This window comes from Jaculus jaculus, chromosome 11 (assembly GCF_020740685.1).
Source record: "Jaculus jaculus isolate mJacJac1 chromosome 11, mJacJac1.mat.Y.cur, whole genome shotgun sequence".
NCBI lineage: Eukaryota > Metazoa > Chordata > Mammalia > Rodentia > Dipodidae > Jaculus > Jaculus jaculus.
This window is the reverse complement of record NC_059112.1, coordinates 16,568,776-16,712,386: the sequence shown is the minus strand read 5'-3', so window position 1 is coordinate 16,712,386 and position 143,611 is coordinate 16,568,776. Positions and strand designations below refer to the sequence as shown.

Sequence of the window (143,611 nt, the reverse complement as noted above, 5' to 3'; positions counted from 1 at the left end):
CCATTTGGGTCTGTAAGCCAAAATAAATGCTTTCTTTCTACAAGCTGCTTTTGTGCATCTGGCTTACATGGGTCCTGGGGAATTGAACTTGGGTCTTTTGGCTTTGTAGACAAGTGCCTTAACCGCTAAGCCATCTCTCCAGCCCTGTAAGCTGCTTTTGGTTGGGTGCTTTGTGCCAGCAACAAGAAGGTAACTTCAACAACAGGGCTGGAGGGATGGTTCAGTGGTTAAGTGTGCTTTCTGCGTAAGCATCAAGACCTGAGTGGACCTGACACTCTCGGAGTTCAAATCCCCAGATGCCATGTACACAGCCGGACATGGGCCTGTAACCTCATTTCTACAGTGACCAGAGAACTGGGGCTCGATGGAGTCTCACAGGCTCCAGAATCGGTAAAGGGACTCTGGCTCAAAAAACAAGACCAGACAAAAAAATCAATGGAGCTAGACAGGCAACCTTCCACCCAAACCACTGTAGGTGAGCACCCCACACTGCAGGTGAGCATGTGAGGTACCACACACACACACGTTGGACACCCAACGTTCCACCCAAGCCACTATAGGTGAGCACCCCACACCACAGGCAAGTGTGTAAGGTTCCACACCTCCACCATGCCACAAAATTAGCAGCCCTGAAAGTTGGAATCACCTCATTTCCCAGGGTGCCTGTTCAACACTTACCAGCACTCCATGGCCATTATAACTTACACATCCATAGAATGGGAAAGGGGACAGTACCTGCCCCATATGGCTGTTGTGAGTGTTACAGGAGACTATGTGCATTATCTGAGAAGCACCCAGCTTAGAGTGTTCCATATTGGTACTGTATTGCCCATGTCTGTACTGCTCAGGATGTCTGTCTGGCCCACATTCCTATGATGAAAATTAATTGCAAATGTGACATAATTAATAGGTGGGGCAAAGGGGAGGTGGTTGGGTCACAGTTGTCTTCTCATGAGTGGCATCCATGCCCTCCAGTCATGTGAGGTCACACAGAAGGTGGCTTATCCACAAAGCAGAGATCCACCAAACACAGCATCTGTCAGAATCTTGATCCCAGACTGTCTAGCCTCCAGAATGGTGAGCGATGCCTTTTATTGTTTCTACATCACCCCGCCTGAGACAGTTTGTTATAATACCCCAAAGAGACCCAAGACAATTCCTCTGCTATTCTTGCTCAAACTCATAACTCGCTCACTCAGGAAATGCAAGTGGCCCTAGCCGTGCCCTAGGTAAACCTTACATCTGGTTTCCCATGCCTTCTTACCGCCTATGAGGATTTTCCCAGTTCTATCTCTGCCGCAGGCCTGTTTGGTATCCTGGGTTTTATGAAGGAGGCAAGGAAGGAGAAGCATCATGCATGACAGGAAGGGAAACATCAAGTCATCGAGTCCACAGGAAGCTTCTGCGCCATTGCGCGAGACTGCATTTCACTCCTGACCTCTTCCACCAGTTAATCCTTCGCTATCCTGCGGATGTGATGTTTTCTACCCAGCTCTCTCCACCGGCAAAACATGGGCAGCTGGACCTGTGGCACATCTTCCCCACTCCCACTGGCTGTCGTAGGATCTGGAGACTGAACCTTGAAGCCCAGGGCCACACCTAGAAAGTATTGTGCCTGCCTTGGTTCTTGTAGACAATCACAAGCTCTGTGTGCCTTTCTGCTTCCTGTTTGGTTTTCAGCTTCCTTCCTTCCTTTCTCTTCCTTCCTTCCTTCCTTCCTTCCTTCCTTCCTTCCTTCCTTCCTTCCTTCCTTTCTTTCTTTCTTTCTTTCTTTCTTTCTTTTTCTTCCTTCCTTCCTACTTTCCTTCCTTCTTTCTTTCTCCATTTATTCATTTATATTAATGGTTACTATTTATTTATTTATTTGCGAGAGAGAAAGAGACAGAAGATGAGAAAGAGAATGAGCACACTAGGGCCTTCGTCCTCTGCAAATGAACACCAGACGCATGCATCGCCTTGCACTTCTGCCTTACGTGGGTCCTAGAGAATCAAACCTGGGTCCTTTGGCATTGTAGGCAAGTGCCTTAACCACTAAGCCACACCTCCAGCCCTATATTATTCATTGCTTTTATTTCGGTGCCGTGGTTGAATCCGGGGCCTTAAGCCTGCTAGTTAAGCCTCTGTTACTGAACTCCCCCAGTCTGATTTCAGTCTGCCACCACTTCCATCTCTCCCTGGAAGAAGGGAGCTGGTCGCACTGAGGCCGTGTCCTTGATGGTTGAGCTGAATGCGCATAAATGTTAACTCTCCACTGAATTAAGCAGCTATTTTATTGGCTTGCTGGCTTCAGAGAATTTGCTTTGCCATTTGGCACCAGCTCCAACAGAGTGGTGGGAGGAAAGGATTAACTGTCCTTACTTTTAAAAGTTTACAAGGTTAATTATTTATTTCCAGGCTTGTGTGTGCCCTTGAGAAGGGGGCAGGGAGAGGGCTTTTCTTCCAATCACTGCCCCATTCCTTCCATCTGCCCACATCTTGGCCATAACTTTGCTTCTTCCTGGGCTTTCTAGCTGGGCCAGTTCTCTACTGACTTTCCTTCCTGCCTCCCTCCTTGCCCTGAACACCTGGTCTGGGATTTTGCTTCCCTTAACCAATTTATTAGAATAGATAAACCTGTCCCCTTGGCCCAGTGCAGCAGGGTTGGGAACTTTTCAGAAGAGCTTAATTAAAAACCAAGAAGGAGGCATAAAAATACTTCCTGCAAAAGTGTGACAATCAGAGCCTGGATTCCCCAGAACCCACATAAAAGCCGCGTGCAGTGGTGTGAGTGTCTGTAATCCTAGCAAACCAACAGTGAGATGTGGGTGCGGGGGTTGTGGTTAGAGATGGGAAAATTCCCACAAGCGTCTGGGCCAGCTAACCCCATAGGCAATGAGCCCGGCGTACACAGTGGCAAACAATAGAAGACTGTCTCAAACAAGGTGGAGGGTTAGGACCAACACCTGAGATTGTCCTCTGACCACAGATATGCCATTCCACTGAGTAGCATCTTGTCTTCAAAATAGGTGAATGTCGGGGCTGAAGAGATGGCTTAGCAGTTAAGTGCTTGCCTGTGAAGCCTAAGGACCTAGGTTCAAGGCTCCATTCCCAGAACCCACTTAAGCCAGATGCAGAAGGGGGCACGTGCATCTGGAGTTCATTTTCAGTGGCTGGAGCCCCTGGTACACCCATTCTCTTTGTTTCTATCTACCTCTTTCTCTCTCTGTTTGCCTGTCACTCCCAAATAAATAAATAACATTAAAACAAAAGAAAAAGAAAAAAATAGTTTAGTATCGGCGCTAGGGAGATGGCTCGGCATTTAAAGGCTTTGCTTGCAAAGCCTGATGTCCCAGACTCAATTCCCCAGGGCCCACATAAAGCTAGATGCAGAAAGTGGCTCATGTGTCTGGAGTTCATATGCAGCATACCCATTCTCTCTCCATCTCAAATAAAAATAAATGGGAGGCGTGGTATACACCTTTAATCCCAGTACTCGGGAGGCAGAGGTAAGAAGGTTGCTGTGACTTCAAGGCCAGCCTGGGACTTCAGAATGAGTTCCAGTTCAGACTGGGCTACAGTGAGACCCTACCTCAAAATAAGAGAAATAAATAATTATTTAAAATACTTGAGTGTGGGCTGGAGAAATGTCTTAATGGTTAAGGTGCTTATCTGTGAAGCCTAAGGACCCAAGTTTAGTTCCTCAGCACCTGTATAAACCAGATGCACAAGATTACGCATGCATCTGGATTTTGTTTGCTTTGGCTGGAGGCCCTGGCATGCCTATTCTCTATTTGTCTCTTTCTCTCTATATATAGAAGAAAGGAAGGAAGGAAGGAAGGAAGGAAGGAAGGAAGGAAGGAAGGAAGGAAGGAAGGAAGGAAATATTTTTTTCAAATAGTTGAGTGTCATCGGTCCATAAAATCACATGTTCCACTGCTCAGTCAGATTCCCCTCTTAGAGGGCAGGATGGGCCAGGCCCAGCATGCTGCCCTTCCTGGGAGACATGCTCAGGTTTCTTCCATAGAGCTGCTCCAATCAAGTGACCTCCTTCCTGTTCAAGGCTGGGCTGTTTCACTCCGTCTCTGCTGCAAGCCTAGCTCATGGGCACAAAGCCCTTTGACCCAAAGGTCACAAAGGCACCGAGGTCGTGGATGACTGTGATGAAGGTTTTGTCAACCTGCAGAGATGTGAGTTATATGAAAATCACACTCATGGAGGGCTTTTTTGTTGTTGTTGTTGTTGTTTAAAAAAAAAGAGGAGAGTGAGGTCTTTATATATTTTATTTGTTTTTAGTTGTGATAAAACATATATGACCTAAAATGTCCCATTTTAACCATTTTCAGTGCTCAGTGGTGTGTGTGTGTCTGTATGTATGACATATATGCCTGTTCATGGATGTGAGCGTGTGTGCACATATGCCATGGGCAGAGGACACCTTTGGATGTGGGTTCTCACCCGGCTGGCCTTGAATGCACAGCATTAATCCTACCTCTGCTTCCCAAGTGCTGGGATTAAAGGCATGTGCCACCATACCCAGCTTCTTAAATGTTTCTCTTTTTTTTTGTTTTGTTTTGTTTTTTGAAGTAGGGTGTCACTCCAACCCTAGCTGACCTGGAATTCACTATGGAGTTTCAGGGTGGCCTTGAACTCACGGCAAACCTTCTACCTCTGCCTCCCGAGTGCTGGGATTAAAGGCGTGCGCCACCAAGCCGGCTTTCCATTTTGTTTTGAGCAGGGTCTTTCATTGTGCATTTGTCAGACTAGCTGTCCCCACAAGCTTCCTGGAAAAATCTACCGTCTCTGCCTCCCTTCTCACCTTAGGTGCCCTGGGATTATAGACGCTGAGCCCAGTGTCCCGCTGGGTCCCAGGAGTCTGAACTCAGGGTCTCCAGCTTGCGCTGCAAGCACCATATCCGCAGAGTCGTCTCCCTGGGTCCTACTCTACATTGTGAGGTATTTATTTTTTTCTTACTTATTTGTGTGTGTACAATTCATGTGTAAGTGTGGGCCCATGTTAACACTGTCATGTTAGTCCTTCAAATTAAAAAATAGTCAGGTCATGACTTCATATGTGAAACGGACTGAGCAAGAAAGGGTACTAGGTAGGCTAGCACCTGCATGGGATCAAAAAAATGCTAGAGGTGGGGGGTGTTCTGGTTAGGTTCGCATTGCTGGCAGAAATCACCCAACCAAAAGCAGCTTGTGGGAAAAAAGGTTTATTTTGGTTTATAGGCTCGAGGGGAAGCTCCACGATGGCAGGGTAAAACGATGGCATGAGCAGAGGGTGGACATCACCCCCTGGCCAACATAAGGTGGGCAATAGCAACAGGAGAGTGTGTCAAACACTGGCATGGGGACATTGGCTCTAACACCCATAAGCCCACCCCCAACAATAGACCACCTCCAGGAGGCTTTAATTTCCAATTGCCATCAGCTGGGGAACCTAACATCCAGAATGCCTAAGTTTATGGGGGACACCTGAATCAAAAAGAGAAATGAGGCTGGGTGTGATGGTGCACGCCTTTAATCCCAACACTCGGGAGACAGAGGTAGGAGGATTGCCATGAGTCAAGCCCACCCTGAGACTACAGAGTTAATTCCAGGTCAGCCTGGAACAGAGTGAGACCCTACCTTGAAAAACCAAAAAACATAAAAACAAAAAAAAACAACAACAAAAAAAACAAGAAAGAAAGAAATGTATTGATTCTGTCATAGGTATAAAAATATCCGAATAATAAAAAAAGACTGCCTGGTTCAAAGCCAATTCTACCAGTTCTGATCTAGGGTTGTGCGTACCACACTTCCAGTGAGGCCACGAGTCTAGATTAGATATAAAACAAACAGAACGATCTGTCGAAATGAACTCACCCTACATTTTTCTTTAGCTTTTTCTCCCCTGCTTAAATAACTTATAGACAACCCCATTCTTGGAGCTGCACTACATACATAACTAAGTTGGTAGAGTGCTTGCCTAGCCCAGAGAAAGTCCTCTGGGTTCAATCCCCACTACCATATAAAACTGGGTATGAGGCTGGAGAGATGGCTTAGCGATTAAGGCACTTGCCTGCAAAGTCAAAGGACCTCTGTTCGATTCCCCAAAACTCATGTAAGCCAGATGCACAAGGTGGCACATGCATCTGGAGTTCATTTGCAGTGGCTGGAGACCCTGGCACACCCATTTTCTCTCTCTCTCTCAAATAAATTTAAGTAAATAAATAAAAATAAAACTGGGTATGACTGTGCATGCCTGTAATGCCAGCATTCAGGAGGTAGAGGAAGGAGGATTAGAAGTTCAAGGTCATTCCTGGTTCCGTAGCAAGTCTAAGGGTGGCCTGAACTACATAAAACCTTGCTTCAGGGGGGAAAAAAAAAACCTTGCATTCCTCATGAGTAAACAACTATGCTGGCATTTGTTCTAAGTCACAGGAACTAAGGGGAAAGTATGGAAAACAGGAGCATCTTGCAAAGCCACTTTCTACATAGTAAACAGTTAAAAAAAAAGAAAAGAACTGGAGAGATGGCTTAGCGGTTAAGGCACTTACGTATAAAGCCAAAGGATCCAGGTTCAATTCCCCAGGACCCACATAAGCCAGGTACACAAGGTGGCGCATGCATCCGGAGTTTGTGTGCAATGGCTGGAGGCTGTAGGGTGTCCATTCTCTCTGTCACTTTCTTTGCTCCTCTCTCTCAAATAAATAGATAAAAATAAAATATTAAAAATAAATAAATAAATAAATAAAACCCAAATCTAATGCCACTGCTCCACTTTCCAAGGTTTCAGATATTATTTCAGACCCTGTCCTATTATGGGCCCAATTCCATTCATGCTTTTGTAACCTGTTGACAATTTTTAGCACCAGAAAAAAAGAGAGAGAGAGAGAGAGATGATTGATTACGTGTAGCAGAATTTACAAGTGCCACTCAGAATATCCAACTCAGGTAAGGTAAAATTAATCAGATGAAGTCTTACATGAGTGGCTATTCTTTTTTTTTTTCACTAATAAAAAAATGTGGGGAGATGAATTGATGCGTTTCTGTAAACATTGTTATCTTGAAGGCTCTAAGTGAATCTTAATGATTTTTGGAACACATTCTTTTGAATGATTCCCTGGGCAGTCAAACACCATGCATTGAGAAGAGATATGATTTCTGAAAATAACTAAGAGCAACTTGGAGCCCCATCTGGCGCAGATGATAGGAATCACGCAGGGAAATGCCAGTTTCATCAAAAGCCAAGATACGTCTACAAAATAATACAAGTGATGTGTAAACTTTTCTGAATGCAATTCCAAAAGAAGTGTTCTGAACAATATTCTGAGTAAGGGAAGCTTTATCTGGAAAAGCTTTCCGGTTTCACAACTTGGCTACGCTAAAGGAAACTCTGCAAATTTAAATTCTGCTGTGAATATTTGGAGGGAATAAAAAAAAAAAACCCACAAATGTATTGCTTTCCAAGGATACCTCATAATAATTCTCTTGGAACCAAGCACAAGCTGTAAACCCACAAGCCATATCTGGCCCATACTTTGCTTTTCCTAAGTTTATAAAGTGTTTTTGGTTTTTTTTAGATTTTGAGATTTTTTTATTTTTATTTTTTGAGGTAGGGTCCTGACTTTGGCCCAGGTTGACCTAGAATTCACTATGTAGTCTCAGGGTGGCCTCGAACTCACTGTGATCTTCCTACCTCTGCCTCCTGAGTACTGGGATCTAAAGGTGTGCGCCACCACACCCGGCTGGAAGAGTTTAAGAAAAAAGCTCTTTATTTCTTTTTTTAAAATTTTTTTTGTTCATTTTTATTTATTGAGAGTGACGGGGGGGGGGGGTAGATAGGTAGAGAGAGAGAGAATGGGCGCGCCAGGGCTTCTAGCCACTGCAAACGAACTCCAGATGTGTGCGCCCCCTTGTGCATCTGGCTAACGTGGGACCTGGGGAATCGAGCCTCTAACCGGGGTCCTTAGGCTTCACAGGCAAGCGCTTAACCACTAAGCCATCTCTCCAGCCCAAGTTCTTTATTTCTGAGTAAGCTCAACTACTGAGCAGACATGTGCTATGATTACCCAGCATGCTCCTGTGCTAGACTTCCTGAGTCTGAGTCCCAGCGCTGTTACTTTCTATTTGGGGGGCCAGACTCAAGTTACTTAGGCTGTTGGAGCCTAAGGACTAAAAATGGGACCTCCCCCGTGGGAGTACTGTGACCTGAAAATGACATCATCCATTGGCCTAACACATGAACCACTGCGGCAACTTCAACTTTCCTATCTGCCAGAATGGGACAGTGACTGCCTTGCTTACATGCGGCCCCGCCCGGGCACACGTAGACATCTCTTATGCCCTCCACTTCGTCCAGGTGTATTATCTGCCTGGCTCCAGAGGGTATTTGGGGTTTGCAAGTTTGCAAGTCTTGCCTTAAAGGCCTCTGAGACCTAGACAGCCACAGGCAAAGGGAAGGCAAGACTAACCTCATCAAGGCCCTCTCCTCACTTTTAAAGTTTGCATGAGTATTATTCATGGGAGGGTTGTGCATACTCTCTTGCAAAGGTTCCTCAAGGTAAGCAAGTGGGCACATGCACCACATGGCACCCAAGGAGGCCGCCAGTGGGCAGCCTGAGCTCACAGTCAGGGCCAGTTTTATAGATGGAGGCACTGGACCACGGGAACTGTATGAGCCTGCTCTTTGCACCTGAGGAGAGCTAGGCTCCAGACAGACGGACTGACGGAGCCACAGACGTGACAATCAAGCTTCCATTGATGGAAGAGCAAGCCCAGAGGCATAGAAATCAGGGTGGCCTACAAGCATGGGTGGAGAGCCCAGACAAGTTCAGGCTTCGACCAAAGCCAAGTTCTTTTGGAAAAATCCAAGAAAGGTGTACAGATTCAAGAGAGCAAATGAAGTGGCGGGTGAGCGTTGCTAACTGGGGATCTGATCAGGCCCCAAGCTCTTCCCCAGCTCTTTTAGGAAATCTATTAACAGGTGTGTCACTCTTTCATGCTCCCCTATTAAAATTTTGTGGATTCTGGGCCCGGTGTGGTGGTGCACGCCTTTAATCCCAGCACTCGGGAGGCAGAGGTAGGAGGATCGCTGTGAGTTCAAGGCCACCCTGAGACTCCATAGTGAATTCTGGGTCAGCCTGGGCCAGAGTGAGACCCTGCCTTGAAAAACAAAACAAAACAAAACAATTGTGGAAAAGTTTGAAGTAACAAGAAAGCTAGACTATGAGTCTGGGGTAGTAAACAGTCTTCTAATGTTCTAGAACGTGGGAATGTTCCCCCAGCCCAAACCCAACAGCAACAACCACAAACATGCAGATAAAAAGGAGATGAAATTTTCCTTCAGCTATTTATTTATTTTGAAATTGACCAGTCTGGGACTTCGTTCTCATCACAAATAAGTGTCCTTTCTGGCACAACGGTTGAAAAGTGCTGTTTCTATTTGATTCATCTGGAACCAAAATTCGTTCAATCCATAAACGTTCACTGAGTGCCCACTGGATGTCAGGCACAGTCTCGGGCCTGTAGTCACCTCAACGTAAGGTTTCTGCCTTTATTGGAAAGACAGGCACAACTTCATAAGTTTTTTTTTTTTTTTTTGGTTTTTCGAGGTAGGGTCTCACTCTAGCCCAGGCTAACCTGGAATTTACTATGGAGTCTCAGGGTGGCCTCGAACTCACGGCGATCCTCTTACCTCCAGAGTGCTGGGATTAAGGGTGTGCGCCACCACGCCTGGCCACAACTTCATAAGTTTTGAGTGGGCGTGCTTTACCATACGAGGTAGGGTGGATGGCCTGTGTGCACAGGGGGGATCTGAGTTGAGATCTTCATTGCAGTAAGAAAAGCCACAGGGCTGGAGAGATGGCTTAGCGGTTAAAGCACTTATGTACAAAGCCTCAGGACCCGGGTTTGATTCCCCAGTACTCATGTAAGCCAGATGCACAAGGTGACACATGCATCTGGAGTCTGTGTTCAGTGACGCCAGGCCCTGGTGCACCCATTCTATCTCTGTGCTCCTCTCTCTCTCAAATAAGATAAACAAATAAAAACTATCTTTTTAAAATTTTTTATTTACTTATTTGAGAGCGACAGACACAGGGAGAAAGACAGATAGAGGGAGAGAGAGAGAATGGGCGTGCCAGGGCTTCCAGCCCCTGCAAATGAACTCCAGACGCGTGCGCCCCCTTGTGCATCTGGCTAACGTGGGACCTGGGGAACCGAGCCTCGAACCGGGGTCCTTAGGCTTCACAGGCAAGCGCTTAACCGCTAAGCCATCTCTCCAGCCCTAAGAACTACTTTTTAAAGCCATAGTAGGAACTACATATGACATGTTTCATGAAGCAATGAACTAAAAAGCCTTGGATTGGCACCAACTGTGGCGCACCTGAAGCAGAGAGAGGCCATTGTGGTGGAAGTGGTAAGGCAAGGAGAAAGGCAGGTGATGAGGTGGGCAGGACATTCAGAACAGGGGACTGTGGGCCAAAGAAGGAGCTGGGCTGGAAGGTTTTCCACGAGGCAGGGATGTCTCCTGGCTAGCCAGTGGGACTGTGCTTGTCCCTGCTGTTTGAATGGAGAATAAGAAAAAAAAACAATTTGTGCCTTCACCTCTGGGTCAAGATTCACAATTTTCTTAAAGCAAATATTTCATTTGGGGGCTTTAATGCTAATCTTATTCATATACAAATAAGCACACATGTTCATCTCGTCCATCATGTTGAATGCTGTCCACACGCTGTGGCTTATGATATTCCATTCTCACGGGAAGACGTTCCTCCACACGCTGCCATCTGTGGATTTAAATCCTCCTGAGCGGCTGGGTCTCCACAAGTACATGTCAATGGAATTTTGTTCATGAATCTGCAAAGAAAATGATTTTTGCTTTACTGACCCATGTAGGGCTGCAGCCCATTTAATTTTGCGTGCAGTTTCACTGCTTGCTGCTTTTGCTTAGATATGTGGTCTAAACAATACATTGGCGTTTCTTCTGCATAAATCCATAAATTACATTAGGAACTCTAGCATGCGTCCTTCCCATCTCCTTGGCCTCTTGTTTCTGCTCCCTCTACTTCACCCTTTCCTTCCCTAACCTGGAACTGATCTCTCCAGACAGCTCGTGTCTAGACTTTCGTTGAGTTGCTCTCATTAATCTATTCAAAGGTGAGACTGTCTTGGTCCAGCCTCCCTCACACCCGGCCTCATCCCGGGGCTTGGCACAGCATTGCGCACAACGGAAGTGCGTGGTTGAGTCGAATGGCAAACATAAGAGCCTTTCTTTTGTCTTTTTTTGGGGGGTGGCGGGTTTCGAGGTAGGGTCTCACTCTAGCCCCAGGCTGACCTGGAATTCACTATGGAGTCTCAGGGTGGGCTCGAACTCATGGCGCTCTTCCTACCTCTGCCGCCCGAGTGCTGGGATTAAAGGCATGCGCCACCACGCCCGGCATAAGAGTTTTTCTATATGTATGCTGCCCACAATTTAGCAAGCTGGGGAGGGGCTTATGGGATTCTAGGCTTTTGCCAGGTTTGCTTCAAACTCGATATGTAGCCAAGGGTGACCTTGAACTTCTGATTCTCCTGCCTCTACCCCCCAAGTGCTGGGATTACAGGAGTGTACCACCACTGCAAGTTTTTTTTTTTTAATGAGAGAGAGAGAGAGAGAATTGTCACAGTAGGGCCTCCAGCCACCGCAATTGAGCTCCATATGTGTGTGTGGGGGGTGCCACCTTGTACACATGTGCAACCTTGCACGCTTGTATCACCTCTGTGCGTCTGGCTTATGTAGGACCTGGAGAGTGGAACACAGATCCTTAGTCTTTGCAGGCAAGCATCTTAGCCACTAAGCCATCTCTCCAGCCCACTCCCAGTTTTATGGCGTGTTGAGGATCCAACTCAGGACTTGGCACATGCCAGGCAAGCACTCTACCCGCAGAGCTACATCCCCAGCCAGTTGGTATGGTTTGAAGCGTGCCACAGAGCTAACACATGAAAGCAATGCCTTCCAGCCCGCTGAGTCAGCTGGTGCCTTCTGAAACTATGAAGCCTGTGTGGTGTTCAGCATATGCTGTGAGATGGGGAGGTGAACTTTCTAGATTGGAAGGCTCTGAGGGAAGCTCTCCCTTTGGAAACCCATGCAAGCTTTACCTAATCCACTCTCCTTAAAAGCAACGCAACGTGTTGTTTCTGGGCAAGGGACCCTTGATGTAAATATTTTGTTTGGTCACGTTTTGGTTCTACCTTGAAAGCTACTGGGAGGAGTGAATGTTCTGGAGTTTCTCCCTCTTGATCTGAATGTGAGTGAATTTCCACTGGTACGCTGTTGCTCAGACTGACAGAGGCGTCAGGGTGACATGGACGTGCCGCATGCCTCATGCAGACTGTACCAAACAGCTCGTAATTTCTTTGCTGCAGCGAGGGAGCCCAGCAATAATTTGATTTCCTCTGCTCTTGCTGGATTGCAGTCTGTCTACACATTTCATGGTTTTTTTTTTTTTTAAGTTTATTTGAATATTAAAACAGGGTTGCCAGATAAAATACAGGTCAACTAGCTGAATCTGAATTTCAGATAAGCAACAGATAAGATAATAGTATAAGTAGATACAAAGTATTGCATGGGATATATGTAACTATTAGGAAGTGTTTGTTGCTTATCTGAAATGGGACCTTCACTGTAGTTTTTACTTGCTGCATCTGGCAGCCCTGGTGAGAATCATTGCTTCAGCCAACACTTCTGGCTGGGCCTCTCCCTCAGAAAATGGGAGGGATTGATGGAGAGAATTTTTCTTAACTTTGCCCGATCTTTCCCTGAAAGGGGAATGGGGCTTGCAGGCAGCTGGGGTGTCACATCTTGTCCCAGCAACAGGAAGGCGGCAGCATGAATGACACTGCTCTGAATGCCCAGTGGGCTGGACTACAGAATCCCAGGTCCACTTCCAGGGACATCCCACGTCCAGCAAGACTCCATCTCCCCGAGGCTCCAGCGGTTTGGGACGAAGTGTGAGGCTTGCTCACAAACACTTGAGGCTGTGGGGGCTGCTTCTGCGCTCAAACCACCACGAGAAACAACTTCACAGTGAACGCACAGCGGCTGCTAAAAGAGGAGGCTGGTAGCTGGCAGTCATTTTGCGGTTCCTCGCATGTAGCTGAGGAGGTCCCCTGCCTCCTGGTAGAGGATGTGCCCAGTTAAACCAGAGGGAAAGACATGCAGTGAAGCAGGAGAGAGTGAGCTTCAGGGCTCCCCCAGATCTTGAGAGAGTGATGGGGAAAGGAGGAGAAGATGGAAGGAAGCCCTGACACTTGAAGCTGGCTCTGCAGGCAGGGTCATCTCAGATGATAGGAGCTTGCCGTTTGGGGCTGAAGCTGAAAATGCCAGGGTCAATCCACCTGCAAGACGCAGCCCGCTCAGACAGCGGGAGGGACCAGTTAGGATGCCTCAGTCCTACCTGTCACCAAAGGGCTTCTCTACCAAAGCATACAGCCAGCTGGAAGGGAAATAGCAGGAGTGGTGTCTATAAGAATAGAGACTAGGCTCGCTAATCACAAGCATCCCAAGGGAATTCTGGTTTCTTTTGTAAAAAAAAAACAAATATTTTTACACATGTATTTATTGAGAGAGTGAACAAGAGAAAGAGACAGATTATACGTACGGTGAGAGAGACAGAGAGAGAGAGAGAGCGAGAGAGAGAGAGAGAGAATGTGTGTGCCAGGGACCTCTAGCCATTGCAAACGAACTCCAGATGCATGTGCCGTTTTGTGCATTTGGTATACTGGGTACTAGGGAATAGAACCTGGGTCCTTTGGCTTTGCAGGCAAGTGTCCGAACCACTAAGCCATCTCTCCATCTCGAATTCTGCTTGTATAGTTTTGTCTGTGTTCAGGTGTGAGGTCTGCATGTGTGCCTACATGTTAACATGTGTGCAGACGCTTCAGATGTGTGCCTATGTACAGAGGCCAAGGAAGGTTGACGTCTGGCATTTTCCTCAGTTGCCCTCTACTTTATCCATGGAGGCAAGGGCTCTCCCTCGTACCCAGTGGTCCCACATTAGGCTAGTCTAACTAGCCAGCTACACCTGGGGACTCCTTATCTCTCTGCCTCCTAAGCAGGCGCACCCTGCCACACCCATGCAGAGCTGGCTATCGGTGCTGGGGAGGCACACTTGAGTCCTCACTTGCACAGCAGCCATCTTCCCAGCATTCCTCTCTCCCTCCCCCTTCCAGGGAATTTTAGGTGGCAACATGCCCTAGCTGGGTGACTTGGAGAAAAATCTACTGTGTCCCCATCTCCTTGTCTCCAGAGCAGATTGGCAGTGATGGTGTGGTCTTCTTGCTCAACCGGAAGCTTCTCCAACCTAAATAATTCCTCCTTGGTGTCAGTACAGTTACGTCTATTAGCTATAACAAAGAACAGTATGTCAAGTTGGAAAACAGGGTCAGAAGGAAGAATTTATTCCCAGCATAATTCTCACATTTCCCCCCCATCTTCCAGCATCAGAATTTCCTTTCTTAATTGCTGAGAGGTGTGTGTGGTGTGGATAGCATTCATGAGAGGAGACAAGCATTATTTTTTTAATTTAATTTAAAAAAAATTTTTTTTTGTTCATTTTTTATTTATTTATTTGAGAGCAACAGACACAGAGAGAAAGACAGACAGAGGGAGAGAGAGAGAATGGGTGCGCCAGGGCTTCCAGCCTCTGCAAACGAACTCCAGAAGCGTGCGCTCCCCTGTGCATCTGGCTAATGTGGGACCTGGGGAACCGAGCCTCGAACCGGGGTCCTTAGGCTTCACAGGCAAGTGCTTAACCGCTATGCCATCTCTCCAGCCCTTTTTATTTAATTTTTATTAACATTTTCCATGATTATAAAAAAAAATCCCATGGTAATACCCCCCCACACATACCCCTTTGAAATTCCGTTCTCCATCATATTACCTCCCCATCTCAATCATTGTACTTACATATATACAATACCAACCTATTAAGTACCTTCCTCCCTTCCTTTCTCTTCCCTTTATGAGACAAGCATTATTGAACTGATGCTAGGGGAATTACAACAACAAGGCATCCAGAAATCTGGGAATACAGATAGCATTGTCCCACATGGAAAATATTTGTGACAACATTCTATGTGCTCATCTAGGATTTTGGATTTTCTATTTATTTCTTTGGGCTTCTTTATAATAGATTTGGGTGCATATTAGTGTGGGCATATGTGTGCTACAGTGTGTATGTGGGGGTCAGAAGACAACTTTTGTTTAGTTATTTATTTATTTAATGGAGATAGAAGTAGAAGCAGACACAGAGAGAACGGGTGCACCAGGGCCTCTGGCCAGTGCAAATGAACCCCAGACACATATACTACCTCGTGCATCTGGCTTTATGTGGGTCCCGGGGGATTGAACCTGGGTCCTTTGGCTTTGCATGCAAGCGCCTTAACTGCTAAGCCATCTCTCCAGCCTCAGGGGACAACCTTGCAGGCAGTCTTGCCTGCCCACCTCACTTGAGGCAGAGATCCTTGCTCCGCTGCTCTTTGCTGCACTAGCCACAAGTGCAGGAAATCCTCCTGTCTCGGCCTCCCACCTCCCAGTCAGCGCCAGAATACAGGGATCACAGCAGCCCACCACAGCTGTCAAATTGTCATGTGCGTTTAAGAGGTTGAACTCAGGTACTCCAGCTTGCACAGCCAGCATTGTATCAATGGAGCCATCACCCCCAGCCCACTTATTGGCTTAAAAAAAAGAAAATACAAGAGCCATGCTATGTAGCTCTGGTTCTACTCAAACCCAAAGCGATGCTTCCGTTCCAGCCTCCTGAGGGCTGGAATTAGAACTGTGAGGGGCAACTACCCGCAAACTTGTGGCAATCACTCCCCCTCAACCTCTGGAATTCTGGGATTAGAAGTGTGAGCTGATCGTCACAAGGATGTTAGCTCAGACACAGGTGGGAAAAACCATGGCTAGTAAGGGGCCAAAAGTAGCCCAGGAAAATTTTGGCTCTGATCCTGCAATGTTCCATCTCTCTGTGGTCACACAGGAGTCCTGTCAGCCCACCCAGCCTTTTCTAGAACTTTATTTCACAGGGATCTGGCCTGTTCTTGATAAGGCCTCAAGGCATCTTTTCTGTTTTGTCAGTGCTATGTGTATGTCTTTTTTTTTTTTTCACTTTTCAATGATTTTGCTTATTTTTCTTTGTTTTGAGTCAGGTCTTGCTGTGTAGCCCAGGCTGACCTTGAACTCACTAGGTAGCCCAAGTTGGCCCCATACTTACGGTGACTCATCTGCCTCCATAGCAATGGCTTCTTTTTAATGTGATTATTAATCTCTTTAGCCAGCACACTGTTCACAAATTTCAACTCACTCCTTTTCTGGCCAGCTTACCCACTCTTTCAAATATTTTAACTCTGCCACATGCCTTTAATTATCACTGTGTACCTGGCTGAAAGTAGCCAGCAATGACTATATACCACATCTTGAATGTTACATTGTCTTAAAATTTCTTCCATCAAAACACTCTATAACCTTTAATTTTTTATTTATTTATTTGAGAGCAACAGACAGAGAGAGAAAGAGGGAGAGAGAGAGAGAGAATGGACGTGCCAGGGCCTCCAGCCACTGCAAAGGAACTCCAGATGCACGTGCCCCCTTGTGCATCTGGCTAATGTGGGTCCTGGGCAATCGAGCCTCGAACCGGGGTCCTTAGGCTTCCAGGCCAATTTACCCTGTCTCTTTGGCAAACCATTGGCATGAAAAGAGATGATAATGGGCTGAGGAGGAATCTAGATTTTGAAAGTTCTATGATATATTATTGCTCAGAATTTTCTATGTACCTTCCCTTTCTCTCCCTCCCTTGTTACATCCCTCCATCCAGGTCGTGACAGCTGTTTGCTCCGCAGGCAGATGTGACGGGCACCCAACGAGCTCAGCTCTGTCCTTCCTATGTCTCCTTCTCCTGCCTCCTCCTCTGCCACTGCTCTGGCTTGCTCCTTCTTAAACTATAACCACTGTCCCCAATGCCCCCCCCCCATTTCTCCAATGATCACGCCTCTTCCTCAGGCTATAAAATGAATGGGATAATTTGCTCAGAATCAAGAACTTCCATCACACCTGAGCAGAAGCACTATCCCCCCCCCCCATGCCCTACCCGCCCCCCTGTGTAGGAGATCCGCATAGCCACGTGCTTGGAACATCTTGGAGCTGCCACCAAAGGAAGCTCACAGGTAATAATGACAAGACAAGTGGCAAAGTCAATGGTAAGGAAGGTGAAGAAGATTACACAGTGCAAAGGATGGGGAGTCTTTTTAATGAAGATGTGGCACATTTATACAATGGAGTTCTACTCAGCGGTAAAGAAAAATGAGGTTATGAAATTTGCAGAAAAGTGGATGGACCTGGAAAGGATTATACTAAGTGAGGTAACCCAGGCCCAGAAAGCCAAGCGCCACATGTTCTCCCTCATATGTGGATCCTAGCTACAGATGATTGGGCTTCTGCGTGAGAAGGAAAATACTTAGTAGCAGAGGCCAGTAAGGTAAAAAGGAGACATAAAGAGAAGAGAAAGGAAGGGAGGAGGGTACTTAATAGGTTGATATTGTATATATGTAAGTACAATGATTGTGATGGGGAGGTAATATGATGGAGAATGGAATTTCAAAGGGGAAAGGGTGGGGGGGGGAGGGAGGGAATTACCATGGGATATTTTTTTATAATCATGGAAAATGCTAATAAAAACTAAAAAAAAAAAAAAAAAAATACAAAAAAGAAATTCCTGAAAAAAAAAAAAAAAAAAGAAGAAAAACAAGAAAGTTAGAGAGATGGCTTAGCAGTTAAGGTGCTTGTCTGAAAAGCCTCAGGACCAGAGTGTGATTCCCCAAGACCCATGGAAGCCAGATATATAAGGCGACACATGCCCTTGCAGCTTGTTTACAGTGGCTGGAGGCCTTGTCCCCCCCATTCTTTCAAAATAAAATAATTTTATTTTAAATATTTTATTTCTTTGTGTGTGTGTGTGAGAGAGAGAGAGAAAGAGAGAATGTGGTCACCAGGGCCTCCAGCCACTGCAAACACACTCCTGATGCATGTGCCCCCTTGTACATCTGGCTTACATGGGTCCTGGGGAATTGAACTGGGGTCCTTAGGCTTCACAGGCCTTAACCACTAAGCCATTTCCCCAGCCCAATAAAATAAATTTTTAAAAATTATTTAAAAAAACAAGAAATGAACAAATTTAATTCTCTTTAGGAAAGGAGTATGTTTTATTCAAAAGGAATTGGGAGGCAAACTCTCTCACATCTAAATGTACATTTATTAAACTGGGCACTCTGTAAATGATGTCTTTGTGGAAAAGAGAATGTGCTTCAACTAATTGCATAATTGTGAAATAGCAAATGAGTGGTGACCTCATGTGTGACAAGTCTCACTGAAAACTCTTTTTGGCTTGTTTTCCAGCCATGTATTGGAACCCTATCAGAACTCTTGCTAATAAATTGTTTTATAATAGAAGCCTCTATTTGGTCTTATGAAATGTAAACTTTTTGTTGTCTGTATGTCATTAACTGAGACACAGATTTTAACAAAGTTTCAAAAGTCACAGAGGGTAGCTAGGGGAAAGGATGGTGTGGTGATTTGAATGGGTGTCCCCCAACTGACTCAGGACTTTTTTTTTTTTTTAATTTAATAGCGACAGAGAAAGAGACAGAGAATGGGCACACCAGGGCCTCCAGCCACAGCAAATGAACTCCAGATGCGTGCACCCCCTTGTGCATCTGGCTAACATGGGTCCTGGGGAATCGAGCCTCAAATCAGGGTCCTTGGGCTTCACAGGCGAGCACTTAACCACTAAGCCATCTCTCCAGCCCTGACTCAGGACTTTCTTAAAAGCTTGTAATTTGGATCTCCAGCCACCTGGCAGGAGGTGTTCACTGTGGGTGGGCCCTAGGGTCCAGTCCTAAGGTGTGGTGGATTTGGAATTCTAGCCTAACGATATGCAAAGTTATGCCTGGTTTGGAAGTTCATCCCAGTGACGTGTGGCTATCTACTACAGACAGTAATAAATTCTAAGTGGTCCCAGCCTTAAGTACTCTTCCAGGAAGTTAGTTCTGTTTTCTCTTTTCCCTCTGGAAAGCAGTTTCAGCTCTGCCAGGATTGTAGGAAGTGTATTCTGATTTCTGGTGTTTGTAACAGGGCTTTTTCACAATTGTCAAACCTAAAAACAACAGGAAGCATGGTTTATATTTCAACCCCAGAGAATCTAAACAGAGACGTCCCCACAGTAACCAGTAATGGGTGTTTTTTTTTCTCAGTGTGGCGTCTCTATGGTTCTAATTCCTGTTTCCCTGGTGGTGAGCAGTTCTCACACATTCCTTGGCCCTTTCAGATCTCTTATTTGGAGAATGTTTCTTCAGAGTCTTTGCCCGTTTTCAATTGAGGTTTTTGTTCCTCTTTATGGAGCCAAATTCCTTTTATGTTTTCTGGGTAGTAGCCTGTTACCAGCATAGTTTTGAAAGCATTTTCCTCTCAATATTTTACAGTCTCTTCTCAATCTGTCAGTCAGTTGACTCTCTTTCTGTGTGGGAAGTTTCGTGTACTTCAAATTTGCCTTCTTTTGTTTTTGTTTCCTGGGCTTTTGGGGTCCTGTCTAAGAAATTAGTACTCACTGCTCTCATGGATCTTTCTCCTCGTGGCTTCAGAAGATTCGGGACTTAGGCTGGAGTCTGTCAGTCATTTTGAGTTGAGTCTTACATATGAGAGAGCAGTTCAGTTTCATTCTTATGCATGTGGGTATCTAATTTTCCCAAACTTATTTATTGAAGATTCCTTAAAGTAAGAGATCTGGAATGGGGACTACATTAAAAAAGATATTTTATTTTTAAGCCGGGCATGGTGGTGCACGCCTTTAATCCCAGCACTTGGGAGGCAGAGGTAGGAGGATCGCTGTGAGTTGGAGGCCACCCTGAGACTACATTGTGAATTCCAGGTCAGCCTGAACTAGAGGGAGACCCTACCTCGAAAAACCAAAAAAAAAAAAAAAAGTACTTATTAATTATAGACAGAGAGAGAGGGAGAAAGAGAGAGAGAGAATGGGCATGCCAGGGCCTCTAGCCACTGGAGATGTACTCCAGACTCATGCCCCACTGAAGGGACCAAACTGACGCCATGACAGGCTTCAGTAAGGTGCTGCCCTAACTAGGCCTGTTTCAGTTTCCTGGAGAGGTAGGCAGGACTTCTGGGAAAAACCATAAAGAAAGGGTGGGCTGTTAATCAACAGAGACCCTGACATGTGGGGGGGGAAGACAGCCACCATTTTGTGCTCTGGGGGCTGAGTCAGCTCCTGGAGACCTGTTCAAACATGTCCCTTTTGCAAGTTTTTGCTCCAGCCAATCAGAGACGTACAACCGCTGCTTGCCTAGCCAATCATGTCAGAAGATGACCTAACCTGCCTGGAATTCCCTTAGTTGTGCTTAAAAGGAGCGTGCTGCTCCTCTTGGGGTCGCCACTTTGTGTGAATGGTTGACCCCCGCATGCTGGCTGATTCTGCAGACTAAATGCTCACTATTTTTACATACTAGTTGAGTCTGGGGTCTTTCTTCAGCGATTCTCGGACCCTACCATCACCATATGCATCTGGATTTTGTGGGATCTGGAGAATTGAATATGGGTCCTTAGGCTTTGCAGGCAAAAATGTCTTAACTGCTAAGCCATCTCTCCAGCCTTTAAAAAAAAAATGTATATGTATATGTATATGTATATGTATATGTGTGTGTGTGTGTGTGTGTGTGTGTGTGTGTGTGTGTGTGTGTAATTTATTTATTTATTTTTGGGCTGGATCTTGAAATAGAAGAAGGAATAGAGGTGGAAGGAACACTTCAGCAGGTACAACGCTTATCATCAAAGTTCTGAAAATTGCTTTGAGCCATGGGCGGGGCTGCTGGGCTAGTTCAGTGTGTTTGCAGCAGAGGCAGCAAGGTGGTGGCCTTAACCACTGAGCCATTTCTCCAGCTCTGGACTAATTTTTTTTTGTTGTTGTTGTTGTTTTTTGAGGTAGGATCTCACTTTAGCCCAGGCTGACCTGGAATTCAGTATGGAATCTCAGGGTGGCCTCGAACTCATGGCAATCCTCCTACCTCTGCCTCCCAAGTGCTGGGATTAAAGGCATGCGCCACCACACCTGGCTAAGGGACTACAGATTTTACTAAGCATATACCATAAAGCAAATATAAACGTAAACTGAGTCAACATTAATGTGAACCCATGTTTGTAAAGGAGATCTCTTCCAGCTGCAGCCTGCCAGCAATTATCTCAGGTAACGCTCAAGCCACGCAACCTAGTACGGCTCCTCATGCTAGATTTCAATAGTGAGGCACAGTGTCTTTGTATTATTTACTCCTCCTGTTGCCACAGCAAAATACTTGAAACAACCTAGAAAAGAAGAGGGCTTTATTTTGGCTTATGATTTCAGAGTTCCCATCTGTCGTGGTAGGAAGGAGTTGAGTATAACATCCAGGAAAGAGAAGAAGGGAATAGATCAAGACATAGGCCCCAAGGACATGACCATAGAGACCTGCTTCCTCCCACCAGACTCCACCTTCCACCTTTCACTTTGTTTTATTTTTTTTAATGTTTTTCAAGGTAGAGTCTCACTCTAGCTCAGGCTGACCTGGAATTCACTATGTAGTCTCAGGGTGGCCTTGAACTCACAGCGAGCCTCCTACCTCTGCCTCCTGGGATTAAAGGCGTTCACCACCAGATCCGGCCACTTAATAATGACTTAATAATGTCATCATGTTTTCATCCATCCAGGGCCTGATTGGGGCTGGGGAGATAGCTCAGATGGTGAAGTACTTGCCGTGCAGGTATAAGGACCTGAGTTTAGATCCTCAGCACCCATGTAAACACTGAGTGGGTGTGACTTTCTGCCTCTAATACCAGCTCTCATGGGACAGAGACAATGATCCCTAGATAAGCAGGCTACTTAGAGTAGCTGAATCTGCAGGCTCTGGGTTTAAGAGAGAGACCCTGACTAAATCAGATGGTGAGAGATGGAAGAAGACTTACCTCTGATGTCAACATCTGGTCTCTACACACACACACACACACACACACACACACACACTTACCTTGTCAGCAGTCTCCTCAACTTGACCTGCTCCTTGGCTATTAGTGTGTAATATAGAGAGTCTTTTCAGTAATGCAAATTTCATACCCATAGCAGAAAGCCCTAAGCTTTAGCCTTCACTAAAGAAAGCAGATTCGGGCTGGAGAGATGGCTTAGCGGTTAAACGCTTGCCTGTGAAGCCTAAAGACCCCGGTTCGAGGCTCAACTACCCAGGACCCACGTTAGCCAGATGCACAAGGGGGCGCAACGCATCTGGAGTTTGTTTACAGTGGCTGGAGGCTCTGGCGCGCCCATTCTCTCTCTCTGTCTGTTTGCCTCTTTCTCTCTCTGTCTGTTGCTCTCAAATAAATAAATAAACAATAAAAAAAATTAAAAAAAAAAAAGAAAGCAGATTCCCTTGGAGAAAACCTGATTTCCATTCTGGGGCAATATTCTAGACTGTCTTGGAACATTGATTGTCAAAAAGCAATGATGCTAGGCTGGAGAGATGGCTTAGTGGTTAAGGTGTTCACCTGCGAAGCCTAAGGATCCAGGTTCGATTCTCCAGGTCCCACGTAAGCCAGATGCACAAGGTGGTGCATGCATCTTCAGTTTGTTTGCAGTGGCTACTTTCTCTCTCACTCACTCTCTCTGTCTTTAATAAATAAATAATAATAAAAATAATTTTTTTAAAAAAAGCAATGCTGCTTTAGAAGTTCTGGAGAAAAACACAGAAAGTGGCTTTGCAGGAGGATTTAACCAAATGCAGTCCATCTGTGATTATTTGGGCATCTAAAAATAGAAATTGGGCTGGAGAGATGCCTTAGAGGTTAAGGCGCTTGCCTGTGAAGCCTAAGGACTCGTGTTTGACTGTCTTGGTCCCATGAAAGCCAGACACACAGTGATGCAAACTCGCAAGGTCTCACATAAGCCAGACGCACAGTGATGCACGCTCGCAAGGTCTCACATGTGCACAAAAGGGATGCACACGTTTGGAATTAGATTGCAGTGGCTGGATGCCCTGGTGCACCAAGTCTCTCTCTCTCTCTCTCTCTCTTACTCTCACTCTCTCACATTAAAAAAAGGCCAGTCTATTGGGCTTGCTTCAAAAAAAAAATTAAAGTGAACTAAAATTATGTTGAGTTGTGAAAAGCTAGAGTCAATAATGATTTCCAAAGAAAAATAATGAGAATTTTCTTCTCAAATAATGCCTTTTATATGTGGGTCATATTTATTCAAATGAGGAAGGATGTGATTCATGTTCAATCCTGTGATTAGCTTCAGGATTATACACACAAACACACACACACACCAAAGACTGAAAAGGGTTCATGCTCAAGCTTCGTATGTATTTAAAATGCCAATTATGGTCACTGAGGAACATTAATCCCTTTTGAAACTATTGACAGTTTGCAATACTTTAAAATCCAGTAACCCCAGGGGCTGGGTGGATGGCTAGTAGACAGTGTTTTCTATGCAAGTGTGACAAGTTCTGATCCCCACTACCCATGTGTTGTAGTCAGCTCCTCGTGACTGGGACAAATGCCCAACCAGAAGCAGCTTATAGGACAAAAAGGTTTATTTTAGGTGAACAAATTCCAGGGGAACACCATCAATGGTGGAAGAAGATGGCTTACTTCCACAGATTCAAACAGAGAGACACCACTAACAGTGAGCACCAGAAAACCAGCAGAGCCGGGCGTGGTGGCGCACGCCTTTAGTCCCAGCACTTGGGAGGCAGAGGTGGGAGGATCGCCATGAGTTCGAGGCCACCCTGAGACTACATAGTGAATTCCAGGTCAGCCTGGGCCAGAATGAAATCCTACCTCACAAAAACAAAAAGAAAACAAACAAAAAAAAAACTGGCAGAGCTCAAACTGCTCTCCACACACCTTAGGGCTGGACTCCAAGGTCTGCTTCCAGTGTGACACGCCCTCCTGTAGCAGAGACCTGCCTGCTAGGGGCTCAAGTTGCAAGCTCAGTTTTAATAAAACACCTGAGTCTATCAAGCTGCCACATTTAAACAACCACACCATGTAAATGTTTGCTGGATGGAGCAGCTTACCTATAATCTCAGACCTTGGGAGGCAGAGACACAAAATTCCTGGGGCAAACTGGTTAGCTAGCTGAATGTAGCTGGATTCATGAGCTCCAAGTTTACCAAGAGGCCCTGCCTCAGTAAATCAATCAGAAAGCAATTGAGGAAGATACTCAGACTCAACCTCTGGCATCCACATGTACACAAACACACATACTTACATGGTTGTATACACACACACGCGTGTGCCGATATGCACACTAACATGCATAAACAAACACAAATACACACGCAAATTTTTCTTTTTCCGTACCTCTTCCCTTGCCCATATCTCCTGGAATTTTCAGCTAAAAGTAAAACATTAAGGTGGGAGTTTGGGGGGAAAAATAAAGCTGGATAAGGTTTGTGCAGAACTAGATCCAGATAGCCAGAGGTCTTTTCCCAAAGCTAGCAAGAGTATGAAGTTTTCAGAAAACAGCATGTGGGGGGGTGGGCCCCTCTCCACTTACAAACAAGCAGATGGGCTCACAAGATCTCCTGTAAGTTTATGCTTGCTGCTCTTGTCTATGTGATGACACATTAATCTAGAGTGAGAACTAATGACCTTCACCAAAACTTTTTATTCGTAGTGTATCAGAACTTCCCCGCCCTCTTCTTTTTCTTTATGTCTGAGAGTAGTTCGTGGAAAACCTGAAGCCTGGGAAGGAGAGGATTTCCATGCTGGCCAGCTCGAGTTTATTGCTGCTGTGAGAAGCAGCGGTGGCTCAGGGTCACCCTGGGTTACTCCTCTGATCTTCTCCTGGTCCTGCGTGGTCACTCAAAAGAACTGGCTATGAAGAGCCCAAACCAAAGTTACACCATGACAGACTTTAAAGATAGTAATAGGCCTAAGTTTCTGTTTCCCTGCAGGGCCCAAATTACAGACACAGCACTTTGCACTTACTGGGAAAAACAACCACAAACGGCTCAGTACCCAAAATAATCCCTGTAATGGACCAATCAAAAAGGACCAAGTAGCCGGGCGTGGTGGTGCACGCCTTTAATCCCAGCACTCGGGAGGCAGAGGTAGGAGGAGCGCCGAGAGTTCAAGGCCACCCTGAGACTACATAGTGAATTCCAGGTCAGCCTGAGCCAGAGTGAGACTCTACCTGGAAAAAACAAAACAAAAAAACAAACAAACAAAAAAAAAAAAAAAAGGACCAAGTAGATGTTATACATTCCTGTGGCTCTTGTGTCTATAGATAAGTTTTCTTAATGGTCCTCAGCTACTATGTAACCAATCAGCTTGCAACATGTATACTCTTGCTAAATGTCAACCAATCATGTAACTGCTACGTTGGAAATTCCCCTTTTCTTTGTTTGAACCTAATAAAAGCTCTTCCCAGATGCCATTCGGGGCTCTTGGACAGACCCACTGTGTTGGTAAGGTCTGGAGCCTGAGCTTAAGCCCGAAATAAAGCTCTTTGCTGTTGCATCCGTGTCCAACTCTCTTGATGGTCTTAGGGGACTCTCTGATTTTGGTATGACAGCCATAATATCCCCAACAAGAGATGGATACCCAACCTTAGACCTGACACCGTTCTCGGTGACTAGGAGGAAAATTTTACTAATCTGATCCCCACATGACTTCACAGAACCCGAAGCATTCCTAGGATGCAGCTGAGTGGCAACTCGTTCACAATGAACTCATGAAAAAAAATATTCATTATTATTTGCAAGCAGGTAGGAAGAGAGAATGAATGTGGGTGTGCCAGTGCCTCTGGCCACTGCAAATGAACTCCAGATGCATGAGCCATTGCATGTATCTAGCTTTACATGGATACTGGGGATTTGAACCTGGGCCATCAGGCTTGCAAACAAGTGCCGTAACTGCTAATCCATCTCTCCAGCCCCCAGACCCTTTTCCTGAAGACTGACAGACAAGCAAATGAGTAAGTAGTAGTCAAGGCTGTATGCACGGTAATTTTTTCCTCTCACTGATAAATTTCATACTGAAACTGAATCCTATTTGACACTGGGAGGTTGTCTAATAGAAGGGTCTAGTAGGTGCCAGTCAAGCCATGCGAAGCCTTGTTGCTTCCACCGTGCACAAATGGTGCAGCGGAGGCCCCCAAGGAGGAAGGAAGTGATTAAAACTTACCTGGTGGAATGAGGAGAGAAGGCTTTCAGAGGAGGTACGCCTCAAAGGGGTCTTGAATGAAGAGTGGATATTGGCCAGGACTGGGAAATACAAGACAAGTCACCCAGAGAGCAGTTTTCAGTACAGTCAAGGCCTAGTGAGCAACAGGCTGGTGTTTGTAACCAGTGGCTTTGAATGGCTGGTTTGGACGTGGGATGTCAGAACTGGGCAGGGTACTGTGACATGAAATTAAGCCGGATCATGGACGTAATTGTCTTCAATTCAAGAGTTTGCCCTTTCTCTTATTCAGTCAGTGCACATATTGAGAACCCACTAAATACCATCTCTCAGGGGTACAGATACTGTTATTACCTGAAAAAAAAAAAAGCAACTGAAAAGGGTTAAGTAGGCTTGCTTGCAAAAGCCTGACAGCCCCAGTTCGATTCCCCAGTTCCCACGTAAAGCCAGATGTGCAAAATGGCATGTATGTGGAGTTTAGTGTAGCATATTCATACTTCTCTCTCTCCCCTCTTGACAATAAATAAATAAATAAATATATTTAGTATATATTTAGTTTTATTTATTTGAGAGAGAGAGAGGAAGGTAGATAGAGAGGGAGAATGGGTGCTCCAGCTACCGCAAGTGAATTCCAGACACATGTGCCACCTTGTGCATCTGGCTTTACATGGGTCCTGGGGACTTAAACCTGGGTCCTTTAGCTTTGTAGGCAAGTGTCTTAACCTCTAAGCCTTCTCTCCAGCCCAATAAATTTTTTTTAAATATTTTTTGTTCATTTTTTATTTATTTATTTGAGAGCGACAGACACAGGGAGAAAGACAGATAGAGGGAGAGAGAGAGAATGGGTGCACCAGGGCCTCCAGCCTCTGCAAACGAACTCCAGACGCATGTGCCCCCTTGTGCATCTGGCTAACGTGGGACCTGGGGAACCGAGCCTTGAACTGGGGTCCTTAGGCTTCACAGGCAAGCGCTTAACCGCTAAGCCATCTCTTCAGCCCCCAATAAATATATTTTTTAAAGGCAACCTAAGGAGAGAAGTTTACCTCAGCTTTCAGGGATGCAGTCCAGCGTGGTGGGGAAGAGCGGGCAGCAGGCGCAGGAGGCGGCTGCTCACAGTGCATCTGCAGAGCCAGGAGGCAGAGAGAGGAATGCTGGTGGTCAGCGCACCCTCTCCTTTCGATTCAGTCTGGTCCCAGCCCAGTGGTGTTAGCCGCGTATGTGATGTAGGCAAATGCCTTGAGCTCTACAGAAACAGACAGGCCTGTGGCCCAGGACGGACCAAACCGGAAACAACATGATCATTTTTGTAGCTTAGCAACCATCCTATATGTTGTGTGAGGGATGCTGGTAAATTTTATTTTTCAATGGGGCAAAAGAATGTCCAGATAGTTGGGTGTATCCCAGGGGGCTCTCTGGAAGAGATCAGTATTTGATTAAGTAGGCCTAGTAAAGAGTGTCACCCTCATCAATGTGGGCAGCAGCAGCATCCAGTCCACTGAGGGTCTGACCAGTTTCCTGAAGAGTCAACAAAGTTCTCTGATTCTGTGATCATTGTGTTGAGCAGCCTATGCAACTGTGAGAGAGAGAAAGGGAGGGAGAGAGAGATTTTTTTTTAAATTTTCACAATTTTTATTAACATTTTCCATAATTATAAAAAATCTCCTATGGTAATACCTCCCCCCAACACACTTTCCCCTTTGGAGAGAGAGATTTTAAGAGAGCTGCATGGTGGTGTTCACTTTTATTTTAATGTCAGAAAGTAGCCCCTCCCCCCCATACACTGGTGGTACACGCGCTTTTTTTTCTTTTGGAGTTTTTCAAGGTAGGGTCTTGCTCTAGGCCAGGCTGACCTGGAATTCACTCTGTAGTCTCAGGGTGGCCTTGAACTCACAGTGATCCTCCTACCTCTGCCTCCTGAGTGCTGAGATTAAAGGCGTGTGCCACCACTCCTGACTAAGTGCATGCTTTTTTTGTTTGTTTGTTTGTTTGTTTGTTTTTGTTTTTTGAGGTAGGGTCTCACTCTAGTCTAGGCTAACCTGGAATTCACTCTGTATTCTCAGGGTGGCCTTGAACCCACAGCGATCCTCCTACCTCTGCCTCCAGAGTGCTGGGATTAAAGGCATGTGTCACCACGTCCGGCTCCATAAATGCATGCTTTTAATCCCAGCACTCAAGAGGCAGAGGTAGAAGGATCATTGTGAGTTCAAGGCCAGACTGGGACTACAGAGTGAGTGTGAGATCAGCGTGGACTAGAAATGAGACCCTACCTCAAACAAACAAAAAAACAGCCTTGAGTGTGCTTCCAGGCTATGGAAGGATCCATTAGATAGGAGAGTTTAAAAGTGCAATAGGGGAAATATGACCAAATGAGTCAGTGCCCAGGACTGTAGGAAGAGCAGACTGGAGGGACTATCTGTAGCCAAAAAAACCCTGATTTGTCCTGAAATTTGAGGCAAAGAATGAGGGTAGCTATGGATATAAACATGTTTATAGCTATGAAAGAGGACATTGAGGGAATTCCCGATAGCCTCAAATTTCTTAGCAAAAATTTGAGGGCAGGAGTTTAAAATACCAGTTGTCAATAGCGGAGAATAGTGTGCTCAGTAAACGCTTCAGGAATTTGCTGAAATAAGTAAGCAATCAGTGTAAATGATATAAACCAGAATAAAATGTACAGTCACGTGGTAAGCTCATGAGATGGAATTGGAAAGGAAGGATTATGGAATTTGGGTTGAGTATTATGGAACTGTTTTTATGTAGACAATAGGAGCCATCAAAGGCTTTGAGCAGTGTAGTGATATATTCCATATGTCTGTTTGGGAGTAAGTGGGGCAAGGAACAAGCATTAGAGATAATAAGGACAATAATATAAGTGAAAGACCAGGTGCTTACGTTATGACTCAGAGTAGATTTAACAGTCAGGAGTTGTTGAGGACCTAGATCGCCCAGGACTGGAAATCATGCTATGAGGGGCACTGGAAGACACTTAGGGTCCTCCCTGTAAATTCCATTTCCTCCCATCTTCCATGCAAACACTGAGCTAACGCAGACGGTCTAGCTGGCGCCCAGACTTCCCTGTCCGTCTCACCCAGACATTCGGGAGCTTTCGCTGCACTCACTGTTATTAAGAGGCTGCTCGGATGTAGTAAGGAAATCAAAGAGTCAGGACTGTCAGGAGTTGTAACCCAGCTTCCCCGGGTGGGTGTCCTGATTCTGTTGACAAAGAAAGGGAACTTGAAAGATCACGTCTTTCAAGAAAAATGATAGCTTCTAGGTACCAGGTGGACTTGGGCAACTGGGTTGCAGGTGGGAGTCTGACTTTGAGAAGGAGATTGGGCATTGCCATGTGGATCTGACACCTTCTGTCTCCAGCTGGTCATCGGAGCAGTGAGGCTCACATGGGCCAGAATGTCCCATCACTCCCCTGGGAAAACCTGTCTGACTTCTACTCGAGTTTCCAGGGCTGGGAAAGGGATCAAAGTCAGAAAGAGTGGGGGAAAACTCTTAAGCAATGCTGTATTTAGGAGGGCAAGTACCGGGATAGTCTGAAAAGAAAGTGAGCAAACGTTTCACGGGAGAGGAAAGGATGGAGAGAGGAGCAGCTGGAGGAGGCGCTCGAGGGACTATGGTAGACAGTCTTTGACAGAAAACAGCACTCCTCTTGAAAATGGACTTTTCATTTACATTTTGTTCTAGAAAGTGATTATCTCTTCTCTTTCTTCGAAACCCAATTTATTAAAAAATACTTAGAATTATTCTGAAACCTTCTGAATGTGTAGTTAATGTAGGTCTGTTGCAGTCAGGTTCACATTGCTGGTAGAAATCTTCCAACCAAGAGCAGCTTGTGGGGGGAAAAAGGTTTATTTTGGCTTACAGACTTGAGGGGAAGTTGCACGATGCTGGGGAAAACAACGATATGAGTAGAGGGTGGACATCAGCCCCTGGCCCTAAGGTGGACAATAGCAACAGGAGAGTGTGCCAAACACTGGCAAGGGGACACTGGCTATAACACCCATAAGCCTGCCCCCAACAATACACTCCCCCCAGGAGGCATTAATTCCCAAATCTCCATCATCTGGGAACCTAGCATTCAGAACACCTAAGTTTATGGGGGACCCCTGACTCAAACCGCCACAATGACCAACTTCAAATAGGTCCAGTCTCTGTGCAGAATCCATTAAAGTCTCTTCAGTGCTTTCACATAGCTGCTTCAATGTGTCCTTAAAATGTCACCCAACTTCCTTTTGACTCTCAGGGTGAATGTCCTTGTCTTCCTCACATAGAGGCCAACACCCCTCAGATGGACAGATCGCTCTGGGTATGCACTGGAGCATAAATGTTAGAATTCTCTCTCTTTACACACACACACACACACACACACACACACACACACACACACACACTGCAACAGATTCCCCATGAACGTTTACTTTGGTCTCCATCACTGAAAGGCTCTATGTTCTTAATGAACTGGGTTTATCTGGGCGCTCTAGGCACAATAGTACTTGGTTCTTAAGCCCAACATCAAAATATTACCCTCCTTCCTTTTCACATGAAGGAGCGGGTTCATCACCACACAATTTTAATTTTATCTAATTTATTTACAACATGTGTGCATGTGGGCACACCAGTGCCAGATGCATGTACCACTTTCTGTGCATCCAGCTTTCCATGGGTGGCTGGAGAAACAACTTAGGCTGGCAGACTTAGTTGGCAAAGTGCCTTCCTTTAATGGCCTGAGCCATCTCTCTAGCTCCGCCTTAGGAGTCTAACAATTGAGCTTGGTTATGATGGTCCTGAAGCCAGCCTTGTAGTGGGTGTGCAGGCCCCTCGTTGATACCTGGTTGGAATCAACATGCCCCCCTTGAAAATCTTGTAAGAGTCTCTGGTGATTCCCTCTTCTGAGGCTGACAGGTATATCCTGAGCTGTCTATTCCCTGAATGAAAGGTTCGTATTTACAAATGTCTGTACATCCTTCATGGCAGATGCCACGGGATCTAAGCATCTGAGGTAGAATAGGGTGGTGATGGTGGAGGAATATCCACATTGAAAAACTGTAGGTGCCGGGGTGAACAATGCCAGTCCACTTCCTGGGACTGGGGCGCCACGTCATAATCACGTATGAACGTGCCTGGGGTCTCGTGACATGAAGGTCTCCGTGTCTGGTCCAGCGATCTGGACCAGGTTAATGAATCCTCAGGCCCACTGGTGTTAGCAGCACTTTCTAGGCGAGTCTCATACAGACCAGAGTCGGCACCGGGAAGGAAAGGGTTTCCAGAAGCCTCTTCGTGGGTGTTGTATTCCTCCAGAGTCCTTTGGAAGGGAAAGCTGTCCTCAAGACTTCCTACTGATGTCACACTGTCCTTGTGTTCCCCTGAATTCCCAGCTGGCAGGGACTGACTGGCACCACCATTGCCCCTGCCAGGGGCCTGTTCTTCTGTCACCCTCGCCGAGTCCGTGGAACCCTCTGAGCTAAGGGTAAACAGAGACCCCTCCTCAGAATCAGACTCGTAGTTGGTCTCCATATCGTCATAATGAGGGTCAAGAGGACACTCTTTCTCCACTGGCTTCTCAGGAGCACGGGTGGCGCTGGGGTCCCACCATGGCAGAAGGGCCAGTGGGTCTACCTGTCTTGTGCCATCGTATGTGACCTCACTATAAATGGCTGAGTCATCTGTACTGACCTCCTGGGGCCTTGGCTGATGTGTGCCCAGCACGCTGACACAATTTCTCACCTGCATTTCCTTACAAGATTCCATCTGTGAGCCCATAGTTTCCAAAGGTGACCGTTCAGGGCACCCCGTTTCCTGACTCTCTCCGGTCCCGTGTGTGCTTCTGTGAATTCTGGGGAGGGATGCTGCAAATTCTCTCGTGTGGGACAGATCTGATTCATTCCACCCACTGCGGGTGGAGCCGGAGACAGTCTGTCCTGTGCTAGTGATGGAGCCGGAGCGGGGAGAATGTTCCTGGGCCACAGTATCATAATCGAGAGTAGCATTATCATAGATGTGGTCCTGCGCTGATGCAATCGGTTCGTGGTTGTCAGCACTTCCGTATCTCTGGAGAGTAGAATGTGGTGTCCAGCCATTTGGAAGCGTGTCGTCCTCTCGACTTCTTACCCCAGTGCTGTCCAGTTTTGCTGGACTCTGCTGACGGCCGGACTCCTTTCCCGGAGTCCGGCAAGGACTGGCCATGGCAGGGCTCTGGTTCTCATTGCGGTGTGGATGGTGGGAAGCTTGGTGCGGATCGCTCTGTTGGGGTCGCACACCCCTGGCAGCGACGATGTCATCAGAGAAGCCCTCATTTGAAAAGACATTCTCTGAAGCGGGGCTCTTGTTCAGGCACCTCTGTTGCCGGAGCCTGTCAATGTAAGGCCTTGCAAAAGCCCCCAAGCAGAAAGCAACCACGAATGTGATCAGCACTGACAGGCAGATGGCCAGGGCGGGGTCTGGGGGATCGTCCTCCTTTCGGCTATCAGCTTCTCCATCTCGGGGGGTTCTGACCCCTGGGGGCTGCTGGGCCTGTATCTTCCCAAGAGCAGAGCCAGCCACTGCCTCCTTCCTCGGGGTGGGAACAAGCACCCTCGTTCCTTCCTGGGGTCTCGCTGCTTCACTTGGGATGAGGCTTTCCACAGGATTCCAAGGAGAAGGAGGAAGGTGGGTCTCCCTGGAAGTTCTGATCTGGGGGGTCTCCAAATATGCCCCCTTGTTTCCTGAAAGTGGAAGAACACATGATGAGTGGAAGTTTAGACGAAGTTGAAAGCATCCCAAAGTGTCCGTGGGTCCTTTCTCACTTAAGCTATATTTTCAAGTACACCTTGCATGGTGACAAATGACTCACTCACTCATTCATTCATTCATTGGGTCAGTCAGTCATTAGTCTATTGCCCACGGCCTGGATGTGGCTTCGTGCACACTCACACAGAGCTTCCGGGCACGGGGCTATTGCGCATGGGCCCCCGAGGCTGGTTCTTGGGCTTCCTGACTGACTGCTGCCCCCAGGAGAAAGAACACAGACTGGAAAGGCAGCCGCATCGCTTCTCCATCTCCCACACCCTCAACAACTCCACATTTGCTAGACTATTCCATCGACCTCCCACCAAAACCTGCTTCTGTCCCAACCCAACTCTGCAGTATCATTTTTTTTTCCACTCATCCCCCATTCTAGAAAACAGGAAGCATTCACTTGTGGTTTTTTTTTAAAGTATTTATTCGAGAGCAACAGACACAGAGAGAGAGAGAGAGAGAAAGAGAGAGAGAGAGAGAGAGAGAGAGGGGATGGGTGCGCCAGGGCCTCCAGTCACTGCAAACGAACTCCAGATGCGTGCGCCCCCTTGTGCATCTGGCTAACGTGGGTCCTGGGGAATAGAGCCTTGAACCGGGGTCCTTAGGCTTCACAGGCGAGCGCTTAACCGCTAAGCCATCTCTCCAGCCCTCACTTGTGTTTTTTTAATGTTTTATTTATTTATTTGAGAGACAGAATGGGTATACCGGGGCCTCTAGCCACTGCAAATGAACTACAGATGCATGTACTACCTTGTATAAAAATGCACAAGGGTACTGTGCATCTTATGTGGGTACTGGGGAATTGAACATAAGCCCTTAGACTTCACAGGCAACACCTTAACAGCTAAGCTATCTTTCCAGGCCCCCCCTTTTACTTATTGTACCCATTTTATTTTTTTGCACGTGTGTGTGTGTGTGTGTGTGTGTGTGTGTGTATGGGTGGGTGAATGTGGGTGTGCCAAGGTCTCTTGCTGTTAACAAACAAATGGCAGATGCATGCACTGCTTTTAGCATCTGACTTTTCATTGGTGCTGGGGAATTGAACTTGGGCCAGCAGGCTTCATAAGCAAGTGCCTTTAATTGCTGAGCCATCTTTGCAGGCCCCACACCTTTACTTTTCTCTTTGGTCTTATATACTCAGAATGCCACATATGGCCAACAACTCCAGACCTTCCTCTATTCTTCACAAATATCTTCTTAACCCAATTAGCATGGCCATGTCTTCCCATCAGTGCCGGATCTGGAGTTCAGGACTCATGTTTTCCCCCTAAACCTTTCTTTTCAAGATATTAGAGGGGGGCTGGAGAAATGGCTTAACTGTTAAGGTGCTTGCCTGTGAAGCCTAAGGACCCAGGTTCAATTCTCCAATACCTACATAAGCCAGATGGATGCACAAGGTGACACATGTATCTGGAGTTCATTTGCAGTGGTTAGAGGCCCTGATGTGCCTATTCTCTCTCTCTCTGCCCCTCTGTCTCTCAAATAAATAAATAAATAATATAAAGTTTTTTTAAAAATATGTATTAGAGGGAAACAGTTTCCCCCAATTGTTTGACCCCAGTAGTGTAGCCTGGCTCTTTGGAGAGGGAGAAGTGATAAATCAAAAGGAAAGACATTTCTGAAATGTGTGTGTGCTTATTCTGTGTATGTGGAGAATTGCACTTTCAGAGGGGTCACACGCATTTAAAAGAATGTTTCTATCTAAAAGTCCTTGCTTTAATCAGTGGCTAGTGATTGGACTGAAAATTTGACAGGGCAAAATCCTCTTCTAGGAAAGCATCTGTTTTAGACTAAATCCAACTGACTTGCAGCAATCTCTGAGTTGGGGTTCTTAGACCACAGGGCGAGGACAGGATGACCATTCATGACCAGCGGGAGGCAGCAAAGTGCCAGTGATTACCCTGGGAGACAGCCTGCGGCTGACCGCCACCAGGACCAGCCCCGCTACTGGCATCTCCAGTGACACTCCACCTTATATGATCTTCCTGTTCAAAGGGAACTGACCGACCCTTGCAGAGGAAAGGGGCACTGCCAACCTACCTGTAGACTTGTTACAAATCTCATTCCAGCTGTGCTGCCACGATTCAGGAATGAAATTTTGGAAGTCCACAGTGCCATCCCCACACTGCCACTGGTTACCAGCCAGGTCTACTTCCAGATGGGGAAATTCTAGAGCGATGGTCAGCAATGGTAGCATAGTGGTGAGAGCATTGTTGCTGAGGTCTACGACCTACTTGAGAAATTACAAAATTAGGATAGTCTGTAAAGAAGGCATTAAGGGGAAAAAATAAATAAGTGACAACAAGATCATTTATATCCCTATGGAAGCAATACAAATTAAGGACTGGTTTGAAAGTCAGAGGATCCCAAGGATAAACCTCTGCTTGGCCCCCGATGTGTCTGAGTCTTGGCGCGTGTTTACCTTCTGTAAGCCTGAGGCTGCCTCCCCACGTGGCTGATCAAATGCATGTGGCAGCTTCAAGTCTAAGTTATATAAGTCTACATTCTTTCCCACCCTTCTTTCCTACAAGTTGTAATTTGCACTACTAAATAAAACCTGGACTCTCATACTACTAAAGTTGAGCATTGGATCCGGGTCTAGAATTTCTAGAGACACAGTGATCGTGAGAGTCGCAGAGGATGGTGAAGGATGAGGACAGAGAACACGGGAGAGTGTTGCTTGACCAGAAACAGAAGAGAGACATGTCTTTGCAGCCATGGCTGTCCAGACCCGCAGGAAGACCAGTCTCTAGTGCGATCCAAAACGCAGGGAGAAACCAGAGAGCAAAACTGACTCAGTGGCTCTGGTGACAAAGCCAGGATGTACCGAGACTGGGCACAGCACTGAGAGGACATGAGGTATGGCTGCAGCTCTTTGCAGAGCAGGGCTATGCAACAGTGATGCTTTGGGATTTTGTTTTTCCAATTCTCCCAACAACTTTCACCCTCTCCCTCTTTTTACAGAGACAGTAGCTGCTTAAAGCCACACAGAGCATCCCACAGAAACCTCTGTACAAGGGCCTGGAGCAGGGCAGGTGTTCAGCAAGAACAGGAATGAATGAAGGATGGAGAAGCAGAGCTGCAGTATGGTCTGGCTTCCTAGCTCAGTGTCTTAACTATGGAACACTCCCTCCCTTTAAGCCACCACACTAGAGAGGAGGAGGCACTTGGGCATGGTCAGGTGGTTATAAGAGAAGAGAAAAAAAATCAGAAAGCAGAAAATGACAAACTTGCTTTAACAAAAAAGGCCCATCGATAAAAACCAGAAAAGCTGAGTGTCACCAAAAACATTTTTTTCTTTTCCTTTCATGTGTGTGTGTGCACATGCATGCGTGTGTGTGTGTGTGTGTGTGTGTGTGTGTGTGCATGCATAGTGTACTTGTGTGGGGCCACGTGTGGTGTATGCCCATGTACTTGCAGATAGGTTTGCACCATGCATATCTGCTCTTATCCTTCGCCTGCATATTGTTTTTCCTTGAGACTGGCTCTGTCCTTCAACCCAGACCCAGCGAGGCCCGGTGACTCTGTGGTCTTCGACCCTGCAGACTGGGGTTACAGATGAGTATGGCCATGCCCAGCTTTTTACATGGCCTTTGGGAATCAAACTAGGCAGTGTCCAGCCCCCAGGGGACCTCATGCTTAAGCAGAAAATGTTCTTAAGCATTGGGACATCTCCCCCAACCTTCTTTCTTTATTCTTAGTAAAGGTCTTATGCTGTGGTACAGGCTGACCTTAAACTTGTGGCAATTCCTCTCGCCTCAGCTTCCTAACCAAGGCCAGATTTTATTTTTAGATTTTATTTTTATTTATTTACTTATTAGAGACAGAGAAGGAAGGAGAGAGAGAGTGAGAATAGGCATGCCAGGGCCTCTAGCCACTGCAAACAAACTCCAGATGCATGCACCCCCTTGTGCATCTGGCTAAACGTGAGACCTGGAGAATCGAACTGGGGTCCTTAGGCTTTGCAGGCATGCGCCTTAACTGCTAAGCCATCTCTTCAGCCCCAAAGGCCAGATTTTTAATAAACAGAAAAAACAATCACTATTTATACCAGATTTCATAAATTCCTAAGAAGAGTTGACTGAAAGAATCAAATCTTATCACAAACAACCTATTGTGGAGTAGAATCGAGAAGGACGGTCAAATGTTTTGTGAGTTTAGATAGCAAGACTAATTTTTCCTGTCAGGTCACTGTGCAGTCTTGAGTCTCAAAGGAAACTTCCCAGAAATAGGCAGTAGGAGGCTGGGGCTGGGCGGGAAGAACGTTTTGGCTTGATCAGCCTTGTCTGAGATCAGCAGCTTTCCTATGAAGGAACCTTTCCTCAGCCACAGACTGAAGCCTTCTGATGTTTTTCAGGTAGTAATTTTCTTTTCAGTGTACTTTTATATCTTAGCATCTTATTATCTCACAAGTTGTGGAACTGAAAACAGTATTGGAGGAAAGAAAATTAATACAATGATGCAAGAATTTCTGAGAAAAGATGAAAATAGAATCTTCCAATTTGGATACAGAACTACCCAGTCTCCAGCATGTGAAAAGAGGGGAGGCGTGTCTCATACTGCTTCCCAAATCAACACATCAAAGGAGGAGACAAGATGAAGAAAAGAGAGGCTCATTTGATAGCTGGCCATGGTGGCATTTGCCTTTAATCCCAGCACTCCCGGAGCTGGGTGTGTGGTACACGCCTTTAATGCCAGCACTCAGGAGGCAGAGGTAGGAGGATTGCTGTGAGTTCGAAGCCACCCTGAGACTCCATAGTGGATTCCAGGTCAGCCTGGGCTAGAGTGAGACCCTACCTCGAAAAACCAAAAAAAAAAAAAAAAAAAGGTCATGCTAATGGCATTCATGTGTGTGGTTCTTGCCACGTGCCACAATGGCATTCATGTGTGTGGTTCTTGCCACGTGCCACATGCAGGTTTAAATATCACCAATGTTCATTGAGAGCTGCGCAGCCTGCAGATACTCTAAGTCCTGATGGCGAAGCCGAGGAACCCTGTGTCCCGGCTCCAGCCCTTCCCCTCTAAGGACCTCCCTCCTTGACTCCCCGCACCCATGAAGGCAGTGTGCATCGCCCTCCCGCAGCCCCTCGCACACTGCACAGGCCTGGGGTCACACTTCCCACTCCCTCGTAACCAGAATGGCTCTCTGAGGCCTCCTCTGGGAAGGAAGGTATGGGAAGCGGTGGTGAGGTTAGGACCTCCAGTCACTCTACTTTCCAGCTCCCCTGTGGCAAACAAGTAACTAAATGTCTCTGTGCCCCAGTTTTCTCATTCCTTTTTCATAGAGTTTTGTGAGAATTTAAAGTTTGAATGCATAGAAAGTGATTAGAACAGTACTTGGCTATAATAAACCTTACTGGTTTTTTTTGGTTTTTTTTTTTTGGTTTTTCGAGGTACGGTCTCACTCTAGCCCAGGCTGACCTGGAATCCACTATGGAGTCTCAAAGTGGCCTCAAACTCACAGCGATCCTCCTACCTCTGCCTCCCAAGTGCTGGGAGTAAAGGCGTGCGCCACCATGCCCAGCTTTTAGCATGATCATTTTTTATATTTTATTTATTTGAGAGACATAGAGAGAAGCAGAGAGAAAGAGAGAGAGACAGAGAGAGAGAGAGAATGGGTGCACAAGAGCCTCCAGCCAGTGCAAGCAAACTCCAGACACATGTGCCACCTTGTGTATCTGGCTTATGTGGGTCCTGGGAAATCGAACCTGGGTCCTTAGCTTTGCAGGCAAGTGCCGTAACTGCTAAGCCATCTCTCCAGCCCTCCATAATCTTTGTGTGTGTGTGTGTGTGTGTGTGTGTGTGTGTGTGTGTTTTTCAAGGTAGGCTCTCACTCTAGCCCAGGCTGACCTGGATGGCCTCGAACTCACAGTGATCCTCCTATCTCTGCCTCCTGAGTGCGGGGATTAAAGGCGTGCGCCACCATGCCTGGCTGCCCCATGATCATTTTTATTTTTATTTTTTTTTGGTTTTTTGAGGTAGGATCTCACTCTGGCCCAGGCTGACCTGGAATTCACTCTGTGTTCTCAGGGTGTCCTCGAACTCACGGTGGTCCTCCTACCTCTGCCTACCGAGTGCTAGGGTTAAAGGCGTGCACCACTATGCCCAGCTTCCCCATGATCATTTTTATTATCACACCATCTAATCTGGACATGGAAGCCAAAGGATCACTGGTCTGCAACAGCCCATATGGCCCTGAGTTGTTCACATGTCAGCATTGTCTAGAGTGGCTCAGAAGGACCATTCTAGCACCCAGTTTGCACGAGACTCATATGCCTGATCTTCCAGCTTAGGGAGACAGTCTCACAAATACCACATTTCATGTCTTGCCAACCACTAAGTGGAAACTTGGAGCTGGATTTAACTTGATTTAGAAAAACAATATGCCATTTCTTGCTGCAGAGTATTATGTTTAAATTCACGGCCATTATTGTGCCATTTGAACTTTGAGACAAGAAGGGGATTTTAAAATAGACTTACATGCTTTCATTGATATCCACTACTAACATGGAGATGCTCTACAAAGGAAGTAGTTGTCTAATCTAATTACCTCCAGATGTGATTCCCTAGTACTCACATAAAGTCAGATACATGAAGTGGTGCATGCATCTGGAGTTTGTTTGCAGTGGCTAGAGGCCCTGGTGTGCCCATACCCCCTGCTTGTAAATAAATACGTAAATAAATATATTTTAAAGAAGACTATAGAACCTGTAAGTTTTTGAGGTCCTTGAAGGCTTCTGGGTGAATTTTGAATATCTTGTTGCTCTTTAAATTGATATTCTCCAGTCGCAGGCAGTTATGAAAATCACTCGGCCTGAGCTGCGATATCCTGTTGAATGACAGATCCAAACTTTGCAGTGACTTCAGTCTCCATAGTCCTGTCAAAATTAGAAAGTAAGGGGCTGGAGGGATGGCTCAGCGGTCAAGGTGCTCGACTGCGAAGCCTAAGGATCCAGGTTCAATTCCCCAGGACCCACATAAGCCAGATGTACAGGGAGGCACATGCTTCTGGAGTTCGTTTGCAGTGGCTGGAGGCCCTGGCATACCCATTCTCTCTCTCTTGTGTCAAATAAATAAATCACAATAACAAAAAATTAAAAAAAATTAGAAAGTAAATTAAAACCTAACTTCCTGCTATTTGCTGCTGCATTGTTTGTGGAGACACACTGGAGACATTAGTGGTTCTCAAATGAGATGGTGTTACAGCCTACTAATATACTAATATTATGGAGTGAGTGGTCTTCAAGAGGACAGGGTTCATCATGTGAATGTACTGAAAAGGAAGGAAAAATTATGAAAAACAAAAATATAGAACACAATTCCAACGTTTTTGGGGAAAATGAAGTATATACAAACATATGTGTGTATTTTGAGTGAGCAGATCAAAGACCTGGAAGGAAATGGACCAAATTGTTAGTCATCATTATATGTAGGTATAGGATGGTTGAGGGGAGGGAGGAGAGAAATAGGAAGAACTTTCCTTTATATACTTTTGTTGTTTTTAGGTAGGGTTTCACTCTCACCTAGACTGGTTTAGGATTCACTATGGAGTTTCAGGGTGGCCTCAAACTCACGGCGATCCTCCCACCTCTGCCTCCTGAGTGCTGGGATTAAAGGCGTGTGCCACCACGCCTGAATCCCTTATATACTTTGAAATTCGTTCCTTTAGTGAGCATGTGCTATTTTTATTTTTTTTCCAAGCAATCCAAAGAGGTTTATTTTTTTTATAGAAAGATCCGTAAAAAACAACTTTTCAAACAGCCTTGCTTTCAGAGAAAACTTTCTGCAGAGGTTGTGTAAGAACGCGTCACTGTAACACGGTTGTAGCTCACTAGAACGCTCTGTACGCCTGACATTAAAAAGATGCTTTGGATTTCTCTCAGTGCAATGAAGTTCATATGATGTCCCCACCTTATTTCATGATGGTACAATGTAAAATATTAAAATCTTAGACAACCTATGTGCTGTTTCTAAATAAAAATATTGTTAAAACAAAAACGAAAGAAATTTGTTCGTTTGACTGAACTTTGAATTAAACTGAATGACCTTGCTGTAGTCACATAGAAAAAAACAAAAAGCCGTTTTGGTGTTGTATTACATGGGTGAATTCTTCCAGTTTTAAAGTTTTCTTATTATGTCTTTCAAATGTATTTTAATATATCAAATGAAAAATTTATTTTTTTAATTATTTTTTTAATAATTAGTTTTGTACTCAGTGAATACAGTCAAGTTGGTACCATTGTTAGCCTCCTTCCTGTTCTCCCCCTGGGCCCTCCTTGTTGAGGTATATGGGTCATGCATTGTGGAGCTGGCCAGAGGAGGAAATGTCTCTGCGTATCATGACCCAGTGTGTGGCTCTGACATTTTTTTCTGCCCCCCCTACAACATTTGGGTTACACAGAGATTCAAAAAAAAAAAAATCATTGAGCCAACATTAACGACTCAATAAAAATTTGCATTTCTGGCTGCCCTTAGAAAATTAGCTGTTCCAACTGGCATAAGACAACATTTGGCTGGAGCTGAATGAGGGCTGCCTGCTTCAGATGAGGGCACGAGCTTGTAGAAAGCTATGATTTCTTTGTACTTATGGTCCTATAAAAAAAACAAAAACCAACAACCAGGGATACATCAGATAGGCCAAGAAGACTATGTGCTTGAAAAAAAACAATGGTGAGAGCCAGAGCCGATGTCCAGCTGGCGTCTGCTAGTGTGACCAGCTATGCTAGTGTGAAATCCTCCCAATATTGCTTTGTGACCAGCTATAGAGAGTTCCTGTGTGCTGCCCCGCGGTCCTGGCCACTTCAGTGTGTCCTCCTCCAAATTCTCCCAAGCCAACTGGATGCTGCCCCAACATCTCAGCTAGGAGGAATTCACATGGGGGCTCAAGAGGAAGGCCAGTGGTCAAGTATTTTGAATACAACCCCTGGAGAAAATACATTTCCAGTGTGTGCAGAAGGAAATCTGTCATGTTTCCATATGCAAACATAATGCTCTGTGAGAAAAATTGCAACCCAAGACAGCCACAGGCCCCCTGAGCCGTGGACTCTTGTCTGGCCTATTTAGGGATGTGAAGCTGTGGTTCCTACACTATCTCTCTGTTTAACTGAGATGAGTGAGTTCCTAGGAGATCGGCGAAGGGAGAGCAGCGAAGAACGAAATGGGCATGCTTTCTGCTCTAAGTACTTCTCCAACCCTTCCCTCTTAGGGTGTCACGAAGTCCCAGTGCTTACTGCCCTTTACAAATGGAAACACCAAGGCTAATCAAGGTAGGAACTTGAACCTGCCCAACCATGGTAGATGGAAGGAGGATCAAAACCTAGACCTCTCAACCATTCATTACCCTCGAATGTGGCCTGAGAATTAATTAATAAGAACGAAAGGCTATTGAAGTCTTTCACATAACTGTGGCTGTAAATCTGGGGTACATAAATACCATCTATGGTGATAAGGAATTCATCCACTGAGCTGGATGACTAATTTATTTGTGACTAGTGTTCATGTTACATATGTGGAACTGTCCTTAGTATTCCTTGTGTTTGTGCTTATAAACCATGTAGACTTACCTATTTTAGTGTATAAAGGTGGTCTATGACATGTTTTGTCACTTTCTTCATGTTCCTCAAAGAACTTCCTCTCTTTTATAAATGTGAGCAAATGTCTTTTAAAGAATTAAAAAAATACTTTTGCCATAGAATTATTTTTTAAAGAAATATTTGTTTAATTATCTATGTATTTGAAAGAGAAAAAGAGGCACAGAGAGAGAGAGAGAAAGAGAGAGAGAGAGAGAGAGAGAGAGAGAGAGAGAGAGAGAGAGAGAGGGAGAGAGAGAAGTGTGCCAGGGCCTCTAACTACTTCAAATGAGCTCCTGATGCATGCACCACCTTGTGCATATGGCTTTACATGGGTACTAGGGAATCGAACTTGGGTCCTTGGGCTTTTCAGGCAAGCACCTTAACTGCTAAGCCATCTCTTCAGCCCCAGAATTACGTTTTAAAAAACTTATTATTTATTCATTTGACAGAGAAAGAGGGAGAGAGAGAGAGAGAATGGGCATGCCAGGGCTTCCAGCCACTGCAAACAAACTCCAGATGTGTACACCCCCAGTGCATCTGGCTAACGTAGGTCCTGCAGAATTGAACCTGGGTCCTTTGGTTTTGTGGGCAAAAGCCTTAACCGCTAAGCCATCCCTCCAGCCCCAGAACTGTTTTTGATATTTTGATCTTTGGGAACTTTAGACGTTCAGGATTTTGACCTTTTAGAATTTAAATAATTCAAGTTCTGACTTTTGGCGTTGGATCTTTTGGAATTACAGCCCAATATTAAAAAGCAAAAGCTACCTAAATGCCAGGCATGGGAGTGTACACCAGTAACCCCAGGAGGCAGAGACAGGCAGACATCCCTGGAGTAAACTGGCTAGCTAGACTAGCTGAAAAGATGAGCTCTGGGTTCCAGTGGGAGACCCTGTTTCAATGAAGAAGGTGCAGAGTGATTAAGACACCTGACATTGACTTCCAGCATCCACGCATATACGTATGTATGTACACACACATATGCACATGCACAGTACACGCACATATACATGCAAAGAAAACAACTCAAAACCCTGTCCTTGAAGTTCTCACAAAGAAAACAAGCTTTCTTTAGTAAAATTTTAGAATTCACTAAGGAATTCTACACAACATTTAAGGGAGAAATGAAATCAATTTCAAACAGACTCTTCCGAATATGGAGGAGGAAATAACTTATTCATTTCATAAGGCTTGCAATTCTCTTACACTCAGACCAGACAATGTTATAAAAAGGTAATAATCTGGGCTGGAGAGATGGCTTAGTGGTTAAGCACTTGCCTGTGAGGCCTAAGGACCCAGGTTTGAGGCTCGATTCCCCAGGACCCATGTAAGCCCAATGCACAAGGGGGTGCATGCATCTGGAGTTCGTTTGCAGTGGCTGGAGGCCCTGGTGCACCCACTCTCTCTCTATACATGCCTTTCTCTCTCTCTCTCTCTGCGCTCTCAAATAAATCAATAGAAATAAACAAAAAAAATTTTTTTAAAGTGAGTCTGGCAAGGTTGCCGGATAAAAGGTAAATATATAAACATCAAGTGCATTTTTATATTCTAAGAATGTAAATGTTTAATTTGAAATAGCATAAACATATGAAGCATGCATGGACACTGAGCAACTGAAATATGTCAAGTGAAAACCACAAGATGCTGGTGAGAGAAATTAAGAGACCTGGTTACATGCAGAGGTGTTCTGTATGTATCAGAAGACTGCTGTTAAGATGTCAGTTCTTTAGAGGTTGATCTGCACATTTAACAGTCATAACTAAAATTCTGTAGAAAGCCAAGCTGACTCTGAATTTATATGGAAAGAAAACCAACCTGGAATAGTCAAAGCAACACTGAGAAGGCAGAACAAAGCTTCAGGTGTTATATTATGTGGCTCCAAGTTATTTATTACAAGTCTGCAGAAACCAAGACACTGTAGTATTGAGATCAAGATTACACAAAGGGATGTTTGGAAGAGAACAGAGTTTAGAAACAGTCTCTCTCATACTGGACTTTGGCAGAACTAAAATAATTTTAGTGGAGAAAAATATAATCTTTTCAGCAAATAGACCTGGAACAATTGTGTACTCATAAAAGGCAAGTTTTTAATTAGCCAATATTTAAGTGGCCAGAGGCCATGATTTACAGGAAATTATCTATCTTAAGGTCAGTAAGATTAAAAAAACCAACAATAAAGAGAGGTTGCCCAGACATGACCCACCTTAGTGAACCCTCCCTCTGGACTATGAACCTCTTAGTGCTCCCAAGTGTGATGATATGATAAGGTAGCACAATGCCATTCTGGGGTTATGATTTATAGTTCAAAGAGTACTGAGACTTGGTATAGAGTCTAGAATGTTTCTACATAAGGTCTTTTATTCATTAGGTCAACTCTTATCATGGCCAAATTAGGCAGATTAGTCAATGTCTTGCCCTCTTAGTTCAGTTATACATCTTATTTCTTTAGAAAACAATTTTTTAGGGCTGGAGAGATGGCTTAGCGGTTAAGCGCTTGCCTGTGAAGCCTAAGGACCTCGGTTCGAGGCTCGGTTCCCCAGGTCCCACGTTAGCCAGATGCACAAGGGGGCGCACGTGTCTGGAGTTCGTTTGCAGAGGCTGGAAGCCCTGGCGCGCCCATTCTCTCTCTCTCCCTCTATCTGTCTTTCTCTCTGTGTCTGTCGCTCTCAAATAAAAAAATAAAAAAGAAAACAATTTTTTAAATGTTTTGTTTGTCTTTATTTATTTGTTTGAGAGCAACAGACAGACAGACAAAGAAAGAGGCAGATAGACAGAGAGAATGAGCACTCCAGAGCCTCTAGCCACTGCAAACAAACTCCAGATGCATGCGCCACATTGTGCATCTGGCTTACGTGGGTCCTAGGGAATCGAGCCTCAAACTGGGGTCCTTAGGCTTCACAGGCAAGTACTTAACTGCTAAGCCATCTCTCCAGCCCTTTTTTCTTTTCTTTTCTTTTTTTTTTTTTTTTTTGAGATAGGGTCTTGCTCTAGCTCAGGCTGACTTGGAATTTACTATATAGTCCTAGGCTAGCCTAGAACTCACAGTGATCCTACCACTGCCTCCTAAGTGTTGGGATTAAAGGTGTGCACCACAACACCTGGTTTTAGAAAACTGGTTTTAAGAACACTGCTACTATATTTCTATAATCCAACAACAATTAGGATGGACTCTTTAATCCCCTATGGGTATGAGACCTTTAATACCCTATGGATAAAACAATATCAAAAGCTTTTGTTTTTATAAGACACAGGGCTTTCTTCTCAAAACTCCTCTTGCTTCAAATGTCAGTTAGCTTTTCTTCTCATTCCTAACATTTCTCTCCCTTGGGGTCTGGAACATGGCAGGTGAATGTGAGGATGTTGCACCTGGTCTGTCAGCCCAACCTGGAACCCCAGTAAGGTGTTGGTTCTGGACACATTTCTAGATATTCTATTCTCTATAAAGGAATTCTCCAAAACTGCAAAACAAAACAACCCTTTCCTCTTTTTAAGTTGATTGTCTTGGGTATTATGTTATAGTAACAGAAAACTAATACACCATTTGTTTAGTTATTAATATTTAAGTCACAAATTATGGGCAGAAGGAAGAACTATCATTAAGGCTAAATTCATGTCAGCCTTCTCTTTATTACTTACACTTGTACCTCTTGTACCTCACCTGGGTTTCCCCAAAGCAAAGTTTATGAGTGACATCACAGTTGACTCAGCATAGGTCACCTGACAATGAATTAGTCAATGTCAGGTTTTGCCTTTACAGAAATGGCCCTTTCTGAGTGTTCTATAAACCATCACTGCTTAAAGACACTTGAGACAAGAGTTATAGGAATGCATATGATACATAGCTAAGTGATTAAGTTCCACCATTGGGGATTTCTCTAATTTATTATTGGTTTAGATGAGTACAAGAACATATAAATAAATAGCCATGGTCTGCTCATGAACTACAGTGGGCTAAGAATCTTATCCATGGAAATAGTTATTTAACATTGTAGAACATAACTTGAGATTTGGAGAAAAACAAATTAATTGCTTCTAAATATACTGCTATTCTCAATTTGTGCCATGAGAGTAATAACTATTATTTGCGAAGTACTTTCAAGTTTCCAACCTACTTCTCACATCTTTTAATTACTACCATTTATTATCCCAGATGCTGCATTACAGAGGGTTCTTAAGATATACTTTCCATCAAATCCTCACAATTTTATAAATACATAGTGTACACATTCTTTGATGTGCGATGGGTCAATATAAGATTGGTTGACTTGGCAATGGTGTTAAACAGTGCACGCACAACCAGGTTTTCGCTTTCACCAGTGTCCTACAAAATACGTGGTATATTCAATGTTTTGTCACAAACAAGGTTTGTGTTACATGATATTTTTTTTCTAGCTGTCTACTAATATATATGTTCAGAGAATGTCTAAGGATGGTTAGACTGAGCTAAGATATTTGGTAGGTTACATGTACTTAAATGAATCCTGAGGAGCTGGAGAGATGGTTCAGTGGTCAAGGGCACTTGCTTACAAAGCCTGATGGCCTCGGTTTGATTCTGCAGTAGTCAGATGCATAAGGTGATGCATGTGCTTGAGTTCATTTACAGCAGGAGACCCTGGTGTGCCTGTTCTCTCTCTCCTTCTCTCTCTTAAATAAATATTTAAAAATGAATTGTGACAGCTTATGATGGCTTATGGCAAGGTAACCCACAGCAAGCCAAGGAGCATCTGTTTATTTACATGTTACCTGTAAACACACTTACAGCAGAGAAACCAAAGAAGAGGAAAGGGGTGACCACCAGTACAGAGGTGTCCATCAGCACCTCTCTACCAGATCTTTTCCTCCAAACTGGGATGGCAGGGTAGATTCCTACCCCAGTCACAGAATCAATCATAAAGTTGACAGGGATTTTGAAGGGGATTTAACTTAGGATAAGCTTCATGTGTATTGATACAGGAAATAAACTCAAATCACAAAATAGATTTGCAGGGGCTGGGGCGATGGCTCAGTGGTTAAGTCACTTGCCTGCGATGCCTAATGACCTGGGTTTGATTCCCTAATATCAACATGAAGCTGGATGCACAAAGTGGTGCACGCATCTGGAGTTCGTTTGCAGTGGTACAGGCCCTGGGACACCCATTCTCTCTCTTTCTCTGTCCCTTTCTCCTCCAAAAAGAATGAAAAATATTTTTGAAAAATAGTTCCAAGCTGGACGTGGTGGCACATGCCTTTAATCCAGCACTTTGGAGACAGAGGTAGGATGATTGTCATGAGTTCGAGGCCACCCTGAGACTACATAGTGAATTCCATATCAGCCTGGCTAGAGCAAGACTGTACCTTGAAACCCCCCCCTCAAAAAAAATATTTCCATGGTTTACACTGGTCACCCAGTGCCCATTTCCTACCTCTTTTCATGGCTTAATTTCTAGAATTCTAACAGAATTTCAGTTAAAAAATTTTGCAAGAGTTGCTTATCCCCCCCCCATCTTTTGTTTTCTTTGCAAGTCTAACATTTTCCCTGATATTTTGGAAGGCAGAAATTTAACCACAAAAAGGAAGATGAGGGCTGCAGCGATTGCTCAGTGGTTAAGATGCTTGTCTGCAAAGCCTAAGGATCCAGTTTTGATTCCCCAGTATCCACTTAACACCATATGTACAAAGTGGCACATGAATCTGGAGTCTGTTTGCAGTGTCTGGAGGCTCTGGCATGACCATTTTCTCTCTCTCCCTCCCTCTCTCTTTTAAATAAATGGATAAATACATAAATAATTAGGAAGATGAGCCTGTACCTGTATGTGGCTCTGAAGTGGGACTCATAAGCCATTACTACGTCACTCCAGACTACAGCCACCCTAAGGGAAAATGCTCAGCACTTCCTCTTGCTCTGTGAAGAGTTGATATTTCGATGTGTAAGTCTCTCGCCTCCCTGTAGTTTAATTTCTTTTTCTCTCCATGCTAGCAGAGAAATAGCAGTAGGCTCTGGGCTCACCGTCCCAGGGCAGGCATGGGCCAAAGCTGAGACAGAGGGATTTTCTAGGGGTGTTTTCCATTCCTAGAAGGTTGTGAAGAAACACAAAGGGGGTGCTGGAGAGACGGCTTAGCGGTTAAGCGCTTGCCTGTGAAGCCTAAGAACCCCGGTTCGAGGCTCGACTCCCCAGGACCCACGTTAGCCAGAGGCACAAGGGGGCGCACGCGTCTGGAGTTTGTTTGCTGTGGCTGGAAGCCCTGGCGTGCCCATTCTCTCTCTCTCTCTCTGCCTCTTTCTCTCTCTCTGTCTGTTGCTCTCAAATTAATAAATAAAAAAAAATTTTAAAAAAACTTCCTTTAAAAAAAAAAAAGAAACACAAAGGGGAAGGAATTTTCTCCAAACTGAAAAGAAATATTCTCTGCATAGCAGGGGGTAAAGGACACACACATGCATGCACACACGCACACACACACACACACACACACACACACACACTCTCTCTCTCTCTCCTTAATGCCTTGTCAGGACATAAGATTCCAAATCTTGGAGCCAGGCGTGGGAGGCAGAGGTAAGAGGATCACCATGAGTTCAAGGCCAGCCTGAGACTACAGAGTGAGTGTCAGATCAGCCTGGGCTAGAGGGAGACCCTACTTTCAAGACAAAAATTAAAATTAAAAAACCCAAATCTTGGAAAAGGCACAGGAAAATAAATGTCAGACTGTTGTGTGGACCCAAAAACTACCCTCAAAGGGGCTCAGATCAGAAATTACTCTGTTCCCGACAACAGAAGGACCCAGCTTCTCAAACTGTGGCAAGGAATTCTGACGTTGACAGTAACAAACTTTATGTACCAATATATAATATTTATAATATTGGCATATTTCAGGTCTACATTTGGAGGACAGCTAGATAATAAAAAACCAAATTGTAGTCTGAGAAGAAAAATTGTCAAGATGACAACACATTACTTAGAATCGAATTACACACTAGAAGCATCTGAATTAGCTATTTCTCCATACTTTCCCAGATTAACAGATGTAAGACAAACTAGCTTAAAATCATACATTATTACTTAGCAGTTCTATATTTCCTTATGTCTCTTTATAAATTCATCTAACAGTAATGTGAGTTACACAAATGAGAAAGGAAACTACTGACTATAAATTCCATATATTTTAACTTTCAGTTCTATTGAGAAAACCCTTTTATTTGCTCTGATCAAATTACTTTCAGCTGCTCCCTTGAAAGCGAAAGCAAATACAGAATTCTTGTTGACAATCAAACATTAGTTTTCCACTTACTCTTTTTTTTTTGTTGTTGTTTTGAGGTAGGGTCTCACTCTAGCCCAGGCTGACCTGGGATTCACTATGGAGTCTCAGGGTGGCCTTGAACTCATGGCAATCCTTCTACCTCTGCCTCCTGAGTGCTGGGATTAAAGGCATGCAACACCATGCCCCGCCTCACATACTCATTTTTAATGTCTTCTCCATCTTTTAGAACTGTACTCACCTCGGGGAGGGGCACGAAGTTCATTTCTTTGAAGATTTAGTACCTTAATTAGAAACGGAAGCCCATTTCCGATGCTGCTGGTTTGGAGTTTCAGCTGCGAGGCGGGAAGCGTAGGCAGAGCCCACGAGATGGAGAGGATGCCATTGTTGCTGAGGTTGAGTATTTCCACAGTGCACCAATGTGCAGGAGCGCATAAGGTCATTTTTGATATGAGATGGTTACTGAGGTCCAGATGTTTTCTGTTCTGCTCGTTCTTGGTGTGAGACTGGATGAGAACTCTAAAGGAACAGAAGCGGACGTCCATCCTAGCTCTCTGTGATGCGTCCTTGTATGTGGCAGAACAATTTGCCACAGGATGCTCGTTCCACTGGTCCTCAGCACGGAGGAAAATGTCGCTTTTCCTTGATGGGTTTGCTGCTGCTCCGGTAAAGCAAAGACCTATGACCATGATAAGAACTCTGGGATGGAGCTTTTTCATAATGCCTGGGGAGGGAAAGGAAATTGAGTTATATCAAAATAAGTCATGTAAAAACAAACAGCAAAAATAAAACAGAAAATTGTATTTTCACTTTGAGATTTAGGAACTATTTTTGCCTTAATTATCAACTTAAGAGAATGTCTGATTTCTTAGAAAGGCAGCTACCCAAAAAGGACCAGCTGTAGAACAAACTGGGATGTATGTGACATTTTAAAGAAAGGTCTCTCAATTTTCAGGAAATATACATTCAGCAAAGTTTCACCTCTACATCTGCCTGTCCAGTGTCGTTCTCCTCTGCTGTCTGCTTCTGAATGAGTCAAACTTACCACATTAAAGACTTCACTGTGTCTTTGCTGGTCATTAGGACAGGGCAAAGTCTGCTACTCTTATCTAGAACATTGTAACCAGCCTGTTTATTACACAAACGACATCCTGGTACAATAAACCATGAACCTCTCATATGAATACAAGTTCATTCCACTAAAGACACATTTGATTCATTTATGATGAGAATTATAAACTTTGTCAGTGTAGCTTTGGGAACTTTTCAAATCATTCTGAAAGCACTGAAGTATGCACAAAAAATAAATAAAATTCTGGCCAAGAGCCATGAAAATTTAATCAGATATAGGAACATCAAACATCACCAGAATAAGAAGCGACTGAAAGTTTTAAACCATGTTTATACGAATTACAACAGGTAACTACGTTCACCAAAGTAATTTAGAAAGTAAATGTATTTTGTGATATTTTGAATTTAATTCTATCAAAAGAAAAGAGTATATACAAATAATGACATTATCCAGTAAGCAAGTTCATATCAAATCCTCCCCCGCTTTCTAATTTCCATCAACTGCCCCTGCTCCTTACTGACTCATCCTAGGTGACTTTAAAAGACTGTTTCCCTTGCCATCATTTCTTTTATTCACATCTTTAAGGGGCTCTTTTCATTGCCTATGGTCCAGACCCTCCAGGTACCTGGCTAGCCTGATGAGCTAACTCCATTGGTCCATGGGAGCCGCTTCAGGGTATGGCTTGGGAAAGTCCTTTATCTGTGCGCCTCACGCTGAAGCGAGCTTTCTCTCATTCCTAAGCCCAAGATCAATGCTGCTCCCTCCTCAGTCTAAATCCCACCCTTCCTCCCAGACTTCCCCATTCCTGCTCCAGCCCAGTTTTGTTTCTCTGCCTTCACAAACCTTTCCTCAGGTCTGAGTGGATGCTTACGGGACCTGTCAAGACGCAAGGTCAGTACCGTTCCGGTTAGCGCTGTGCTTCATGTCTGCCTCAAGCTCAATCACAAAGGATCACGGCCCTCTACCACACGTTCCACGGTCCCAACAGTCTAGTCCGTCACTGGACTGGGCTGGTTTTATGAATGAATACAGGCAGTCAGTGACGTTCTCAATGTTCACTTTAAAATGTTTGTTTCGGCAAAGTCAATTTGAAGGGCATCTAAATTTAGGTGCACGTGGCCCTACAGCAGGGAGGCGTGATTTATAGTGTACCCCTTACGCAATACCAGAAACTGAGTTAATTTTCCTAGAGTGATGTCTTGGAATTAAAGCTGCAATCATTATGAATACAATTGTACACCAAACATTAGCATTAGCCCCCCCCCCCAAATATAGCCATCATAAATATGTGCATTGCTTTCCGGTGCTGAAGAGAAAGATCCAAGATGTGGCTGAAAGCAACTTTTTTGAAATAGGATATAGACTATAAAGATTTTAATTGCTTTGGAAAATTTGAAGAGATTGATATGTCAACAGATTTGAGTTTAAAATAGCTCAACAAAGATAATTTTATGTTCAAAGTGAAGACTGGCCTGGTGTGGTGGTGCGTGCCTTTAATCCCAGCATTGGGAGGCAGAGGTGGGAGGATCGCTGTGAGTTCAAGGCCAGCCTGAGACTACATAGTGAATTCCAGGTCAGCCTGAGCTAGAGTGAGACCCTCTCTTGACCCCCCCAAAAAACCCCCATAAAACAAAGTGAAAACTAGCATTGTCTAAAGAAATATCATTAATATTGCATACAAATACATACGTACCTGGTAAGAAACCACAGAGAAGTCGGAACAAAGTTCCTGAGGAAACAGGAAGTAACTAGGTAAAATGGGAATCTTTGAAGAGACACACTGAAGCTGATGTGTGAGGAAACGGCTACAAATCCTGGGGGTCCATGTGCAGCAGAAGAGTGAGACAGGGAGACGCCAGTGGACAAAATCAAAGCGGTAAAGACAATCCATTCTCTCCTAACTCTTGAGGAGAGACAGGAGAAAGCAGGTGTGTCCTTTTGGTGTTGATGAGACGCAGAGAGGACAGAACAGACTCACCTCGAACTCCTTAGGCCGCTCCAAGGGTCTATAGCTGTATTGATCCTGGTGGGGGATCTCCGATCTGCGCCCTCGAGGCTCCGCCCATCCTGCCCTGGCACTGGCCCTGCAGCTCCCTTCACCCATTCATCTCCGGTTCTGCAGATGGTGCCTGTGTGCCCGCCTGCTCCCCTAGGCCTCTGGGAAACTTGTGTAACACACAGAAGGCAGGACTCGAGAGTCCAGACCGCAACCACACAGCTTCCTAACGCTCACCGCACGGTGGTTTACAGAACAGATCACAGTGGCCCATGCTCAAGCTGCACTTGAATTCATTGTGGGTTTGAGACCCAGGGGAAAACAAAAACCAAAAAAGCAAAACAAAACAGTGCACAATCCATAAGAAACTGACAGGGAAGTTTTTATTGTAAACGGAGGTCATTGACAGTTATTACAAACCAAAGTAACAAACTCAAGTCAGCAATCAGAAACACCTTTACAGGTTTATTTGTGTATGGCAAAATTCGTAACCTTGCCCCCCTGTCGACACCGTTCAAAAATGACTAGAATGACCAGCATTTCAAAGCACTCTTCTGCTTAGCACCCCGATTCTTACCCCCTTAAAGATGCTCGTTCAAAATACAAAGATGTTCCACCTTGCATCATAAAATTATCAGAATTTTTTTTTTTTTTGGTTTTTCGGTTTTTCGAGGTAGGGTCTCACTGTGGTCCAGTCTGACCTGGAATGAACTCTGTAGTCTCAGGGTGGCCTTGAACTCACAGCGATCCTCCTACCTCTGCCTCCCGAGTGCTGGGATTAAAGGCGTGCGCCACCACGCCCAGCGATAAAATTATCAGAATTTATTTGCCTTTCTTCACAGTGCAGGAAGATTACAAACACAGATACGTGAAGTGCCGCAGGTGCGCACAGGAAGGCCCTGCTTCGCGTTCTCATCTTCCTACCTCCCCCCAATCTCTAACAAGGATAGTGCCTTTTTTATGCCCCTTGCCATTTCAACCCACCTGCAGAACATGTCCTTCGTAAGCAAACATGGGACCATGTCCCTTCCCAAGTGCTGCCTGGCTCCCGCCTCCCCCCAGGCTGTGGCTGGTCCACCCGCACTCAGTGCAGAAGCAGCAAGGGGCAAAAGGTCCATCTGTGGCGAGACTGAGTAGCTGAACCCTTACTGAGACTCAAAGCCGGTCACAGGAAAGTCGGTGGCTGTCCCGTTAGGCTTCTCAGAGTGGCTCCAGGCCTGCATTTCAGTGGAAAAGCAGGGACTCTCCGCACAGGACCCAAGAGTTCTGGACATGCAAACAACCCCTTCTACAAAGTTGTCAAAATATATTCTCATGTCAAAGCCTTTCATGGAGATGTATAAAAAACACAGTAATTTCTCAAAGAGAAAAATAGACTATTTCATGAGTTATATTCAATAAACAATACTTCATAATATAGTGATCTGTGGTTTTAGTAGAAATGTTTTTTTAAAGAAACTTTCAAAACAAATCTAAATAGAACAGAAAATTAATAAATGTATAACTTAAGTTATACTGGGCATCTAAATGAAAAGTCTAACAATTTTTTTCTCAGGATTATTTAAGTATTAAGTGATGCCGAATACATCCGGAGGTCATAAATCTCCCTTTTCATTTAAAATCTGCACATGGTGTTGGGCAGTAAATCACTCTGTTCTTCAGTAGAACTAAGACAGTTCTTCACAATCTCTAAAATAGACACTTTTTCCATAAGTGCTGTGACAATACTGAATACAAATTGCTTCGTATTGGTTTTCTTATGTGTGCAATTCAAAGTGACCACGACAAAGTACGGATGCACTTTTTACAGGTTAACCCTTCCTCTGGGGCTTCTGCCTGCCTATTACGTAACACAAGAGAATGCCTCTTAAATTGAGTATAAAATGTGCTTTTAAGAAAATCGGTTGGTTTGGAGATTATACATAATTTTGAGAAAGTGATGTAAGAAACAGAAATTCATTTTTACACTTAGTTAAAAATGACATGTGCTATTTCCTACCCTGACACCCTTAGTCTAGCATATATAACTTCGTTTCTAGGTGTAGCACACTTTAAAAGGGTGACATTGGTGTGGGATGTTGGAGAAAACATATTAGAGAAGTGGGGCCCGTTGGGGCCTATGGCCTCCCACCATGCACTGAGCTATGGGGAGCGCATATCCTGGCCTCAGTCACCCATTCAGTGAGTGGCTCCAGTGTGCCGAGGCTGCTGGGTGGGAAACAGGCATAACTCACAGAGGCCAAGCAACCTCTCCATGGTCGTAGCTTGGAACTGGCTTGAGAGAGTATGAAACCTGACAGTGGTTGGTCATTTGTTTAATCTACCATGAGACTGTCTTCTAACTAGAGTAGCACACCTCTTGGCTTGATTCTTATTGATTGGGTAAGTTTGAACGAGGCTATCCCATCTCTCTAGAGTTTAAATAATCAAAAACTGAGTGCAGACAGTAAAAAGAACATGGTGCTTGGAATTCAAGCTATCTAGGTTGGGCTCACCCCTGGGTTCCAATCTCAGCTCTGCTCCTCTACAAGTGATGCTGGGCCGGTTTCTGGACTCCTCTGATCACCGGTGTCCTCGTGGCTGAGGCTGCGAAGGCTGCACGGTAGTCACGCCTAGGGGAGAAGCGGCGTGGAGAAGGACGGCTACTGTGGCCGCTCCAAAGCCCAAGCTGACGCTGTCTTCACGCCCGCTGCGCTGCCACGCTGCTCCCTCTGCTACTTCCAGAGGACGGTCTGTTACAGCGCACTCTCGGCAGTGCGAGACGAAGGAGCGTCTTGCTGCCTCACGTCGGTGCGGTTCTCTAATGATGGCACCGGCACGTGGAAACAGGATCCTCAAAATGTGCCTTTCCTTTCAAAAGCCAAAAGGCAGAGCATGAAACGGTGATGCCATGCTTTCTCTAGTGGATGCATCCCCGTGAGGAATGAAAGACGCTCACAGGGAGTCTGAACAGCTGTCCTTCAGACAAGAGATGGCAGAATGTTAAAAACACTTCAAAGATGAACTGATTTTTATTAATTTCTCATAATTACCTAGAGAACTGTCATTTGAAGAGCAGTGCAACTTAGTAGAACATATTAGAATTTAGGTACTCAAAAATCTTTTAAGCGTGGAGAGTATATTGAGAGATACAGTAGTTTCCCTCCAGTTAAAATAGTTACAACGTGTTAGCTCAAACTCTGTAAAAACATGATTGACATGCAAACTTTAAAAAAGGTCAAGTTAAGATCTGAGCACAATGACGTGGGATGCCCAGGGTCCTTCTAGTATGGGTTTCCGCAAGGGTTGTCGGAGACCTGGCAGCCCATGTTGTGGCTCGTTACTTGTACTTTGAAGAGAGTTCCGTCGGCGCACATGCAGAGCTTGTAGCGCACCCAGTCGTCGCTCCCGGGCGGGTCCCCGCTGGAGGAGGTGGGCAGACGAGCTGTGCTGACCACCACAGTCCCATTGAGGATGATGCTGCTTTCCTAAGAGGAGGAGAGTAGGATTTATTTACCTCGCACAGGGTGCAGGGCAAGTTCACTCAACTAAACAAAATGTACTGGCCTATTAACGAGCAAAGCAGGCTGTGAGGGCGAAAGTAAATTCACGATGAAAGCACCCGGGGCAGCAGAACCACGGTGGACAGGACGCAGCTGGCTGCTGTCAGCGCAGCTCGGCGCGGCGCAGTCCACGGACGTGCCACGGAGCCTGCCACCGCGAGACACACACCGCTCACTGCTCAGCTCCTGACGGACGTGTGTGACAAGGAGATGAAGTCCCTCGTAGGGAGAATGGACTTAATTAACAGACATTTAATTGACTAAAGATTGAAACCATACAATTTAGAAGACTAGACTTTCAAGGGCAATTGAGTGAGCTCCGGGAACAATCTTACACTATAGGCCCTCGCTACCCTTTCTTTTCAGGGACCACCTATCCAGTCTCTTCCATTTCCTTTCGACAAATAGTCACTAAATATCTAGGGTGTGCTGGTCACCATTCTAGGTGCTGGGAATACTCCAAGATCGCATAGGATGACGCTCAGTGGAATGAGGCCAGACAGTCAGTGAGCAGGGAAAATCTCTGACATAAGAAGGGATAAATGCTATGAGGAAAAGTGACGCAGGACTGGCCAGGGACTCTATCTTGTACAGGGTAGTCAGGAGCAGTGTTTCTTATAAGGGCACACTGCAACCCAAGTGGTGAGATAAGGGAGGGAGGACTTGAGGTCATTGGGTGTGGTTTGACTCAGGTGTCCCCCATAAACTCAGGGGTTCTGAATGCTAGGTTCCCAGCTGATGGAGGTTTGAGAATTAATGCCTCCTGGAGGCGGAGCATTGTTGGGGGCTGGCTTATGGGTGTTACAGCCACTGTGCTGGTGCCAGTATTTGGCACACTCTCCTGTTCCTGTTGTCCACCTGATGTTGGTGAGGAGGTGATGTCCACCCTCTGCTCATGCCACCATTTTCCCTTGCCATTGTGGAGCTTCCCCCTCGACCCTGTAAGCCAAATTAAACCCTTCCCCCCTCCCAAGCTGCTCTTGGTCGGGTGTTTTCTGCCAGCAATGGGAACCTGACTGCCACCCTGGGGAAGAGTACTCCAACCAGAGGCAACTGTGCAAGGGGCCCCCGCTGAAGATGTGCCTGGTGCTCTAGAACAGGAAGGGTCCAGTGTGGATGAAGCAGGGAGGGTGACGAGGACACTGAATAACCCGAGACTAAGAGATAACGAGAGGACTGACAATCTGGGGGCTGGACTTTGCATTTTATTTGAAATCAGAAGAAAACCAATTTAGAAGGTGATAAGGTGGTGGAGGGGTAAGATCTTTTAAAATATATTATTTATTTTATTTGTAAGCAGAGGGGAGGGGGCAAGCACAAGCATGCCCAGGGCATCCAGCCACTGCAAACAAATTCCAGACACATGTGCCACCTTATTGTATCTGGCTTTATGTGGACACTGGGGAACTGAACTCAGGTTGTTTTGACTGCTGAGCCATCTCTCCAGCCCTGACATGATCTTTTTTATGTTTTTTTTTTTTAATTTATTTGAGAGCGACAGACACAGAGAGAAAGACAGATAGAGGGAGAGAGAGAGAATGGGCGCGCCAGGGCTTCCAGCCTCTGCAAACGAACTCCAGACGCGTGCGCCCCCTTGTGCATCTGGCTAACGTGGGACCTGGGGAACTGAGCCTCGAACCAGGGTCCTTAGGCTTCACAGGCAAGCACTTAACCGCTAAGCCATCTCTCCAGCCCGACATGATCTTTTTAATAGGTCTCTCTGAGCCAGGCATGGTGGCCATGCCTATAATCCTAACCCCTTGGAATCCCAGTACTTGTGAGTTTAAGCCAACCTGGAGTACACAGGCAGAACTTGTGTCTGGCTTCTGGGTAGAGAAATGACTGCAAGCCTGAAGGGGCAGACAGGACACTGTCCCACAGTCCAGGCAGGGAATGATGGCAGTGTGCCACGGTGGCGATGGTGGAGGTGCCGAGCAGCAGCCAGGCTCTGCTGACGGACGGCAGGTTTGCAGGACAGCAACAATGACAGAAATGCGAGTTTGGCGGGGATCAAAGCTTGTGAGATTAACTCAGGAGCCTGCAGGGCACGGAAGTGGGGAAGGGAAGTGGCAACTGGACAGAGGTCAAGGGGCAGGTGTCCGAGGGGTGCCAGTCATCACTTAGGGGGACAGTTGGAGCAACGCGGAAGCCGGCAGTGAAGCGGGGCGTGCAGCGCTTGCTCTGGCTACACAGGCCGACCGGCCTTTATCTGCGGTGCTCGGAACTGGGCGATTTCGCTGGGTGACAGTTTTGGATTTTGGAACATCTGCACAGACTACTGGCTGAGCATCCTTAACTCAAGTTTTCAGACTAGGGGTGCTGGACCCGCATACAGAGTAAATGTAAGACTGCTTTTCAAATTTTGTTCTGATGCTGCCATCTTGTGGTCATTTAATTTTACTTTGAATTTCTTACGCAGTTTTCAATACACTGTAGTCCAAGATGACTGTAGTTAACAGTGTTTCTATGTTAGGTGAGAAACATGCTAATTACTCAAATTTGGTCATTTATACTTTGTGCATATGTATAAAATCATCACAATTTATCCCCAAATATGTAACTGTATGTCAACACAAATTAAAAATAAAGAATAAGTTCTAGCCGGGCGTGGTGGTGCACACCTTTAATCCCAGCACTCAGGAGGCAGAGGTAGGAGGCTTGTTGTGAGTTCGAGGCCACCCTGAGGCTACATAGTTAATTCTAGGTCAGCCTGGGCCACAGTGAGACCCTACCACAAAAAACCAAACCAAACCAAAACAAAACAAAACAAAAATAATAAATTCTAAAATGTAGTTTGATAAAATTATTCCAAATACTTTGCTTATATACTTAAAAAACTATTAATATTAACTTAATTATAATGCTAATATTCTTTTTAATACTGGCTTCTTTTCCTTTAACAAAAGAAAGGAACCAATATAATATGTGTATTTCAAGCTATTTTAACATTTGCCATATTTATCAACAAGGTAGAATGGGGCAAGAATTTCCTGGCAGATGAAATGAAAGGTTCAGGAAACTTGCCCATGGTCTCTCTATAGAAATAGCTCTCACCGCCAGGCATGGTGGTGCATGCCTTTAATCCCAGCACTGGGGAGGCAGAGGTAGGAGGATCGCCATGAGTTCGAGGCCACCCTGAGACTACATAGTGAATTCCAGGTCAGCCTGGTCTAGAGTGAGACCCTACCTTGAAAAACCAAAAAACAAAACACACACACACACACACACACACACACAAAAAAAAAAAAAACAAACCCAAATGGGTCACACTTCTGACTGTCTGTGTTGACAGCAACAGCCTGGCCATGACTGCTCAGTGGTACCATCTCATGGGAATGGCTTCTTGCCACAGTGTGAGTGAAAATGTTTCCTTGGTGTTGTGTTGCTATGGAGTTTCTAGCAAGATATCTACTTTATTTATATTCATCTTTATTTATTCAGAGGTGGAGCTATGTGTTTTAGCAGAAAGAAAGAACAAAAGAAAGGAAGGAAGGAGGGAAAGAGGGAAAGAAAGAACATGAAACCACTACTTCATTCTCTGGGGCTTGTTTTTTTTTTTCCTAAGAATTGTGGAATGAGTGCATGACTTCTAAGTCTTTAGGGTTAAGGTCACTTTTGTCATGTATACTTGGCAGACGATTTAATTAGCTTTGGGAGTACACAGCAAGTACCCACAGCACTCTGAATAAATGTGTTTTGACCCGAACTTTGAGCTGGTTGAAAGGTTCTGGACTGTGACTCTCTTGAATGAAACATGATAGGGGCTGATCTTCAGACATGGCCGTGGAAGCCCAAGGAATATGTCACTTCCAACACCGGCAATAAAGACAAATCTTTCTCCTTTACAACCAAAGCTAATGTTCAAATAAGGATATATTTATACAATTGCTAACCGTTTTCTTCACATCAGTGGATATGAAACTCAGGAAAGGATATGAAGCAACTTTACTTATAACAACTACTACCTTCAGATCATAGGTACATTGACTGTCCGAAATTATCTTTCTTTACAAGGTTTGTTTGTGTTTTGCTTTTTGTAAAATCTTTTAAAATAACAAGCACTGGTAAATACAAAGTAGCAAAAATGAAAACAAAACAAAATCATCTGTTACTCTGCTTTTTATAACTGAATGTTGCTGAAATTTACCGTATCTTTCCAGATTATATAAACATATATTCTAAAAGAAATGAGATAGAGGGCTGGAGAGATGGCTCTGCAGTTAAAGTACTTTCTTCTTCTTCTCTCCTTCTCTTCTTTTCTTTTCCTTTTCTTTTCTTTTCTTTTCCTTCCTTCCTCCCTCCCTCCCTCCCTCCCTCCCTCCCTCCCTCCCTCCCTCCCTCCCTCCCTCCCTCCCTCCCTTTCTTTCTTTCTCTTCTCCTTCTTTTTTTTTTTGTGGGTTTTTCGAGGTAGGGTCTCACTCTAGCTCAAGCTGACCTGGAACTTACTATGTAGTCTCAGGGTAGCCTCGAACTCATTGCAATCCTCCTACTTCTGTAAAGGCACTTTCTTGCAAAGCCTCACAACCTGGGTTCAATTCCCCAGCATCTATGTAAAGCCATGACATGCCCATACTCACTCTATCTCTTTCTGTCTTAAATAAATTAAAAGAAAATTCTAAAACAAGAAATGGGATAGTTCACAAATTATAACTTTTTTCACTTCACAATCTATTCTGCATACCTCTCCATGTCAAAAATCATTTTAGTAATTGTATACTATTCTACCTATGGTTTTATGTGTCCAAGAACCTAATTATTATCATAAATTATTTTTTTAAAATTTTTTTGTTCATTTTTATTTATTTATTTGAGAGTGACAGAGAGAGAAAGAGGCAGATAGAGAGAGAGAGAATGGGCACGCCAGGGCTTCCAGCCACTGCAAACGAACTCCAGACACGTGTGCCCCCTTGTGCATCCAGCTAAAGTGGGTCCTGGGGAACCGAGCCTTGAACTGGGGTCCTTAGGCTTCACAGGCAAGTGCTTAATGGCTAAGCCATTTCTCCAGCCCTCATAAATTCTTAAAAATACTCACAGCTTTTAACTCCATGTTACCACCCATGTGGAATTCAATGGTTTTGCCCATGATGAATACTCCTTCATTCCCACGTACAATGGCACGCCCATCCACTTTTATATTTAGATCGCTGGTAGCGTTGCTGGTAATCTAAGTCATTAAAAAATATTGAGAATCATTATCACAGATATAGAAATGAAAGTTACAAGCACAGACATAAAAGGACATTTTATAGCCATGGAAACCAGGACAGAGGACTTGACAATGCTCACACAGGCTAATTACAGTCTACAGCTAATCCTGCCAGTGTTCGGGAGACACTCCTGCACACCTCTATGAACAGTATGATTCTGCTCCCACTCACAACTTCAGACAATAATTCTCTCCTATTGGTAATGTGAAGAAAATAAATCGTACCCGTTCGGTAGATGCTTTTTGAACATTCAGAGTTTTCACTCCATTTGGCAAATGAAACTCATGATTTTCATAGTCTGTGCTGAATAAGATGTTTTGTGTCCTGGGATCGAAGAACCGCATCCCAATGTCACTTGTGATAGAAGTCTTGTTCTTTTCCACGCTCAGCTTTGTTGTTCCTTGCTGAAAGACAATCTTCAGAACAACACTTTATTGGGAATCTGTCTTCAGAAATGACCACAAGCCAAACTGATACCGAACTTTAGTTTTAAAAATATTACAAAAAAAACCCCACTATGTTCAGAAACCATGGCAAGGGCTGGTGGGATGGCTCAGTGCTTTCCACAGGGGACCTGAGAGCACCAGAGTTTGACTCTCCAGATCCCATGTAAACTGCTAGGTGTGGCCGTGCACACCTGTCCCACGGGGAGCAGAGCTGAGACTCGCTGGAGCCCTGAAAGCTCTGGAAGCAGTAAAGAGACTTCAGCTCAAAACAAAAGCACGCAGAAGAGGGATGGGGGGGCACCAATGAGTGTGTCCACATGCAGTGAGCCTATGCACACACACACACACACACACACACACGTGTGCGCATGCCAAAAAACACCCCACAACAACTTCAAATACTTTTCAATGTACCTGTCCCTTAAGAGTTCTTTTATAATGAAGGCGTGTATATTCATCTGCTTCTATGACTGCACAAACACACGGGTCACAGGTCATGGCTCAAGGCCTAAGATGGCCAGAGTGGAGGAGACAAGAAACCCTTCTTGAAGCATCACTGTTATAGCCTGCATTTTAGCAACTACTTGGTCTGTCTGGCCACTGGCATTTCTCTTCCAGGTTCCCAGCAGATGTGGTGGTTTCTAATCTGAGAACATATATACATATATATGTGTATTGTTTTTGAGGTAGGGTCTCACTCTAGTCCAGGCTGACCTGGAATGCACTATGTACTCTCAGGGAGGCCGTGAACTCATGGCGATCCTACCTCTGCCTCCCGAGTGCTGGGATGAAGGGCGTGCACCACCATGCCTGGCTAGAATATACCTTTTTTTTTTTCTTTTTGGTTTTTCAAGGTAGGGTCTCGCTCTAGTTCAGGCTGACCTGGAATTCACTATGTAGCCTCAGGGTGGCCTCGAACTCACAGCAATCCTCCTACCTCTGCCTCCCGAGTGCTGGGATTAAAGGTGTGCGCCACCTCACCCAGCAAGAACATATCCTTTTTTGAAAACTAGTTTCCTCATATGGAAGTACTATTTTCTTTCTTGTATGAATGATGTCAGTCAGTGCTACACTGGACAATATCTACATTCCAGCCTTCTGACATGTAATACACAGCTGTTGTATATAGAGTTCACATTTGAGAATTGCAGTTGAGTGATAAATTACAAAAAAATCTCAGACTGTTTTAAGCGACTTTACGATGCGGGCTGCATTCATAGCTATCCTCAGTGCCTGACTACACGTGGCCGGGTGCAGCAGGTCGGACATGCATGATCTAGAATAATAAGTACCTAACAGATTATAAAGCCAACGATGTTACTGAATGATGACTATTCATGAACGCAAAATATGTCAAATTCTGATAAAGGAAGACGTGCATTCCAGCACTCAGCTGTGGGTTTCTGCAAACAGCTGTCATCTATCGCCCTCCTCCATTTCCACTCGACCCAGTGGGGACACTTACAGGCTGGTTGTTGCCGGTGATGACCAAGTTTTCGTTCCGCCTTCCTCCCACTGTGCTCTTATACAGGGGGTGGATCACTCCCATGTCGGATACTTGCTTAAACCGGAGCAGACCACTCTCGTGGAACTCCAGGCTGTCGCAGCCATTCGGCCCAATACGAATCACTGCCCAGATGACGAGTGTTATCTGCAAGAGAGCGGCCCGTGCCCACTGTCAGCGGGCAGCAGACTCCTGGAAAGCAAGCAGGAGAGAAAACTGCCAAAATCCTAGAGCGCTCTGAGATGTTGAACATGGACGTGAACACAGCAGCTGGTTCTTTGTGCTTAACAAGTTTACTTTCAGGGCTGGAGAGATGGCTTAGTAGTTAAGGTACATGACTGCAAAGCCTAAGGATCCAAGTTCGATTCCCCAGAACCCATGTAAGCCAGATGGACAAGGTAGCACATGTGCTGGAGTTAGCCTGCAGTGGCTAAGAGGCCCTGGCGTGCCCATTCTCTCTGCCTCTCAAATAAATAAAAATAAATAAATGAGCTAAACAAGTTTACTTTTACCCACATACTAAATATAATAACCTAAAAGCCAAAATGTGCTAAAAGGGCTGCAAGAAAGAGCAGTCACATGTTTTTCAACCCTTACAATATCTTGTTTTCCACAGAAATGGCTTTTAATAATTTTAGCTATTTTGCTTAAAATTTTTCTAAATAACATATGCATTTTATCTTAACTTACCAATTAAAGGTTTTATCTCTTCATTTCCTGTCTTTTAATTGTTACATCTTTTTTTCTACCAACTCCAATGTGAAGTTTGGTGAAATCTATATTCAGTATTACAGCCATGTAAACATTGTTCACTGTTCAACCAAACCCTTTACTATGATGAGTTCCTTTCTTATACTTTACATCACTGACAGGTTTTTGTTTTTCACTTTTGCTTTTCCTTTTGAGACAGGGTCTCATGCAGTCTAGACTGGCCTCTAACTTGCTATGTAGCAGAGGCTGGCCTTGAACTCCTGACCTTCTCCCCTCTACCTTCCAAGTGCTGGGATTACAAGTGTGTGTCACTATGTTCAGCTTTGGTTTTTAAAGTTTTCATCACTCACTCTATTTTCTCTATCTCCTTGACATTCTATTTTGCAATGGCTTAAGTACCATGTCCATGATATCAGAGTGAAAAGGATGAGAAATTTCCCTGCGCTGGGGGCTTCTGCGGCGCATACTCACAAGTAAGTTGATGACCGCCAGTGTAAACAAGAGGACGATCACGCAGATGGCCAAGCTGCCCTTCCTCCCCCGCAGCCCGGTTTTGTGGAGCCGGTCTTCATCAATTGGAATATATCCCGCTTTAAAGTTACTGTTGTGCTCTTTGTTGACGTTCCTCCTCTCAACAGCCTTCTCGCGCATGGATTTCTTCACGGGCCCATTGGAACTTTGCTGAACACAAAACACAGTAGAATGGCTGTCATTCTTGTCCTGGTGTACCAGTGAAGTTTAAATTCATAACTAAACAAGCTGAACTGGCTGTTCATACATGCTCTATTAACACACTACAGGCTTCATTCAAATAAGGAATTTATCTAAAGGATTGTATATAATTTCCTTCAGGGTTATTATTTAATAGTATAGTTCCTCTGCTTTCAATAATCCTGTCAATAATATGTACGGCTCATTTCTAGGCAGAGCTGAAACATAGATCTGTGTATATAATCTGATTTTTATTAAATGTATATATTCATTTATATGAAAAGAAATGGAGTAGCTTCACAGTATGCTACTTATAGCTCCACTGATTAAAATTAACATTATCATAGACCCACAATATTCCAAGTGTATGCTATGTGGGGCAGGTTCAATTGAACCCTTCTCAGGACCTAAAATACCAAACACATTTTCAAAATCACAAGGTGCTCTTTACTGTTAACTCTCTTTCTCTCTTGAGTGTACAATGGAGGTTTCCAGATGCTACGTTACCATTTGAGATTAACACGATCACCCTAGGAGCTAAGAGGATGTTTGCTTGGGCATTCCTGTGTTTCAAGATTCCTTACTTTCAATTTTTAATATGGTAAATACAAATGGGTATAATCCACATAAAGTAAAGTTCTTTGGGACTCTCAGTAGCTCTTAAAGAGTGTAGAGAGAACCTGGGACCACCAATTTTCAGAGCTTCTGACTTTGACTATGGCTGAATGGTACAGTGGGTAACACAATCACAAAAGGATTGGCACACATGGGTACTGCCCAGATTGAATATTTTTTAGAGCTGTGAAAAACTCATTCAATGGAGGAAAAAATAACATCCCTTTCAAACAGATGGTATCATTGAGTAGGCATGTATTTAGCACTGTATGCGTAAGTGCTAAAACAAAAGCCTGGAACACAAGAGGCATAGAGGCCATGATCCTGCTTTGCGTCGGAAGTACTTTCAATAAAGTCCTCTGTTCACATAAGCAATGCATGCTGCAGAATCCAAGCAGAAAGTCAGGATGCCATGGCGATGCCAGGGAAACGGGAGGAGCAGCTGGGTCAGAGCTGGAGCTGCTGGGAGAAGGAAGCTGGAAAAGGAGGGCCGGGTGGAGAAAGTTTGTAGCAGGACAGACTCTATTTAAGTGTGAGTCACTGGGGGGTTCTGGGCATGAATGACATGTTTAAAGCATGTTAACTGTTAGGCGGACATTTGTAGGAAAGATAGGACAGAGAAATGCTGAAAAGCGAAGGTGTGTAAGTCATTATTGACCATAGCAGAGAAACGGGAGTGAACCAGAACTTCTAGCAAGCAAGAAGCACAAAAGCAGCTCCCATGGTGGTGCCAATGATCCAATCCATGTGCCCACTGGCCTGGTACAGTACAGAGCCACAGGAGAAGCCAAGTGAAGGGATTTTCCACTCACATCAGCCTTGTTGTAAAGTCAAGAAACCTGAAGGGGAAGACAGCAGGGACCAGCTGAGCAGCGACCGAAGGAGATCACAAGCTGAACCAACTGAGCAGAGCCCGTACAGCTTCAGGCACCCTGCACAGCCCTGCTTCCCCCATTTGCCAGTGGTGCAAACCGCCAGAGAACTTATCCACCCCCCAGCCACCCAGCACCCAGCACCCAGCACAGTGGATCAGGAAACAGGAAAAAAATACTCAAAAATAGTTAATATAAGAGAGTAAAGGAAAATCAGAAAGAACTACAAAATGAGAAGAATGGCAGAATAAATACACACCTTTCAATAATAACTCTTAATATCAACAGCCTCAACGCCCCAACCAAAAGACACAGGCTTGTAGGCTGGATTAAAAAGCAGGATTCTTCTATTTTTGCCTCCAAGAAATTTACCTTTCCGTAAAAGACAGACCCCTATCTTAGGGTGAAAGGATGGAAAATGGTATTTCAAGCAAATGGGCCTAGAAAACAAGCAGGTGTTGCTATCCTAATATCTGACAGGGTAGACTTCAAACTAGCATTAGTTATGCAAGATAAAGAATGTCACTTTATATTGATTAAAGGCACACTCCAACACAAGGACATTACAATTCTAAACATATAGGCACCTGACATGGGGCTCCCAATTTCATCAAACAAACACTATTAGAATTAAGGGCACAGATAACACCAAATACAATTGTAGTGGGTGACTTCAATACCTGACTCTCATCAACTGACAGGTCATTTGGGCAAAAAATAAACAGAGGAAAATGAAATTATGAAAGTTGCAGGGAAATGGATGGATCTGGAAAGGATTATACTTAGTGAGGCAACCCAGGCCCAGAAAGCCAAACATTGCATGTTCTCTTTCATATGTGGTCTCTAGCTACAAATGTTTAGGCTTATATGTGAATTGGAGTTAAAATTGGTAGCAGAGGCCATTAGCTAGAAAGGGGCTATAAGGGAAGTAGGAGATGGGAGGACTCAAGGGGATGGTATTATTTATATATATATATATATATATATATATATATATATATATGCATATATATACATCTACATATATATGTATGTATGTATATATATGTATGTATATGTGTGTATATATGTATATGTGTATGTGTATATATGTGTGTGTATATGTATGTATGTATATATACATATATGTAGATGAACAGATTACTGGGGGTGGAATGGCCTAAATGAGGTCAGAGGAAAAGATTAAGTAAAGGAAGGGTCAGAGGGGGGTTATTCAAAATTTAAGAAGTGATGAATAGGGCTGGAGAGATGGCTTAGCGGTTAAGCGCCGCTTGCCTGTGAAGCCTAAGGACCCTGGTTCGAGGCTCGTTTCCCCAGGACCCATGTTAGCCAGATGCACAAAGGGGTGCATGTGTCTGGAGTTTGTTTGCAGTGGCTGGAAGCCCTGGCGTGCCCATTCTCTCTCTATCTGTCTTTCTATCTCTCTCTCTGTGTCACTTTCAAATAAATAAATAAAAATGAACAATGAAATATTTAAAAAAAGAAGTTATACGAAAATCTACTACTTTTTTGGATGATGGCACAGCTGGAAGCCATAAATTATTTCTAGAAATTTTTCACTGCCAGGGATGGGATTTCTTCCAGGGAGTTGTTGGCCGGGAGGTTCCCGATGCCCCCAAAACATTACAGGTCATTGCTAAGGTTCTTGGACTCCCACTAGGAATAGATGGTAAGACCCTATTTCTGAAGAGTCCACAAGCTTGGGCTGCAAGGTCACTGAGAAATAAAGCTAGAACTGAGTTGAAAACCTCCTCCCTGTAGACCAGTCAACAGAAAGCTGGAAAAAGCTATGCTGCATGCAGCTATATTGGAGAGATAAACAACAGTGGACACTGCAAGCCTTAAGTTTGGCCAGCCAAGCCAAAGCAGCCAACAGGTGCAATACTGGCACGTCTATTATGGGAGAAACCAACCACTCTCTAATTGGACTGGAGGCCTGCTCCATGGGAGGAAATACATGCCTGGTACTAAAACCCTATGATGGGGGAGGTCATGAGCCCTCGGGGTGTAATGCCTGCTGGTGTCTGCCTAAATGTATATACTGTGCTCACCAAACTGCATGGTAAGCACTTCTTGTAATGCTCATACCCATATATTAATGCTACTCTCACTTTACTACTTTACTACTCTCTCTTTACAGATGGCAGTGACCTCTGGGATGACTCAAAAGGCACCACAGTGCTGAGAAGTGACAGAGGAGTGCTCAGCACTGAAACATCTCTATCACATCAATCACATCTTCCAAGGCTCAGGGTCCATTGTAAAAGAGATGGTGGAAAGAATGTAAGGGCCAAAGAAAGGGTAGGACTGATTACAGTAAAGTCTTCCAGACACAAAATGGCCTGGATATTCATGACTTATCAGTGCCTGACACTACCTACACAAGACCCTCATAATAGGAGGAAAAGATGATGACATCAAAATAAAAAAGACTAATTTAGAGAGGAGGGGATATGATGGAGAATGGAGTTGCAAAGGGGAAAGTGTGGGGGGAAGGGAATTATCATGGTTTATTATCTATAATTATGGAAGCTGTCAATATTTTTTTAATTCAGAAAATAAAGAAAAAGGATATATGAAAAAAGATACTTTATGAGAAGATGATAGAATTTGTAGCTAGTTTCAAAAATCCTTCATATTTATGTCTATGGATAGTGGTTAGTAGGGAGCAAAAAAAGCAAAAAGAATCGTATGTGTATGTATGTGTGTTTGTGCAAGTATGTGTTTGCTTTGCTATGGCTCTGACTCAGGGCCTTGAACATACTATGCAAGTTCACTAGTATGAAACTACATAATTAGCACTTGTTCATTTACTTATTTATTTGAGATAGAGAATGCACGTGCCAGGGCCCCCAGCCACTGCAAACTAACTCCAGATGCATGTGCTACCTTGTGTATCTGGCTTTCATGGGTACCGGTGAATCAAATCTCGGTCCTTAGGGTTTGCAGGCAAGCACTTTAACCGCTAATCCATCTCTCCAGCTCAGCACTTGGTTTTTTGAGATAGGGTCTCACTGTGAAGTCAGGTTTTTGTGGAACTTGCAGCAACTTGATGCAGGCAGATTGCTGAGTGTGAGGCCAGCCTGGGTTACATTGTGAACCTGTCTCAACAAATACCTTAGGCAAAGTCTCAATGTAGGCTCACGTTAATGAAGTTAAAATTCACCTCTGACCTGGGATACATTCATTGCTTTCTCCACCAGTATGTTTACAATAGTTTGTTTGATGCATTTAACATTTTCTGACTAGCGACCGTATGTCAGAAGTTCCAAAGGCCCATGCTCACAGGATCTGAGACAACAGGGGGGTAGACAGACAAGGTTGCCAGCAAGTGCAGTGCAGCATCAGAGTGATAGCCTAGCAGTGCACACAACACTAAAGATTATAGGGGACGCATGCACCCCCATTTAGGGATTCAGGGCTTCAGTGAAGGTTTCTAAGAAAAGCTGAGGTTTGAGTTCAATTCTGGAAAGATGAACAGAAATTATCCAGGAAAAAGAAAAGTAGCCAAGGACATTGTAGACAAAGAAAAGTGCATGGAGAATGCAGTAACCTCTGGTTGAACTAGACTTTTTGTTGTTGTTTTGTTTTGGTTTTTTGAGGTAGGGTTTTGCTCTGGTCCAGGTTATTTGGAATTCACTATGTAGTCTCAGGGTAGCCTCAAACTCACGGTGATCCTTCTACCTCTGCCTCTTAAGTGCTGGGATTGAAGGCATGCACCACCACGCCTGGCTTGAACTAGCATTTTTTTTTTTCGAGGTAGGGTCTCACTCTAGCCCAGGCTGACCTGGAATTCACTATGGAGTCTCAGGGTGGCCTCGAACTCACAGCAATCCTCCGAGCTCTGCCTCCCGTGTGCTGGGATTAAAGGCATGCGCCATCACGCCCGGCTGTGAACTAGCATTTTTTAACAAATATTTTTATTTATTTGGAGAGAGGAAAAGAGAATGGGGAGATATGAATGAACGAGAATGAGCACTCCAGGGTTTCTTGCCATCTAAAAACACCCCAGATGGATGCACCCTTTTGTGCATCTGGCTTTATGTGAGTGCTAGGGAATTAAACCCAAGCCGTCAGGGTTTGTGAGCAAGGGCTTTTAACTGCTGAGCCATCTCTCCAGCCCCTGGTTGTGGTAGCTTTTTTGTGGGTGGACAGAATAAATAATAAGAATGCAGCAAAGGCGATGTGAGATATATGGTCAGAGACCAGTAACTGACCTACTTGGCTCTGCAAGAATGATGGGCTTTAAATTAAGTATGGTGGGTGGGGGGGAGCTACTGAAGACTGTTCAAAAGTTAGTAATACAGGGCTGGAGAGATGGCTTAGCAGTTAAGGCATTTGCCTGCGAAGCCTAAGGACCCTGTTTCGATTCCCCAGGACCCATGTAAGCCAGATACACAAAGGGGACACATGCATCTGGAGTTTGTCTGCAGTGGCTAGAGATCCTAGAGTGCCCATTCTCTCTGTCTACTTCTCTCTCTCTTGAATAAATAAATAAAATGTAGTTTTTAAGTTAGTAATACAAAAGAGATCTGTGCTGAAGCTGCAGATCAAATGAGACCAAGAGGCTAGAGACAAACAGATCGACCAACATGTTTCCCTCCCTTGGAGATGGAAGACTTGTAAGAGGTAGAGGTGTCAGGACCAGGAGACTGAGTGGGTATGAGTGGGACAGAGAGAGGTTCAAGATAACTCCTGAACAGAATGGGTGACAGAATCTGTGGACACACACACACACACACACACACACACACACACACACACACGGCTGCTTGTTGAAATCCAGAGCTCAGCATAGCAGATAAATTAAGTTCAATGTGGGTTTCAAACCAGTCCTGCTCTGGTTGGGGTGAGCAAGTGAACTGATAGTTGCAGACCATTTAAAAGTGACCAGGATACATCATTTTCCAACATGTTTGAGGTTGAGGATCCACTGGAAAACTTGGTTAAGTTCAAGGCATGCACTTGGAGACTGCGGACTGGATCGTAACACCTAGTTTATGTATAAACCAAGAGCATCACTAATAGGCATGACATAAAAGAAAACAAAACTCGTCCAGGGCTGGAGAGATGGCTTAGTGGTTAAGGCACTTTGCCTGAAAGCCAAAGGACCCAGGTTTGATTCCCCAGGACCCACATAAGGCAGATGCACAAGATGGCATGCACATCTGGAATGCATTTGCAGTGGCTGAAGGCCCTAGCACATCCCATCCTCCACCCCCTCTCAAATAAATACAATATATAAATTTCTTTTAAAAAAATCTTTAAATAATGGGCTGGAGAGATGGCTTAGTGGTTAAGGCATATGCCTACAAAGTCATAGGACCCTGGTTCAATTCCCCAGGACCCACATAAGGCAGATGCACAAGGGGCACATGCATCTGGAATTCATTCTCAGTGGCTGAAGGCCCTGGCATGCCCATTCTCTCTCCCCCCCTCAAATAAAAATAAAAAGTCTTTAAATAAATAACTCATCCAACTCAGATTCTGAAGTGAGCTAGGAAAATGGAGACACAATTTTAATCTGGACAATCCGCACCTTGCCTATGGTCTATAGCTGATTGTTCTGAGTTTTCACCAGTTTGACTAAGCAACTTGAAGGCAGATTTCATGTCTATCCCTCCCCCCGCCCCCGTCCTGTCCCGTCCCTGAGATGAACTTCTCCAAGAACATATACCTAATAGATCTCTGAAAAGTCCATCACCTGATAAAATCTTTCCAAAGTTCAAACAGCATGTTGGCAATCTGGCTCACTTAATGTTTTCAACCATGTTGAAAAATGAAACATTTTCAAGAGAAATTATCACATCCAATTATTTTTTAATATTTTATTTTTATTTACTTATTTGACAGAGGGAAGGAGGCAGGGTGAAAGAGAGAGAAATGGGCATGCCAGGGCTTCCAGCCACTGCAAATGAACTCCAGATGCAATCGCCACCTTGTGCATCTGGATTATGTGGGTCCTATGGAATCGAACCGAGGTCCTTTGGCTTTGCAGGCAAGCGCCTTAACAGCTAAGCCATCTCTCCAGCCCTCCAATTATTATTTTTTTATGGGAAACCTCAGTTAAGTGATCTCAGAAATTATTTTTATTATAATAAATTACCCTAGCAACTCTATCACTGGACATGCATTCATCCATGTACACACACGTATGTGTATGCTGAAGTTGAGCTTGATTTGTGCGTGAATGTGTGTGCGGTGTGTGAGTGAGGGAGGGAGGCTTTTAAAGTATTCTAAGTGACACATTTACAATGCAAACCAGAAAATATAGTTGATAATGCATTTTTTAAAAGTGCTTTATAAATCCACTGAACAAGAGTGAGTTTTATACCGGTGACGAAATCTCTGCAAAACAAAGTGCGAGGGGAAATCTGGGAACTGTCCGCATGTGGGGAAAGGCTGTGGCCACAAGCCAGGCAACAGCTGACCACTTCTTGGCGGGTGTCGGGAGAGCCTCCCTGCCGGGGCTGCGGTTATTTTTATCCGCATCTTGGCTGGCCACGGCGCCCGGGCACGTCCCGACTGGCACGGTCACCGGGTGACCCTCAGGACGGTGACCCACTCCAGGCCCGGATGAGGGCCCGCTGCCCACTGCCCCGCTGCCCCTCGCCCGGCCCGGCCCGGCCTTCCCCAGCAGCATCCCGGCAGCGGACAGCTCCCGCCGCCCCGCCCCGGAGCCCGGCCCCCTGCCGGCCTTGACGTCCCGGTCCCCGCCACCCTTCCAGCCCTACGCGGTCCCGCCGGTACGACCCGGCCTCCCCCCTCAGCTCCTCCAGCCGCCGGCCGGCCGCGGCGGGGCTCACAGACCTGCTCGGCCGCAGCCGCCGCCGCTGCAGCCGCCATCTTCCCGCGCCCTCTGATGCCGCCGCCTCCCCCGCCCCGCCGGCCGCACCCCGCGCCTGCGCGCTGACACTGGTGGGCGGGGAAACCACGCTCTAGCCCCGCCCCGTCACGCCCCCGTCACGCCCACTGCCTTCCTCCTCCCCGACGGAGCGTTAGATTCCGCTGGGTCCTAGCGCTCAACCTAGTAGACGAGCGCCACCTGTTGCTTCCCTGCGCTGGGGCGACAGAGAGCATGGCAAAGGGGACTGACTGCTCGTCTCTCTGGCTGGACTCAGATTTTCGGGAAAGGAAAACACACCTCTCGCCTTCCATCTTCTGCCCCACCGTGGAGAGCCGGGGCCATTCCGAGCTGTGACGCCTTTCTGGTTTCACAGGTCAGGGACGTCGGGTCTGGGATTGGAAGGGATTGATTGACATCTAGAGAGCAGGGTGATAAACCATGATAATTCCCCCTCCCTTTCTAATTCTTCCAAAACTCTCATAAAATAGGCTCCCATTTTACAGATAAAGAAACCAAGCCCTAGAGAGGTTCCATGGCTGAACTTGCACAAATATTGTGTTAGTTACTTTTCTGTTTGCTATGACCAAACACCTGACAAAAGAAACTTAAAGAGGAAGGGTTTATTTTGGCTCCCAGAGAAATGCAGTCCATCATGGTGGAGAATACATGGTGGATGTATCCCCGGGATTCGTGTTTTGGAAAATTAACCTTCAAGGTGACAGTGTCGGAAGATGTGACCTTTCAGAAGTGAGCGGGTCATGAGTGCTCTGTCAGGTCCACTTGAGGGAATGAGCTACTTATCTTAAGAGTATGTTCCTGAGAAGATAAGGAACTTTTGTGGTCCCTCTTGCCTTCTCTCACTATTCTGACTTCTATCATGTGATGATGCCACAGAAAGGCATTCTTGACCTTAGCCTTCCCAGCCTCCAGAATTGCATGAATTAAATCTTTTTGTTTAACAAAATTTTTTTTAAATTTATTTATTTGAGAAAGAGAGAGAGAGAGAGAGAGAAAGAGGCAGAGAGAGGGAGAATGGGCATGCCAGGGCCTCCAGCCACTGCAAATGAATTCCAGACACCTGTGCCCCTTGTGTATCTGACTTATGTGGGTCCTGGGGAATTGAACCGAGGTCCTTTGTCTTTGCAGGCAAATGCCTTAACCGCTAAGCCATTTCTCCAGCCCCATGAATTAAATCTTTATAAATTACTAGCAAATAGTGTCACTACAGGATAACACAGATCAAGACACCCCCTGCGAAGGCCTGATCACCTCTCAAAGACCCCTTCCCAATCTTATCCCATGGGGGTTAGGATTTCAACATATATATTTGGGGGGAAAGAGATAGATTCAACCTACATACATCTATCTGGAAAGACCTTATTTCCACATCCAAAGATCACAGTCGAGAGGATTAGCAGATGTGACTGGCTTGTATGTTTTGGCAGAACCCCACAAAGTGAGTGATTCATACCCTAGCCCCGAGGAGCTCTGCTCTGGGTTTCCAAGTGTACAATATACAAGTGACAAAAGGGAAAACAGAAGTCAAGGCCGTGTTGGGTGGCAGATGAACACAACTCTGACTTGGTTAAGTGATAATGTGATCAGCCATGGAACCTCTCTAAGCCTTGGTTTATCCACTGAACAATCTTGCCAGCTGAAATTCACATTCCTTACAAAGCAAGTGAATGTGTTGTTTCCACAGTGCTCTAAGTCCTGCCCACATTAGGGACCAAATACATAGTATATACTATATAACTTTGATGAGTGAATAGCTTTTTTTAAATTATTTTATTTATTTATGAAACAGAGAGAGGGAGAGAGAAAGGCAGATAGAAAGAGGGGATAGGAAAAGGGCATGCCAGTGTCTCCAGCCACTGCAAACAAACTCCAGATGCATGCACCACCTTGTGCATCTGGCTTACTTGGGTCCCTAGGCTTCGCAGGCTAGTGCTCCAACTGTTAAGCCATCTCTCCAGCCCCTGGACATTTTATCTTTTTATTTATTTGAGAGAGAGAAAGGATGGGCACTTCAATGGCTCCAGCCAGTGCAAATGAACTCCAGATACATGTGCCACCTTGAGCATCTGGCTTATTATGTGGGTTTTGGGAATTGAACCTGGGTCCTTAGGCTTCATAGGCAAGTGCTTAACCACTAAGCTATCTCTCTAGCCCCCTGTCCCGTTCTTAACTAATCTCGCAGGTTTGTAGGAAGTGTCAAATTTGCCTTGTCTCATTTCTTCTTATGTGACAATTGAAATGTCCAAAAGTTACAGAGAGAGCATAAAGAAGAGAATGATGAGCTCCGGGAGAAGGGTGGAAATTAGGACGCATGTTCATTTGATCTGTGTTTAAAGTTATTTAAAGTACCACTGTAGAGAAATCCTTTGTTTACTGGAAGCTAGGAGTATTATTTTCTTATTTTTAAATTTTATATTTATTATTACTTGAGAGAAAGAGAGAGAATGAGTAGGTGTACCCAGGTCTTTTGCCACTTGCAAATGAACACCAGATGCATGGTCCATTTTTATACCTCTGGCTTTATGTGAGTACTGGGGAATTGAACCTGGGCTATTGAACCTTTGCAAGCAAGCATTTTAACTGCTGAGCCATCTCCCCAGCCTGGCTAGGAGTATTAGGTATTTCAGTAAGCTTGACAAATTCTTTTAAAAAAGGACTGTGACTATTCTCTGTGGCCCAGACGGCAAGATTCCTCAATCCTGCATCAAATATGTTAGAAGAACATCCCAAAATGGCAGACGGCAAGCATTAGAACTCCTCTAGTCCTGGCTTTTCATTGTATAGATGAAAAAAAGTGTGACTGGGGCTGGAGAAATGGCTTAGGGGTCAAAGTGCTTTACCTGTGAAGCCTAAAGACCCATGTTCTACTCTCCAGATCCCATGTTAGCCAGATGCACAAAGGTAAGGCAAACACAGGGTCACACATGCCCACTTGGTGGCGCAAGTGTCTGGAGTTTGATTACAGTGGCTGAGGCCCTGGAGTGCCAATTCTCTCTCTTTTTCTCTCTAAAAAAAAAAAGAGTGACGATTGAAGTCATACAAAAAGTCATTTGAATTCCTTCTCAGTGTGTGAGACACAGCAATAGTATCCCTGCTCCAAGTTCACTATTCTTACAGCATCTCCAAAGACTTGCCTACTGGGTAATAGCAGGACAAAATTGGAGCAGTATGCCATGTCCAAGTAGTATGTCACTTAGGTGATATTTTTTTTTTTTCAGATAATTGAAACAATCAGGCCTATCAAATTTTCAAACAGAATCTCAACTAAGCAACTTAAAGCACATGGATTCTGTCTTGATCAGCAACATAAGCTATTTGTACCCTGGGCTCTCACACTATTATTACTATTATTATTATTTTACTTTTTGAAGTAGGGTGTCACTCTGGCCCTGGCTGACCTGGAATTCACTATGGAGTTTCAGGGTGGCCTCGAACTCAAGGCGATCCTCCCACCTCAGCCTCCCGAGTGCTGGGATTAAAGGCGTGCGCCACCATGTTGGCTTGAAACTGCCCTTTAAAAAAAAAGAAAAAACAACTTTTAACTTTTTGTGTTATTTATTTGCAAGCAGAGAGAGGCAGGAGGGAGAGGGGAAACACCAGGGCCTCCAGCCACTGCAAATGAACTTCAGATGCATGCGCCACTTCATGCATCGAACTTGGCTCCTTAGGCTCTGCAGGCAGGTGACTTAAGCACTGAGCCATCTATGTAGCCCAAAGCTGCCTTTCTTTGATAAATGCTAAGGGGTAACACTAGAACACATGTGTCATCAAAGTGCAAGGCAAGCAACTTACACCTCATCTCTTAGCTCTCAGACAGTGCAACTCACCACAAGCTTAGAGCTCCCATACCTGTAGAATTAGGTGGGCATAGTGATAAGTGCCCTTAAATGATAAGTCTTTCTTCATAGCCTTCCACAGGTACTAAATAGCTATCCATTTAAGAGAGTGTGAGAGAGCAAGGCATGGTAGCGCACGCCTTTAATCCCAGCACTCGGGAGGCAGAGGTGGGAGGATCGCTGTGAGTTTGAGGCCACCCTGAGACTCCATAGTGAATTCCAGGTCAGCCTGGGCCAGAGTGACACCCCACCTCAAAAAAACAAACAAACAAAAATAATAATAAATAAAAATAAATAAATAAGTAAAATTAAATTAAAATAAAAATTTTTAAAGGCAGTTTCAAGAGTCATGTCAATTGTTTCCATATGATCTTCAAAACAAAGTGAAGGCAGCTTTCATCTATGTTGTTTCATATTTTTGAAAAAGGAACAAATTTTTAGCATTGTAATAGGAAAATGTGTTTCCATCCAAAAAACAGCATGTAAACTTTTGAAAATTGAATGAAAACTCATTTTCCTTTCCATCTCAGTTTCCACAAAGCCCCCAAGTAAATGTAAAATGTGGCCCAAACTTAGTATTTAGGTGTAAATTTAGGGCATATTTTTTCCTTTAAAAATAATTTCTAATCTAACAAATGGTATTTTCTGCCCATAAAGTCCCTATTTTGTGCTCTATAGAAGAAAACAGGAAGGGATGCTTCAAAAATATCTTTGATATTCATTAGTGGACAAAAATAAAACACTGTAATTCAAAGAGACAAACAAGAATTGGCACAAATTCTGAATTTTATGGTGATAAGAAATGCTCATATTTTTTCAAATACCTAAACAAATGAATCTGAGTTAAATTGGCTAGCTCTGCCTCCACTGTTTTAATGAACAGATGTTTGGGAAACAGCATTTGATGGTATGCAAAAGGGAGGATTGTTTCTAACATCCCGAGTGATGGGTGAAATGGTTTCATAAGCAGTTAAACCATTACTACTTTTTAGTTTTTAGTTTTTCGAGGGAGGATCTCATTCTAGCCCATGCTGACCTGGAATTCACTATGTAGTCTCAGGCTGGCCTCGAACTCACAGCGATTCTCCTACCTCTGCCTCTCCAGTGCTGGGATTAAAGGCGTGCGCCACCACGCCCGGATCGAAATTACTCTTATAAAATAGAGTCAAAACCAGGCGGGAGCTTTAACAAAGTCTCAAAGAACTGAGAATTAAATGAAAATTTACATAAGAGATCTAAATGACAGATATGGGCATAGGAATGATACTGAATGTTAGCCAATTCTGTGAACCCCTAGGAGCTGAAATCTAAATGATTTAGACACCCACTGTGGTGGGCCAGGAACAGAAGTCAAAGACAGAAGTGGTAAAAACTACAATTTTAGTCCCAGCGAGTTCCATACAGGTCAAACCCTGGGCTCATCCAACGGAAGAATTCACAGCTCGAGAGGTGAAGGACTCCTAAAAGGCAGGGAACCCAGCAGGTGATGTCCAAGGAACCCAATGGAAACCGCCACCGAGGAGTTCCCAAGGGCTTCTCCAGGCACCCACTGTCATCCGGCGCCTGGGTGAGGACGAAGGTTCTAGGCCTCCTCCGGATGCCCGGTCGCCCTGACTACAGCCCTCCCCCGCCCTCCCCCCGAGGGGTGCCCAGTGCCCAGCCCCAGCTCTCGTCCGGGTGCCTTCGATGCCCTCGCGCATCAGCAGGAGCTGCGGCAGGGGCATGGCGCGGGCGGAACGCTGGGACCGCAGGAGACCGGGCGGGGCCACCGGGGTGCCCGGCGTTGCCCCGTGCGCCCCTGGCAGCAGCTCGCCACGTCAAGGTTTGTTAAACAATCACGGGGGGGGGGGAGGGGGGAGGGTATTTATGGGCCCCGGGCTCGCGGGCGGCGGCGGCGGCGGGGAAGCCAGAAGAGGGCGCCGGGCAGCGGAACGGATGAGGGGCGGTGGCTGCGGCTCAGGGCGCCTCCCGCCCCGGCTTCCCTAACCCTGCCCCCGGGTCCCCACGCCGCGACACCGACCGAGGGTGATGGCAAGTCCAGCCAAGCTCTGAGCATCCCCCCTCTGCAAGGTAACACCCTTCCAGCCACATCACCCCGCCGTCCTGCCCAGGCCACCACCAGCAACACCACCAGCACCACCACCGTCACCACTACCACCAGCACCGGCACCCTAGCCGCCTCGTCTTCTCCACGTCTCCGTCTCCCAGAACCAGGCGAGCGCGAAAGCTAGCGATGGCGGAGAACTTGAAGAGGCTGGCCTCCACCGACTCCTTACGAGTGCTGCAGGATAAACTCAACTCGTGGTTCAGACAGTACCAAGTGAGTCAGGGTGGGAGATTGCCCCCACCCCGCCCCCGCCCCCGCTACCCACCCCTCCCCGGGGGCTCGGCTCCTCTAATGGCTCGGGAATGCAATAGTGGGTTGTCGTTTTGCAAAGATTTCCGCCCCCCACTCTCCAGCTTGTGACCCCAACTGGGGCTGGGAGTGGGGGGCCGGGGACCACAGCCACCGAGTAAGGACCCTGGGAAACAAAACACAAGTCGTTTGGGGCCCTTTGCCGCAGTTGGGAGTGACTCCCAGACCGGGAAGAGCAGCAACTCCTGGTCGGTAACCAAGGACGCTGAGGCCATAGCAACGGGAAAGGGATGGGGGCGCCACTTCTATCCAGCAACCAGTTCAATCCCCACTCGCTGCCTCCGGTTTTTTTTTTTTTTTTTTAAACTACACCCCTCCTCTCCATCAAGGCTCCCACTTGAAAGATACACACGGGTTGGAACAGAATAGATTTGTATAAGCTTTCACCGAGGCGTTAATTGCACTGAACATACACTGCGAATATTCCACTGGTCAGCCCCTAGCAGCCGAGCGCATTTCGGAGGCGGCCCGTTGCCAAGGCCTTAGAAGAAATTATTCGGTCACCAACATTCTGTCATCCCCGGAAGCACGCTCTAAATCTCATGAGTTTATACCCTTCCCTAACCCTGGCTCCCTAAAGATAGCTACAGATTGGGTTTGTCTTCCGCTGGGTCTGTTTGTGTTCCTTAAAGAGGCTGAAGCTTTCACACAGGTAGTAAAAGTGGAAAGAGATCTGAGCTGGGAATTCCCGCCTACCCCTTCTCCATCCCGAGCCTGGACCAGGATTCTAGACCTGTATCTGCGCAGAATTAGCCAGATAACGTTCTTCCCCCGACCCCGTTCCCCCTGCAAGCAGGGCTCATGAAGTGGATAGGTGAGCTCTCTCCTTAGCCTGTTCTGGTTTTAGTGGTTGGGTCCTGTGCGATCTTGTAAAGAGTCCACATGGGCCATCTCTACTCCACCAAGAATAAGGCAACGGTCTAGAGAGATGGCTTAGTGGTTAAGGTGCTTGTCTGCAAAGTCAAGGGATCCAGGTTCGATCTCCCAGTACCCCTTACCTAAGCCAGAGGTACAAGATGGCACATGCCTCTGGAGTTTTTCTGCACTGGCTCTAGAGGCCCTGGAACGCGCATTCTCTCTTTCCATCCGCCTCTTTCTCTCTCTCTCTCTCTCAAATAAATAAATAAGTAGATATAATATAAAAAATATTAACACCCTTCAGTCTAGCTTTGCTCTTGGCCGTGCACAAGAGATTGTACCTATAGTCGGCCAGGCCTTTTCCACCTCATGGCTGTTTCTTGGGCTCCATCATTTCTCTTTATTCTTGGGTTTGAGCGATGAGACGACCGTTCATCACCCTCCTGCCTCATCTCTTACACCTGTGCTGAAGTAGCTCGTATGCGCACCTCACTTCTCAGGGCACACCCTGGGCATTTGTGCATGTGTATATGTGAGTGTGCATGCACAATTGCCTGGAGCTCACCAGTAGCTCGACTGACCAGCTAACAAGTCCCAGTGGTTCACTGTCTCCATGTCTCCTGTGCTAAGCTTACAGGCAGGTCCCACCATACCTGACGTTTTTTTCCCTCTTCTTCACATAGGTTCTAGGGATTGAACTCAAGGCCTCATGCTTCCAAGGCAAACACTGTGCTGCTGGCTGGGCTATCTTCCTTGCTCTGTTATTGAACATTTTCTTGTGTGTGTGTGTTGTGCATCCATGTGTGTATATGTGTGGGCACATGTCACAGGTGTATGTGAAAATGGGCATATGCAGGCTAGAGAGATGGCTTAGCAGTTAAGCGCTTGCCTGTGAAGCCTAAAGACCCTGGTTTCAAGGCTCCATTCCCCAGGACCCACGTTAGCCAGATGCACAAGGGGGCGCACACATCTGGAGTTCGTTTGCAGTGGCTGGAGGTCTGGCGCGCCCATGCTTTCTCTCTCTCTCTCTCTCTCTCTCTCTCTCTCTCTCTCTCTCTCTGTGTGTGTGTGTGTGTGTGTGTGTGTGTGTGTGTCTTTCTCTCTTTGTGTCTGTCACTCCCAAATAAATAAAAAAAAATGGGCATATGCAAGTTTATATGCATATGTGTGGAGGTCAGAAGTTGATGTTGGCTATCTTCTTCTATAATTTTAACACTTTGTTTTCGTGAGACAGGTTCTCTCACTGAACCTGAAACTCACTAATTCACCTAGACAAGCCACCCAGCAAGCCCCCTCCCCCAGGATCCTCCTATCTCTGTCTTCTCAGAGCTGGGATTATAGGCACATACCACCATGTCTAACTATCTATCTATCTATCTATCTATCTATCTATCTATCTATCTATCTGGGAGAGAGAGAGTGAGAGAGAGAGAAGGAGGGAGGGAGGGAGGGAGAGAATGGGTTCACCAGGGTCTCTAGCCACTGCAAAAGAACTCCAGACATATGCACCAGGCTTATGTGAAGACTGGGGAACCCACCTGGGTCCTTAGGCTTCTCAGGCAAGTGCCTTAACTGCTAAGCCATCTCTCCAGCTCTTGCCTAGAATTTTCTGTAGGTTCTGGAGATGCAAATTCATGCATGGCCATCTTCCCAGCCCCACCTCCAGTGTCCTTTTTTAATAGCTCATATATTGTCATGGCCAAGTCAAATCAGTATAAAACTGAATTTGGCTTCTCTCACACAATACCTCCAGGCCTCCTTCCCCATGACAATCTCCACATACTTTTTTAACTGGCACAATCTGCTTGTTCTGATCTCACAATTCGTATAGCACCTACTTTTCACCATTGTCCATTTTTGTCTTTCAACTGTATTACTGCAGAAGTAACCCACAGTGCTTCTTCCAAATGTCAAATCAGATCAAGTCACTCTTGTGGCAAGACCCTCCACACTTCCTGTTTCATACCGAACCAAACCCAAAGTTTCCATGGTGGCCTTTAAGTCCTGCATAATTGGCTTCACTGACCTCACCGATGCCTGTCCCTCTTGCTCCGTCCACTCCCGAAGTACTGGCTCTCTTGCGACCCTGTGCAGTGGAACTTTTCACGATGATGGACAGGTTCTGTATTGTACCGTCCTGGCTATTGGGCAACTTAAAATAAGGCAAGGACACACTGAGGAACGGAATTTTTAATTTCACTTTAGGTTCAGTTTAAATTCAAAGTCACGGGCTGGAAAGGTGGCTCAGTGGTTCAAGGCATGTGCTTGCAAAACCTCACAGCCTAGATTCAATTCCCCAGGCCCCAAGTAAAGCCAAACACACAAAGTGTACACATCTAGAGTTCGTTTGCAGTGGTGAGAGGCCCTGGAGTGCCCATTCTCTCTCTCTCTCTCTCTCTCTCTCTCTCTCTCTCTCTCTCAGATAAATGAGCAGAGCCATTATGCAGCAAGTCAAACACACGACTGCTCTCTGCCTGGGAAACGTGTATTTGTGCAAGGCAGCTACACTCACTTCCTTCAAGTCTTTGCTTAATGTCACCTTTCCAGAGAGGCCTGACCATCACGTTTACAAGGGCAATTGCCTCCTCCACACCTGGCAACCCCCTGCCTCCCTCCCTGTCTCTTATCTCCCAGGATCTGCCACAACTTCTAGCTTCTTCTTACTCCTTTCCTTTATGGCATACTTCACATGATGGCTGAGCCAAATAGTTTCTCATTTGTGTTCATTTCTTTCTCGATTTTTTTTTTCAGCCTCTTACCTAGCGTAGAATTAAAAAACGACAACTGAATTCCTTTCATTCAGCCTTTATGAACGTTGAGTTGAAACTGGAAGCCACAGTGTCCTGCTAGAGCATAAATGAGAAGAAACAAGCTTTAGCAATCAGTGGAGTAGTTAAAAAAGAGAGGGTGAGATTACTTCTACGCTGCCTAGCATGAAACTTAAGGTACATCTAAGCCCCGCTGTGTCTTGTGTACAGAGTGGGTCCGTTGCTAAGCCCTTTCCTGTAATGCTGCAAGGAGATGCTTGTACTAGGGAGTTCTGATGTAAGTCTAAGATGAAGAATCGTCAGTGTGTTTATGAAAAACTGCAATTTAGGGCTGGAGAGATGGCTTAGCGGTTAAGCGCTTGCCTGTGAAGCCTAAGGACCCCGGTTTGAGGCTTGGTTCCCCAGGTCCCACGTTAGCCAGATGCACAAGGGGGCGCACGCATCTGGAGTTCGTTTGCAGAGGCTGGAAGCCCTGGCGCGCCCATTCTCTCTCTCTCCCTCTATCTGTCTTTCTCTCTGTGTCTGTCGCTCTCAAAAAAAAAAAAAAAATTACTTTAAAAAAAAACCAAAAAAACTGCAATTTATATTTGTTACAGAGGGTTGGTTTTGTTGACTGTGACCACATTGGCTTAGCTCTAATTAACTTAAAATCAAAGGGCATATATAAAATCCTTTAGAATAAGAAACATAATGGGCATCATTCCTCTGGGAAGAATACAAGTTATCTTCGAGGAAAGTAGATAAATGACTAAACACCAAACACAATGCATTTTTTTCTTTTTCCAACTAGTGATTATCAGGACTAGCAGATCTTATGTAGATTTTAAAAATATATACTATTTATTAGGGAGAGAGCACGAGAATGGCCACACCAGGGACTCCTGCTGCTGCAAATGAACTCCAGATGCATGTTCCACCCTGCGTATCTGCATCTGGCTTTATGTGGCTAATGGGGAATTGGATCCAGATTGACAGGCTTTGCAAGAAAATACCTTTTGAGCCAGGCATGGTGGCTCACGCCTTTAATCCCAGAACTTGGGAGGCAGAGGTAGGAGAATTGCCCTGAGTTTGAGGCCAGCCTGAAATTACATAGTGAATTGCAGGTCTGCCTGGGCCAGAGTGAGACCCTACCTCAAAAAACAAAACAAAAAAAAAAAAAAAAAAAGAAGAGGAAGAAAAAGAAAGAAAGTGCCTTTAGCCACTGAGCCAACTCTTTAGCCCCAGGTTGTCCTTTTAATTTCCTTGTTATCATTACCTCTGGACATTGCACCCCAACCTTTGAGCTGTGCTTTGAGACCTGTTTCACTGTATGCTATGCGGTGTCCCCCTTTGCCCACCATCACACTTCCCTCAATTTCAGTTACCTGCAACTAGGGTCTGAAAATTTTAAGTAGAAGATTCCAGAAATAATTCCTCAGCTTAAAACTGCGTGCTGTTCCTAGTAGTCTGATAAAATCTCTTTATTTTATATAAAGATTTTTTTTTTAATTTATTTATTTGAGAGTGACAGACACAGAGAGAAAGACAGATAGAGGGAGATTGAAAATGGGCACGCCAGGGCTTCCAGCCTCTGCAAACGAACTCCAGACGCGTGCGCCCCCTTGTGCATCTGGCTAACGTGGGACCTGGGGAACCGAGCCTCGAACTGGGGTCCTTAGGCTTCACAGGCAAGCGCTTAACTGCTAAGCCATCTCTCCAGCCCATTATATAAAGATTTTTTTTTGTTTATTTTTATTTATTTATTTGAGAGTGACAGAGAAAGAGGGAGAGAGAGAGAATGGGTGCATCCGGGCCTCCAGCCACTGCAAACAAACTCCAGATGCGTGCTTTTTACCTTGTGCATCTGGCTAACGTGGGGTCCTGGGGAATCGAGCCTCAAACCGGTGTCCTTAGGCTTCACAGGCAAGCGCTTAACCATTAAGCCATCTCTCCAGCCCAATTCATGTAATTTCTTTTTTTCTTTTTTTTTTCTTTTTTTTTTCTTTGATTTTTCGAGGTAGAGTCTCACTCTAGCCCAGGCTGACCTGGAATTCACTATGGAGTCTCAGGGTGGCCTCGAACTCATGGCAATTCTCCTACCTCTGCCTCCTGAGTGCTGGGATTAAAGGCGTGCACCACCACGCCCGGCACAATTCATGTAATTTCTTAACACTATCCACCTGTCTCTCACTAGCTGCCTCAGTTTTCATAAAGTGACAGTCCACTTGAAAACTGAGGTTCAGGTGACCTTTGTTTTGCTTAATAGTGGCCACAAAGTACAAGAGTAGTGATTCACAGAGCCACCAGAGCCCATGCATGGAAGGCAGAGTCACTCGGGTCCTGTGTGCAGCACTGAGGGACATAACAGGATTTAACATATACCATGCAGAGTGTGTGGGGTTCAAGAATGTCTGCAGCTTCAGGCATCCCCTGGAGGTCTTCACATCCCCATGGATAAGGGGGAGCTACTGTGTATGTTATCAAGACAGAAAATGCTTTTCAAATACAATTTCAAATACAATTTTCTGCTTTAAGGTCTTTAAATAAATCTATTGACCTGTTTTTAACCTCACAACATCTAGTAGTCTTTTGGGTTCTACAAAAATGACTTCTTGTTTATTTAAAAAATCATCCAAAAAGGGGATTTTTATTTTTTATTATTTTGTTATTTATTTCAGAGAAAGGGAGAGAGAGAGGGGGGAGGGGTGGGGGCAGAGAATTGGTGCACCAGGGCCTCCAGCCACTGCAAACAAACTCCAGATGCATGTGCCACCTTGTGTATCTGGCTGATGTGGGTACTAGGGAATCAAACCTGTGTCCTTTGGCTTTGCAGGTAAGTGCCTTAACCACTAAGCCATCTCTCCAGCCCAAGAGGGTATTTTTCCATCCCTCTAAAGAAACAAACATGAAATACAATAGTAACCATTGCTAATATTTCCGTTTTGCCATTCTAGTGATATTGAATTAATGTAAGCCTCTGTTCTTAATGAGAATGATACCTTTGACCTTGGCTTCCCTTGAGGTTCAGGAACAATTTGGTTTGAACATATGACCTTCAGAAGTCACAGCGAATCACTTCTTATTCAGCCGACAAGCAAGACAATTATGAAAAGTCAGCTTGGGCTAGAATGAGAGCCTACCTCAAAACAAAACAAAACAAAACAAAACAAAACAAAACAAAACAAAACAAAACAAAACAAAAGCTTCATAATTCATCCAACAATGACTACTCAACAACAAATCAGTAGGTTAGACATTATAATTTTTGCAAATTGTTTGTATTCAGAAATTTAGTCAGCTGACATTGGATTTTTTCCATAGCTTATGATGTGTTCATCTGTTAGGTGTGAGACTAGCAATGGGCATGTCTTTTTTACATTTTTATTTGATTTCTCGACAATATTTTACATGTGCGTAGTGTCTTTTGATCTCATTCACCTCCAATTATCTTCTCTTCTCTTCCTCCCACTCCTGCTAAATCCCTTCTTCCCAACTTGTCCCCTCTTACTTTGATGTCTCCTTACTCTCTTCCTCTTCCTCCTTCTTTTATTTTTTTCCCCCTGTGACCCACTGAGTTTAATTAGGGATGTCTTCATGAGTATAAATGGGAGGGTATTTACTGAAACGTGGGTAACTTATCAGTGAAACGTTTCCCCTCTTTCCCAGCAACTATTCACTGCCAATAAAAACAACATCTATATCACCCCCGACTCCCCGCAAGGCTCGGGGACATTGCAGAGTAGGGGGTAGAGAGAATATAAGACTTGGGAGAGGAGAAGTGCTTTGGAAAGCTATCATCCAGACTTGGCATGGCTGCTGTATTCCTAGCTCACTGCGGCTGTCCTAACCTGCACGATATCGGGCCCATGGACGTTCCATCATGGATGGAGTGAGCTCTCGAGACCTCTACCCCTCTGTGAGTTACAGCGTAATAATGAACCTCTGGGCAGGCACAGGAAGCAGCGTGCTGGAGGATGGTGGGCAGTGACTAGATCGAAGCCGGTGGTAGTGGAGATGGACTGAGTGGCGGAGGGCAGGAGTCTGATGGCAAAGAGCCGAGGGTGGCGTGTTTGGGAGTCCAGTCTTTACCTGAGGGTCAGGGAGAGAAGCTAGAAGCACAATTCTAGATGAAGAAAAGTTTGGCTTTTGTTTTACTTGTTTATTTACATTATTTTTTGCTCCTTTATATTTATTTATTTGAGAAAGAGAAGCATATATATGTGTGTATGTGTGTGTGTGTGCATACATGTATATGGAGAGAGAGAGAGACAGAGAGAGAAAGAAGAGAATGGGCACACCAGGGCCTTTAGCTACTGCAAATGAACTTCAGATACATGTGCCACCTTGTGCATCTGGCTTTATGTGGGCACTGGGGAATTGAACTGCGGTCCTTTGGCTTTGCAGGCAAGTGCCTAAACCGCTGAGCCATCTCTCCAGACCTGGCTTATGTTTTAGATAGGTTGCTCTAGCTGTCTCGTGATGGGGTCATTGAAAACTTCCAGGGAGAGGGACTGGGCTAGGTAATACTTTTAGGCAAGAAGTTTTATGAACGGGTCAATCTATTGTAACCAGCCTAGAATATTTAGTGGATAAGATCAGAGATTCAGAGAATGCTCCTTAAAGTTCACAAAAGAGCATACTGGCCAAAGGCCCCCAATTTATCATTCAACATCTGTGTGCTTTTATTGGGCAGCTCTGTAAATGGTGCAAATCACCTTCTATGCAGAACTGAACTCTGACGACCTAATTATTCCATGGAGACTTGAGCAGGTGAAGAGAAATTCACCTGACATTACCTGAGGCAGGTCAGCCCTGGGCTGCATCTCTCTTCCCCCTTAGATAGTCCTTTTTTAAAAAAAATTATTTATTTATTTATTTATTTGAGAGTGACAGACACAGAGAGAAAGACAGATAGAGGGAGAGAGAGAGAATGGGCGCGCCAGGGCTTCCAGCCACTGCAAACGAACTCCAGACGTGTGTGCCCCCTTGTGCATCTGGCTAACGTGGGACCTGGGGAACCGAGCCTCGAACCGGGGTCCTTAGGTTTCACAGGCAAGTGCTTAACCGCTAAGCCATCTCTCCAGCCCAGATTGTCCTTTTTTTTATTTTCACAATTTTTATTAACATTTTCCATAAAGATATTCCTTTTTGTTTGCTTGGTTGGTTTTGGTTTTTTGAGGTAGGGTCTCACTCTAGCCCAGGCTGACCTGGAATTCACTATGTAGTCTCAGGGTGGCCTCGAACTCATGGTGATCCTCTGACCTCTGCATTCTGAGTGCTGGGATTAAAGGCGTGCACCACCACGCCTGGCTTGGTCCTTTGGTTTTTTGTCAAAGCTCTGTGACTAGAGACTTAACTTGGGTTAGATGTGCTGAGATTTGTTTAAAAAAATGTATGTTCTATAATTATATTAGCAAATGATGAGAATGTGCTTTAACCTCTTTATAACTTTATCCTTAAGATAGGAATGTTGGTGACTTTTTATTTTTATTTTTTTTTGAGACAGAGTCTTGGTATGTAGCTCAGACTGGCTTTGATCTTGCCATCCTCCTAAGACTGAATGAATGCTGAGATTATAGTCATGCACCAGCATGTCGCTAGAGATAACATCTCTTAAAATAAAATAGTAGATATCATTTAGAAAGTTTTGATTATTTAACATGTGAATGACGCTAATGGGCAGGGCTGGTAATGCAAGAGGATTTCTTTCCCTCCCTCTCCTTTTGTGTTATAGATGTCTGAATTCATAGTTGAAAACAGTGTATTAAGTATCACCACATAAAAGGTGTGTCTTCTGTTTGGCCTAGAATAATCTTTGTGGTTTAAATAGAGGTCATTGTCAAAGTGTGACTGATTGCTAGTGTAAGACATTGGCGTGGCTATGGTTGCTATGGTGTGTTCAAACAGACTTCCTACCTGCCCACTTCCTCCTCCTCAGTCAACAGGCTTTTACCTTCCTGAGAATTCAATGTAATTCGTAAATCTATAGAGAATGTTTACCTTCCCCATAGGACCTTCATCACTTTACTGGCCAGATTAAGCCGCAGTAATTAATGCACATGCCCCCCCCCCACCAAATCTCCATGGCTCCGTAGAAGAGATCCCTCCCCCTTCCCACAAAGTCCCGCCAACTCTCCATCATTGGCTCAGTTACCCTCCGTGGAAGCTCCTGTCCCATCCGGTGACCTGGAAGGCCCTTAAATGGCATGCCATTCTCGCCTATTGTCCCTTCACCAGAAGCAGCTGTGCATCACTCAGTGATGGGCACATGTGCCGAGAAAGACATCCGTAGCCTGCTTTTGTGGTGTTGTGAACACCGCCGCACGTACTTCCATAAACTTAGGTGACTGTGACGTCACGCGGTGATAGGATGTGAAGGGCCCACTGCCTTGCATAGATACGGCTTGTTGGTAAGTGAAACATCATTATGCAGCTATCACCATAGTCTGTGCTTCCAATCTCACTGTCAGAAGGCCTGAGATAGGCTGAGAGGGCGGCATGGACGGCGGCCTTTCTCTTTTTGGACTCATCCCCTGTTTACCCTTCCTTGTTCTTTTCAGGTGAATGTGTTTTATTCACTGGTCCTTCTTCCCCAACTTATTTCTGATATAACAAGGCCCTGCTCCAGGACCGAAGCGCTCTCCACTCACCCTGTATCGGTGACTTTCACTCACTCCCATTCAAAGCCAGACCTCCATCCCCGCCTCTCCATGAATTTCAGACTCATTTTCCATTTGCTTTTGGTAAAGCTCTGTAGTGGGGAAGCTAGTCTCCCATGCCAGAGGCTACAAGGAATGAGCATAGGGCCCGGGTCAATCATCATCTTTTCAAATGGCCTAACTAGTTAGCCGCTTTGTTTTGTGTTTGGAGTGGGGAAGGCAGCTGATGGCTGGAGTTGCTTTGAATGCTCTCCACACAGTGCTAAGTTGGTAGGGGAGCAGAGCTGAGTAATTGTGACTCCTGCTAGACATGGCCATTTCCAGCCGAGCCCAAGCTCTGACACGGCCTGTCCATGCTGAGGAGCAGGACGGAAAGTTCCCTCAGTCACCTTTTCTTCATCCGTCCATCCCTCTCTCAGCGGCTTGGGGAGTTCCTCCAAGAGACCTCCACCCAGGCAAATCTCCAGGGATCCTGGGTTTTGAGGCTATAATGAAATCCAGGTAGATCTGATGGATGAAGCAAGGCTGAGAACTTTATTAAAAGCTGGAGAAGGTAAAAAGTTACTCCAAGAGAGAAAAAAGACCTCTGTAGAGTTAGAATTACCTAGGGAAAGGAAATTTGAGTGAGTGCAGGGGCTTCAAGGGAGGGTCCCAATTAATTTTCTTTGTAATGGGTATATGTAAAATACGTATGCATATATATTATATACACATATAATATATACCTATATATAATATATACATATATTATCTAATGGATATATATATGTATGTGTATGTTTATATGTATATATATACATATATACACATATAATATATACCTATATGTAATATATACATATATATTATCTAATGGATATATATATGTATGTGTATGTTTGTATGTATATATGTACATATATTATGTGTATATATCTGTGTGTGTATGTATGTATATATACATATATATATTTAAATTAGGTGGCTCCCTTACATTTTTCTTTCTTTCTTTTTTTTTGGTTTTTCAAGGTAGGGTCTCATTCTGGTCCAGGCTGACTTGGAATTCACTCTGTAGTCTCAGGGTGGCCTTGAACTCACGGCAATCCTCCTACCTCTGCCTCCTAAGTGCTGGGATTAAAGGTGTGCGCCACCATGCCCGGCTTCTTACATTTTGAAGAGTTGCTAGGAGACTAAACCCTCCCTTTTCCTTAACATTGCATAAAGAGTGAAATCTGAAGCAAGATTAAAAGTTACAGAATTTTTCTTAGTAAACAAAATGTGAGGAGGATTTGTGAAGGATAAATTGCTTAGGTCTAGGAGATGGGGGTGCTAGGGACTTAAAGTTATCGATCATTTTGCCCCTAAGTTATCACAATTTCTTTACTGTCTTTGACAAGATGTCTTTAGGAAAACGTCTATTGCCAACATGGGCCAGCTGCTGTTATAATGAATGGCATACTAACTTTCCTGCTTTTATTAGCAGAAGGGGCAAGCCAAACCTGCAGAATGATTGGCCATTTTCCTCTTCCATGCCTTTCTTCCCAAGTCAGAGTAATTCTCTCTGCCTTTGTACCTTGCCCCTCACACCTCGGGTCCATTTCCTGATGCCCTTTCTCAGGTAATGCTGGGGTCTGTGGCACCTTGTTTGAAGAAGGTATGTTTTAGGGGCAGTAGGACCCTTGCTTGGTATGTCTGTATCCTTCAATGTCCTTCAGCCTGATGGCAACCTGGTCTACCTCTCCTGACCCACCTGTAAGTGCAAAGTCTGCGTGCTCTGTCCGCACAGAGACAAAAGCAAAAGGCCGCCCGTCTCTGACAGTGTCATTGTCACCGTCTCTTGCTGGCCTTGCTGGCTCTGTCATACTAGAATAAAGCCCAGGACCCGCCACGTGGAAGCTGCAGGCTTTCAAATTCTGTCTGTGGGTTTGGTGCTATTTCTTCTCTTTGCAAAGCCCTTCCCTCCCCACAGCTGCTTTTGTCCAGTGTCCCGTTCCCTGTCCACACAGAGCGCTGAATGCGCCTAGAGATGGTCATTTAGTCCCTGTGCGCTTCCTCGCATTCCCTCCTGGCTCCCCAGCTGGTGAGTTTGTTACAGGATTTACACCGGACTCTCCCCTCGCCCCCACTGGCTGTGAATCCCAACTTTCAGATTCTTGTCCATACCAAGAAAGAATTGAAGACATGGTTTCCAAAAAGGTTAAGTTATAAGGTTTACTGGGGGAAAATCAGTATCCAGGGTAAGGCTAGAATGGTTATAACACACGCACACACGCACACATACATGTGAAAAGCAGGACCTGAGAGCCCATGCCAGAAGCTGAGCATGGCAATAAAGAGAAGATGTGAAAGGGGGATTTAAAGGGCACAGATATTAGAGGAGGGGGTCTAATTAAGAGGGGAGACATGCTCCTTCCCGCATCTTAAAGGAGCACACGCTCACCCACGTGGGAAGTGGAGCGTGAGGGTGTGAGCCCTTCACTTTACATGCTAAGGAAAGCTGGGGTGCAGCGGGGTGGGAGGGAGGAGCAGGGACCGGAGGTTCAGGGGTCAGGTGGAGAATGGACAACCAAGACCAAGACCGCCCACCAACATGCCCACTGGGCCAGCGCTTTCACAGCTGATTGGCATGGGCTTTCCCATCAGATGCAGGTGAGTAAGGGAGAGAGCTGATTGGTTTATTTAGACGCAAGGGGCTGGCCCAAGAGTGGCCCTCATACCTGGGTATGTCACACTGGGTAAATGGGGGAGGGGCGCTGTTGCTGAGGGATGAGGCTGTCTGAGACATTTGGTTCCTATTTCTCCCTCAAGTTCATCCATAGCAGGCAATGTGTGTTATTTGTTTTTAATTTAAATTTTTTACATTCTATTTATTTATTTGAGAGAGAGTGAGAGAGAGGAAGAGGCAGAGAGAGAGAGAGAGAGAGAGAGAGAGAGAGAGCGCGCGCTCCAGGGCCTCCTGCCACTGCAAACAAATTCCAGACACGTGCCACTTTGTGCATCTGGTTTTACATGGGTACTGGGGAATTGAATTTGGGTCCTTAGGTTTTGCAGGCAAGAAGTGTCTTAAGCGCTGAGCTGTCTTTCCAGCCCCTGGTTTGTTTATTTATTTATTTATTTATTTTTTCTGAGGTAGGATCTGGCTGTGGGACTGGCTGACCTGGAATTCACTGTGCAGTCTCAGAGTGGCCTCAAACTCACCACAATCCCCCTACCTAAGCCTCCCGAGAGCTGGGATTGAAGGTGTGTGCCACCACGCCCAGGATTGGGCTTTATTTGCATGAGAAGTGCCAGTCTAGGACCCCGGATGGAAGAGGAAATCCTTGATTTATGAACGAATGAATGAATCTGCAGAGTTTGTGCTTTGGACAGAGAACATTTCTTTTGAATCTTTGATCTTTCTCGTGTGGGTGTGTGTTTAGTTAAGATCCCGTGACCCTATTGTAACTAGATTGTCTTGTGCAATGCTTTGTGGAGAAGGTGGGCATGTTGTCACATGTCTTGGTAACGGGAACAGTGTGACATGGTGTATTCTATTCAGATAGTCAAATGTTCTTTGGCCACTGGACAGGCATAGGAGCAGATAGTCATGAAACAGCAATCATACTTTTGTTTTGAGGTAGGGTTTCACTGTAGCCCAGGCTGACCTGGAATTCACTATGTAGTCTCAGGGTGGCCTTGAACTCTGGGCAATCCTCCTACCTCTGCCTCCCGAGTGTTGGGATTAAAAGGTATGCACCATCACACCCGACTATGCTTCTTGTAAAAATATTTGTATGGGCTGGAGGGATTGCTTAGTGGTTAAGGTGCTTGCCTGTAAAGCCAAAGGACCCAGGTTTGATTCCCCAGGAGCCACATAAGCCAGTTGCATCAGGTGGCGCATGCGTCTGGAGTTTGTTTGCAGCCACTGGAGGCCCTGGCACACCCATTCTCTCTCTCTCGGTGCAAGGCTGGAGTGTGTATGTCAAGCACTCCTAGTGCCTGGCTTATGGGAAGTACATTTATCAAGGTGTTAGTGTTCTGAAGGTGTGCGCCTTACACACCCCACGATCGCCCTCCCCACTGCCCTTGGGGCTTTCTGCTGGCTCCTGGGCATTCAGCTGACAGAAGCAGAAAGAGCAAAAGAAATGCTCAGGATGGGCTGGAGAGATGGCTTAGCGGTTAAGGCGCTTGCCTGTGAAGACTAAGGATCCAGGTTTGATTCCCCAGGAGCCATGTAAGCCAGATGCACAAGGTGATACATGTGTCTGGAATTTGTTTGCAGTGGCTAGAGGCCCTGGAACACACATTCTGTCTCTGTCTATAATAAATAAAAATAAATCTTTTAAAAAAATGATGTTAAGAAAAGAAAAAAAGAATTGCTCAGGAGGTTTTCTTCTTTGTCAGGCCTGGTCACGGCACACATCCCACCCTAGGCCTGGATTCAACCCCATGGCCATGTGGGCTACATATAGCTCAATCCCAGGGGACTGGGTGTCCCAGGCTTTGGTGACACTGCAGCTCCTGGATGATGCAGGTAGCAAGCCTTGATCCCTCTGCAGCGGGGTCCCCGGAACCTAGAACTGCGCTGATGTCCGATGTTTTGTTTTTTTGCAGACAAACTCTTGTGATGAAAATCTAACTTGTTGTCTAGAGCTCATTGAACAAGTAGCCAAAGTACAGGGACAACTCTTTGGGATTCTCACAGTCACAGCTCAAGAAGGTGAGTGTGGCCGTGCTCCGTGTCCCCTCCCCGCAGCCCTGTCTCTCTCTCTCTCTCCCTTCCCCGTGCGCTGACCTTGCTGGTGGGCCCCGATCTATCTCACGCGCTGTGCACTTTCTCGTATTCCCTTAGGAGGACTTAACGAGGGCGTGGAAACCATCAAGTCTCGCCTTTTGCCTTGGCTGGAAGCATCTTTTACCGCTGCTTCCCTGGGGAAACCTATCGACAGCAAGGTCCCCTCTCTACAGGTAGGATCTTCTGAAACCGTGCCATACCACTGGAGCTTCTAAGACAGGAAGAAAACTAAGCAAAGAGTGTCACAGTTTAGGAGTGACAGCAGTGATTGCCATAGGAACAGTGTTGGGTTTTGAATCCTGCACGGTGTGGCGAAGATAATTAATCTATACCTTTGCTTAAGGAAGCCGCATCGCTATGGCTGGGTAAAGCAAACTGTTTTCTGTTGTCACGGCAAAATGTCAGAGGCTGGGAAACATATGCAGAACAGAGGTTTATTTAGCTCATAGGTTTGGAGGCTGGAAGTCCAAACAGAGTGGTGCAGGGTCTAATGGGGAACCCCCATAGGAGACAATATCACAATGGCGGGTGGGAAGGACCACGTGGTGAGACAGGAAGCCAGAGTGTGGAAGGAACCAGGCTTGCTCATTGATAGCAGCTCCCTTGAGAACCTGCTAGAGTCCTATGAGCACTTATCATTCCTTTCTTAAAAAAAATATTTTCAATTTTATTTATTTATTTGAGATAGAGAAAGAGGGACAGAGAGAAAGAGAGAGAATGGGCGTGCCAGGACCTCCAGCCACTGCAAACGAACTCCAGACGCGTGTGCCCCCTGTGCATCTGGCTAACGTGAGTCCTTGAGAGTTGAACCAGGATCCTTTGGCTTTGCAGGCACAATGCCTTAAACCGCTAAGCCATCTCTCCAGCCCTCCTCATTTCCTTTTAAGGACAGTGACCTCAATGACTTAATCCCTTTCCCCAGGAGACCCCAGCTGTTTTTTGGTGGGGGGAGCGGGGGGAGGGGCGGGTAGAGTTTCACTCTAGTCCAAGCTGGCCTGGAATTCACTATGTAGTCTCAGCCCGGCCTTGAATTTACAGAGATCTTCCTACCACTGCCTCCAGTGCTGGGATTAAAGGCTGTGCCACCACGCCCGGTTTAGACCCCACCTCTTAAAGGGTCCCCACCACTTTTTACCCAGCCACACTATAGACCAAGCTTTCAGTACATGAACCCTGGAGAAAAACAGTTATGTTACTTCCAGATGGTCAAATGGGCTCTCAGCGGTTCCTTGCTATAACCAAAGTACCTAGATTAGACTGTTCTGAGCAAGAGGCTCTTACAAGGCCATGGCCAAAGGGCTCCTGCTTCAGCAGCAACCAAACTGGGCAAAACTCAGGCCCTCTCCCACAAGCCTGGAGAGGGTCTAAACTTCTACGTCTTCCTGATTGGCCAAATGGGGACAATAATTTTGCTGACTTAATTATATGGATCGTATGGTCATTGTGATAAATAAGTGTTGTAAGCATTAAAAAACAAAACAAAACAAACAAAACAACCTGGAAGCTGGACGTGGTGGCGCCCACCTCTAATCCCAGCACTGGGGAGGCAGAGGTAGGAGGATTGCCGTGAGTTCGAGGCCATCCTGAGACTACAGAGTGAATTCCAGGTCAGCCTGGAGTAGAGTGAGACCCTACCTTGAAAAACCAACCAAATAAACAAAAACTTTGGGGGCTGGAGAGATGGCTTATTGATTGAAGACACTTGCTTATAAAGCCTGATGGCCCAGGTTTGATTCCCCACTACCCACGTGAGGCCAGAGGTACAAAGTAGTGTATATGCCTGAAGTTTGCAGTGGCAAGAGGCCCTGGTGTGCCAGTTCTCTCTCTTTCTCTTTTTGTAAATAAAAAATAAATTATTTTAAGCTGGGCATGGTGGCACACATCTTTAATCCAAGCATTTGGGAGGCAGAGGTATGAGGATAGTCATGAGATCAAGGCCACTCTGAGACTACATAGTATATTCCAGGCTAGCTTGAGCTAGAGTAAAACCCTACCTCGAAAAACAACACAACACAACACAACACAACACAACACAACAACAACAACAAAAGGAATCTTGCAGCTGGGCATGGTGGCGCATTCTTTTAATCCCAGCACTTGAGAGGCAAAAGTAGGAGGATCATCATAAGTTTGAGGCCACCCTGAGACTACATAGAGAATTCCAGGTCAGCCTGGGCTAGAGAAAGACTCTACCTCACCCCTCCCACCAAAACAAGTCTTGCAAAGGGTCTCGCACATGTTACAAATTATAGAGGGGCCATTTGTCATTGCTCATTCTCCCCCATCAAGGGTTTTTTTATGGGTCTGAGATTTTTTTACTCCCTTGGGTGATGTTAAGATATATAATGATGTGTTAGAGTCGTTTTGTAAAAAAAAAATAAATAAAATAAATAAATAAATAAATAAATAAATAAATCAATCAAGGTACAGGACTGGATAGATAGCTCAGTGGTTCAAGGTACTTGCTTGCAAAGCCTATCCGCCTGGGTGTGATGCCCCAGTACCCACATAAAGCCAGATACACACAAAGCGGTGCATGTGTCTGAAGTTCATTTGTGGCAGCAAGAGGCCCTGGAGGGCTCATACTGTACCTCCTTCATCTCCTTGTCTCTCAAGTTAAAAAAAAAAGTAAAGAATAAACACCAAAGTGTAATTTATATACAGTCAAACCCACTGGCTGATGAATTTTGACAAGTGAATAAACCCATGGGACTTACACCTAACTGAAAGAGAAAACATCTCCATCACTCCAGAACTTTCCTTGTGCTCCCCTCCCCCACCCAGCAATGGCTGTAGAACTTCAGGCCAATGGAACATGTGCTTCATATCCTCTTTTGTATGTGGCCTCTTTGGAGCAGCATAATGTGTTTTTGTAATTTGTTTATGCCATTTAAACCCTTTTAAAGTTTTTTTTTTAATTTATTTGAGAGAGAGAGAGAGAGAGAGAGAGAGAGAGAGAGAGAGAGAGAGAGTGAGTGCTTGAGAAGGAGAGAGAAAGAGGCAAAGAAAGAGAGAGAGAGAGAATGGGCGCACCAGATCCTCTAACCAAATGAACTCCAGATACATGCACCCCCTTGGGCATCTGGCTTACCTGGGTCCTGGGGAATCAAACAGGGGTCCTTAGGCTTCGCAGACGAATGCCTTAACTTCTAAGCCATCTCTGCAGCCCTCATTCATGCCACTGTATGTCCAGATTTTTATTTCTGATTTTTGCATCTTTGCAGAACACGTTTGAGAGGGAGAAATACAAGGAGTCTGGTCCTCGGGATTGGGACCAACAGCAACAATACGACAATGACTTGAAGGAAAACTATTCCTCACGCAGCCAGGGTCAAGACGAGTAAGAGGGATGCAAGTTATCTGTCTTCAAAGAGAATGGTTTTAAATTTAATTAGGTTTTACCTTTAGAAGGAGAATAACGGTTCGTGTAAAATAAGGGCATATGCAAATAAGTAATGTGTATGTGAGAGAGAGATGGGGGTGGGGAGAATGGAGAGCCATCGTCTGAGATTGGGGATAGGATATGTACCACCCATCCTTCTAGGTTTCTGGGCTAGCTCTGTGGAGAACCCTCCTTCTCCGCATGCCCATCAACTCATAGTTATAAACACGCAAAGATGGTTAGGTGAAAAAAAAAATCTATCAGTTGGGAGAAAATAATTAGAATGGAAAAGATTGAGGAGGGTAAAAGATGAAGTAAAGAGGAAAATTGAGAAAAAGATGAAAGTTAAGCATTGTCTTTTGTCATCTATTTATTATACTCTTAGGGGACCATGCGTGCCTGACAGAGAGCATTGTAAAAAAAGAATAAACTAGTCAAGATGATGAAATAATTAGGTATAATATATATGTATATATAGTTAGTATTTTTACTTATTTGTAAGGAGGAGGAGGGGGGGAGAGGAGAGAGAGAGAGAGAGAGAATATGAATGGATATACTAGGGCCCCCTGACCCTGCAAACAAACCCTAGACACTTGTGTCACTTTGTACATCTAGCTTTATGTGGGTACTGAGGAGTCGAACCTGGACCATCAGGTTGTATAAGCAAGCGCCTTCACTGCTAAGCCATGTAGCTAGCCTCCCTAAAATATATTATTAAGTTAGGTAATACCAGGCAACAACAGATAACAGATGCACGATTTCGATAGAGTCAGCTTAGGCTTTGGGAATCATTGCACAGAAGTTTCAGACATTGGGTTTGAACTTGAGGAAGACAGACACAGGGGCCTGAAATGACATTCATCCTGTTTAGTAAGAACCATCAACCTTCAGTGCCAATAGCGTCCCTGACATGAGCAGAAGACCAAGGAAGACCATGTTAACCAATTGAGACCTGTGACACCATAGCGTGTGGCTATCTGCCTTGTCCTCTGATGAGATTTCTTTTCTTCCCCCCAGAAAAATCCTATTTAGTTTTGCTTGATCATAAAAATAGTCCAAATTTCCTTCTCAAATGTGTATAACAAATTAAATGTGGGCTGGAGAGATGGCTTAGCGGTTAAGCGCTTGCCTGTAAAGCCTGAGGACCCTGGTTCGAGGCTCGATTCCCCAGGACCCACGTTAGCCAGATGCATAAGGGGGCACACGTGTCTGGAGTTCGTTTGCAGAGGCTGGAGGCCCTGGTGCGCCCATTCTCTCTCTTTCTCTCTCTCTCTCTGTCTGTTGCTCTCAAATAAATAAATAAAAATAACCAAAAAAGTTCTAAAAAGTAAAATAAAAAAATTAAATGTAAGGCAAGAATCCTGTCTGACCTCACGGTGTCAGCATCTTGGTCTATTTTACTTTAGAAGGTTTCTTTGTTTGAGTACGTTCCTCCCCACACAGCCAACCACTTTTCTGTTTTGAAATTTTGTTTTCTCTATTGGTATTCTTGATATTTGAAAAAAAAAATCTTTCTATTGACAATTATCATACATGTACATAATGCATTGTGATCGTAATCCTCTCCCATTACCTTCTTTGGCCCCTCTTTCCTATCCCCCTCCCACTGAATCCTTTCACCTTTCCAACTAAACTAGTCCTTCTTTTATTCTGACATCTTTTTTTTTTTCTTTTAATTTGCCCCCATCCATCATCCATGATATGTTGATGGACTCAACAGTAGGTAGGTCTTGCTCAGGTAATGTCAGTTGCTGTGAGATCATAACTGCAATAGCCACTTCATGTCTGGAAGACAACATGTCAAAGCACCCCTCCCCTTCCTCCAGCTCACACATTCTTCCCATCTACTTTTCTGCAATGTCCCCTGAGCCTCGGAGGGCATGACAGCTCTTCATTTTTCTAATTGGAACCATTGTAAACAGGCAGCAGTCAAAATGTACAGCTAGGGCTGGAGAGATGGCTTTGTAAGGCACGTGAGGACTCCTGTTCTTCTCTCCGGGTCCCACACAAGCCAGACGCACAGCGATGCAAGCATGCAAGGTCGCGCATGTGCACAAGGGGATGCACATGTCTGGAGTTCGATTGCAGCGGTTGAAGGCCCTGGTGTGCCAAGTCTCACTCACTCTCTCATACTCTCTTCATCTCTCACATTAAAAACAAAACAAAACGGGCTGGAGAGATGGCTTAGCGGTTAAGCGCTTGCCTGTGAAGCCTGAGGACCCCGGTTCGAGGCTCGGTTCCCCAGGACCCACATTAGCCAGATGCACAAGGGGGCGCACGCGTCTGGAGTTTGTTTGCACAGGCTGGAAGCCCTGGCGCGCCCATTCTCTCTCTCTCCCTCTATCTGTCTTTCTCTCTGTGTCTGTCGCTCTCAAATAAATAAATTAAAAAAAAAAACAAAAAACAAAACAAAACATAAAAGGCCAGTCTTTTGGGCTTGCCTCAGGGAAAAAAAAAAGTGTACAGCTAGAACACACGAAAAATAGAATTCCTCTGATGTTCTCCAATGTGTCTCAAACCCATGTCAACTGATCCTTTAATTTGCTACCTGTAGGTAGCATGGCCTTTTCTGGTTTATTGTAGTCCTTTGTGTAAAAGCATGCTGTAATTCCAAGGACACACCTCTCTTCTGAGCTGGCTTGTGGTCTCCCAGGGCTCATTCTGTCTTGCCCATCCTTCCTTGGGCATCTAGGGCTGGGGTGCCTGTTGCTGCTGCAGAGGAAGCATTTAAGTGCCACCCTCTTTGCCTTTTCTTTGCTGGTCTTGGTTCCATCTGGGGCCTCAGTGTCAGGTGTGGCGAGTTTGTGACTGAACGCTGTGGGTTCACATCTTGGTGCCCACAAAGAGAAACTAAAAATAAGCCTAGACGAGAGATGAAAAGAGTGGAGAGAGATTTCTTCCCTGCAGCAGGCATGGGAGTCATTTCCAAAGCCATGCTCACCTTGCACAAAAGAAGCATGGAGATTTTATTCAGAGAGCCTATGCATATTCATAACGGAGCCAGCCCGTCTTTAATCACGCTCAGTTGGGAGTAGATTCCTGAGCATGCTTAGCCGAAGGTCAGAATTTAATCAGAAAAGTTAGGCGTGTCTAGCTCACAGCCATGGAGTCCATATGGAAAAGGTTAAAGTGATGGGCAGAAATGCTTCTGGGCGTGTTCAGCTTGTACCATGAAGGCTTAGCTGGAAATAAAGGAACGGGTACTTGGCGGCAACACTGATGCTGGTCTGCCTCTGAAGGTGCCGGCATCACTCGGTCGCTCAAAGGTCCCGGGTCTAGTTGGGTCACCTGCCACATTAGCCGCTGCAGGTGACGAGGGTGCTGCGTTGCCTGTGCTTATGAGGCAGGGCTGTGAGAATTTGCTGGTTCTTCATGCGTGTCAGATGGGAGCCAGGATTTCCCCCTTCCCTGTTGTGTTACCCGGCTCCAGTGTTTACCCATAGGGGGCACCAGGGACCGGGAAACCTAGTGAGTATACACAGTAAGAGAAACAAGAATTCTCTGGGCTGGAGAGATAGCTCAGCTTCTACAGTGCTTGCCTTGCAAGCATGAAGACCCGAGTTTCACTCCCGGGACCCATGGAAACACAGGGCATGTGCCTGTAATCACAGAGCTAGGGAGTCAGAGATGGGAGCTCGATGGTCAGCTAATCTAGCCTCAGCGGGGCGCTCTAGGCCAATGAGAGACCTCGTCTCAAGGAGAATGTGGGTGGTCCTGTGGTTGACACCTAAGGGTGCATGGGCACCCCACCCCCTCACACATGCACTTGAACGTGCACACGCTCACGTATATAATTAAAAAAAAACTATTTGACAACCATGTGAAATGTAGAGAATTTGTAACAGCAGTACCCGAATGCCCATGCACCCTCCCATATAACTTTTGACTTCCTTGCTCTATCATTTCCAAGTGTGTTCTCTCTCTTTGCACACTTGCTTTCTTCCCAGGACTATTTGAGAATTATATACATGATGATGCTGGCTACGTTCTCTGCCTTTCTTAGTTTTATTCTGTTTAACCCGCCTGTGGTTCTTATTCCTTTTTTTTAGAAAAAAATTATTTTATTTATTTATTATTTATCTGAGAGAGAGATAGAGGGGAAGAGGTAGGTAGAGAGAGAGAGAATGGGTGTGCCAGGTACTCCAGTGACTGGAAATGAGCTCCAGACACATGCACCACCTTATGGATCTGGCTTATGTGGGTCCTGGGGAATTGAACCTGGGCCCTTAGGCTTCACAGCAGGCAAGCACCTTAACTGCTTAGCCATGTCGCCAGCCCCCTTATTCCTTTTCCTTTTTTTTTTTTTTAATTTAAGGTATCCCAACGGAAGGAGTCTTATTTTACCAGCATGTACATTAAGACCAGGGTGTTGGGCTGGAGAGATGGCTTAGCGGTTAAGCGCTTGCCTGTGAAGCCTAAGGACCCCGGTTCGAGGCTCGGTTCCCCAGGTCCCACGTTAGCCAGATGCACAAGGGGGCGCACGCGTCTGGAGTTCATTTGCAGAGGCTGGAAGTCCTGGTGCGCCCATTCTCTCTCTCTCCCTCTATCTGTCTTTCTCTCTGTGTCTGTCGCTCTCAAATAAATAAATAAAAATTAAAAAAAAAAAAAAAAAGACCAGGGTGTTGCCTGCTATGGAATGAGTGGCTTACTCAGAAAGGTTCCCTCCTCTGTCTAACTCTGTGGAGACCAGTTCCCTGATTCCTCAGGTCCAAACATGCAAATCCCAGCAATAAAAGATCATGCTCATTTACTTTCCTCACCACTGTAGCAAAATCCCCGACAGAAGCAACTGAAGGGGGGGGGAGGGCTGTGTTGGCTCACGTTTGGAGGTCACTCCGTCAGGGTGGGAAGTGCCTGTCGGCGGAACCGGCTCTTACTCTTGGCACGTGGAGGATAAGGAAGCAGGGCAAATTGCATCAACACACAGGAAACAGAGAACTGTGGCCAGAACTGGAAGTGGCTGTCACCTTCAAAGCCGCCTCCTAGCGACCCACTTCTGCTCACCAGGCCGTGTGTCTCAACGGTCCCGCAGCCTCCCAAGACATTGCCACCAGCTGAGGACCAAGTGTTTAGACACCACAGCCAATGGGGGGGGGGGCATTTCACGTTCAAACCATCACAAAGGCTAATAGAAACAGGTCTGCCCCGGGTTTGACAGACTCCCAGAGCAGAAGCAATAAAAGGTTAGATTTTTATGCCTGGGCTTTGGTTATGAATCAACCTTTTTCTCATCTTTTGTGACCCAATCCGCTGGAATGTTCGGTGGAGTGTGCTCCCAAATCGTTGCACCATGTCATTGTCTTTGAATTACACCTCCACGGCCCTAGTTCAAGCGTCTGTCTCTTGCCTGGAGCACTTGACTTCCTGCTGGCTTTTCTGCTTTCTTTCTTGTTCAACTGCTACTGTGTTCCATCAGTGGTGGAAGCCAGAGGCAGGAAGCTAAGACAAACTAGGAAGCCAGGGGTGATCGTGAGAGCTGTTTTCCACCGAGGGTCATTGGGAATTACCCTCCTCATTGCTGCCACCAAATGCCTGATGAGAAGCAGTGTCTGTGGACCCAACGGGCTGTTTGCATGTTGCTTGGCGGATCAGGGAGTCGAGAAATGGGAATCCTGGTGCTCATCTGACTTTCTCCCTTTCTGTATTTATTTATTAATTAATTTATTTTAATTTTAGAGAGCGAGAGAGAGAGAATTGGCGAGCCAGGGCCTCAGACACTGAAATCGAACTCCAGACGCTTACGCCACCTGGTGGGCACGTGTGACCACCTTGTGCTTGCCTCACCTTTGTGCATCTGGCTTACATGGGATCTGGAGAGTCAAACGTGGGTCCTTAGGCTTGGCAGGCAAGTGCCTTATTTGCTAGGCCATCTCTCTAGCCATGTTTTCCTTCATTTTTAAAAGGTATTTTCATTTATTTATTTGAGAGAGACAGACATACGAGAGAGAGAGAGAGAGAGAGAGAGAGAGAGAGAATGGGCACACTAAGGCCTCCAGCCACTGCACATGAATTCCAGAGGCATGCACCACTTTGTGGCTTTATGTGGGTACTGGAGGACTGAACCTGGGTCATCAGGTTTTGCAAGCAAGTGCCTTTAACTGATGAGCTATCTCTCCAGCCCCTCCTTTTTCAAAATTTTTATCCAGTTCAGTATCCCAGACCATGGGATGGGGTGTCACCGCCCACAGTCAGGATGGGTGTTACCCTTCAGTTAACCCTTTCAGTAAACACCCTCAAAAGGCACCCATCTACAAAAGTGTGCTTTCCTCATGCCCTAGGTGTTCCTTAATCCAATCATGTTGACAGTGAAAATTAACCATCACAAGTTCACTCCCTGGTTAACATGACAGCCAGACACATCACTTTAAACCATAGTATTCCACCCCTGTTCCTATAGCCTCATGTGGATCTCAAAAGACGCATGCATTTAGTCCATCTCTAAGAGTTGCTAAAGTCTTGAGAATTCTCACATTTTTTCAAAAGCTCAAGTTCTACATCTTCTCTGAGAGTCAAGAGAAGGGTCAGGGTACAGCAAGGAAAGATTGTGTCAAAGCCATGACAAAGGTCTAGGACTGCCAGTATCAAATCCTGAAGCTTCATATCTCATGTGGCTCTTGGTGGCATCATCTGGAGGCCAGTGGCTTTGGACAGCCCTGCTCTCGGCTCTGTTGCCTGTGGCATTTACAGCTTCTCTCTCTCTTTTTCAAGATAACATCTCGCTCTAGCCCAGGCTGACCTGGAGTTCACTCTACAGCCTCAGGGGCAGCCATGAACTCAAGGCAATCCTCCTACCTCGGCCTCCCAAGTGCTGGCATTAAAGGAGTGTGTCACCACACCCAGCTTTACAGCCTCTCTCTTGTGCTGCCTCCACGCGAGTCCTGCAGCTTTACTTGGCACATGCCCCGTGTTTCTGGTTACTTCCAATGTCTTGGTGTTTCCATTGCAACCTGGACTTCACCTACATAGCTTTATGCACTGCCCACTCTGACTCACTGACAGTCCATCACAAGGGGGGAAGACAGAGTGGTGGGATTAGCTTCTGTCCGTGGCTCTTGGAGGCTGCTTGCTCTATCTCCCACAGGTCAGGAGACAGGAAAAGGAGAAGACAAGCATTGAATCAGCTTTCTCCTTTTTCCCTTAAAGCAGGTTAAAGCAGGTCTTCCCTTACACTTGGAAATACCTTCAGAAAATACCCTCAAAGGTTGTGCTTCACGAATGCCCTAAGTGTTTCTTAATACAAAATCAAGTTGATATTTAAAAGTATTCATCACAGCCGGGCGTGCTGGCGCACACCTTTAATCCCAGCACTCGGGAGGCAGAAGTAGGAGGATCTCTGTGAGTTTGAGGACACCCTAAGACTATGTAGTGAATTCTAGGTCAGCCTGGGCTAGAGTGAGACCCTACCTCAAAAAACCAAACAAATAAAATTATTCATCATAATATGCAAGTAGTATTTTTTTTTATTAAGGAATCCTGGGGGGAAAAGAAGTAGTGAGGATAGGATTGACATGTCACACAGAAATGGAGATATTATATATAGACAGGGTATGTGTGGATATTGCCTGTTAGCAGTAGATGAATTAGAAGGTTTGAGCCGAATGAATTAAGTAGGTTTCTTTGTCCTGTGTGTTCTAATGTTAATATTATCTCAGGGTATTTTATGGGTAGTGGCTCTGTACTTTCCTAATGTTGGACTAAGCAAATGATGCTCGCATGTGTTCTTGGTACATAAATTCACTGCACTATTTGCAATATTAGCTGACTAAGTGCAGATGTCTTATAGTTTGATTTTGTTTATGTTGGATTCATATCATATGTCAAAAAGTTCCCTAGAGAACCTATGTCTTGATTTGGAAAGTCTGCCAATTTGCAAGGTCTGGTTTCAGTTACTGATTTCTCTTACAGTCTGGCTGAAAGCGGACAGACTCTTGAAGGCACCAAGAACAGATCAACGATATCCCTCTTGGCTGCAGAGGAGGAAATAAATCAGCTGAAAAAGCAGTAAGGGGAAAATATGATAGGATTATTGCATCACCTGATGAAGGACGGAGTCAAACTTTTTGGTGTTTTATGATAGTACAAGAGCGTTCCCAATTACAGAGAAAGGGCAGCAGTGTTTTTATTAGTGATTTATGTATTTTCTCACTGCAGAACAGTTCTAAAATATATCATGGTATGCAGGAATCTAAAAGGACTCACATACTTCTAGTGCATGTTCCTGTCAGCGTTTGTTATTTCTTCCAGTCAACGTATTAAAACATGGTGAAGCGCCTGGCGTAGTGGCGCACGCCTTTAATCCCAGCACTTGGGAGGCAGAGGTAGGAGGATCGCCGAGAGTTCGAGGCCACCCTGAGACTACATAGTGAATTCCAGGTCTAAGCCACAGTGAGACCCTACCTTGAAAAACTAACAAACAAAAACAAAACAAAAAACCTCAACAAAAAGAAATGGTGAATACTGAAAAAAGTATTTAAGGTTTTAGGCCCTACTTTTTCATTTTATATTTTTTTCTTTACCACTTATAAAAAAATTCTGTACAACTTAGATGTTTTCATCATTTACCACTATGTTTAGTGTTTAAATTATTATGTTATAATAATATAATCCAGTTATGTTGACAATCAAAGTTAACCATCACAAGTTAAAAACCTATTTTATATTATTTATAATATATATTATATTTATACAATAAATATATTTATATTAACATATATAATTTTATATAAATATTAAACATATTATATTTATGTAATATATGATCATTCATTAAATAACTTAGATATATTTATACAATAAATAATAAAAATTTTATATTATATAATATAAATATTGTACATTAAGATTCATGTTGAGTATTTACTGGAAACATCATTGAGGTAAATGGTAATAAATGTGATAAATGTTGGATTTAGATTTCAGGTTATTTCCTAAAGATCAATTTCTAGAAGGGAAAAATGAGCATAGGTCCTTTAAGGTTATGGTTTTCTTGGTCCTTAATATTGGCTCCCACTTCCCTGTCAAAGGAGAAAGTGGAAAATATATTTCATACACACCCGTGCACGCACACACACGAAGAGAAATACCTGTGGAAAGTTTTCACACATGTTCTAGTTTTAATTTTTTCAGGAACACTCAACTCTTATCTGAGAATCTGCTTCTGTTTTCCACTTCTATCTTCCCTTTCCTCGTTTTCATCTTTTATTAACACCTTGTCCACCAAATTCACCGAGCATATCGCGTGCAGATTTCCCATAGCCTCGATCCTGTTCTCTGCCATTCCCTGTTGTGAATTTCTCTACGCCCTTCGCAATCTCTCCTCTCACCTTTCACCTCAAACCAATGTTCTTAGGACTTTTGCTTTTGTTTTATGGTTAACAATATATCTTTGGATTTCAATGAGGGGGGGGTCAATGTTATTTCTAAAGCTTTTTTATTCCTCTTTTTAATGCTACATTATTGTCATAGGCACACATGTACCTGACTTTCCGCATGTTTGTTCACAGAATTGGAGAGCTAGTGAGGAGAGGGAAATATATTTTAGATCAGCTTTTGGGGTGGGCTTGTTTGTTTTTGTTTTCCAAGGTAGGGTTTCACTCTAGCCCAGGCTGACCTGGAATTCACAATGTAGTCTCAGGGTGGCCTTGAACTCACAGCATTCCTCCACCTCTGCCTCCCGAGTGCTGGGATGAAAGGCGTGCACCCCCACGTCCGGTTAGATCAGCTTTTTAAGCTTTGAGAGTCAAATGTCCTCACAATCCTCTGCAGTCAAGGTGAGCCCAGCATAGAACACCGGATACATCCACTCTATGGTTCCTCACGGCGCTACGCAAATATCTTTCACTGCACATGTGCACTGGCCATTCTGCGCATGCTAAGCTTTGTTTGTTCACATGTATTTCCATTAGTGTTTCTGCGTGGACAGTAGTGTGTTCAGTAACCCCTGATGGTAAGAGTGCCAGCTGTTGCTTAGCACTCACTCTCCCTCCCTCCCTCTCTTCCTTCTTTCTTCCTTCCTTCCATCCTTTCCCCCTTCCTTCCTTCCTTCCTTCTTCCTTCCTTCCTTCCTTCTTCCTTCTTTCCTTCTCTCCTTTCTTCCTCCTTTCTTCCTTCCCACCCTCCTTCCTTCCTTCCTCTCTCCCTTCTTTACCTTCCTCCCTCCTTCCTTTCTTCCCTCCCTCATTCCTTCCTTCCCTCCTCTCTCCCCTTCTTTCCCTACTTCCCTCTCTCCTCCTTCCTTTCTTCCCTCACTCCTTCCATCCTTTCTTCCAACCTTCCTTCCTTCCCTCCCTCCCTCCTTCCTTCCATCTTCCCTCCCTCCTTCCTTCTTTTTTTCTTTTTCCCTCCCTCTTTCCCCTTCTCTTCTCTCCTTCCTCTTTCTTTTCCATTCCTTTCCCTATCTTTCCCTTTTGCCCTCCTCACCGCCCTCTCTTCTCTCTTTCATCGCTGTTCAGGCTTAAGTGCCTTCAAGCTCAGGAGGACGCCCGCCACCGGGGCTATGAGTCTAGGCGCGCGGAGCGCTCCGATCGTCCTAAATCAGACCAGCGGACAGCCAAGAGGACCTCGGAGCAGAAGAACGCGGAGGTGAAGTCGGACTATGAGAAGCAGCTCCGGAACCTGAAAGACGAGATAGCGGTCCTGACTTTGGGGAAAGGAAGGTCTGACCGTTTCCCACGGGGCTTTCTGCTACGCTGTTTTCTTTCTTGCTTTTTCCTCTCTTCACTTTTTTTCTGACTTAGTGCTGAGTGGTGTGGCAAGGATGACAAAGTGAAACCCCAAGGGTCTGGGAAGCTTTAACTTACAAAAGAGTTCGTTTCTTCAACTGTACTTTCTTCTTTTTTAAAAATTTATGTATCTTTATTTATTTGACAGAGAAAGAGGGAGGGAGGGAGGGAGGGAGGGAGGGAGGGAGGGAGGGAGAGAGAGAGAGGGAGAGAGAATGGGTGCACCAGGGCCTCCAGCCACTGCAAATGGACTTCAGATGTGTGCACCCCCTTGTGCATCTGGCTTACGCGATCCTGGGGAATTGAACCTGGGTCCTTTGACTTTGCAGGCAAATACCTTAACTGCTAAGCCATCCCTCCAGTCCTCGTTTCTTCAACTGTATTTTCTATAGCCAGTGAGAACAACTCCTGATTGCTCCTCTGGCTGGCAGAGAGATGTGGAAGGAAGCACCTTGGCCTTGAGACTAGATTTATGTAAGCTGGCCGTCTGAGGCGGCACCCATGATGAACAGAATGTTCCATAAAATAAGGGTCTTTCTCTCTGAGGCCTAGCAATCCTCTGTTTGGAAATACCTGTCCATTTTGCTGCATGTCACCTTTCTTTCTTTTCTTTTCTTTCTTTCTTTGGAGACAATCTCAGTTTGTAGCCCAGGCTGGCCTGGAATTCACTATGTAGCCTCAGTTGGCCTCAATTTTTAAAAATATTTTATTTATTTATTTGAGAGAGAGAGAAAGAGAAGCAGATAGAGAGAGAAAGCATGGGCATACCAGGGCCTCTAGCATTGCAAACGAACTCCATATGCATGTGTCAACTTGTGCATCTGGCTTACGTGGGTGCTGGGGAATCGAACCTGGGTCTTTAGGCGTCACAGGCAAGTGCCTTAACTGCTAAGCCAACTGTCTCCAGCCCAGCCTCAACTTTTTGATCCTCCTGCTTCAGCTTCCTGAGTGCTGAGATTACAAGCATGTGCCATACAGATCTTTTCCTGTTTCTTTGTTGGTGGCAGTTTGTAGGCTAAGTGTTCATGTGAAATGCATTCCTACTCAAGGCCAGAGCGGAAGGCAGGCTATTGGGGCAGTATTAAGTGAGGACAAGGCAGCATATGTCCTCTTGAAGCCTCTGCATTTCCTTACTCGAACTCCTGTTCTCCATGTACGGGGCTGTGCCCTGACTGTGTTGTCCTGCTCCCAAGGGCCTGTGCCTCCCGACCACAGGGGAATACGTGCACTGCAGGAATCCACACACGCACAAAGGAAGGCTTCTCCACCCCTCCCAGAGCCTGCCCATCAGCTGCGGGCTGCTCTAGCTTTCCCTGTGATTTTTTTTTTTTCCTGTCAGAATTGGCTTTTGGAGAACCCATTTCCTTTGGGCTGGCCAGCCTGGTAGGCTGATAGTTAGCTCTTGGCGGCAACCCAGCTTAAACCGCATGGTTAGGCGAGGCACCTGGGTGGTGTGGGTTATTACATCAAGGGCAGGCTAAGAAGTTCCAATATGACTTGTCTTCTGACTCCAGCTGGTGGTGCGTTACTCTGGAACAGTCCTGTTGATCTTTCAGAGTTGGGGTTCTTCTCTGTACAAATGGCCAACTGGCCACATAAGGTGACATAAAGGATACAGTTAGTTTATTTAAGGGGGGGGAGAAATAGGGGGAAGAGAGAGAGAATGAGAATGGTTATGCCAGGTCCTCTAGCCACTGCAAACAAACTCCAGATACATGTGCAACTGGCTTATGTGGTTACTGGGGAATCGAACCTGGGTCCTTAGGATTTGCAGGCACCTAAGGCAAGTGCCTTAAACCATTAAGCCATGTCTCCAGCCCATTGATACATTTAGGTGCACATGAATGAAAGCGCTTTGTGAAGTCTAATTTCTAGACACATATGGGGTGTGTGTTTGGCTGTTGAGCGATGTATGGGGCCACTGGGGACAACACGCCCTTCCTATGGGACTTAGTGGATAGACAAGTCGGGGGGACAGCACCTCTCCATAATGGGGGGACTCCACGGCTCCTGTGAGTCATTTGTGGACTATGTTGGGGGGAGAACTCGAGTCTAGGGAAGTCCAGGAGGGACAGAGAGGTTCACAGTGTGGCCCGACTGATTTGGGCTCACTCACAGGTCAGGGGCCAGGAGCCGGACTCCGAGCCCTTGCCTCCGGAGGAGCCGCAGCCGCAGCCGCAGCCACAGCCGCAATCACAGCCGCAATCACAGCCGCAGCGGCAGCCGCAGCGGCAGCCGTAACCGCAGCGGCAGCCGCAGCAGGTCAGTCAGTCCTTCCACGGCCGTGGCCAAGGTCAGGAGTCCATCCCCCAACCGCAGCAAGCTGTCCAGCGGGGCCCGCAAGGCCGCCCTCCTGACCCGGTTCAGCGATGCCTATTCCCAGGCCCGCCTGGATGCGCAGTGCCTGCTTCGGCCGTGCATCGACAAAGCGGAAACCGTGCAGAGGATCATCTACATCGCCACAGTGGTAAGCGTGACCCCGCAGACTTCCTGTGACCACCCCCACCCCCGGGGGCAGTGGGAGGTAGCACCTTGGTGGGAATGGTGCCACCAGAAAGATTGGTGCATCCTGAGGTCACTGGGTGAGGGACCCCAGTGTTCTCATTGGTGCCCTCCCTCCACCCTTTCTCTCTCTTCTTTCTCTTGTTCGTTACAAATGTTTTTATTGGCTTTCTGTAAGTCGTAGGCAATCATAGGTATCAACTTCTGGTGAATGAAATGTAGGCAGAGGTCTAAGCCTTGGTTTCCAAAGTGAACACGTTTGTTCTGTGAGGGAGATGCCACCCTGAGACACTAATAGCCTGTCATGAGAATGTACATGAAGAAAAAAAGAAAAAACAAGACAAAACAAAACGGGAATATGAGAATAGACTTTTCAGAAATCTTGGATTTATCCACTTATCTAAACCCCAGCAAGTTATGACTGATGGGCCACAGCTGGGCTTGGTTTGGTTCTAGGACGCTCCCTAATTCCTAAGAATGTACAAATGCTTTTTTAAAAATTTTTATTAAGGGGTGTGAAAAAAATCCCATGGCAGAGAGAGTACCCTATAAAGCCTGAGATATTTATTATTATACTTACAGAAATATACTATACTTACTATATTACTTATAGAAAAAGGCTTGCCAAGCCCTGGTTTATATAATTAAAAAAAGAAAATGACTCACTGACATGGGTACAGCTGTAAGCACAGAGACCAGGTCTTTCTTGCAAAACTGAACTTGATAGGCACATGATAAATATTCAGGGAGTCTTTGTCTAGTATAAACTGGAGGACGAGGGGTTTTCTCCTACATCCTGGCCGGTGACACAGCATGCCGTGGGTCCCCAGCAGAGGATTTATATCCCTGAGGCTGCACTGTCCATTTTCTGGGCTCAGCATCGCCAGCCCAGCGGTCACCTCTCTTGAAGTTAGTAATTATGGGTTGTCACGTATGTGTCTACATACTTTCCCAAATTGTGAGAAGATGCATTCTCCCCCCAGGTTAAAACCACTTCTGAGCTGGGGGGATAGTCCAGTCAGTTAAGTGCTTGTCTTGCAAGCACAGGGATTTTGATCCCCAGAGCACTTGTAAAAATTGCAATAAATAGCATGTGCGTGTAATCCCCACACTGGGAGGTGGAGCTAGGCGGATCCCTGGAACTCACTGGGCAGCCAGTCCAGTGATTGGTAATTGGTGAACTCCAGGCCAACTCAAAAAAGGCAGGTAATGTTCTTGAGAAACAACACTCTAGGCTGTACTCTGGCTTACACACAACACACACACACACACACACACACACACACACACACACAGAGAGAGAGAGAGAGAGAGAGAGAGAGAGAGAGAGAGAGAGAGAGAAAACAACCATGTAAAAATATTTTTTTGTTACATGCTGGGCAGGCACTCCACCCACTGAGTCACATCCCTATAGTTGATTTTAAAAGCTTTTTAAAAAGTGTATGAGGGCTGGAGAGATGGCTTAGTGGTTAAGTGCTTGCCTGTGAAGCCTAAGGATCCCAGTTCGAGGCTTGATTCCCCAGGACCCATGTTAGCCAGATGCACAAGGAGGCGTACATGTCTGGAGTTTGTTTGCAGTGGCTGGAGGCCCTTGAATGCCCATTCTCTTTCTCTCTCTCTGTTGCTCTCAAATAAATAAATGAAAATAATTAAATTTTTTTTGTTGAGAGAGAGCAAGTGAGAGAAAGAGGCATACACACACACACACACACACACACACACACACACACACGGTGTGCCAGGGCTTTTGGCCACTGCAAACAAACTCCAGATGCATGCGCTACCTTGTGCATCTGGTTTATGTGGGTCTTGGGGAATCAAACCTGGGTCCTTTGGCTTTGCAGAGACAAGTGTCTTAATGGCCATATCATCTCTCCAGCCCAACAACCAGTTTTTAACAAAAAATATCTTTGAGAGAGATCAAGAGAGAGGCAGATAGAGAGATCAGGCATGTCAGGGCCTCCAGCCACTGCAAGCGAACTCCAGATGCATGCACTGCCTTGTGCATCTGGCTTACAAGGGCACTGGGGAATTGAACCTGAGTCCTTAGGCTTCACAGGCAAGTGTCTTAACTGCTAAGCCATCTCTCCAGCCCCCAACAACCACTTTGGACCAACAGTGTTTTAGTTATTGAAAGGCTGACATAATGTGGCATTTTAAATTCTTCTTAATTCCTTTCTTTGGACTACATTACCTCCTCCCTTCACTACACAAAATTGCTGTGTTTCATGTGCAGGAGGCATTCCATGTGGCCAAAATGGCATTCAGGCATTTCAAGATCAGGGTGCGGAAGATGCTGACATCATCTTTGGTGGGGTCGAATGACTTTGAGTGTGCCGTCTCCGATTATATCGTTTGCCATCTTGATCTATATGACTCCCAGAGCAGTGTTAATGTAAGTGTTGAGTTTCCTCTTAGGACTAGTCTGTGGATGGTAATGTTCACAGTGAACGTAGATCACTTAGGAATCCGTCCAGTATGTAGAACTGCTTCTGTGTGTGGAGCATTCAATTTACCCTCTACCTCTGGTCCCTGGTGGCTGTCTCTTTCATAGACATTTTATGAGGAAATTGTTCTGACCTTTATAGTTATACCCTCTAGGTGGGCCCTTAAGATTGGGAGATGGGATATTTTCATTCTTTTATTTTTAAACCTGATTTTTATTTATTTATTTGAAAGAGAGTGAGAAAGAGAGAGAGAGAGATGGAGAGAGAGAATGGGTGTGCCAGAGCCTCCAGCCATTGCAAACGAACTCCAGACACATGCTCCCCCTTGTGCATCTGGCTTACAAGGGTCCTGGAGCATCGAAACGGGATCCTTTGGCTTTGCAGGCAAATGCTGTAACCACTAAGCCATCTCTCTAGCCATGTTTTTATTTATTTTTAAAGAGTATTTTTATTTATTTAAGAACAAAGGATTTGGTAAATAAGTGTGGATTTATATCTCAACTGCTATGTGGCCTTCCAGATTTATTTCACCTTCCTATGCTTTAATTTTCTAATCTTTATAGGAGTGCGTCCATGAATATTAGCCATTTGTTTAGCACAAGTCATGGCTGTAATACAGCCCAGTAAAAGCACGCTATCTTAATTTTGTTATGCACTAAGATGAGTCAGAATTCTAGATTGGCATCTTATGCTTACCCACAATAGAAAAATAAGTAATAAATAAAAATATCATGATCTGTATTTTTTTAAATATTTTTTTGTTCATTTTTTATTTATTTATTTGAGAGCGACAGACACAGAGAGAAAGACAGATAGAGGGAGAGAGAGGGCGAATGGGCACGCCAGGGCCTCCAGCCACTGCAAACGAACTCCAGACGCGTGCTCCCCATTGTGCATCTGGCTAACGTGGGTCCTGGGGAATCGAGCCTCGAACCGGCATCCTTAGGCTTCACAGGCAAGCGCTTAACCGCTAAGCCATCTCTCCAGCCCGATGATCTGTATTTTTTTTTTGGTTCAGTTTTTTTTTGGTTAGTTTAGTCCTTTTTGTTTGCATGTGTGTTGTATGTATGTTTGGGGTGGTGTATTCACATTGTGTGTGCACGTGTCCCATGCATACACGTGCTGAGGCCAGAGAAGAAGGCTGGCTGGCTGATGCCGGTTCTCCTCCACGTGTGTCCTTGACATGGGAGCCTCGCACTGAAGCTGGAGCTTCCAGTTTGGGTCAGACTGGCTGACCAGCGAGCTCTGGGGATTCTCTGGTCTCTGCTCTTCCACAGGACTGGGGTTCCAGGCATGTGTGGCCATGTCCAGGTGTTTACATGGGTGCTGGGGAATTGCACTTGGCACATCAGGGCATTTCAGGTCCTTATGCTTGCGCAGCAAGTGTTCTTACCCACAGAGCCATCTGTCCAGCCCATTTCCCAGCCCTACTTCCCTCCACAAGGATTTTCCTTGCTTGTCACCACGTCATTTCTGCTCTTCTTACCCCTTTCCCCACTATGCACGGCAGCCCCTTTCTCCTTGCAGCGCGTGTGTTTTTTTCTGGATCGATGTATTTTTCACTACTCTCTCTTTCCCTACCTTCTTCTCAGTCACAGATGATAGCAGAATCCCCAGGGTGTTTCTTCTTCCAGCTTGGCATCGAAGTGACGCTGTCTTTTGTTTTTCTCTTCCTTTGTTTTCAGGATGTGATCCGCGCCATGAATGTCAACCCCAAGATCTCGTTCCCACCTGAAGTTGACTTTTGCCTCCTCAGTGACTTTATCCAGGAGATCTGCTGCATTGCCTTTGCCATGCAGTCCTTGGAGCCTCCCCTTGACATTGCCTTCGGGGCAGATGGAGAGGTCTTTAATGAATGCAAGTAAGACGTGGGAGCCATGCTAAGTGTTGCAGTCAGGTTCACATTGCTGGCAGAAATCACCTGACCAAGAGCAGCTTTGGGGGGAAAGGGTTTATTTTGGCTTACAGACTCTAGGGAGACGCTCCACACGGCAGGGAAAATGATGGCATGAGCAGAGGGTGGACATCATCATCCCCCTGGCTCACATAAAGTGAACAATAGGAACAGGAGAGTGTGCCAAACACTGGCAAGGGGACACTGGCTATAACACCCATAAGCCCGCCCCCAACAATACACTGCCTCCAGGAGGTGTTAATGCCCAAATCTCCATCAGCTGGGAAGCTAGCATTCAGAACACCTAAGTTTATGGGAGACACCCGAGTCAGACCACCATCCTAAGGAATACCCCACTGTCTCTGCTCCCTGAACATTAAGGGGAAGGATCCCTGGGTGACAGGATGACAGTCACAACCTACAACCAATAGCTTTCCCACCTGGAATCGAGCCCGGGTGGAATGTGTGAAATAAGAGGTGCCTGCTGTACACGTGTAAACACTGGATTTTACTGCATGGTTTAGGCCAGGTTTCACCAAGTATGGTGCATAAACTGTCTATATCAGAACCACTTTAGGTGCTTGTTAAAAATGCACACATCCATACCACGTCCCATGATCTTTTATGTGGTTAAGTCTAAGTAGAACTCAGAAACGTGAAGTTTTACAACCAGGTAGGCCTTACACACACTCAGGCTTGCAAATCAATGCTCTGGTCTCTTGTCTGGAACTATTAGATTGCTATCAAGTTTTTTTTTTGTTGTTGTTTGTTTGTTTTGTTTCATTTTTTTTTTTCAAGGTAGGGTTTCATTCTAGCCCAGGCTGACCTAGAATTCACTATGTAGTCTCAGGGTGGCCTCAAACCCACGGCGATCCTCCTACCTCTGCCTCCTGAGTGCTGGGATTAAAGGTGTGCGCCACCACGCCCGACTCTATGAAGTTTTACATGGTGAATATTCCCCCTTATGGTTTGGAAAAAAAATAACAGAAAAACATTCATTGAGATTTGGCAAGATCTCAGCAAAGCTGGAGGCTATCTAGAAGGAGAGCAAGCTAGTGCTTAAGAACACCAGGCCTGCCTGGCCTCAAACTGCCTGGGTTCAAATCCCGGCTCTACTACCTAGTAAGTGTGGAAACATGAGCAAGATGCTTTAGTTTACCGTTCCATAGTTTCCTCGCTGGAGGAGTAGAGGATAATGTTGGCTTCTTAGGACTGAGTGCAGAAGCTGGGCTGAAATAATGCAGGCGAAGCAGTTAGGATGGTTTCAAGCAGGAACGAGTGTCACGCTTAGCCCCATGTTGCTGGGATGAACTTGCAAACAGACATAGTTGACAGGAGAAAGGGTTGATTTCAGCTTACAGATCCAACGGAAGCACCGTGAATGGAGGAAGCAGCTGGCTCCCTTTCACAGATCCAAGCAGAGAGAGACACCACCACCAAAATGGCCAGCACCCTATATTTTGGTTTTTCAATGTAGGGTTTCACTCTAGGCCAGGCTGACCTGGAATTCACTTGGTAGTCTCAGGGTGGCCTCGAACTCCTGGCGATCCTCTTACCTCTGCCTCCCGAGTGCTGAGATTGAAGGCGTGCGCCACCACACCTGGCCTTTATTTTTATTTTATGTTTTCACTTAGGCCTGTGACAATAGGGATGGGTGTTCTGGTTGCCTCGGATCATACCATTGATGCATTCCTAGTTTCTTTCAGATCCTTGCTCCTACCAGGCGTCCTGTCTGGGAGAGTTGATGCTGGGACATCTGTTGCTTGGCTGTTGGGTCTTTTTGATCCTCTGCAGAGGTTACTTGGGTCTTCTCTCCTGAGTTCCTCCTCTTTAGGAGAACGGGTGGTACCACTCAGAAACCGTCAGTGGTTTTGTCCCACGGAAGCTGCGCTTTTCACAGACCACTGCTGGCCTTCCATTGCATGTCTTCCCAGAGGGAAGGACCAGCGGCCTTGTTTCCCTGGACAGCTGGGCTGTTGGAGCCAGAGTTCCTAACAGTGAATGGATTTAGCTCTACAGTGGGCCCTCTGTGTTCATAGGTGCTCCGTACATGGAATTGGCCAACTAGGGACTGGAAATAGCAGGAAAAAAATATGCACAAGTGCCAACTATTTTCTTGTCATTGTTCCCTAAACAATACAGTATAATAATGACTTATATCATTTTTACATTATATCAGGTGCTCTATGTTACCTAGAAGTGATTTTAAGTGTACTGGAGGGTCTGCATAGATGCATAGATTGAATAAAATGAGACACCATTTCATTTATTTTATCCTTCTCTTTTTACTCTCATTATCTGTCTCTCCCTTTTTATTCTTTCTCTTCCTATCTTTCTTCCCTTCCTTTCCCTTCCCTCCCCCTTCCCTCTTTCTTTCCTTTCCTTTTCCTCTCTCTCTCCCCCTCTCTTCCCTTCTCCTCTCTCTCTTTCTCCTTCCTTCCTTCCTTTAAAAAATATTTTTATTTATTTATTTGAGAGAGAGAATGAGGCAGAGAAAGAGAGAGAGAGAAAGAGAGAGAGAGAGAGAGAGAGAGAGAGAGAATGGGTGCGCCAGGGCTGCAGCCATTGCAAACGAACTCCAGATACGTGTGCCCTCTTGTGCATCTGGCTTACGTGGGTCCTGGGGAAGTGAACCTTTGGCTTTGCAGGCAAACGCCTTAACTGCTAAGCCATCTCCCCAGCCCCGAACTTTCCTTTTAACAAGAATCCACAGTTGCATACAGCTACCTTGTTTGAAGTAAGCAGCTGAGAAGGGCCAGCACCTTTCCATTTTCTCCTATTAATTCCTCTAATTTGTAGAAAGTCTCCCTTTTTATTAGCCTTAAGACACCATTGGCTCATTTCAAGTAAAACTAAACTTGCTATTACATTTTTTTTTACTTGTGCTGTGATTAATCATATGTTTCCTCCATTTGTATATTTAAATACCTCTTATATTCCACTGCAAAAGCCCAAATATTTTCACGTTTCATATTCTCTTATTAGATCTAGCTTATTGTTCTGGCCTGCTGAGCTGCTTGTTTGTTTGTTTGTTTATTTATTTATTTATGAGAGACAGAGAGATCAAGAGGAAGGGAGAGAGGGAGAGGGAGAGAGAGAGAGAGAATGGGTGTGTCAGGACCTCTAGCCACTGCAAACAAACATCACCTTGTGCATCTGGCTTACATGGGGAAATCAAACCTGGGTCCTTTGGCTTTGCAGGCAAATACCTGTAACCACTGAGCAATTTCTCCAGCCCTGTTTTTTTTTTTGTTTTTTAATACCACCATTCTTTTGTTTTTCTGTGCACTCCTCACATTAAAACACATTGTATATATTTCACTCAAGACATTGGTAAACATGGAGAGTTACCATAGGATAGAGAAAGAGACAGAGCGATAGAGAGAGAGAAAGAGAGAGAGAGATCAGCATCACCATCAGGCTCTCATTGATCCATTAGTTACCCCTCTTTGGACATGATCACTGAATCACTTTTCAGTCGACTTAACTAAATTAGCCATCCACCTAAACTTATTTTATTTTGTCCACAGAGATAGCATGAGAAATATTAGACAAAGCCTCCAGGGACTTCAGCCAGGATATGTTGCTGGCATTTTCCTGACTTGGAAGTCTTATAATTCTGAGAAGATAGTTCAATATAATGGCCTCAGGGAGTCTGATGGGTCATAGGTGTCTCTGGCCCCTATTCTAAGAATTCACACTCAACTCTTTAACAATGGAGTGAGCATCTATTTTTATTTAGTCTTAAGAATAAGCCAGGCGTGGTGGCGCACGCCTTTAATCCCAGCACTCAGGAGGCACAGGTAGGAGGCCTCGTGAGTTCGAGGCCACCCTGAGACTACATGGTGAATCCCAGGTCAGCCTGGGCTGGAGTGAGACCCTACCTTGAAAAACAAAACAAAACAAACAAACAACAACAACAAAAAAGAATAATCAGGGGCTGGAGAGATGGCTTAGCAGTTAAGGTACTTGCCTTAGTGCAAAGCCAAAGGACCCAGGTTCAATTCCCCAGGACCTACGTAAGCTAGATGCACAAGGTGGCGCATGTGTCTGGAGTTTGTTTGCAGTGGCTGGATGGCCCTGGCGTGCCCATTCTCTCCCTTTCCCTCTCTCTACCTCTTTCTCTCAAAAAAAAAAAAAAAAAAAAACTAATAAAAGAAGGATAATCAAAAGTGAAGTAGGCTTCCCTGTGTTAGTACTTCACTTCAGGCAGGAGAATCTAGCTCGGCAGGGCGTACTTGTCCAAGCATGCACAAAGTTCTGGGTTCGAATCCCAGCCCTGAAAAACGGAACGCTTAACTTCTCTTTCTTGTTTTGCTCGTTTCCACCAGGTACCGCCGCAGCTACGACTCGGATTTCACTGCTCCCTTGGTCTTATATCATGTGTGGCCTGCTCTCATGGAGAATGACTGTGTCATTATGAAGGGAGAAGCTGTCACCAAGAGAGGGGCTTTTGTACGGTGGCCTTGCATAGTGACAATTCATCCCCAGTGTTTGATTCACAAGTTCGAGAACATTTATAAACCCAAAGATACTATAAAAGAAATTGATTTTTAAAAAGTTGATAAGATTTCATGCAAAGGAGAAGGAAAAACAGCTTTGTAAAAATTATTTTATTATTATTTTTTTAGGTAGGGTCTCGCTTTAGTGCAGAATGACCTGGGAATTCACTATGCAGTCTCAGAGTGGCCTCTAACTCATGATGATCCTCCTACCTTGGCCTCCCAAGTGCTGGAATTAAAGGCATGTGCCACCATGCCCAGTAAAATAGCTTCTTTTTAAAAAAATCAATATTTTGGAATTCTTTGTAATTTACCAGCTGCAATTTATTTGTCTGTTGTTCTGTCTATATGATGGAGTTAGTTATGTTCATTTCTCTCTCTCAAAGATAATTTGGTATTTCCAGGGTGGAACCTTTTAAGCTGGCTGGAGACTTTCTATGACAAAGGGACTGACAAACTTTCAGGAAACAGTTCGCCCATGTTTTCCTGACAACTATCCATTTTGGGAACCTACATATATGTTCTGTTTTTCTCTCCTTCGTATGATGTGCAGGGGAAGGGAGGGATGGAGAAAATGGGGTAGAGAAGGTGGTGAGAAAGGAGCCATACGGTTTTGGAAGGTTGCCTCCCATATCCATAGATGAGGGAAGGTTTTCACCATGTTGAGCAATTGAACTGCCTTCCAAGGGAGTCTTCAGTATGAGTGAGAGACAGAGCGTTGTAGAGAAAGGAGAGAGGGAGGTAGAAGAAGAGAGAGAGAGGGGGTAAGAGAGAGGAAGAGAGAGGGAGGGGAGGAGAGGAGAGGAGAGAGCGAGCGAGCGCAATTACAGTGGGGAATTTCAGGTTTACCTCCTGGGATTGGAGGCCCCAGGCGCTTGGTTATCCCTAGTTGTTATGGTGTAATATTGACCTCTGCTCTTCCTAGACAGAGGTGAGTGAGTCCTGAAGGGACCCACTTGGTCCCCAGAGCAAAGCCAAGATGCCAGTTTCTGTCCTGGTTCTGTTTGAACTGGACGAGAAGGGAAGTGCATCGTGGCCATATTTAGTGGAGGGATATTAGGTTTTGTAGCTTTAAAATCCCATGATAGTGAATACTGTCTCCCTCCAACGCTTTATTCTATGAAAGTTGAGTCCACTGAAATTAGATTTTGCCCACCAGACAACACACATTCTGTACAATGCATGTTCTTATAAAAACATGTATGTTGCTGGGTATGGTGGCATCTGCACTTGGGAGACTGAGGTAGGTAGATTGCCGTGAGTTTGAGGCCAGCCTTGCCTTGAAACAAACAAGACATAACAAAATAATCAGACAAACAAAAAACACATGCTTCTTGCTCTGTAATAATTACTCTCCCTTAAGAAGAAATTCTTACTAGCGCTGTTTAGAAGGAAGAAAGAAGACTCAGCCATGATTTTCTTTTGATTTCTTCCTTGTCTTCCATCAAACACCAACATTTGCCCAAGATTAAGCCCGAAATCAAAATGTTAATACTCTAAGAAGAATTTGGAAGAGAAAAGTTGATTGGAGGGAGACTTTCAACCAGTATTTTACTTATAACATCTCCTTTTAGTGAATATAATTTTCTTTCTCAGACTGTTTCATCGAGATATTGATACGTGATAAAACAGCATGCATCATGTATGCAGTTTATGAATTTGACATATCATCTTCTTAGAGATTGGCAGAGGTCACATTTCATTGCATTCAATCATATTTATTTTATAGTTATTTATAACCTAGCACTGCTCTCAGGTGTTGGAAGATTTAATAGTGACTAAACGTCATGAATCAGTGCCCATAAAGAGCTTACACATGACTCCAATGTGATTTCTTATACCTTACTCGTAAATTCTAACACCAGAATTAGCACATGCTCACTATAATGGGATTTGACCTGAGACGTTGTTACCACATAGTAGGTGGCCATAGGGAACAATGGGAGTGTAATTAATGTTGGTGACCATTCAGGGGAAAGTGTAACCTGATCAGTAGAACAGCTCGTTTCGTGGGGTGTGCGTGTTGATTTAAACTGTCATGTTTCACGCATTCTTCACCACATCTTTTTTTTTTTTTTCTTTAGTGGAATTCGGTGAGACCTGTAGCCCGCTGTCGCAGCCGGAGTTTAAGTCCAATTTGCCCCCGTGGCCGCATTGGGTTAAGCACGGTACGTATCTGTTTAATCGTTTTCACGTAAAACCTCTCATGATTGATCCTTTCTTTGGTGTAGTAGTCATTCATAAAGAGCATACTTACAAGTCTATAGTTAGAGAGAGAAGACCTATTTCTAAACATGGATCCCAAAGTGACTTTATACTTTTAAAAAGTTTTCTACTCGGTTATTTTAATGAATAACATGACTTATATAATAGTCATATTTTTAGTTTGGATGAAACAGGGTTTAGAGATCAGACGCTTACATAATGGGGTATTTAGTCAACTCAGGACACAAATCCCTGGTTCCTTACGGTATGAGTTTGGAGAAGTATAAATGGTTTGGGCTCAAATACTTTATAAAGGCCAATCAAGGTGTTAATCTGTCTCCAACTTCTCAGTAGGAAAAATAAGATTAGTTTCTTTGTGTGTTAGTTCTCAGAAAGGTTACTAACCTTAAGTTCAGATTAAAAAATAACATTTTTTAGCCTGGCGTGGGGGCACACGCCTGTAATCCCAGCATTCGGGAGGCAGAGGTAGGAGGATCACCATGAGTTTGAGGCCACCCTGAGACTCCATAGTGAATTCCAGGTCAGCCTAGGCTAGAGTGAGACCCTATCTTAAAAATACCAAAACAAACAAACAAACGAAGAAAGCAGAAAACCACCCCAAACCCCACTTTCTCTAAACTGGAGATTATAACTCTGAAAACATCATGACAACTGGCAATGGTCCATTTATTGAACAAAATTTAATGAGTGTCTATTGAACTTGGGGCTGGACTAAGACAGGCTATCGATCCGTGATTCTTTCAAATGAAGTCTTTTTAGAATTTTTATTTATTTATTTATTATAAAATGTTTATGCTCTTATATCCCATTGCCCCTCCCCCAATCCACTGAGGGCACTCCTCAGTGGGGTTACTGGAATTCATTGAGGGCTTCTAAAGGCCTCAGTCAGTTTCTTTGTGGGGGATGGGACCTCAGGCTATCCCACCCACCCTGAGGCTCTTACAATCTTCTTGTGTTTGAAATGAAGGAGAAACACATCTGGGGATGTTCCCATTTCCTCAGGTATTCTGTGGCAAGTGCATTGTGGTCCTGAGCGGGCAAAGCCTCCTCTACAAAACGGAGCCTAGGGAGTACAGAGATGCCTCAGCAGTTAAAGACGCTTGCTTTCAAAGCCTGACTACCTGGGGTCTGATTCCCCAGTACCCGTGTAAAGCCAGATGCACAAAGTGGCACATGCATCTGGAGTTCATTTGCAGCGGCAGGAAGCCCCAGATGCATCCAAATTCATTCTGTCAGTCCCATAGTTAGATAGATTGGTAGGTAGGCAGACAGATGGATGGATGGATGAATGGATAGATAGATAGATGATAGATAGATAAGCTGAACAAAACAGCCCTGCAGGGGATGACTCGCCTTCCTCATGAACTTAGCTAGCATCCACTGTTTCTCCAGAAGCTCCCTCTCAAACATGCTTCCTTCTGCGTGGGGTGAATGTCATATATGACAGGGACACAAAAGTAACTGTAATCTTGTTCCTAAAATGGGTCTCTGTAAAAGTAATAATAATAAGCCAGGCATGATGGCGCACACCTTTAATCCCAGCACTTGGGAGGCAGAGGTAGGAGGATCGTGGTGAGTTCAAAGCCACCCTGAGACTACAGAGTGAATTCCAGGTCAGCTTGGACCAGAGTGAGACCCTACCTCAAAACACCAAACAAAAAGTAATAATAATAATAATAATAAGATTGACGTAAAAGCCGTTTTAGTAGAAACACTGAGACAGATTTCTTTTTTTTCGGGGGGGGGGAGTTTTATTAGAGAAGGGTGGTTTGGTTGTCACGAAAGAGCACGACAGGGTCACCAAAGCAAGAGAAGGAGTTTGGCTTCCAAAGAGCAAAGGAAACTTGCTTTTAAACACTTTTTGGGGGAGGGGTGAAGTTTTATTCCATAGGACAAAGCCTACATAAGGCTCCGTGTGGCCCTGTGTTTCTCTGGCCACGGGGCTGTTCAGCTGTTGCTCAAAGCAGGGATGGGGATTGGTGTGAGGTAAGGAAGACACAGATAAAGAGAGGAAAGTTGGGCTGGAGAGACGGTTTAGCAGTTAAGGCGTTTGCCTGCAAGGCCAAAGGACCCCGGTTCAATTCCCCAGATGCGCATGCATCTGGAGTTCATTTACAGTGGCTGGAGGCCCTGGCGCGCCCATTCTCTCTCTCTCTCTCAAATAAATAAATAAGAGAGTAAAGTAATAACTCAAGGTTGCCTCAGCTTGAGCAGTAGTGGGTCTAGACTTGCCCACTTGGCCTTGGTCTTGGACAGCTGGTGAATGGGGGAGGAAGGGGGCTTGCAAAGTGACCACATATGTGGTCTAATGGTCTCCATATAGGAAGATTAGTATAATTTGAACAAAATAGCTGGATGATCACGATACAGTCTATAAGGTAAGATGTCCAAAATGTGATACGGTATGATATAGCGCTGGGCTGGAGAGAAGGCTTAGCAGTTAAGTGCTTGCCTGTGAAGCCTAAGGACTCTGGTTCAAGGTTTTCGAGGTTCGATTCCCCAGGACCCACTCTAGGCAGATGCACAAAGGGGCGCACACGTCTGGAGTTTGTTTGCAATGGCTGGAGGCCCTGGCATGCCCATTTTCTCTCTCTTTCTCTATCTGCCTCTTTCTCTCTATCTGTCGCTCTCAAATAAATAAAAATAAACAAAAAAAAATTTTAAAAAGGAAAAAAAAAATAGGTCAAAGCCGTGTAGGTGAGGAAGCCACTGGCAGAGGCCCGATAGTCTTTTAGAATGGGTGGACTTTTAACAGCCTAAGAAATGTGGGGAAGTGGGAAAAGACACATGTTGGACACAGTCCGTTTGCTCTTGGAGGCTCTAATCAACCTGATTATCCTTATTCAAGAATAAGTATTCCCAGTAGGGAAAAGCCAAAGGCATGATGAGTCGATCAGGAATGTTGGGTGCATTAGTCTGGGAAAACCATGATCATGACAAGGTGGTTCATCACAGGAAAAAGTCAGACATTTCCCACTCTCCAGCCACAGCAGACTTACACACTGGACTGTTGTTAGAAGCTTTTTTTAACCCCTCTTTTTAAAATATTTTATTTATTTATTTGAGAGTGAGAGAGAGAATGGGTGCACCAGGGCCTCCAGCCACTGCAAATGAACTCCAGATGCATGCGCCCCTTGAGCCTCTGTCCTGTGTGGGTCCTGGGGAATAGCACCAGTGTCCTTTGGCTTTGCAGGCAAATGCCATAATACTAAGCCATCTCTCCAACCCTGTCGTTAGAAGCTTTATCTGAAGTCGCTGTCCCCTGTGATGAGCCCTGAAACCACATCCGAGCCCCATCTTATTTCCTTCCTCTGCGCTCAGGGAGAGCAAAGTCACTTCAACTTTAGACAAAGACTTGAAAGTCATTCTCGCAGACGACAGGGTGCCAGCTTCCCTCCTCCTTCCGTCACCTTCTCCTTACAACAACCCTGGGGACCTGCAAAATGAAGTGTAAATATTTTCAGTTGTCCTGTCGTCGTGGCTTATGTAAGGCCTTGATTCGTCCACACAGATCTTAACTTAGTATCTGTTTATCTTACACATTAGCGAGCTCAGGATAGGAAGGATGCATGGTAGCCGGCACCGGATTCAAGGTCACAGTGTGGTCAAGATGAGATTTGAAAAATGACCCTTTTCTGGCTGAGCTCCTTAATAGGGCAAGGTTTGGGGCACATGGGAACTTTTATAAAGGGTCTTCCAGAGCTTATGTGGTTATTTTAGGTGTTATTAGTTAACTATGTTAAAACAGTATTTTCTGGAAAAGCTGTGGGTTCAATAGGGCTGCTTTTAGACCATTGAAAACTTCCAAATAATAATATCATTTAAACCAAGTCAAGTACCCATTTACTTCAAAAAGAATAAGAAGTGTGAGATCGTTCACCCTTGGTGTGTGTGGGTGAAAATAATCATAGTTGTAAACTGTGTGTGTGTGTGTGTGTTTTCCCCCTTGGGGTATGGTGTCACTCTAGCCTAGGCTGACCTAGAATTCACTATGTAACCTCAGGATAGTCTTGAACTCACCATGTTCCTTCTACCACTGAATCCTGAGTGCTGGGATTAAAGGCGTGTGCCACCACGTCCAGCTCTAAACAAATTTAATTTAATTAAAAATTTAATTAAAATTTTATCCACTTATTTATTTGAGAGAGTGCAAGAGGAAGAGGGAGAGAGAATGGGCATTGGGGAATCGAACCAAGGTCCTTTGGCTTTGCAGGCAAGTGCCTTAACTGCTAAGCCAACTCTCCAGCCCCAACCTCCTTGCTCCAACTACTGTGCCTTTCACCTTACTTTCTTGTGCTTCCAGATATCTCGAAGTCGAAGTCCTTCCCCAATAAGATGTGTATTGCCAAGTAAGTGGGATCATTAAGAAGGAGCAAGTTTTCTCTTTTGGGAGATCCTCTTCAGTATTGTTTGTCTTCTCAAGGAGTACATAACTTTCCCCTCCACCTCACACCATTCATGGGTGACCCCTCTCACTGAGGGTACCCAGTGGTGGGGATGGTCTCCTGGGTGAGGTAGGATATGCCTCCAGTGGAGAAGTTCAACTTCTGTGCACCAAAAAGGGTCACCCCTTTTCCATTTAGGCACTTCTGAAGGAAATCTAAGCAAGTGACCATCAAAATGAACTGTTTCTTTTTCTCCCCAGGGTTTTAAAACCACCAATCATGTTCGTTTGCCACGGTCCATTGAAACAGCCATCTTCTCCAGTGCCTCCGTCCGCCTACCTTCCATCTCGCTTAACATGCTGTGAAAAGACAGTTCTGTGTATCCCCCGCACACAGAGTTAAATGTTTTGGCTTAGTGCATTTGTAACTCTAGGTACACTGCAGTTTACTTTATTTTATAGGCTCAAATTCCCTTAATTTCATAAAAAAAAAACCATTGCATAGGTATTTAGGATCATATTCATTTGCACAAAGGTCCAGGACTTCAACTCTGTTGCCCTAGTCCTCTTGACAACGACTCTAGGTGCTGAGTCCCCCCCAAAATGAGTCATTTTAGTTTACAGATTGACCATGAATGCCTTAATCACTAGTGATAGCATTTAGTTGTCTGAAATCAAAACTGGGCGTTTTAAAGGACTGACTTCAGGCCAAGAGCAGAAGATAATTTAAGAGAATAGAATTAGTTGGCTTGCTTGTCTGTTTCTACTTCCTGGGTGCCCGCTTTGGGTTAGTGGAGTTCTGAACATCAAAACGACTGGGTGGGGAGGGTTTTCTGTAGGGCAGTGACCTGATCAGCTCTGGGGTCACTGTTAGTTACCTCATGTTTAACTCATAACTAGAAAGATTTTGAACTGTTTTATTGTGTGTTAAACACAAAACTTACCTGAGAGCCGCCCTTCACCTACTCATCCAATAATGTAAATGCAGAACTCCCGTGAACTCTGTCAGACTCAAGTTCTGCCTGAAATTAGGGGCACCATTTGAAACTGTGCTAATGTCCCTTGACTGTTTCACTGTAATGTACTTGTCGAGAGGAGAGTTCATAGTCATGCTGAGAATGGACTATGGATTTTTCGAGATGAATAACGTCCCTTCTTGTTTTACTTGCTTTTTGTTTTTCCACTCTCAAGCCAGCCTTACACATGGCCCGCACCGTTGACTGTCCATGTTTCCAAGTTTCTTTTAGAGAAGCACTTTTGAATTGGTCGCAGCTCCATTTATTTCAGCTCAGAGTACTGGTCACCATCTGATGCTTTCCAGGTGGATAAGACAAAAACTGACTTCTCTATGCATCAAGCCCCTTTGTGCTTGGGGAAAGAGATGAAAAGGACTCTCTCTCTCTGTCCCCACTCTGGGTGTCCCATAATCCTCAGCTCATCGTGAGATGTGAATTTCTCCATCGTTGTGTATCGTGTGGTCAGTACCTCTTTGAGGTCAGGCCATGCTTTGTAAGGAACACTACATGTCCCGGTACCTTTGGGCCACCCCTGGTCATTAGCTGGCTTTGTGACCTTGAGCAAGTTACTTTCCATCTCCGAATCACAGTTTCCCTGTAGAGCGAGCAAGTTGGATGAAATGAATAGTTTTCTTAACCCTGCCACACTCATTGCCTCTTAGATACCAAAGATTTTATTCTGGATATTCTGAAATAAAATTTAGAGTTAATACAACATACAAACACATATAGTTTTGACACTAGATATAGCCTCTTAACTAATGCAATTTTAATAAAAAATGTATTTCAATAAAGAATGAGTTACAGGCTGGAGAGATGGCTTAGCAGTTAAGGTGCCTGCCTGGGTAGCCTAAGGACTCATGGTCGACTTCCCAGGCCCCATGTCAGCCAGACACATAGTGGCACAAGCACATGATGTCACACGTGCACAAAGAGGCACATGTGTCTGGAGTTCAATTGTGGTGGCTGGAGGCCCTGCTACGCCAACTCTATTTCTCTCACCCCGCCCCATAAGAAATGGCCAGTCTGGGGCTGGAGGGATTGCCCAGCAGTTAAGGCATTATTTTACAAAGGTTCAATTCCCCAGGACCCACGTAAACCAGATGCATGCACAAGGTGACGCACGCATCTGGAGTTCGTTTGCAGTGGCTGGAGGCCCTGGCGCTCGCTCTGTCTCTCTGTCTCCAATAAATGAATAAAAATAAATAAAAACTAAAAAAGAAATAAATGGCCAGTCTGTTGGGTTTGCCTGAAAACCAACCAACCAAACAAACAAAGCAAACAAAATGGGTTACAACCATTCCAGGAGGTAAAAATTTAGATATTAAGTACTTGATTTTATGCAGCAGCTGCTCTGGAATCACCTGCCATTACTGCAACCTTAGGGTGCATATTTGATTAGCAATGGTGTCATTGAACATGACTTTCTGAAATGATGGACAACTTTTTGCCATGCTTTGAACAAACAAAAACAGCCTTGCCCGATTTACATAGCAATTGCATTCCTGGGCAGGTGGGCATATATTAAAAGCATAAGTAGTTATCACATGTGGTATGTTGAAAGGTCTTGCCTCAAATCTCACTAAGTAATGAGAATGCCTACCTATCAGAACCTCCACTCTCCTGAGCCCAGTGTATAATCTAATTTGGAAAACATGGTCGCACATAGCTCAGTGATTTTTCTCTCTGTTCTATTGGGCCACTCGCCATTTCTCAAGTTTCTGATCTGAACTCTAGCTACACAGGGGAAAGCCAAACAGTCTAGACTGATTGTTGGAAAGTATCCACGAAGCCAACAAAGGCTGGCTGGCACTCCTTTCTTCTGGGCACATACCTTACCCTTTGAGACATTGAAAAGTAGACAGTTCTTACTGTGCACCCTGGGTAAATGTTTCTGTCTATGGGATTGTTTGAGCAGCTAATAATAAAATCTAAGAAAAGTGTGTTTGTGACTGAGTTCTTTGCACTGAAATGCTTTTGTCCCCAATTCCCAGGTTTAGTGACATCCTTTGCTTCTCTCTAGTCTCTGAGGCTGAACCATGCCCACACATTCATCCAGGGAACCCAGGATGCACCCTGCTTCAGACTCGCCCTGGGAGGACCGTCTTTCTGCAGAACAGCTCAGTAGCTGCTTGGCCCCACTCATAGCCCATCTTGTCACTGTTAATTCGCTCTTTCTGAGCTGGGCTTGACCGTTTCCATGGAGTCTTCTCTTATGTCATCATTTCAGATGTGCCCCAAACAGCAAAGTGTGTATTTAACTTTAAATATAGAGAGATTCCGGGTGTGGTGGTGCATGCCTTTAATCCCAGAACTCGGGAGGCAGAGGTAGGAGGATCGCCATGAGTTCGAGGCCACCCTGAGATGACATAGTGAATTCCAGGTCAACCTGGGCTAGAGCAAGACTCTACCTCGAATATATATATATAATTATATTATATATATATATAATATATATATATAATTCTAATATATACATATTAGAATATATATATATATATATATTCTAACTTGCTTTTAGGCACCCCACAAATTATGAGTGAGGCTGATCACTGCCAATAACATCCTATAAAACTAGAGCTGGTACAAGACGCCATAATATTGCATCCAATAATTCCATGCCTATGAGGTGGTGTGGGATTTCTTTCTTATTTTTTTAAATATTTTTTTATAATCTTTTTCATTTTTATTCATTTGAGAGTGACAGAGAGAGCGAGAGAGAGAGAGAGAGAGAGAGAGAGAGAGAGAGGGAGCAAGGCAGATAGAGATAATGGGCGCGCCAGGACTTCCAGCCACTGAACAAACTGCAGATTTGTGCGCCCCCTTGTGCTTCTGGCTAACGTGGGTCCTAGGGAATTGAGCCTCGAACTGGGGTCCTTAGGCTTCACAGGCAAGCGCTTAACCACTAAGCCATCTCTCCAGCCCTGGTGTGGGATTTCTAAGAAACCAGCATTACAAAGGACATGAGGTCATTGAAATGTGAGCCCAGGAGCCACATGGGCAAGTGACATTTAATAGATGCCATTTACATTTTTTTTGTTTATTTTTATTTATTTATTTGAGAGTGATAGAAAGAGAAAGAGAAAGAATGGGCGTGCCAGGGCCTTCAGCCACTGCAAATGAACTACAGACGCGTGCGCCCCCGTGTGCATCTGGCCAACGTGGGTCCTGGGGAATTGAGCTCGAACCAGGGTCCTTAGGCTTCACAGGCAAGCGCTTAACCGCTAAGCTATCTCTCCAGCCCAACAGATGCCATTTAAATACCAGAGCGGTGAAGTGTGTGGGCCTGATTACAGTAAGTGAGCCTTGAAAAGGAGACAGGCACAGACGTCCTCATTTTGAAGTTCAATGTGATAGTCCACCCTTTAAGCATTGTCCACTACGGGTCAGCATGAACACAACTGCTTTTGATAATTACCCATCAAGACTAGGCAACCCTTGGGGGCAAATCCAGACGGGGTCTTCCTTTCTCTTGCCATCTCCCAGCCCTGAGTGGTGAGTAAGTCCACCTCAGTAAGTGACCAGGTCAGGCAGGCAGTGCACTAAACTCAGGACTTGAGGGGCAGAGGCAGGAGGCTCAGGAGTTCAAGGCCAGTCTCTACTTACATATTGAGTTTAAGGGCAGCCTGGGTTATATGAAACCTTGCCTAAAAAGTGGAGGGGGTGGGCGCTGGAGAGATGGCTTGGCGGCTCATGTGCTTGCCTACAAAGCCTAACAACTTGGGTTTGATGGCACAGGACTCATGTAAAGCCCGATGCACAAGGTGGCCCACGCATCTGGAGTTCCTTTTGCAGTGGCTGGAGGCCCTGGCTTGTCCAGTCTCTGTTCTCTCTTCTAACTCTCTTTGCTTGCAAGTGAATGATTAAAAACCTAGGCAGCCCTGATTGATCCCTTATTTTTAGCCCTTAACCAGTGGCGATGATCCTTGGCATTCACTGACTCCCAGTGCCAAAAGAAGAGGAAAGTTCTTTTGTTTTTTTATTTTTCTGACCAGGGCTGAGATCTGAGTTTAACAGGTATGAAGAGCTGAAAATAAGTGACTGAGAGTGACTTCTCTTCAAGCAGCCTGCTCTTGTCCTTTCCTTATAGTAGTGGAGGACATACTAATATAATTAGCTACTGAATAAAAGACTCAAGCCAGAAGTCTCACGTGTTCTCTGGGCATGCTTATCTTTCCATTCGATTTCATGGGCTTCATAAAATGTCTCCAATCACCAGTGTTTATGCTAATAATGTAAGCATTCATGTTTTTCCTGAAATCTCTTACCTTGTTAACGTCTCTCATCTTCACTTCTAGTCTCTCTCCTTGGTTCCTTTCTTTAAAAAAATAAAATACTTCAGGGCTGGAGAGATGGCTTAGCGGTTAAGCACTTGCCTGTGAAGCCTAAGGACCCTGGTTCGAGGCTCGATTCCCCAGGACCCACGTTAGCCAGATGAACAAACGGGTGCATGCATCTGGAGTTTCTCTGCAGTGGCTGGAGGCCCTGGCATGTCCATTCTCTCTCTCTCTTTATCTGCCTCTTTCTCTCTGTTGCTCTCAAATAAATACATAAAATAAACAACAACAAAAGATTTAAAAATATTTTATTTATTTCAGGGAGAGAGAGTGAGCAAGAATGGGCACTCCAGGGCCTCCAGCCACTGTAAACTCCAGATGCGTGCGCCCCCTTGTTCATCTGGCTCACATGGATCCTCGAGAATTGAAGCTGGGTCCTTGGGCTTAACAGGGAAGCACCTTAGCTGCTAAGCCGTCTCTCCAGTCTTCCTTGGCTCCTTTCTAATTTCTCCCTTTCTGGGGCATTCATCAGTCCTAATCTCTTTTAAACAAATCCATTTGCACTCAGATCGTCAATGAAAGAGACCAGCACCTACCTGGAAAGAACAATGTAAGACTCACACATGTCCTGCTTCATAGAACACATGAATTTATAAACATTTTCAAATGAATCTCAACATTTAAAATGTGTAGGTTATTAAAAAGTAAAGGCCTGGAGAGATGGCTTAGTGGTTAAGCACTTTCCTGTGAAGCCTAAGGACCCCGGTTTGATGCTCAGCTCCCCAAGACCCATGTTAGCTAGATGTACAAGGGGGCACACGCATCTGGAGTTTGCAGTGGCTGGAGGCCCTAGCATGCCCATTCTCTATCTCTATATGCCTCTTTCTCTCTTTGTCTGTCTGTCACTCTTAAATAAACAAATAAAAATAAACAACAAAATTTTTTTTTTAAAGTTATAATGTTTAAAGCCTGGCGTGGTGGCACATGCCTTTAATCCCAACACTCAAGAGGCAGAGGTAGGAGGATCGCCGTGAGCTCAAGGCCACCCTGAGACTATTTAGTGAATTCCAGGTCAGCCTGAGCTAGAGTAAGACCCTACATAGAAAAAAAAAAAAAAAAAAGGAACAACGTTTAAAATAAATTATAATAAACCTGAACTATGACGATTCTTAGCCCTCAAATCTCTTCAATGAAAATATTAGTATTTCCCAAATTAAATGACAAAAATCTTGCCATACCTATCAGAGATACTTGGTTGGATTTTTCCCCTAGCTCAGTAAGAATCTTGAGGGCACCTGTATCTTTACGTCAGCAGACTGAATGACTGAACACGCTGCTCTGAGACCAGCTTTAATAAACCCACAAGCAGAGTAGTGCAGGAATAATTCTTGCGTTATGCCACCTCTCACTTTCTAAATGCAAAATGATATGGTTATATAAGGACCCGTGTGTATTAAAATATTTGCTTCGGTCCAGAAGTAGGTAAATTGCTGACAATCAAGGGCGTTTGTCCTTTATCTGCATAAACACATTCTTAAGCATATGGCAAATTACAGGTCATACTTTCAAATTTTCAATAAAGAAGAAGGATGAGAAAGAATATAAACTTTACTTCTACTCCCTAGAGATCAAAATTTTTCTGCTTTGTTTTAGTATTTGGACAACTCTTTGTTAACGGTCAGAATGTGTATTTTTACTAAAATTAGAAGTCATTCCCTTCCATTATAAAGATCTGTGTTCATCCTGTGTAATTGAAAGTTGAAATCTTAGACTGATGAATACCCATGGGTAGTGGCCTAAAAAGTGATGTCCCTGCGCCCGGGGGGAGGGGACAGCTAGAGGTGACCTGGGTGGCCCAAACTTGGGAGCAGCTCTGAGATCATTCCTATTCATGTCTGAAGGAAAATCCAACATGAGTGAATGTGGCCCTCCAAATATCAAACCTCAAAGGTGGAAGATGGGAAATGAATTTGTTTCCATTTCCATGTGCAAATACCAAAGTGGTTTTTTTCTTCATTTGTTTCGGAGGCCAATATAATTTCTCACCATTAAAGCACCTAAATGTTCAAAGGTAGAATTTAAAAAGACTCTGGAGGCCAGGTGTGGTAGCACACGCCTTTAATCCCAGTACTTGGGAGGAAGAGGTAGGAGGACTGCCATGAGTTCGAGGCTACCCTGAGACTACATAGTGAATTCCAGGTCAGCCTGGGCTAGAACAAGACTCTACCTTGAAAAACATGTAGATATATATATATATGGAGAAAGAGAGAGAGAGCTTCTGGAAAGAGTGAAGTGTTTTCTCAATTTGAGTGTGACGACATTTGAAATACATGAATAGTTCTAAAAGAAATATATGGTGGAAATGGCAATTTCCTCAATGTTCCCTTAATGGAATTCAACTTTAAAATTTTTTTCTTAAAAACTATATTTATTTGGAAGTAGGGAGGGATAGAGAGAAGAGAAACAGAGAGAATGGGTGATCCAGGGTCTCCAGCCACTGCAAACGAACTCCACTTTGTGTATCTGGCTTTATGTGGGTACTGGGGAATTGAACCCAGAGTGTTAGGTTTTACAAGCAAGCACTTTAACCACTGAGCAATCTTTCTGGTAATACAACGGCATAGCATAGATTTTTAGAAAGTTGTAACATTCCTTGGGATTATGCTTCCATCCCTGATCAATTTGAGACATTCTAGGGACATAAACCAATGTGCTTGAGTGGGAAGGGGATCTGGTTGCTAGAAACCTGTTTCCCTGGGAAATATATAGGGATGGTCACTAGATGGCAGTGTTGCATAGGAAATGAGGATTCTCATTGGCAGTCAAGATTCATGCAACCACTCAGATAACGTCTTTAACTTAATTACTGCCTTTACTAGTCTCTAAAATCTTGAGACTAAATTGACAGGGCATTCTAAGTATAAAAATATTAATAGTATGGTATAAAATGTGGTATGAAAGTGAAAGGGCTGCAGGGATGGCTTAGCGTTTGCCTGCAAAGCCAAAGGACCCAGGTTCAATTCCACAGGACCCACACAGGCCAGATGCACAAGGTGGTGCATGCATCTGGAGTTCATTTACAGTAGCTGGAAGCCCTGGCACACCCATTCTCTCTCTCTCTCCCTATTTCCCTCTGTCAAGTAAATAAAAATGAAAGATAAAATACTTTTTAAAAACAAATTCAAGCCAACACCACCATTATCATATCAATTAAGCGTTCTCACTGCAGTTAACTAATGTTTTTGGGACAGAGCTTTTGTCTTGCTCTAAACACTGGACAGAAATCGAGGCTTTCCTTCATGACCTTAGGACTTCTATGTTTTCTAGTGATTAGTATTTGATGCAGTCCACACACCCAGATCCTGAGAAGGAAGTCATGTCAGAAACCTTTAAAATTATTTCAGGCAAAGCTCTTTTCATTTTTTACGTGGACAGTGGTTGAGAAACTCTCAAAGAAATTACAGACTCACCAGAGTGAGTTTAGAGAGCTTGAAAATGCTTCCATCCTGTTCAAAAACAAGCAAAATTGATCACATTAATAACTTTTTAAAAAAAATCATCATCTTTGCAGCAGTAGGAATGTTTCCTATTAAAATATAGATTTCCAAGTTGGCTTCTCTAGGCCTGCTTTAATATGTTTTGTTTGCTTTAGCAAGCTGATTATTCAGAGAACATTCATATTAAAATCTGTCTTTCATTTAGTGAAATGGTCAGTTAAACCTATCTTCTACCAGTGTCTATGCATTTATGAATAAGTTAAAATAATCCTCATGCAGCATTTTCAAAGGGGTTTCTGCTCCTCCTTTCTTATCTAGGCTCCATCCCTAGCTCTTTAGGCCCTCGGCCATCTTGGAATTTCAGAGAGGGAACCTCAATCTTTTCTAGCAGATCTTCCCTGATGTAATGATTTAGGGGACATCTTGTCACTGGTGATTGAAAGAAAGCGTGGGTTTATCAACAGAAGGGAGCTGATGAGTGAGGTCCCACAGGCATGTCTAGAACTGCAGTGTCTAGCATTGTGAGCATTTTAACAAACAGACATTGTGCCTGGTGTTAGCAACCCGACGTCATGCCTGGGAAAGGTAGTTGCCTCTCTCAACCAGCTTAGTGTTTAGTGAACCTTTGTCCTGGGGCCAATTCAGGGAAAGGAAAAAATTCACAGATGGAAAACATGTTACTAAGAAGGGCAGGATGGAGCCGGGCGTGGTGGTGCACGCCTTTAATCCCAGCACTAGGGGAGGCGGAGATAGGAGGATCGCCATGAGTTTGAGGCCACCCTGAGACTCCATAGTGAATTCCAGGTCAGCCTGGGCTAGAGTGAGCCCCTACCTTGAAAAACAAACAAACAAAAAGAAAAACAAAAAGGAAAGGCAGGGCGGGCTGCGTTGGAGAGATGGTTTAGCAGTTAAGGCATTTACTGCAAAACCTAAAGACCCAGGTTCAATCCCCCAGGACCCATGTAAGCTAGAAATACACCAGGTGGATCATATATCTCGAGTTCGTTTCCAGGGGCTGGAGATGCTGGCATGGCCATTCTTTCTCTCTGCCTTTCAAATAAATACATAATAAAATACTTTAAAAAATGAAGAGTGATGTCTGTAAGAGATAATGAACTTGTCCAACTTCAGCCCCTGTTGAGCTGTGATACATGCATCCGGGCAATAAATATACTTGCATTGTATTATAGGAATATTTCAGGTTCCACGCTGGACCATGGGACTGACTGGCCAGTGTGGTCTGCAGACCTCACGATTGGCTATCCCATATAGCGTGCCTCATCTTCCCAGGAAACAGTGAGTAAAAATGTAAAGAAATTCCACAGCACAGAGACGGGTTTATTTGAGCAAAATGTTATCTCCATTATTCATATTGAAAGAGAACATCTTGTGTCAGGAAGATAAACATTTCCTTGGGAAAGCGCAAGATCGTAGAGGCATGCTGGCAGCTGGATACAACCCCACTGTACATACTTTGGCAGAAGTTTCTGGAATATGGATCTTACTTGGCGTGAGTGTGTCTCTACTGGAGAGTTGCCTTGAGCAGAGTTAACCTAATACTAGTATTCAAGCAATGTCTGTTTGGAAAAAGAGTGTGCCTTTTATAAAGAGACATGGGAAACATATTCTGCTTAGAGATGTTGTGCTAAGACACTGCTCTGGGAGCACCCTCTTTTCCTAGATGGAAGATGCCAGGCGCTGGAACCAAAGCAGGCTTTTCCCCTTCCCACAAACCTGACATGCATTCATGCTTGTAACCTGGAGCACCAGCAGCGAGGCTCCGCTTCCATTTGTAAAATGGGAAAAGACACCCGACCAAGAGCAGCTTGTGGGAGGAAAGGGTTTGTTTTGGCTTACAGACTCGAGGGGAAGCTCCACGATGGCAGGGAAAAATGATAGCGTGCGTAGAGGGTGGACATCACCTCCTGACCAGTATCAGACAGACAACAGCAGTAGGAGAGAGTGTCAAACACTGGCAAAGGGAAGCTGGCTACAACACCCATAAGCCTGCCTCCAATAATACACCGCCTCCAGGAGGCTCCCGTTCCCAAATTGCCACCAGCTGGGGACCTAGCATTCAGCGCACATCAGAGTATGGGACACACCTGAATTAAATTGTCACAGTGACCAGGACCAGTCTTGGGTTGCTGTAGTAGATAAGCCTCAAGTCACCAAAATAAACCTCCAAACCAGGGACAGTTATGGAGGAAGGAAATTTATTGAAGCTTACAGATCCAGCAGAGTTTCCGTAATGGCAGCAGAAGCTGGACCACGTTCACAGGTCCAAGCACCACAAGCTACCAACACCAATGCACTCACGCACACTTTCAGAATTCCAGGCTAAGCTCAAGCACTTTGTGTATCTTTAGACTGGAACTGTAAATCCATCATTACATCTTAGGGCTGGACCCTAGGATCTTCCCAGTGACACCTCTTCCATCCAGGTGGCTGCAGATCTAAATTACAATCTTAAATAAAATCCTGAATATGGTGTGTGTGGGGCAGCCATTCAAATTACCACGGTTGTCTTCTAACGAAACTTTTAAGGAGCCAGGGTAACAGCAAGCCAAGGTCTCCCTGCCAAATAAATTAACTTCGTATTTGCTATTTTCAAAAAAAAAAAAAAAAAAATCGAGGGCTAGAGAGATGGCTTAATGATTAAGGTGATTGTTTGTAAAGCCTAAGGACCCATGTTCGACTCTGCAGGTCCCGTGTAAGCCAGACACACAAGGTGTTACGCGAGCACGTAGGGTCACGCGTGCACACAAGTTGGCATACGCATCTGGAGTGTGATTGCAGTGGCTGGAGCTCCTGGTATGCCAAATCTCTCTCTATCTCTCTCACAAAAGAAAATTGAGTAGCTTTAGGAAAACACCAGAATTTTGTTATATTTGCTCAAACTTTTAGACAGTAGAAACCACAACAGCAACAACGCCAGCATGCTCAGCCTTTACTAGAGATGAGTGTGGAGTGTGGGGGTGGGGGGGTACCTCACTTCCTTCAGAGGCGAAATAACATGATGGGAGCAAGGCATGAGGACAGTCTGCCAAATGAAGCCTTTGCAGCAAGTAGCCAGCCTCTGTTCTTCCCACAGCCTCCTGGGCATTTCTCCAGCATTTCACATAGGTTAGGGCCTGCTTTTTATTGCCAGAAACGTGGGCAAACTCAGATACCTGATGTCTTGTGTTTCCTTTGATCCTTTTTATTAAAAAGGAGGTAGTGTCTCACTTGAGCCCAGGCTAACCTGGAATTCACTATGTAGTCTCAGGGTGGCCTCGGACTCACGGTGATCCTCCTACCTCTGCCTCCTGAGACTGGGATTAAAGGCGTGCGCCATCACACCCCACTAAAGTTTATTTTATTTTATTTTATTTTTAGAGAGAGAGAGAGAGAACTGGTGCTCCAGGACCTCAACCACTAAAATCTAACTCCAGACACTTGTGCCACCTAGTGGGCATGTGAGACCTTGTGCAGGCCTCACCTTTGTGCGTCTGGCTTACGAGGGATCTGGAGAGTCAAACATTAGTCAGGCTTTGTAGACAAGCACCTTAACTGCTGAGCCATCTCTCCAGCCCAGAATTAATATTTTTTTTTTGTGCAAAAAAGGCTAAATGATGTATTTTTAAAAGGAAAGGAAGCAGACATCTTAAGAAGTACCCTCAAAATAGAAGACAGGGAGGCTGGAGAGATGGCTTAGCGGTTAAGCACTTGCCTGTGAAGCCTAAGGACCCTGGTTTGAGGCTCGGTTCCCCAGGTCCCACGTTAGCCAGATGCACAAGGGGGCGCACGCGTCTGGAGTTCGTTTGCAGTGGCTGGAGGCCCTGGCGCGCCCATTCATTCTCTCTCTCTCTCTCTATCTATCTGCCTTTCTCTCTCTGTCGCTCTCAAATAAATAAAAATGAACAAAAAACTTAAAAAAAGAAAAAACTAGAAGACAGGAGTTTGACTCACCACAAAGCAGCAGTCAATGCTTGAAGTGATATTTATTCCTCATTATTGGACTTGAGCATGCAACACGTGCATGTATTGAAACATTACATTGTGCATTACGTGTCAATGGGAAACAAAATAAAACTTCAAAACTTCATGAGAGCCACTTAAAACTATCCTGCTACCTCTTTGAGATGTTTTTGCATGATTATAAGGAAAAACACTAGAATGTATGAAGTAATGCCCTTTGCCTTTATTCCTTGTCTCATAAAGAACTCAAGAGCAAACACAGAGATTGCGGTTTCCTGCACAAGAGTAACTTTGTCAACGTTCCATCACAGATGAGGATGGGGCTCACAAGACGCCCCCCCCCCCACAATAGCTGCTGGCACTTAGTGGTGGCTGGGGGAGAGGGTCATTCTCTTCTGTGCTGTCGCAGTTGGTAAGTTGCACACACTTCAGTAAGTATTGCCCCCCCAATGTGCATGCAATCAACCCTGACTTAACTCAGTGGGCCACATGCCCAAAAGACAAGCGGGGTGGGGGTGGTGAGTTGAAGAAGGGTGTCAGTAGGAATGAGAGGGGCAGAAGAGAGAGTGAATAAGTGAATAAGTGGGTGAATAAGATCAGAATGCATTATATTCATGTATGGATTTGTCAAAAACTAAAAAGTGGGGCCCGGAGAGAGGGCATAGCAGCGAAAGGCACTTGCTTGCAAAGTTTGATGGCCTGGGTTCAATTACCTACTACCAAGGACCCACGTTCGATTCCCCAGGACCCATGTTAGCCGGATGCACAAGGGGGCGCATGTGTCTGGAGTTTGTTTGCAGTGGCAGGAATCCCTGGTGTGTCTATTCACCCCTCCTCTTTCTCTCTCTGTTTGCAAATAAAAATGTTTTTTAAAAGCCGGGTGTGGTGGCGCACGCTTTTAATCACAGCACTCGGGAGGCAGAGGTAGGAGGATCGCCATGAGTTCAAGGCCACCCTGAGACTACTTAGTGAATTCCAGGTCAGCTTGAGCTAGAGCGAGACCGTATCTCAAAAAATCAAAAAAAAAAAAATTAATTTAAATTAAAAAGTGACTTAGCAACAAAAGGCTATAAATAAAATTTAAATGATCTCTCTCTCTCTCTTTTTTTTTTTTTTTTTTGGAAAGAAGTTGCAAAAACTCAGGACAAAAGTGCTTTCATCAGGTCCTTCAGTAATGAGAGCACTCTGCAAAGACACTGCATCCTATGGGAAGTAACTGGTGTCGTTTCTGATCGACTCTGGGCTGGATCTCTGAGGACAGGAGTGTGGCCCCATTTCTTCCTGGGTTGGCTAGTTCTGACGTCAAGTGGGAGTATTTTTTAACCCAAGTGTTTTTTTAAAAATATTTTTAAAATTTTTATTTATTTATTTGAGAGTGACAGGCAGAAAGAGAAAGAGGCAGATAGAGGGAGAGAATGGGCGTGCCAGGGCCTCCAGCCACTGCAAACGAACTCCAGACGCGTGCGCCCCCTTGTGCATCTGGCTAATGTGGGTTCTGGAGAATCAAGCATCGAACCAGGGTCCTTAGGCTTCACAAGCAAGTGCTTAACCGCTAAGCCATCTCTCCAGCCCTAACCCAAGTGTTTTGACTCATCTAATGGAACTCAAAAGCTAAATGCAGGTGCAAAAATCTTACCTACATATGAATGGTCACAGCCCTGCTCTTCCTGTTTTCCTCTTAAAATAGGTGACAGTGAGGGTCCCAACACCAGTCATGCCGAGGGAACTTTGGAAGAGGTTTGCTTCGATGATGTGCTATTTATTTATTTATTTGACAGAGAAAGAGGGAAGGGGTTGGGGGGCAAGAGAGAGAGACTGGGCTCACCAAGGCCTCCAGCCACTGCAAATGAACTCCAAATGTGTGAGCCCCCTTGTGCATCTGGCTAACGTGGGTCCTGGGGAATTGAACTTGGGTCCTTTGGCTTTGTAGACAAACACCTTAACTGCTAAGCCATCACTCCAGCCCTATTTATATTTATTTGAGAGAGCGAGAGACAAAGGGAGAGAGAAAATGAGCGTGCCAGGGCCTCCAGCCACTGTAAATGAACTCCAGACGTGTGCGCCCCCTTGTGCATCTGGCTTACGTGGGTCCTGGGGAATTGAGCCTGGGTCCTTTGGCTTTGCACGCAAATGCCTTAACCGCTAAGCCATCCCTCCAGCCCTGATGTGCTTTTTAAATACTGAGTTGGCCAAACTCTTTGCCTGGCTGTCCCTACTTTTAATAATTAAAAACGCAATTAACTCAAGTAAATGCATATAGGCAGTGAGCAAGGTTGGGTTTCATTTCCAGCCCAACTTGGAGAGAGCAGAGCGTTCATGGGTATTTTTTTTTTTTTTCTTTCCAGCATGAACCTGCAGGAGCTTGCGATGGCACCTCGGCCTCTCTGAGGGCCATATGCTGCTCTTCCTGCAGCTTTAATCAAGACCAGGCCTAGCCTGATCTGAAATGAGATCTGAAGGCCCAAGAAGTCACCCTAATGAAATGCGAGCAGCTGGAGCCCACAGATGGACAGAAACAGATTTAGAAACATCATTTCCATTCTAGATTTCCAGTCCATCTTAAAGGGAACACGGCTCAAATCTTGGGACCTTAGAAACATTGCTTGAACTTGTGGGGCTTCCTGTGAACCTGACCTTGGCTTACAACTAGTTTAAAGTGACAGATGACTTTTTGGATGATGACGGGGCTGAGTCTGTAGTCATTCGGGTGGGTTCTTGTGGGGGGGGGTTGCGTGTGGCTTTCCAGTACCAGCAAAAAGTAATAAATAAATTTAAAAAAAAAAAGCAATGAACATTGTCACAGGTCAAGTCTGTGAATCTTTTCAAGAATTGATTTTAATTAAATCAGACCAAGACAGCCAGAGAGAGGCCTTATGGGATTGAGGAGACTTCAAATAAAGTGTCCTTGGCACAAAATGAAATGAGAAATTGGGTCTGGTGCTTTAATAGGTCTTCACGGATGCTTGGGGAGAACAGAACCCTGGAATGTAGACAGCTGGGCTTGGTGTGTGTGTGGGGGGGGAGGGTAACACCTCTCCCCAAAGTTGATTCTTTGGTCAGACTGAGGAACACCAGCATGTCTAGAGACCAGTGCCTGTTGCCTGGCACAGACTAGCTTTTCTTTTCTTTTTTTTTTTTTTAATATTTATTTATTTATTTGAGAGAGGGAGATATACAGAAATAGGAAGGGGGGAGAGAGAGAGAGAGAGAGAGAGAGAGAGAGAGAGAGAGGGAGAGAGGGAGAGAATGGGCATGCCAGGGCCTCCAGCTGCTGCTAACAAACTCCAGATGTGTGCGCCCCCTGTGCATCTGGCTTACTCGGGTCCTGGGGAGTCAAACCTGGCTCCTTTGGCTTTGCAAAGGCAAGTGCCTTAACCGCCAAGCCATCTCTCCAGCCCCCACACTGGCTTTTCTGCCCTTTAGATTCACTGGCTCAGTGCAAAGAGACCTAGCTGGAGTCAACATGTCCTCTCACTAGTTTATGACCCATGTCCCTTCATTCACCATTTGTGCATTGAAGACAGAGAGCTCACCCAGATCTCCTTCACGTGAGACTCCCAAGTGCCGTGTGATGGAAAGAAGCAGAATATTGGCTGTTCCAGCGAAGCTATCAATATCTCCTCCCAAATCAACCATATTTTTTAAAAAAAAATGATCTGGGAGGATTGTTGTGAGCTTGTGGCCAGCCTGGGCTACAGAGTGAGTGTCAGATCAGCCTGGGATAGAGTGAGACTCTATGTCAAAAGATACAAGAACACAGGCTGGAGGATGGCTCAGTGGTTAAAAGCACTTGCTTTCAAAACTTGCCAGCCCAGGTTCAATTCCCCAGCACCCAATGTAAATGCAGGACCCATAGTGGTGCATGCATCTGGAGTTTGTCTCTCCCTGCCTCCTTCTCCTTGCAAAGAAATAAATTTAAAAATATTCTTTAAGTGTGTATATTTCCATAGCACTGATAAAAGCTGGTCTCCATCTCTTCATTCCTACTACTTTGGGGGAGTGGGATGGATTCACCCCACTCCAATCGCCCCCGTCATGATTTAAAGTTGTTTACCTTTCATTTACTGCCAAAGGGAATACTTTCTTAGTATGTTCAATTCCTTCCTTCTTTCCCCAATTCTTCTCCAAGATGGCAGCCAGGTGAGGAGGGGTGGGCGTCTTGAGCCCGTGTGCTGGTCTTTTGG

General features: G+C 45.0%; 3 protein-coding genes across 4 annotated transcripts; 1 reads left to right on the top strand and 2 right to left on the bottom strand.

Annotated features, from left to right (window-relative positions):
- Nucleotides 1–30,904: 30,904 nt before the first annotated feature.
- On the bottom strand, nt 30,905–51,856 carry Lrrc66 (leucine rich repeat containing 66). Its single transcript, XM_004658852.2, has 5 exons — nt 51,725–51,856; nt 50,051–50,533; nt 39,716–39,885; nt 35,048–35,237; nt 30,905–32,934 (listed from the first exon to the last, which is right to left on the bottom strand). The coding sequence occupies exons 2-5, from the start codon at nt 50,526–50,528 to the stop codon at nt 31,220–31,222; spliced, it is 2,553 nt and encodes an 850-aa protein (XP_004658909.2). The 5' UTR covers nt 50,529–50,533; nt 51,725–51,856; the 3' UTR covers nt 30,905–31,219.
- Nucleotides 51,857–53,238: 1,382 nt separating this feature from the next.
- On the bottom strand, nt 53,239–73,352 carry Sgcb (sarcoglycan beta). Its single transcript, XM_004658693.3, has 6 exons — nt 73,296–73,352; nt 64,759–64,968; nt 63,538–63,723; nt 61,851–62,042; nt 61,452–61,583; nt 53,239–56,344 (listed from the first exon to the last, which is right to left on the bottom strand). Exons 1-6 carry the CDS (start codon nt 73,329–73,331, stop codon nt 56,141–56,143), a joined length of 960 nt encoding a protein of 319 aa, XP_004658750.1. The 5' UTR covers nt 73,332–73,352; the 3' UTR covers nt 53,239–56,140.
- A 5,843-nt stretch (nt 73,353–79,195) lies between these two features.
- Nucleotides 79,196–128,396, top strand: Spata18 (spermatogenesis associated 18). 2 transcript variants are annotated; one of them, XM_045130046.1, is made up of 13 exons: nt 79,196–79,506; nt 94,439–94,544; nt 94,677–94,792; nt 97,844–97,959; nt 105,907–106,002; nt 108,453–108,656; nt 110,841–111,189; nt 113,461–113,619; nt 115,357–115,532; nt 119,897–120,020; nt 122,152–122,235; nt 126,597–126,642; nt 126,939–128,396. In XM_045130046.1, exons 1-13 carry the CDS (start codon nt 79,420–79,422, stop codon nt 126,944–126,946), a joined length of 1,671 nt encoding a protein of 556 aa, XP_044985981.1. In that variant the 5' UTR covers nt 79,196–79,419; the 3' UTR covers nt 126,947–128,396. The 2 variants fall into 2 exon arrangements, with proteins under 2 accessions (XP_044985981.1, XP_044985982.1); XM_045130047.1 differs by lacking the exon at nt 113,461–113,619.
- Nucleotides 128,397–143,611: the final 15,215 nt, after the last annotated feature.

Bases quoted from the DNA above. Each gene is read 5' to 3' on its own strand.
- Spata18 (XM_045130046.1), top strand. From the start codon at position 79,420: ATGGCGGAGAACTTGAAGAGGCTGGCCTCCACCGACTCCTTACGAGTG. The intron at 94,545-94,676 runs GTGAGTGTGGCC...GTATTCCCTTAG, and splicing joins CACAGTCACAGCTCAAGAAG to GAGGACTTAACGAGGGCGTG. The intron at 108,657-110,840 runs GTCTGACCGTTT...GCTCACTCACAG, and splicing joins CTGACTTTGGGGAAAGGAAG to GTCAGGGGCCAGGAGCCGGA.
- Sgcb (XM_004658693.3), bottom strand. From the start codon at position 73,331: ATGGCGGCTGCAGCGGCGGCGGCTGCGGCCGAGCAG. The intron at 62,043-63,537 runs GTAAGTGTCCCC...GTTGTTCTGAAG, and splicing joins TCACCGGCAACAACCAGCCT to ATTGTCTTTCAGCAAGGAAC. The intron at 61,584-61,850 runs GTACGATTTATT...TTAATGACTTAG, and splicing joins AAAAAGCATCTACCGAACGG to ATTACCAGCAACGCTACCAG.
- Lrrc66 (XM_004658852.2), bottom strand. From the start codon at position 50,528: ATGAAAAAGCTCCATCCCAGAGTTCTTATCATGGTCATAGGTCTTTGC. The intron at 39,886-50,050 runs GTGAGTACAGTT...TAATTTTGACAG, and splicing joins ACTTCGTGCCCCTCCCCGAG to GACTATGGAGACTGAAGTCA. The intron at 32,935-35,047 runs GTAGGTTGGCAG...TTCCACTTTCAG, and splicing joins GATTTGTAACAAGTCTACAG to GAAACAAGGGGGCATATTTG.